Source organism: Dryobates pubescens, chromosome 20 (assembly GCF_014839835.1).
Source record: "Dryobates pubescens isolate bDryPub1 chromosome 20, bDryPub1.pri, whole genome shotgun sequence".
Lineage (NCBI taxonomy): Eukaryota > Metazoa > Chordata > Aves > Piciformes > Picidae > Dryobates > Dryobates pubescens.
The window spans coordinates 2,632,043-2,753,803 of NC_071631.1; the positions used below are offsets into that span (position 1 = coordinate 2,632,043).

Genomic DNA, 121,761 nt, shown 5'->3' on the forward strand with positions numbered 1-121,761 from the left:
GGAGCAGCTCTTGGGGACGCTGCCCTGCGTGGCTGTCACCCCCTCTGGGGAGCCAGCAGCAGCTCTGGGTGTGGGGAGGGGACACAGCTTGTGCTGACACTCTCCTGGGCTGACCTCTCCACACATTTCATGGCCACTGACTTGGAGACAAAACACAGGGCTGGGGTCTGCTGCTGAGGTATGAACAAAGATTTGGCCACCCAAGGGGCTTTGCTCTTGTGGCTTTCCACCTGACCTCGTGGGAAGTGTCCCTGCCCGGGGCAGGGGGGTTGGAACTCGGTGATCCTTGAGGTGCCTTCCAACCCTGACAGTGCTGGGATGCTAGGATCATCTCTCTGTGGCTCTCAGAGAGGCTTCCTGGAGGAGCTGCTGGGTGTTTGCAGGAGTTTTTGTGGTAGGAAACAAAGGGTGGTGGAGACCCCATCCCTGGAGGGGTTTCAAAGCCATGGAGATGTGGTGCTGAGGGCCATGGTTTAGAGGTGACCTGGCAGTGCTGGGTTAATGCTTGCACTCGACCTTCAAGGTCCTTTCCAACCCAAACCATTCCATGCCCCAGCTCCTTATCTGCCCCTTCCAGCAGTGATAAGCAGCTGTTTGCTTCCCTCAGCTGCAGCCAAAGGCAGAACTTGGTGTTCTGGAGCACCACAAATCATTCCTGCAAGGCTTCTCGTGGCCTTGCCTCGAGTCAGAGCTGCCCAGCCTCGTGGGGAGGCTGAAAACAAGAGGCAGTGGGGGGCCAGCACCCCAGACCTGAGCTGTGGCTGTCCCTGTCCTGGCTGGGGCTGATGTGCAGCAGCTGGGATGGGGGGGGTGGGGTGTAAGGGGAGATGACATCTGTGTGTCTGCCCGTCTGTCTGTGCATCCCCTGTCTCTCTGTCCATCCCCAGGGGGGGTGTGTGTGTCTGTACACATCTGTCTGTCCATCCTGTGTCAGTACATCCCCTGTGCATGTCTGTGTGTCTGTACATACTCTGGGTCTGTCTGACCATCCCCTCTGTGTGTCTGTGGCTCCAACCTCCCTCCTTCCCTTCCAGGCAGGTGCAGAGAGTGAGAAGATCTCCCTTCAGCCTCCTCCAGATACAACTTCTGCTTTCAGGGGCACTTGCTGGAATAAATGAGCTGGAAGAACTTAGCTTCTGAAGAAGTGGCCTCTAAAGGTCATCTGGTTCAACCCCCCCTGCCTCCCTCACCACCAGCCCTCATCTTCCTAAAGCAGCTCCTACTCCTCCTACCCCATCCTCCCCCCTGCCCAAACAGCTCCTGCTCCCCCCTCCTCAGCTTTCATCTTCCTAAAGCAGCTCCTGCTCCCTCCACACCATCCTCCCCCAGCCCTAACAGCTCCTACTCCTCCTACCCCATCCTCCCCACTGCCTTAACAGCTCCTGCTCCCCCCTCCTCAGCTTTCATCTTCCTAAAGCAGCTCCTGCTCCCTCCACACCATCCTCCCCCAGCCCTAACAGCTCCTACTCCTCCTACCCCATCCTCCCCACTGCCTTAACAGCTCCTGCTCCCCCCTCCTCAGCCTTCATCTTCCCAAAGCAGCTCCTGTTCCCTCTACCCCATCCTCCCCCCTGCCCAAACAGCTCCTGCTCCACCATCACCATTTTTGCACCCATCCCAGAGCCAGGGGCAAGAGCCTCAACCAGCCAAGATACCACCCAGAGGAGCTCAACCCCAGCAAGGAGCCCCAGCCAGCACCCGTGGATGGGATTGGAGTAGTCATCAATCCTGGTCCTAACAGCCGGGGGGCCACCAGGCCCCCCGGCCTTTGTTGTCACCACCACCATCACCCAGTGTGCGCCAGGGGCACTCACCAGCGATCAGAGGAGGATCCTCCAGCCCAGATGGGCTCAGCTTAGGGCTGCTGCCTTTCCTCGGGCAGATTAAAAAGGGGAGTGGGTGGGGAGGGCCAAGTGGCCACACCTGGGGTGGGAGGAGACTGCAACAGAGCGCAGGTGCTGTGGGTTAGAGGGGAAAAAGGGAGGGAGGGGTGGGGGATGTGTGTGAGGGACTTTTGAGGGTGCCAGGGAGGGATAGGACTGGGGGGGATGGAGCAAAACTAGAAATGGGGAGACTCAGATTGGATGTGAGGAAGAAGTTGTTCCCCATGAGGGTGGTGAGAGCCTGGCACAGGGTGCCCAGGGAGGTGGTGGAAGCCTCATCCCTGGAGGTTTTTGCAGCCAGGCTGGATGTGGCTGTGAGCAACCTGGTGTGAGGCTCATGGCAGGGGAGGGGAGTTGGGGTTGGGACTGGCTGATCCTTGAGGTCCCTTCCAACCCCAAGGGTTCTATGATTCTAAAACAAGTTTGCAGTTTGGGCTGGATGTTGGGAAGAAATTCTTCCCAGCAAGAGAGATTGGCCACTGGGATGTGCTGCCCAGGGAGGTGGTGGAGTCACCATCCCTGGAGGTGTTCAGGAAGAGCCTGGATGAGGCACTTGGTGCCATGGTTTAGTTGATCAGATGGTGCTGGGTGATAGCTTGGACTCGATGATCTCTCAGGTCTCTTCCAGCCTGGTTAATTCTGTGTATCCCTTTTGCGCGTGTGTCTGCCCATCCTCTGTGTCTGTCTGTCCATCTGTACAGCCCCTCTGGGTGTCTGTCCACCCCCCGCGTGTGTCGGTCTGCCGGCTCACGCTGTCGCAGGGGGTGGCAGGTGCCGCCTGTGGCCACCAGGTGGCGCCGCACCCCGCCCTATGGGTACCCTCCCCTCGCCGGGCGCTGCCGGCGGCACCGGGCGGGTGCCCGGGCAGGGGGCGGCTCCGTGCGCGATAAAGGGAGGAAAGGCGGAGAGGAAACACAGCTGGCAACGCGGCAACGGTGCCCACGGCCCTGCCCCCTGCCAGGGGTGGCTGTGGTGGCACCCCTGGATTTGGTGGGTCGGTGTGGCTGTGGTGGCACCCCTGGATTTGGTGGGTCAGTGTGGCTGTGGTGGCACATCTGGCTGTGGTGGCACCCCTGCATTTGGTGGCACTGCTGGCTGTAGGATGACCACAGTGGCTCTCTTGACCGTGGTGGCACATCTGGCTGTGCTTGCTGGCACCCCTGGATTTGGTGGCACTGCTGGCTGTAGGATGACCACAGTGGGTCTCTTGACCGTGGTGGCACATCTGGCTGTGGTGGCACTCCCAGCTGCAGTGACACCCCTGGCTGCGGTGGCAGCGGTGGTGGCACTTCTGGCTGCGGTGGCACTTCATGTGGCAGGGCTGGCTCTCGTCGTTGTGGCACAGCTGGCTGTGGGGTGCCCGCGGTGTGGCTCCCGAGCCGGGTGACAGCCCGGGGGGGTGCTGCGCCTGCTCGGGCTGGCTCCAGCAGTGTCCCTTGGCTGCGGCCACCAGAAGGCAGCGCGGCCGGAAGGTGCACAATGAGCGGGGACCTTATCTCACCCCCGCAGCCCTTCCCGGGGCCACCGCTGGGTCAGACTCCCCCCCCGCCGTGGGACAGGGCAGGCAGGGGACAGCAGAGCCACACGCACACCCCACACCCCCCCCCCGCCGAGAGCCGCCTGGCACTGAGGCTTCCAGAAGTTTATTTACAAATAATAAAAAGCAAAATAAATACAAAAAAAAAAAGGTCTTAAAAGTACAGCCCGGGGTGGGGGAGGGGGGACGGGAAAGGGGCAGGGGGTGGGCTGTGCTGCTGCGTGGTCCCCAATTGTGGCCCCACCAGGACAGGGACACCGTGGGGCTGAGCCTTTCGCTGTCCCCGAAGTCCCCAGAACGGGGGCGGCAGGGCCCAATAGCACCATAGGGACAGGCAGGAGGGGACGGTGGGGACCCCAGCCCCATTCCCAGCCCACAACACCCAGGCTTGGAACGGGGGGGGGTGGTCCTCCAGGCTTGGGGACATCGGTGACCTTCCCCTCCCCACCCCAGCTCCCAGGCACCGCTGGGTTATTTTAACCCCCTCGACTCCAGGGCAAGAGGAGATGGGGCGGGGGGGGAAGGAGCGGGAGGGTGGAGGAGCCTGGGGGGGTCCCACTGCAGGGCTCCCACTGGTAATGGGCGGTGGGATGAGGGTGGTGAAGCCACCACCACCACCAGTCATAGATGGGGGGCTGGAGGTGGGGGTGGCTGCCTTTGAAGAGCCCCCAGAAGCCAGCCAAGCCTGGAGCAGGGGGGATTAGAGGTTAAATCCCCTGGGATGCAGGACCAGCCCCCGCAGCACCCCCGGCCACACGCTCCACTGCGCCCAGCCGCCACGTCAGCACGGCAGGGGCACCCAGCCCCCCGCCACCGGCACCCAGGGCACACTCCCAGCCCCCCGCCCGCCGGCACGGAGCCGCCCAGGGGCTCTCCCCCCGCGGGTGACCCCCGAGGCAGGGACGGAGGGGCTGCGGTGCTGGGCGGGGCCACCGCGGGGACAAGGCCACGGGCGGGGCAGGGCGGCGGGCAGCCGGACGGTCACTTGTGGGGCATGTCCTCCATGCTGACCCGGCCCCAGACGCCCACCACGAAGGTCTCCACCTCGCACTCGTTGACGCCCCTGGCGATGCGGAAGTGGCCGCCCTCGCCCCACGCTGTGCCCCAGGAGTTGGCAGCGGTCTGCGGAGGGCACCGAGGGACGTGGGTCAGTGCTGAGCGCCCCTCCCAACCCCCATCCCACCTGGGCAGGGTGGGATGCGCCTACCCCTCCCGGCGAGCCCCAGCTGGTGACCCCCACCGACACTCACCCAGTACTTTTGGGTCTGGCCATCGGGTAGCTGCTCTTCTCCCCACCTGCAATCGGGGGGACAGAGGGGTGAGTTGGGGGGTGCCAGGCACCCTGCCATGCTGTGGGCATCACCTTGCCTGGCACAGTGACAGCAGGGTGCTGTGCCGACCCTCCTCATTTCCTCCTGGCTCTGGAACCTCCCCGAGGACCATCCCCCAGGAACCGACGTCCCCTCCCCAAATACAGCAGAAATATTCAGCCACAGGAGGAGGAAGGAAGCCACCAGCACGGGGCAGCCGCTCCCCTCCTCAGCCCCAGCCCCCTCCTGCAGCTCTGCACCTCCAACCTGCCTCCCCTCTCCTCTGAGGGGGCTGAGCGCTGCACGCTGGTGGCCACAGCCCTGGGGTGAGCACAAGAAAGCTGGGGAGGGACTTTGTGGAAGGGCTTGTGGGGACAGGAGGAGAGGCAATGGATTGCAGCTGGGAGAGGGCAGATTGAGACTGGAGATTAGGAAGAAATTCTTTCCAGTGAGGGTGGGGAGCCACTGGAACAGGCTGCCCAGGGAGGCTGTGGATGCTCCCTCCCTGGAGGTGTTCAAGGCCAGGCTGGGTGAGGCCTTGAGCAACCTGTGCTGGTGGGAGGTGTCCCTGCTTGTGGCAGGGGGTTGGGACTGGAGGATCTTCGAGGTCCCTTCCTTCTAGGATTTTGTGACTGGCCCCCAGGAGCACTCCCCAGCATCACTCCCTGCGCCCTCCTTCCCTCCCCACCTTCTCTCCCTGCTCAGAGGAAGAGGACACCTTTCCTCCTACAAGAGAATGATTCTCCCACCCAGGCCAGGGCTCTCTGCATGCCCCTAAGCCCCCACCCCCACCCCCTCCACACCTACCCAGTGATTTTGACCGAGTGGGTCCCATGGCTCTGGTGCTTTGGTCCCTTCCCCTCGGCCACCGGCGTGTGCCGATAGATCCCGCTCTTGTACATGAAGAAATCCTCATGCACCTCCAGGATGGCTGTGGGAAGAAGGAAAGGCTCTGGGGATGCTGGCCATGTCCCAAGGGATGGGGGTGCCCAGCAGTCCTATCCCCCAGAGTGGTGAACGCAGGCAGTGGGGGGCATGGGCATCATCCAGGAGGAGGGAAAGCAGGAGCTGGATCCTCCCCCGGGCAATGGGACAAGACTGAGAGGAGGATTAAAACAAACAAAATCATCAAGGAACCCAATGCCAACTGCTGAGAGGGAGATTAAATCTGAGGAGTTAATGAGCAACAAGTGCCTGCGGGTGTGGGCAGCGTGACGGGCACCCTGGGGCTGGCAGGAGCAGGGCACTGCCCGGGCATGCGGCTGAGCATGACGCAGGGCGAGCAGCCGAGGTGTCTGTGGGGGGCCCCCCAGCCTCAAGCAGGGCAGCTTCCCCCACCCACTCCAAGCCCCCAGCGTTGGGGGGCACAGGTGGGGTACCCACCTTGGGACCCTACCCCACCCACCTCATGCCCTCAGCACTGGGGCTTGCATATGGGGTGCCCACCTTGGCTCCTTACCTCACCCACCCTCAGTGCTGGGGTATGCAGGTGGGGTGCCCATCTTGACTCCCCGCCCCACCTACTTCACCCCCTCCCAGGGTTGGGGTACGTGGGTGAGGTGCCCACCTTGGTTCCCTACCTTGCACAGGGCCATTCTCCATCAGCTCCTTCATGATCTCCTTCTCCTGCAAGCAGAGAGCTGGTTGGCAGCAGGAGCGGCACCCCTGGCACCGCCCTGCCCTCCCCATCCCTCCGAGATGCAGGCAGAGGCTGTTCCAGCAGCCGCAGGTGGGTGGTGGTGTGGAGATGCTGGGTGGAGAAGCAGCTCCCCCGGGCGCTCCGCGGAGGGTTTTTCCCAGCCCCGTTCCCAAACTTGGCTTTCCCAGGCAAACAAAACCTCCCCGAGCCAAGCCCCTTCCTGCTCCCCGCACCGAACCGCTCCTGCCTCGCCCACGCCGGCGGCTGCGCCCCTGCCGGCCCCGTCCCGTGGGCACTCACGCTGGAGGAGAGGCGGTAGGCAGGAGTGGACTGGTAGATGTCGTTGGCATGGGTGTGGGGGTTGGGGCAGCGGGCGGTGGCCTGGCGCTTGCCCCTGCCCATGGAGCGGCTGTGCATCATGCAGGGCTGTGCCGCCGGCTGGCTCTGCTGGCTGGTGAAGGGGTAGCACTCGTCTGTCACCACCCTGAGCAGAGGGGCAAGGACGTGAGGAGGGGAAGGACCACCTGGCTCCACCTCCACTCTGACCTCCCCACTCACAACCCCTTCCCCAAACCCCTCTCTCCACCCCTGCCTTGATCCCCATTTCCATGCCCATCCCCACACGCCACTCACCATCCCCACCTTGATGCTCACGCCCTTCTCCACCTCCAAACCCCACTCTCCACCCCTAATTTGATCTCTATTCCCATCCCCATTCCCAACCCTCCTCCATCCCTACCTTCATCCCCATTCCCAAACCCCCTTCTTCTTCCCTACTTTGATCTCCATTCCCATCCCCATTCCCCAACCCCACTCTCCACCCCTACCTTGATCCCTATTCCCAAACCCTACTCTCCACCCCACCTTGATCTCCATTCCCATCCCCATTCCCAAGCCCCACTCTCCATCCTTACTTTGATCTCCATCCCTACCTTCATCCCCATTCCCAAGCCCCACTCTCCACCCCCACCTTGATCCTTGCTCCCATCCCTGATCCCCCACTCTCCATTCCCACCCCAATCCCCAAACCCTCTTCCTCCACCCCCACAGAGTTCCCCCCTGGGGGCAGGACGCACGCAGGGCACCCCTGGGCGCTCTCCCCAGCTAACCAGGACCTTGAAGCCCCTTACCCCACCCCACCACCGGGGCAGCCTCTGCCCCTTCCCCCCACCGCCACTCACCCTCTCCTGCGGAGGTACCACCAGGCCCCGTCCAGCCGCCCGCCGCTGCAGCCCCGCTGGTTGCGGGTGTCGCAGGAGAGGAGGTTTTGGGGCGACAGGGCAGGCGTCATGTGCCCCATGGAGTGGATGGAGATGCGATCCGAGGCCACAGCTGGCAGCAAGCAGAGGGTCAGGGAGTGCTGGCTGCTCCCCCAGGCCCTGCCCCACTGCTCAGCCCCGCAGCAGCAAGATGAGTCCCCCGTCCCCATCAGCCACCCCCTCCCCATCCCAGCAGCCACCCCCTCCCCATTCCATTCCATCCTATCAGCCACCCCATCCCATCCCCATCAGCCACCCCACTCCACCCCATCCCATCCCCATCAGCCACCCCACTCCACCCCATCCCATCCCCATCAGCCACCCCACTCCACCCCATCCCATCCCCATCAGCCACCCCACTCCATCCCATCCCCATCAGCCACCCCACTCCATCCCACCCCATCCCCATCAGCCACCCCACTCCATCCCACCCCATCCCCATCAGCCACCCAACTCCATCCTATTCCATCCCACCCCACCCCCATCAGCCACCCAACTCCATCCTATTCCATCCCACCCCACCCCCATCAGCCACCCAACTCCATCCTATTCCATCCCACCCCACCCCCATCAGCCACCCAACTCCATCCTATTCCATCCCACCCCACCCCCATCAGCCACCCAACTCCATCCTATTCCATCCCACCCCACCCCCATCAGCCACCCAACTCCATCCTATTCCATCCCACCCCATCCCCATCAGCCACCCCACTCCACCCCACCCCATCCCCATCAGCCACCCAACTCCATCCTATTCCATCCCACCCCACCCCCATCAGCCACCCAACTCCATCCTATTCCATCCCACCCCACCCCCATCAGCCACCCAACTCCATCCTATTCCATCCCACCCCACCCCCATCAGCCACCCAACTCCATCCTATTCCATCCCACCCCACCCCCATCAGCCACCCAACTCCATCCTATTCCATCCCACCCCATCCCCATCAGCCACCCAACTCCATCCCATTCCATCCCACCCCACCCCCATCAGCCACCCAACTCCATCCCATTCCATCCCACCCCACCCCCATCAGCCACCCCACCCCACCTCACCAGCTGTGGAGAAGGCCCAGGAACCAGCACAGTTGCCCTGGTCCAGGGGCTCGTGGATCATCCCAGGCCACTTTGCAGCTGCATCGAAGTGGCGAGGCAGGACCTCGTTGGAGTCCATGTTCATCTGTGGAGGCAGAGCCCAGGGCTGCTCACCACACAAGGACCACCTGAGCTGAGGAGCAGCCCACCCCCAGCAGCTCCCAGAGCATCCTCAGAGCCCACCAGCATCCCCCAGCCCCACTGCAGGGCCCCTTGGGATGGGGACACCCAGAGCCCTGGGGAGCATCACCAGCACGTGGGTGCCCTCTTGTCCCAGGCAAGCCACTTCCCTCCAAATCTGGGCTAATCCCCCTAAATTTGGGTTCCTCAGCCCCAGGGGCTCCTTCTGCAGCAAGAACCCCAAGTGTCCTGTGTGGGACCCCAGCAAGAGCACAGCCCTGGGGTGCTTCAGGGCCCTCATTGTGGCCTCTGGCTGCTTCTTATCCAGCCACCAGCTCACACCCAGCTCTTCCTCTCTGGGGGGGCCATGGTGCCCCCACCCTGGCGGTGCACAGCCCAACCCTTCTGGGGAGGAGGTGGCTGAGACAAGCAGCTGAGCCCAGCACAGGAAGAGCCTCTAAAATTAGACCTCTGCAGGAGTCAAGGACACAGCTCTGGGCGTGCACCAGGCGTGATGCTCTGTCCCCACCAGCACCCTTGGGACCTCCAGACGCTGCCTCCAGCACAACAGAACCTTCAACCACGGCCACTAATGCCCATGGGACCTCCAACCACTGCCCCCCATGCCCATGAGACCTTTGACTACTCTCACCAGCACTCACAGGACCTCAGCTGCTGCCACCAGCACCTACAGGACCCCCAGATGCTGCCACCAGCACCCATGGGACCTTTGACTACTCTCACCAGCACTCACAGGACCTCAACTGCTGCCATCAGCACCCATGGGACCTTTGACTACTCTCACCAGCACTCACAGGACCTCAACTGCTGCCACCAGCACCCATGGGACCTTTGACTACTCTCACCAACACTCACAGGACCTCAACTGCTGCCATCAGCACCCATGGGACCACCAACTGCTGCCACCAGCACCTACAGGACCCCCAGATGCTGCCACCAGCACCCATGGGACCTTTGATTACTCTCACCAGCACTCACAGGACCTCAACTGCTGCCACCAGCACCCATGGGACCTCCAACTGCTGCCACCTATATACATGAGACCTTTGACTACTCTCATCGGCACTCACAGGACCCCAGCTGCTGCCACCAGCACCCATGGGACCTTTGACTACTCTCACCAGCACTCACAGGACCTCAACTGCTGCCTCCAGCACCCACGGGACCCCCAGCCGCTGCGCCCAGCACCCATGGGGCCGCTGCCTCCCGCCGGCGGGGGTCTGGTCGGGGTGCAGCGCGGGGGCAGGCGGGGGGGCGGGCGCCGGCGCTGTGCTGAGTCAGCAGGTGCGGGGCCGGCGTTCCGATGGGAACGTGGCCGGCAGGAGAGGGCAAAAACAACAGCGGCAGCCCGGGGATTGCCGGGGGGAATGTGCTGAGCCGCTGTCTCCAAACACAAGGGCTGCCCCTGCACCCACCCTGCCCGGCCCCTTCCCAGGGCCTGGGGACACCGTGGGGACATAGATTCACAGAGGGCTTTGGGCTGGAAGGGACCTTAAAGCTCATCCAGCTCCAACCCCCCTGCCACGGGCAGGGACCCCTCCCACCAGCACAGCTTGCTCAAGGCCTCATCCAGCCTGGCCCTGAGCACCTCCAGGGAGGGCACATCCACAGCCTCCCTGGGCAGCCTGTGCCAGAGCCTCCCCACCCTCACTGCAAAGAATTCCTTCCTCATCTCCAGTCTCAATCTGCCCTGCTCCAGCTCTAAGCCATTGCCTCTCATCCTGTCACTCCCAGCCCTTGTCCAGAGTCCCTCCCCAGCTCTCCTGGAGCCTCTTCAGGCAGCTCTGAGGTCTCCCTGGAGCCTTCTCCTCTCCAGGCTGAGCAGCCCCAGCTCTCCCAGCCTGTCCCCACAGGGGAGCTGCTCCAGCCCTGTGATCTTGGTGGCTTCCTCTGGACCTGCTCCATCACTAGATGGGGGGCAGTGAAGGGCTGGGTGAAGCCCTGGGACAGGCAGGGGGAGCCCTCAGCCTGCCTCAGTTTCCCCAGGGCCCTCACCTGCAGCTCGTTCATGTTCATGACGGTGGGAGAGGGACGGAAGGTGCCCAGGCGGTGCCGGATGCCATCCTCCAGCGTCATGCCCCAAAACTGGCTGTAGTTGGCAGCTCTCCAGCTGCAGGGGAAGAGGGGACACAGGTTAAGGGTGCCCCCAAAAGCACCAAGGGGTGAGGCACCCCTTCCCCACCCCCTCCAGTGCCCAACCCTTACCCATAGTTGCCCCTGTTGACGGCGTCGATCAGGTCCCCGTCCATCAGGCAGGCGTGGTCCTCACATTGCCACTGCCCACCAGGGCCACAGGTGCTGCAGAGGGCACAGCACCAGAGGGGACAGTCAGCTGGGGAGGGACAGTGTCCCTGAGGTGACAAGGAGGACCCAGGTAGGCGCTGCCCCCACCCCAAGCCAAGGACCCGCTGCTGTGGTAGGCAGCCAGGGCTGATCTGCACCAGGGTCTTGGGGTGGGGGGGGGGTCACATCACAGCTTGGCACCTCGGGATGGGGTGACACCAGAGCAGGAGATGAGGACAGCCCTCTGCATGGCCCTGGGGGCTGTACCCTGTTCCTCACCACCACCCTCAGTCCCTGCAGGAGCCCTGAGGGCAGACAGAGCATGGGACAGAAAATGAACTGAAAAGCAGCCAGGCAGACATCAGAGCAGGGCTTGGAAACCAGCCCAGGGAGGGGATTTGGGGCTGGCCATGTCCCCCCAGCCCTGGGGAAAGCCACCCTGGCCAGCTTAGCTGGGATCCCTGCAGCCCCCACGGGGAGATCTGAGGGGTGGGGTGGGAGATGGGGGGGTATGCTGGGTCTGGGTGGCCCTGGGGAGCTCTGGGCTGTGCCCCCCCCCTGCAATGTGAGCAATGCTTGGCATGCTCCCTCCTGCCTGCTGCCGAGCTCCCAGCAAGCTCTTCCCTTTTAAGGAGCCCTGTGAGGCTGGAGCTGTGTCCCACCAGCCTGGCCCCCACCCCACACCTGCACCCCCAGTACTCACCCCAGTCCCATCCCCAAGCACTCCCAGTGCTGCACTGGGCACCCCACACCTGGCTCTGAACACCTTGGGGACTCCCACAGGGGCACCTTGGGGTGCAGCCAGCTGGATGCCCACCCAGAGCAGCTTCACCCTTTGCATTTGGCCCCCTGCCAGCCCCCCACTGAGGAGCCAAGCAGAGACAAGGCCTGGGGTGAAGCAGAGCTGCAGAAATTGCTGCTCTGCATGCTCCAAGTGTCGGGGGAGAAGGGCTGGAGCCGGATGGCCTTTAAGGTCCCTTCCAACCCAACCCATTCCATGCTTCCAGTGCTGTGGGGAGCAGATGCTGTCCCAGCAGCAGGGACCTGACATCCGAGTACACAACTCAGGGACCCTGACCTTCTCCTGGGGCCCAGGAACAGCCTCTAGCCCCCACATGGAGAACCATCAGGGCTTCAGGAAGGGCTCAGGCTGATTTTTCATACAGTCATGGAATGGCCTGAGCCTTGGAGAGGACCTTAAAGAGCATCTAATTCCACCCCCCCTGCCATGGGCAGGGACACCTCCCACCAGCCCAGGTTGCTCAAAGCCTCATCCAGCCTGGCCTTGAACCCTTCCAGGGGTGAGGCATCCACAACTTCCCTGGGCAACCTTTCCCAGTGTTCCACCACCCTCCTGGTAAAGAGCTTCTTCCTAACGTCCAATCTAAATCACCCCTGCTCTAGTTTCAAACCCCTGCTCCTTGCTCCATCACCACAGGTCCTGATCAAAAGCCCTCCTGGAACCCCTTTCAGATACTGGGAGGCTGCTCTAAGGTCTCCCTGGAACCTCCTCTTCACCAGGCTGAACAACCCCAGCTCCCTCACAGGAGGACAGGGCCGGGGGGGATGATGGAAGGAGGAGAAGGGGATCCTGGTCTAGTGGGAGGTGTCCCTGCCCACGGCGAGGGGGTTGGAACGAGATGATCTCCGAGGTCCCTTCCACCCCAAAGCACTCCATGAACGCCCAGGAGGTGCGGCAGGCTGGCTGCAGCTCCTGCACACACACACACACACGTGCTGGTGCTGGTGCTGGTGCTGCTGGTGCTGCTGGTGCTGCTGGTGCTGCTGGTGCTGGTGCCCTCACCCCCGCCCCAGACGCAGCCCTTTGATGTCCCTTATCTGCCGCATCGCCGCCGCCAGCCCTGCCGCGCTCCCTCCTCGGCTGCGGCCAGCTCTGTGCCCCGCGGGGGTGCCCTCTCCCCCACCTCTGGGATGCCATTAATACCGCCCCAGCCCTTCCTCCCCTGCAGGGGAATCCCTCGCTGCTCCCTCGCACGGGCGGCAGGCTGCCGATGCGCACCGCAGACGGAGTCGGCCCGGGCTGGCACCGAGCCGGCAGGGCTGCCAGCCGCAGCTGTGCCCCATCAAGCTTGGGCAAGCTGGGCTCGGACCAGTGTGGCCAAAAAGCGGCCTCTCCCCCTCCCACCTCCAGGTCCATGTGGGCAGCTCGCAGCCAGCCTGGCCCTGTGCTCACCTGGCTCCCACAGAGGCATGTGCAGAGCGCTGGGAGTGGCTCAGAGCCCCTGGGGATTGGGTTTTTTTTTTCCCTCGGAATATGCCAGAACAAAAGCTTTTGGCAGCAGCCCCCACCCAGCCACCCAGCCCGGGCCCCGTGCTCCTGCCGAGCTGCTTGTGGGCAGCCCTGGTGCTTGCAGGCACGCTGATGCCCCTCAGCCTCGGCACCACATTGGTGGTGCCCGCACGGCGCCGGGGGTGTGGAGCCACTCACCACAGGTTGCAGTTCTCCTGGTATGTGGCTCCGGTGGGGTAGGTGAGGCCAGCACGGGCACAGCCTGGGTGGGAAAAGTGGGGGGAGAGCCCCAGTGAGCTCCTGCCTATAGGAAGGGGGGGGGGGTGGGGGTGGGGGGTGTCCCACCAGCACCCCCATGGCTTCCAGGGAGGCAAACACCAAAGGAAAAAGAAATGTGGTCCTTAAACAGCCAGGCAGGTGCCTGGCTGCACCTTGGGCACCTCCAGACCTGGGGTGGGGATGTCCTAGACTGGGTTTAAACCACGGCAGGCAGCCAGCCTGTGCCCCAGGGTGCAGGGAGGGGGGGGAGCAGGGCTGGCACGGGGCCAGGAGGGTTCACCCTGGGGCTGGCCTCGCACGCAGCGTCTGGCGGGACAGGGATAAAGAGGCCAGTTGTGCCCTGGAGCTGGCTCTGCTCTGCAGGGACTTCTTAGAGAGCCTTGTGCTGCCTGCTGGGGACTGCCCATGCCCCCCTGCCGCCCCCCACCCACCCTGCCCACACCAGCTGCTGGGTGGGTTAAGTCAGGGCCAGCATCTGCTTGCCCCAGACGTGACTGGGGAAGCTGTGATGAAGACCTCTCCATGCCCTGCTCTGCCCCACAGGCAGCTGGAGCTGCCCCTCTGCTCTCCTGCCCCACACAGCCCTGCCCGTGGGGAGGCTCAGGGGATGGTTATGGGCCCACAGGCTGCTCCCAGCCCAGTTTCTGTGCACCCAGTCCCAGCCCGGCCACTTCTGTTGAGTTTCTGCAGCTCCAAGGGGTTCAGAGCAGCGAGGGCAGGGCTGGGAGGTGCTGCCTTTGACTTCCTCCACTCCCCACAGAGGCACCAGCACCGTGCTGGGCACCCCGGGGCTGGCCCCTGGCACCCACAGACCCCCTCGCCCAGCTGGGCAGCGTCTCACCTGGGGCTTTGGGGAAGGGGGCTGGGATGCCCAGGCAGTACTCCCAGAAGTCGGGGCAGCAGTCGGAGACGGTGCGGTTGCAGAAGAGGTCGCAGTAGCAGAGGGTGTCCTGGTAGGGCACGGTGCAGGCGTCGTCCCTGCCGCGGCAGCAGACGTCCCCCCGCTGGCAGTAGGAGCCGCCGGCGTCGTAGACTCCGTGCTCGTACAAGCCAGGGGCCAGCTCCCGGCGGGAGCGCACCCGGCCGGCCAGGGCCACCTGGGCCAGCAGCCAGAGCCAGAGCAGGGCCCGCAGCAGCAGCGTGGTGAAGGCCATGTCCCCGGACCTGTTGCAGACGGGGGGGCAGTGAGCAGGTGGGAGGCAGCCCAGGGGGTCCTGTGGGCACCAGAGAGCTCTGCACCCTATGCCAGTCCCACTCACACTGAGCAGCACCCAGCGTGCTGCCCGTTGAGCCCCAGGCCACCTCCTGGGCCACCTTGCTCACCTCCCCCACCCCAGCGAGCACCCATTGAACCCTGAGCTCTCTCCTAGGCCACCCCAGCCAGCACCCAGTGTGCTGCCCACAAAACCACCCCCTGGCCCACCTCATCCCCACCCTCCCCTCCCTCGGGGTGCCCAAAATCTTCAGGTTTTTAACGCCCTTTGCACACACCCCCCACACCCCCCCCCCGGCTTCCGGGGGCACCCACAGCTGCAGAGCGACACCCCCGAAGCCCCACTCCCCGCTGGGTGCCCACTCCCTAGGTGCCCAAGGAGCCCCATGCCCACCCACACCTTAACGTCCTGCTCCAAACCCGAAGCCCCAGCGGGATGGAGCTTCTCAAGGCGCCCGGGGAGGGGCTGCCCGGAGCCCTACCCCAGTCCCGGTCCAAGTCTCCACCACCGTGGAGGCGCAGTGTGATGAGCTGCCAGGTCTCAGCTTGGGGGGGTCGAGGGGAGCTCCGGAAACCCCAGCAATGGTATTTGAGGGGAGGGGGTCTGGTCCAATGAACTCACAGGGTGCGCCCCCCCCCCACTTCCCAGCCCGTCCGGTCCAATCCATTCCTGCTCCCCTGCCCCGTACCTGCCGCAGCCGCCGCTCCGCGCCGCGCCGCCGCCGAGCACCTCCCCCGGCCCCGCCGCTTCTTTTAACCGCGCCCCGGGAGGCGGGGGGGGAGCACCGCGATCCGGCCGGGCCCAGCTGCCCCTCCCGGGGCGGAGCAGAGCCCAGCCGGGCGGGGGTCGGAGCCCCGGGGCTGCCGACGAGGCTGCGGGGGAGAACTACCACCCTGACCACCCCATCCCCGGGGGTCTCCCGTGGCACCTCTTGGGGTTTCCCAGGTTCCTGCTCCCCTTGTTTGCGCCCTTGAAAACTGGGGGGGGAGTGTGGGGACCGTGTTCCAGGCGGCCCTGCCCAGCTCTCTATGCTCCATCCAAGGGCTTTCCAGGGTGTGGGGAGGAGGGGGACACACACTGCACGTCCCCCCCCTTTTCAGCCCCCCCAGCTGCAGTGGGCAGCTGGATGCAAGCAATACAGGGACACCCCAGCACAGCCCAGGGCACAGAGTCAGTGCCGTCCCCTCTGCCAGCACCTAGCCAGGTGCTCAGGACCTGCTGAGGGGGAGCTTTGGCCACCCCCCAGGTCCCAGTTCCCCTCTGCAGTACCCGCGGTGGGGCTCCCTCTGCCTGCCCAGGGTCTCCTGCCCGTGAGGAGCAGCATCTCCTGGCTGCTGCCAAAGGATTCCTCGAAGATGCCTCCTGGCAGCCAGAACGGGTGGCACGGTGGGTGGCAGGGAGAGAGGTTCCCTGGGTGGCAACAGGAGCCAGGCTGAGCCCAGAGTTAGAGGCTGGATGGCTCCTGGGGAGGATGCTGTGGCTGCTCAGGCTGTGCCTGCACCCTGGGTGCCTGAGGCGGGCAGCACCACGCCGCGCTGGGCACGACCGGGGCTGTTTGTTCCCTGGGTGGCCTGGGTGCCCAGATGGGGGTCTTCCATGGGCTGGGACCCCCCCCCGACTGCTGGTCCAGTGTTCTCGGAAGGACCTCTTCCTGCGAGCGTGGCCTTGGGCAGAGCAGGACAAGCTGGAGGCTGCCGAGAGCCTCAGGAAGGAACTGGGTCCGGCCCGGAGCCCGATTGTCTCCAGCCACACGTCCTCTATCCATGACTGGACTGCCAGGAATCCAGAGTGAGTCACAAATTCCCCGAGACCCTCAGGGGACAAAGCAAAAGCCACTGGCAAAAAGAAGACACCCCCCCAGTTTCTGCTCCCAGTCCTTGTCCTCCCACCAGGCAGCTCCCTGGCAGCGGCTAAGGGCGGCACAGGGAACCGCTGGCAGAACTGTCCCCTTCCCCCCTCCTGCTGCAGCCCCCGGGCCCTCCTCCCCACCCCCAGGCTGATAAGGAGGCAGGGGTGGCAGGAGTCCAAGTGCTTTTGAGCCTCCCCCTTCACCCCCTTCCGTCACTCTTGGCAGGACACGGCAGGCGGGCATGGCAGCCTCACAGCTCGCTGCGTCCCTCTCACCAGGGCAGGCATCGCCTCCCATGCATGTCCTTGCTCCCAAGGCCTGTCCCCACGCCGGGGAGTGCCAGCCGGGAGGCAAAGTGGCAGGGGACAAAGTCCAGCCGGGGCACCTTGGGCACACGTGGCCGCAGGAAGCGGAGCGGAGAGCCGTGGGCTGGCACCGTGCCTGCCCCCTCCTTGCTGCCACCGTCCTGGGGGAGGGAGCAGCTCCCGGGTGCCCGGGCACACAGGCAGCAGGTAGGCAGCTGCTCAGAGTCGTGGGAAGAGCCCAGCCCCAGCTGGGTTGTCCCTGGGTGTACCACGGTGCCCACAGGCTGCAGGGTGAGCAGCCTTGGTGAGGTCCGAGCCCATGGCAGGGTGGAGACCCAGCAGCTGGGGGGAGGCACCCCTCCAACCCCACCCTGGAAAGCCACTGGGGTGGCTGGAGGAGCTGGGCAAGAGGCTGGTGCAGTGCCATGCACTCACACAGGTGCTGCCACGTCCTGGCTCCCCCTCCCAAGCTCCCCCCCCGCGGCCACAGCAATGCTGAGGCTCCCCGAGGATTGCACCCCACATGCCAGGTGCCTGCGGGGCCAGTGGACCAGGGTGGTCCTGAGATCCTCTCCCCAGCAGGCTGGAGCTGCTCTGGGGGGCAGGGAAGTCTCTGCAGTGCTCCGGGACGAGCCAGGAGCAAGTTTGTTGACGAGAAGCAGGCAGGAAAGGCAGGGACTGACCCGGGGCCAGCCTTGGCTTCCTCCCCGGCCAGCACCGGGGCAGGGTGGTGCAGAAAGGGACTACCCTCAGCCCCCCAGCACTTGCAGCCCGGGGGACTACCTTGTCCCCGTGGGGTCCCCGGCCCGTAGGGAGGGGCTGAAGGCTTTGCCACCCCTGGAGGGGTTGTGTCTCCTGGGGAGGTGCCCTTGCACCTTCACCTCCCCTGGTGGGGGCCATCACAGTGCCAACCCCACGCGGGGACACACTGTGACGCTCCTGAAGAGGCAGATGGGGGACAGTGACACACACACAGCCCCCGGGGGAGTGACCCTCCCGGGACAGGGACCCTCCCCCCCAGCCCTGCTCTCCAAATGCAGCACAGGGGCCCCTCTGCGGTGCCATCAGCTCTGCAGCCCCCCCCCAGACAGACACCTGGCACCGTGGGGAGGGTGAACGAGCTGGAACCGGGACCCAGCTCCCATTCTGGGCGGGGGGAGTGGGGGGCTGCTGCAGCCCTCAGAGCTCAGGGAGGTGTCCGGGCGCACGGCTTCTGCAGCCGGCCGCGGCGTCCTGTGTCCAGGGAGCAGGGCTGGAGTGCCACCTCCCGGGAGAGCCAGGCGAGAGCCAGCAGGCAGGCAGCCTCTACTCCAAATTTTAATGAAAGAAATAAGTTAATAAGTTAATCAAGTGAGGTAACTACGGCTGGCTGCAGAGGGCTGCGGGGACCGGCCAGCCCCGCGGAGGGAGGCTTCCCGACGAGTTAGTTTGCTGCGTGCAGCTGCGGGCAAAGCTGGCACATGCACCCTCACCAACCCCCCCAACCCCACCCCCCACCCCCGGCTGGGCGCCCACAGCACCCGGGCACCGACCCGCCACAGCCATCCCCGTGGGCACCTCACCCCCGGGGCAAGGGGAGGGGGCTGCAAGCGGCTCTGGCACAGCCTGTGCTGGCCACATGCACTAAGGAGGCAAGAAAAAGGAGCAGGGGTTTGGGGGAGGGGCGGGGGGTCCCTGCTGCCAGGAACAGAGGGGCACAGAGGGTACAAAGCCCAGAGGGACTCTCCCAGAGGAGATGGGTGGGTGCCCATCCGCCCAGGTCAGACCCTGGCACTGCAGCCATGCAGCTGCCCCTGCCGAGCTCCATAGGGCTCCAGGACCCCCGGTGCCACCCCCAGCTTGGCAGACTTTGGCACTACTACCAACACTTCCAGCCTGGCTCAGCCCAGTGCTGCAGGACTGGGAACCAGCTCCAGGGCTGGGCCTGGGGCAGCAAAGGGGAGTGGGGCAGAGTGGCTGCTCCTGGGACTCTGCCAAGGCATGGGCACCATCCCTCTGTCCCCATGGGGCAGCCAGCCCCCAGGCTTGGCTCATGCTCCCTGTGCCACAGAGGGGTTGGGGGCACGGGGAGGGACAGACTGAGCACCACAGGAGCTGGCACCCAGAAGGGTTGGGGGCACGGGGAGGGACAGACTGAGCACCACAGGAGCTGGCACCCAGAAGGGTTGGGGGCACAGGGAGGGACAGACTGAGCACCACAGGAGCTGGCACCCAGAAGGGTTGGGGGCACAGGGAGGGACAGACTGAGCACCACAGGAGCTGGCACCCAGAAGGGTTGGGGGCACAGGGAGGGACAGAATGAGCACCACAGGAGCTGGCACCCAGAAGGGTTGGGGGCACAGGGAGGGACAGACTGAGCACCACAGGAGCTGGCACCCAGAAGGGTCGGGGGCACAGGGAGGGACAGACTGAGCACCACAGGAGCTGGCATCAAAGGAATTCTCTAAGCAAGAGCAGAGTGGGACATGGGAGGGGGGAGGGGGGAGGAAGGATGCTCCTTGGGGACCACTGTCCCCATCTGTGCCTGCAGCCCTCCAGCCTCCACAGCCCCAGGGACACCCATGGATGGAGGTTTGTCACCCAGCCCTGAGTCCCCAGGACGCCCAGGTGAGCCCCCACAGGCAGCAGGATCCAGCCCTGTGTGCTGGTAGGGGCTGGGGTTGAGGGGGGAGGGATGTTGCTTATTGCCTATGTCCCCACAGGTCACTCTTCCCGGGGGGGGGTTGCATATTAAGACATTATTGCATAAATAGATCTATAGATACCTCTCCTACATAGATATTGCCCTGGGAGCATGCACGGGCAGGCAGAAGGCTCTGCTGTGCTTCTGGAGCAGGGAAACAACCCAGGCAGAGGAGAGTGAAGTGTGGGACAGACACCACCACCCTCCCCCCTCCAACCTCACCTGCCTAAAGGGGTCTCCACCACTGCCCTGACCCAGAGATCAAGGCAGGTAAAACCACCCTGGGGGGAAAATCACCCAGGGAGATGGAGCCTTGCATAGCTGGTGGGGACCCCAGACTGGCTCTGGGGGACCAGGTGGGACCCCACTGGGCAGCTGGACACATCCTGAGGACTTGGGGCTCGGGGTATGAGCCAAACTCTGAGGGATGAGGCCAGCCTGGAGCATCCCTGTGTGGCTGGGAAGCACTCAAGCTCCCAGGAGCTGGGGAAGGGAGGAGGTGTCTCACCTCTTGGCAAGGGCAGGAGCATCTCAGGAGCATCCCAGCAGCATGGCCTGGCCATGGCACACCGTCCTGAGCTCCCAGCCCAGCCCCAGGGCAGGCACCCTGAGCTCCCAGCCCCAGGGCAGGCACCCTGAGCTCCCAGCCCAGCCCCAGGGCAGGCACCCTGAGCTCCCAGCCCCAGGGCAGGCACCCTGAGCTCCCAGCCCAGCCCCAGAGCTCCCTGCTGCAGCCATGCCCCAGCAAAGGAAGACTTGGTTCAAGTAAGACCCTGAAGGATGTGGCTGGGCGATGCCACCAGGGCCTGGCACCCAGGGCAGGATCCATCCTGCTCCTCCCACGCTGCTCAGTCCATGTTGGCGCTGGCCGACCTGGAGATGCTGAGGGTCTGGGCAGAGACAGAGATGTCCTCGTGGTCCACGGGGCTGTGGTAGTCAGAGGTGATGTCAGGCTCGCAGGGGGGGACCTGCACGGCGGCCAGGCTGAAGGAGTTGACGGAGCCCTTGCGCAGGCACTGGGAGTAGAGGCCGAGCAGCAGGTCCAGCTTGTGCTCGATGGACTGCACCTGTGGGGGCGGGAGGGGGCGCTGGGCTCAGCACGACCTTCCCCGAGGGCGGGGAGGGGGCCCGAGGGGCCTGGTTCCTCCATCCCGCAGGAGATGGAGGGATGGGTGAGTGGAGGGAGGGAGGGAGGGAAAGAGTGATGCAGGGAGGGAGGGATGCAGGCAGGGAGGGAGGGAGGCAGGCAGGGAGGGATGCAGGCAGGGAGGGATGCAGGCAGGGAGGGAAGGAGGGAGGCAGGCAGGCAGGGAGGGATGGTGACCTGCTGCCTGGGGAGCTCCTGACCTGCCTCTCCACTTTGACCACACGCCCCATCATGCTGAGCTCGTCCACCAGCTCTCCCTCCAGCGCCAGCTTCTCCCCCTTCTCCCTGACCTTCTTGTCAGCAGCGAGGGCTCCCCTGCCCACGATCTGGTCCACGCTGGCAGGGTGGGGAAGGACAGAGCCCATCACTCCAGAGGCCATGGGAGACCACATGGGATGGAGATGAGGCTCTGGAGGCCGCACCAGGGTGGGGATGTGGCTCTGGGGAGGTGTCCTGCCCACCCCCATGAGCCAGCACAGCTCCCAGCGGGCACAGCCCAGAGCCCCTCGCCCCCCTCAGGGCAGCTCACCGCGTCTGCAGGCTCTTGATCCTGCCCAGCATGTCCAGGTGGCCGGCAGAGTACTGCTCAATCACATCCTTGACATCATAGGGGCGCAGGGTCTCCTTGAACTTCCTCTTGGCCACCAGGAACTTGAGGATCCTGCAGGGACAGCCGAGCTGCAGGGCCCTGGGGAGGACTTGGAGGTGCCCAGAGGGTGGTGAGGAGGAGGGGGAGGCATGCAAAGCACAGAGGCCACAACCACTGTCCCCACGGCGTGGGCTGAGCCAGGGCAGGGTTCTCCCACGGGGACAGTGACCCGGAGTCCTCCCTGCCCAGCTTGGCCACCACCAAGGGCTGGACAAGCCACACGCACTCGTCCCCAAGGGCTGCGAGCTGCGGAGGAGCTGGGGCCAGCAGCAGAGCTGCCCGGGAGGGGCCAGTCCCACCTGACAGCCCGGATGAGGCTCTTCACCGCCGGCATGATGTCCTCAAAGCTCAGCTCACAGGGGGAGCTCTTCTCCTCGCCGCCGTCCTCCGGCGGGCACTCGGCTGCGGGCGGGTGGCAGAGACTGAAGCCTGTGCCCTCCAGCACGGGCTCAGAGCCGGTGCCCGGCGGTGCCCAGCACCTACCCTCCAGCGGAGCCCTCGGCCTGAGCCTGAGGGAGGCTCTGAAGCGAGTGCGGTCGTTGAAGCTCCAGCTCTTCTGCACCTTGCTGGGGCTGGGGGCCTCGGGGAGCTCCTCGGTGCTGGGGGAGCGGTGCAGGGGGGGCCCCAGGTGCTGCCTGCCACGGCTGCCCTGCCGCTGGCAGCTGCCCAGCCGCATCCGCTCCTTGATGCCCATCTTGCTGCTGCGGGGAGAGCGGGGGGGGGCAGCCTCAGGGGCAGCGTGGGGTGGGCACAGGGAACGCACACACGGTGCCCATCGTGCTGGGCATGAGGAGAGGGGTGGCCGTGCTGAGCTCACAGAGAGCCCCTGGCACGCAGTGGGCAGCAGCCCGTGTGCCAGCCGGGCCAGGAGAAGGGGGCACTGTGTGCCCCTGGCAGGAGCAGCTCTGGGGTTGCTCCTTTCAATGCCTTTATATATCCCCTTGGGAGCAGAGAAAGGAGACAGACAGACAGACAGACACGGACAGAGTGGGCAGAGCTGGGCACACAGTGGCAGGGAGAACACACAGCAGAGCTCCAGACCCTTGGTCCTGCAGGGACCCCATCCCTGCTGGCACCCAGCCAGTCCCCTTCCTGCTCCTGCAGGCTGCACCCCCTGATCCAGGCTCTGCCCCAGTGGGTGAGCAGAGCACCCCCCTCCTACCCCACACCCTGCTCTGCTGGGGGGTTACAACAGGCATCGTTTATGTAGGACCTACACAAACCCACCCCTTGTGCTGGGGGACCACAAGAACGGCCTGGGACATGCAAGGAGGCCAAGCAGAGGAAGCCAAAGGTGCAGATCAAGCCCCACAGCCCTGCACAACAGGAGATCTCCAGGGCCAGGGGTGCCAGGGCAAGGCAGGGGTACAGGCAGGGCAGCACTGGGCTCCCAGTTCCTCCCCATGCAGGTCACTGGGGAGCTGGCCCCGGGCAGGCAGGGCTGCAGCAAAGCCCTGCAGCTGGTGGCAGGGATGGGAAGAGCTGTGTCCCAGGGGAGCAGGCTGCAGGACAGAGCTGGGATGGGGTTTATCCCATGCCACTGGGGTGCCCATTTGCTGGGGCAGGACTCGGCGAGCCCAGCACAGCCTGGGCTCATCTGTGCTGCGTGGAGGGGGAAACTGAGGCAGGGCTTGGTGGGGGACAATCAGCTCAGCAGCAGGCCATGCAGAGACTTCCCCCCCAGCCCCCCCAAAGCCCTGCAGAAGGGTCACCCCCTTCAAGCCTCTACCTTCCTCTGCCTCACCCCCCAGACCCCTTTCACCCCTCAGGCAGGCAGCCAGGATGGGCAGGGCAGGCAGGACATGGTACCTCCGTCTCCATGTGCCCCACGTCCTCAAGAGCCTCCTCTTACCACTAAGGATGGGGCTGGAGGGTCAGGGCAGAGACACAGGAGAAAACAAGAGTCAGCCCACGGCCAGGAGGGTCACCATGTGCCCAGCCCCCTGGGCATGGCTCTGCCCCAATGCGAGGGCACAGGCTCCCTGCCCGCCGCGGGTGAGCATCTCCTGCTGCACCGTGGGGCCTCCATCTACCTCTGGAGGCCAGAAGCAAGAGGCAAGTGGTTTGTGTAGGTCCTACATAAACACCTAACACCAGCCCTGCTGGGGGAAGCCCAGTTCCTCAGCAGTGGGGCTGTGCCAAGGAGAGGCGTGGGGATGGCACCGTGGGGATGGCGCCGTGGGGATGGCGCCGTGGGGAGGGGATGGCACCCACGGTGCCAAGCAGCAGAACAGAGACCACCCTGCAAACATGGCCAGGGCTCTGCAGCCCCCCAGCCCCCTGCCTGTTTGCTGTGGCCTGGCCACCACCCAGGGTGAACATTACCTGAGGCGTAAGCACTTGTGGGGCTCCACGTCCTCCTCCTTCCAGCTTGGGGGGTGGGGGAGTGGGGGGCACAGAAGGTTTGGGGGGGAGGTTGGAAGGGATGGAGAGGAGGAAGGTGAGCAGGAGAAGGGAGGAGAGAGAGAAGATGAGATGTTATGAGAGGTGATGCTCGTGGAGGGGATGGGGGGAGTGTGAAGCTCAGCCCACCCCTGGGTGGGATGGCTTGGGGGTGCAGCTCCTCCCCTTGTCAGCTCCTAGCTCCTCACCAAGCCCAGACTGGAGCTGCTGCAGCCAGGAGCCCCCCAGGCCCATACTCACCTCGGGGCTGTCACAGGGAGCAGGTCCCCCTTGGCTCTGTGCCTGCAGTGGGGCAGCCACAGCCCCATGGCACATCCCAATGCTGTGCCACCCCCCTGCAGCTCCATGTCTGCCATCAGAGGGGAAACTGAGGCACAAAGCCCTAGATCAGCAGCACTGCCTCTCCCCACCTAACCCTGATGCTGAGCTGGGGCCCTGGGTGGCAGCTGTGGTCCCTGGGCTGCTCTTTGGCCAGAAGGGGAGATTCAGGTTGGACATCAGGAAGAAATTCTTCCCAGGGAGGGTGGGGAGGCACTGGCACAGGCTGCCCAGAGCAGCTGGGGATGCCTCCTCCCTGGAGGTGTTCCAGACCAGGCTGGACGGGGTCTTGAGCAACCTGGGCTGGTGGGAGGTGGCCCTGCCCATGGCAGGGGGGTTGCAACTGGATGAGCTTTAAGGTCCTTTCCAACCCAACCCATGCTGTGATTCTCTGAGGTGACCAGGGACAGGCTGCAGAGCAGTCACTGCCAGCAGCATGGCAGCTCCAAACCCTCTTGCCTCTTCTTGTTGGCACTGGGGCAGCTGCTGCTCCCTACTGCTGTGGGCACAGGAAGCCTTCCTTGGACAGGGTTTTGCTCCTCTCCTGGCTCTGCAGCAGGGCCACCCAGCCCCAAGAGGCTCACAGCACTGCCTCTGCAGAGCCACTCCCAGCCTGCACAAGGTCCTGGTGCTGTGGCCACGTGGAACAGGGCAGCAAGGTGGAGCTGAGCCTTGCAAGAGGCTTCACAACAGCCCAGGGTCTGTTGGCAGGGACCAAACAGAGCTGGGAGCCAGGAGTGATGCCAGCAGCCAGCAACAGAGCAGGATGGGTGCCCTGGCACCAGGCTGGGCAGGGAGTGGGGTCAGGGGCTGCTCCTCTAGGCCCAGTCTGACGGTGATGGGCACCAGGGTGGCATCGCAGGAGGACACAGAGGAGGAGAGAGAGCAGAGAGGAGGGAGAAGGTGAGGCTGTGGGGCTGCACCCTCCTACCTTTCCCCTGAACAAGCAGCAGGCATGAGGCTTTTCTGGCCAGGGGTGAAGGAGTGGTAAGGTGGTGGGGCTCCATCAGGCAATTTTTTCACCTCTGGATTCCTAAATCCTCCGTTGTGGGCTCGATGCCAATGCTCAAACATTGGGACCAGCTCTCTGAGGTTGGGGGTAAATGAAAACAGGGAGAAATTAAACTTTCCAAAGCAAACCAGATGAGCAAACCAAGGCTGAGCACAGCCAGGTCCTCCTCTGGGAGAACCAGAGTGAAGAAAGGAGCAAAACCAGAGCAAAGCTAAGAGCAAAACCAGAGCAGAAAAGGAGCAAACAAGCAAAACTAAGAACAAAACCAGAGCAAACCAAGGGGCAAAGCCAAGAGCAAACCAAGGGGCAAAACCAAGAGCAAAACCAGAGCAAACCAAGGGGCAAAGCCAAGAGCAAACCAAAGGGGCAAAGCCCAGAGCAAACCAGGGGGCAAAGCCAAGAGCAAACCAAAGGGGCAAAGCCAAGAGCAAACCAAGGGGCAAAACCAAGAGCAAACCAAAGGGGCAAAGCCAAGAGCAAACCAAGGGGCAAAGCCAAGAGCAAAACCAGAGCAAACCAAGGGGCAAAGCCCAGAGCAAACCAAAGGGGCAAAGCCAAGAGCAAACCAAGGGGCAAAACCAAGAGCAAAACCAGAGCAAACCAAGGGGCAAAGCCCAGAGCAAACCAAAGGGGCAAAGCCAAGAGCAAACCAAAGGGGCAAACCAGGGGCAAAACCAAGAGCAAAACCAGAGCAAACCAGGGGGCAAAGCCCAGAGCAAACCCAGAGCAAACCAAAGGGGCAAAACCAGAGCAAACCAAAGGGGCAAACCAAGAGCAAACCAAAGGGGCAAAACCAAGAGCAAACCAAAGGGGCAAAACCAAGAGCAAAACCAGAGCAAGCCAAAGAGCAAAAGAGTAAACAAGGGGCAAAGCAGGAGCAAAAGTGGAGCAAACCCAGAGTGAACAAAGAGCAAAAGTGGAGCAAAAGCAGAGCAACCAAGGAACAAATCCAGGAGTAAACCCAGGAGCAAACCCAGGAGCCAACAGCAGCTTCCTTTCAAAGGAGAGTTTCCTAGCAGCTCCAGGTGGTGCTGCCCACACCTGAGGTGATGCTGATGGAGGAGGTGCTGTGGAAAGGTCCCACAGGAGCTGACCATGGGCCAAGGGGTGGGACCTGCGCTGGGAGGGACGGAACAGGCAGGGGACAGACAGGACCAGCACCCTTGCCGTGGCATGGGGACATGGGGACCTGCCACTATCTGATCTGGGGATCTGGGCACCGCTGGAGCAGCCAGGAGGGGACTGCTCTGATCAGCAGGGAGCTTGGCACTGTGATGCCCACACTGGGAGAGCCTGGCATCGTGCTCAGCAGCAGTGCATGGGAGGCTGGAGCTGGGACCAGAGGGATGCACTGCTCAGAGCCCTGTCCTTGGTAACATACAGAGTGAAACAGAACCATGGATGTGTCACTGCAAAGGGACAAATGGCACATGGCTGGATTGGGCAGGAGGGGAGGGCTCAGGCATGGGCACAGCATGCCAGACCCTGGTGTGGTGTGATGGGAACATGCCAGGCATCAGGAAAAGCTTTGGAGATCTTCAATCCACCTATGGTGGCAACATCCTAGGGGCCATAGGAGGGAAGAACATGGCAGGAATGGGGCATGGGGCTCCCTGCTGAACAGCCCCAGGTCCATCCACTCTGCCACCACACTCAGGACCAGCTCCCATCCAGCTGCAGCTTCATTGGCCCAGCCACGAGGTCCCCACAGCCGGTGGCACCATCCTCTTCCCTGGGGCACTGCTGGAGGAAGGCTGTGGATGGGGTGAGAGGGGACAGGGTGGGATGGGTGCTGTGGCAATGGTGAAGATGAAGGAGGGTGCTGGACATTTCCACAGGTGCTGTGCTGAGGCTCCAGAGTCCCAAGGTGTCTGTACTGCTCCGTGCCACCAAACCCTCAGCAGCTCCACATGGCCCCTCAGGCCTGCCCAGGTCGTTTATCAGCTCAGGTGCCCCCCTGAGAGCCCCCCCCAGCCCTCACCCACTCCTTGCCTACCTGAAAGAGGGCAGCAGGCTGTCATAGTAACACCAGGTGGCAGTCAGGTATGCCCTGCTGGCATCTGTCGAGTAGAGACGCCAGGCAGCCTGCAGGGGAGAGCCCAGGGGCACCAGGCTCAGCTGGGCACCAGGCTCAGCCAGACCCCCACCCCCCACTGCAGCCCCTCGGGCACCACGGGCAGAAGCCAGCCCAAAGGAGCCAGATGTGAGGTCAGGCATTTGGGTCCTGCCTGCAGCAGGGAAGGACAGGAAGAAGGGATGGAGGAGAGAGAGGAGCAGCCCTGGGACGGGGCAGGAGGTGCCGGCCCTGCCCTACCTGGATCAGGTTGGCCGCTGGGGTCCGTCTCTTCTCGAAGTGCTTCTGCCGGTGCTGCTCCTGCACCTTGAGGGCAAAGCCAGAGCCCAGGATGCCCTGAGGACAACGAAGAGATGGAGTCCGCGGGTGCTGGCCATGCCACCACCGGCAGAGACAGGAACCCTCCCACCAGAGGGCTGGAGCTGGGCCCTTTCTCCCCAGTTTCCGCAGGGCGGGAGGCGCAGGGACCCTCTCCCTGCCCCTACTCCGCAGCCACCACCTCCGGAGGCGTTGGAGGACCGCTCGGCCGCGGCACCCTGGGGCGTGGTTTGGTGGCCACGGTGGTGTGGGGCTGCGGGTCGGCCGGGATGACCTCAGAGGGCTCCCCCACCCAAACCACGCCCTGTGATCCCGGGAGACTCACGGCGGGCAGCGCGAAGAAGGAGATGCCGAGCAGGGCGAAGCCAGCTGCCAGCATCCGTCCCAGCCAGGTCTGCGGCGTCTTGTCCCCGTAGCCGATGGTGGTGAGGGTGACCTGCCCGGGGCCAGAGCAGGGGGAAGCCTGGAGGGAGCTCCCCCTCCACGGCATCGTCCCACCCCTCCTTGTCCCCTCCCGGGGCCGGGGGGCCGCGGCGGCCGAGCTTACCGTGCCCCACCAGAGGGAGTCGGCGTAGGTGGCGAACTGGAGGTTGGCATCCTTCTCTGCCAGGTAGACGAGGAAGGAGGAGAAGATGAGCACCAGGAAACCGATGTACCAGGCGGTGATGAGCTCCTGGAGGGGCAGAGGCGGGGGTGAGAGTGGCTCTAGAAGGGGGATGGGGGCTGAATCGTGCCAGGACTTGGGACGCTGTAGTGGGTTGATAATCCTCCCCTCCCACCCCGGAGCAGCTCAGCTGGAAGCAGAGGAAGCTGCGTTTACAAGCAGAACTGCAATGAGTACCTACAAAATAGACAATGTTTACAATCAATACACAGCACAAGCAACACCCTGCTCAAAGGCCAGGGGAGCTGCTGATAGCTTCTCCCTTCCCTGCCTCCTCCCCTACCCCCTGCACACAAAAGGGCTAAGAGAAAGAAGCAGAGAGAGATGTCAGAACTTAGCCAAAACAATGCAGTCAGAGAATCAGAGAACTGTTAGGGTTGGAAGGGAGCTCAAGGCTCAGCCAGTTCCAACCCCCTGCCATGGGCAGGGACACCTCACACTGCAGCAGGTTGCTCACAGCCACCTCCAGCATGGCTGCAAACACCTCCAGGGATGAGGCTTCCACCACCTCCCTGGGCAACCTGTGCCACGCTCTCACCACCCTCCTGGGGAACAACTTCTTCCTAACATCCAATCTGAATCTCCCCACTTCTAGTTTTGTTCCATTCCCCCCAGTCCTATCCCTCCCTGACACCTTAAAAAGTCCCTCCCCAGCCATGGTCAAGCAGAAGCCAGTTAGCATCTCCCAGCCCAAGGAGGCGAGAAGAGAGAGCCATTGTGTCCCTAACTACAGCTGTGGTAGTATTAGGCAGCAGCCTCAAGCCCCTGCTGCAGCCTCAAGCCCCCGCTGCAGCCTCAAGCCCCCGCTGCAGCCTCAAGCCCCCGCTGCAGCCTCAAGCCCCCGCTGCAGCCTCAAGCCCCCGCTGCAGCCTCAAGCCACCAGAGAGAAAGGGTGGGGGGCAAGAGGATGGAGCTAGGATCTTCAGTGGTGCCCAGGGGCAGGACAAGGGGCAATGGGCACAAAGGGGAACCCAGTTCACCACAGTTTACCACAGCAGCCTAAAAGCACTGCAGCAGCCTCAAACTACCACAGAAACCTCAAACCTCCAGAGCAGCCTAAAAGCACCACAGCAGCCTCAAACTGCTGCAGCAACCTAAAACTATCGCTGCAGCCTCAAACCTCTGCTGCAGCCTCAAACCTCCACTGCAGCCTAAAGCTACCAGAGAGAAAAGGTAGGGGGCAAGAGGATGGGGCTGGGATCTTCTCAGTGGTGCCCAGGGGCAGGACAAGGGGCAGTGGGCACAAAGGGGGACCCAGTTCTACCACAGCAGCCTAAAACTATCACAGCAGCCTCAAACCATTGCTGCAGCCTAAAGCTACCAGAGAGAAAGGGTAGGGGGCAGGAGGATGCGGCTGGGATCTTCTCAGTGGTGCCCAGGGGCAGGACAAGGAACAGTGGGCACAGAGGGGGACCCAGTTTCACTGCTGCAGCCTGAAGCTGCTGCAGCCTCTCACCTTGCTGTGGGCATAGACGACGGAGCCCAGCAGCTTCCAGGTGCCGCCGCGCCGGTCCATGCGCACCATGCGCAGGATCTGCAGGAAGCGCATGCTGCGCAGCGCCGAGGTGGCCAGGATGTTGCCCTGCGTGCCGGCCGCGATGACGGCCACCGAGGCCACGAAGACGATGAAATCTGAGGGCACCACCACGGAAGAACCGTCAGGGCTGGAAGGGAGCTCAAGGCTCAGCCAGTCCCAGCCCCCCCAGCCACGGCCAGGGACACCTCACACCGCAGCAGGTTGCTCACAGCCACCTCCAGCCTGGCTGCAAACACCCCCAGGGGTGAGGCTTCCACCACCTCCCTGGGCAGCCTGTGCCAGGCTCTCACCACCCTCATGGGGAACAACTTCTTCCTGGCATCCAATCTGAATCTCCCCACTTCTAGTGTTGCTCCATCCCCCCCAGTCCTATCCCTCCCTGGCACCCTCAGAAGTCCTTCCCCAGCTTCAGCCCCCTTCAGGTACTGGAAGGCCACAATGAGGTCTCCTGGGAGCCTTCTCTTCCCCAGACTGAACAGCCCCAACTCCCTCAGTCTGTCCTCATAGCAGAGCAGCTCCAGCCCTCTGCTCCTCCTCATGGCCCTTCCCTGGACACCTTCCAGCACCTCCAGATCCTTCCTGTAACAGAGGCTCCAGATCTGGACACAGAGCTCCAGCTGTGGTCTCACAAGGGAGGTGCAGAGCTGCCCTCGGGGGGGCACCAGCCTCTCGCAGGCACCCACGGGCAGGAGTGATGCAGCCCCCAGATTCCACCCTCCCCCTGCCCCACACCCGAGCCCGGGCATGCGTTGGCAGGGGGGATGCCCGGGGGGGGGGGCGGTGGAGTCACCACCCCTGGAGGTGCCTGCGGGCGTGGCACTTGGGGAGGCGCTCTAGTGGCCGCGGTTGGGGCGGATGAGCTGGGAGGGCTTTTCCAACCCAAACCACTGGATGCTAGCAGCCCTCCCCCCGCCCAGACCCCAGCCCAGACCCCAGCCCAGTACCTATCACGCAGAAGGGTTTCCGGGCGAAGCGGAAGCGCCCGCGCCAGCCCCGGTAGCGGCAGCAGCAGCCCGCAGCCCACACGCGGACGATGTACTCCATGCCGAACACCACGATCATCACAAACTCCTGCCGGGGAGGGGACAAGAGGGCTGTTGAGCCTGGAGAAGAGCAGCCCCAGAGGGCATCTGAGCCACGATCAGCCAGAGAGAAAGGGGGTTGGGGCGGGATAAGAGGCTGGGGCTGGGATCTGCTGAGTGGTGCCCGGCGGCGGTGGGCACAAAGCCGAACCCAGGAGGTTCCATCCAAACAGGAGGGGAAAAAAGCTGCTTTGGGGTGAGGGTGCTGGAGGCCTGGAGCAGGCTGCCCAGAGAGGTTGTGGAGTCTCCTTCTCTGCAGACTTTCAAGACCTGTCTGGACGTGTTGCTGTGTGACCTGCCCCGGGCGACCCTGCTCTGGCAGGGGGGGTCAGAGATTCCTAGAATACCTTGGGTTGGAAGGGACTTTAAAGCTCATCCAGTTCCAACCCCTCTGCCACGGGCACACCTCCCTCTAACCCAGGTTGCTCAAGGCCTCATCCATCCTGCCTTTGAACACCTCCAGGGAAGGGGCATTCAGGATCTCCCTGGGCAACCTGTTCCACTGTCTCCCCACCCTCACTGGGAAGAATTTCTTCCTCATCTCCAGGCTCAATCTCCCCCTCTTCCAATTCAAAGCCTTTGTCCCTCCTCCTGTCACTGCAAGCCCTTATGAAGAGTCCCCTCCCCAGCTCTCCTGTAGCCCCCTTCAGGTACTGGACCCATATGGACATTGCCATCCTGTGTGGCCTGCCCTAGGTGAGCCTGCTTCAGCAGGGGGGTTGGACTGGATGATCTCCAGAAGGTCCCTTCCAGCTCCCATGATCCTATGATGAAAACAAACCAAAAGAGAGGCAGCAGGGTGGGGATGGCAGGATGGGGATGGCAGGATGGGGATGGCAGGATGGGGATGGCAGGATGGGGATGGCAGGATGGGGATGGCAGGATGGGGATGGCAGGGGGCAAATACAGAGGCAGCAGGGGGCAAATACAGAGGCAGCAGGGGGCAAATACAGAGGCAGCAGGGGGCAAATACAGAGGCAGCAGAGTGGGGTGGGGGTGTCAGGAGCAGGATGGCTTTGGCAGGGGGCAAATGCAGAGGCAGCAGAGTGGGGTGGGGGTGTCGGGAGCAGGATGGTTTGGGCAGGGGGCAAATGCAGAGGCAGCAGAGTGGTGTCAGGATGGCAGGAGCAGGATGGTTTGGGCAGGGGGCAAATGCAGAGGCAGCAGAGTGGGGTGGGGGTGTCAGGAGCAGGATGGCTTTGGCAGGGGGCAAATGCAGAGGCAGCAGAGTGGGGTGGGGGTGTCAGGAGCAGGATGGTTTGGGCAGGGGGCAAATGCAGAGGCAGCAGAGTGGGGTGGGGGTGTCAGGAGCAGGATGGCTTTGGCAGGGGGCAAATGCAGAGGCAGCAGAGTGGGGTGGGGGTGTCGGGAGCAGGATGGTGCCGGGGGTGCTCAGCTGGGCCTGGTGGTGCGGCTGGGGCTGAGACGGGCGGCAGGGGGGAGCGGAGCCTCGTCGGGAGCCATCCCAGGGGGATCGCAGGGCAGCGCGCCGGGAGCCGCTGCCATCGAGCCCGTCTGAGCATCCTGCCTCTGCTCCCCGTGCCAAGCTCAGCCCGAGCCGGGTCCTTTTCCTCCGCCGTCAGCATTGTCCTGCTGCCTCGCACACAAACAAGTCCCCGTTCTGCTTACGCGCGGGAAAGTCACAAGGACCTTCCCGATTTAGTCCCCGGCCCTCGGCAGAACTCCAGCGTCAGCCGTTTCTGACAGTTTGGGGGAAAGTTGCCTTTTTTTAGCCCCTCCCGCGCCCTGCCTTTTGTTGTTTGTGGCTTTTCCTCCCCCCACCCCGCCAGGGGTTTGTGCCTCTCCCTGCTGCGGGGAGAGGTCAGACCCCTGAGCCTGAAAGGAGCCCTGGGGGTGAGGTGGGGGTTGGCCTCCTCTCCCTCGTATCAGGTGAGAGGACGAGAGGAAATGGCCTGAAATTGTGCCAGATCAGGAAAGATTTCTTCCCTGCAAGAGTGGTCAGGGACCGGAAGAGGCTGCCCAGGGAGGTGGTGGAGTCCCCATGCCTGGAAGCGATCAAGGAACGTGTGGCCAGGGCGCCTGGGGCCACGGTTTAGTGGCTGTGGCGGTGCTGGGTTGCTGGTTGGACTGGAGGACCCTGGAGGGCTTTGCCAACCCAAACAGTGCCCTGGTTCTCTTGAGCCTCACAGCAGTGAAGCCACCCTGCAGCCCTGCTGGAGCCACTGCCACCCTCAACACCACCGACCAAGAGCGACAGTGGGGCTGGGGAAGGGGTCGGAGAGCCTTTGCCCACGACTGGGGCCAAACCTTTTGGGGTGTAAGGTGGGGAGTCCAGGGGACAGCCCCACTGCTCACTCACCAGGATGAAGAGGCACTGGTTGGCCAACTTCTGGTGCTCCTGGATGGTGGAGAAGACTGACAGCACCAGGCAGCTGAAGACGAGGAGGAATCTGGAACAAGAGCATGTGGGTGAGGCTGCCCACCCCCCACCACCGGGGGTGGCCAAGGGGGGCCCAGCCTGCACTGCTGCCACCCCACCAGCCTGACCCCCCCGGCCGTGGCTGACCCCCCAGCGACACAATTTGTCCCTAGCTGGTGGCACAGAGCAGTTTGGGACCCCCACAAGCAGCTGCCTGTGGGTGCAAAGGCAGAGCTGTGCCCAAATCCTGCCCTCCCCGAGGCTGCCCATGGTGCTGGGATGCCCAGTTCAGGCAGCACCTCCCTGAGCCAGGGCACTGAGCCCACGGCAGGGCCCCTCCACTCCCTCTGCATCCCTCTGGCACACCCAGGATGGGCCCTCTGCCAGCTTTGGGCAGGGCTCAGGGTGGCATGATGCCCCCTAAGCAATGGGCACATCACTGGTCCCCCCCTATGATGGCACCCCTGTGCCAGCCCAGGCTGGTACCACAGCACGACACCAGGCTGCCCCACGTGCACCAAGGAGGAGAACCATGCTCCAGGAGCCATGGGGCTCAGTGCCAGGCTCTGCCAACCTCTGCCCAGGCACAACAACTGCTAGCTGCAGGCAGGGAGGGAGCAGAAAGGGGCCAGGAGCTCTCCCAGCCAGCCCCAGCACCACTGCCACCATGGGGGGACCTGCTGGGGACAGCTGGCCCAGGGGAAGAGTTAAGAGGGAGCTGCTGTGGGGCTGTTTGTCCTGAGGCTGGGCTTGGGCACGGGGGGCACGGGGGGCACTGGCCCATTTAAAATAGGGAGGGGAAAGAACTTCAGCAGCTTCTGGAGCTGGAGAGAATCAAAGTCCCAAAATACCTTTTTTCCCCTGATCCAGCGGTTCTAAAAATGGAAAGCGGAGGGTTTGTGCCACCAGCCCACGTGATGGCAGGCAAAGGGCCACTGCTCTGCCACTGCCCTGCCACTGCCAGCCCTGCCAGGGCACAGGCAGCCCCGTGGCACCCGCTGGGCACCGCGGCCCCCTGGCACCACCGGGAGGCGCCACCAGGACAGCCAGGCCAAGGCCAGCAGTGGGAGTGAGGAGGCCCTGGCAACCCTGTCCCCCAAGCTGGTGGGCACCCATCTTGCCCTCCCAGCACAGTGAGCAATGCCCAAGGGTGGGCAGCTCAGGGAGATGCTGCCTGACACCCACTCAGGAGCACCAAGGGCACCTTCCCCTCTCCTCTTGTTGCTGGGGTGGAGCTTGAGAGCTGAACTGGGTCTGAACTGGGTGCCCAAGGGGTGAGACCAGACCTGTCCCACGCACCTGCCCCAGCACCAGTGGGGAGGCACTGGGAGATGATGCCCTGTGCCCTCTGTGGGACCAGCCATGCCAAGGGGACCTGGCACAGACACTGAGCACTGGGGCGGGGGGAGCCAAGGTCCCCCCAAAGCTGGGCATGACCCAGGGAGATACAAACCCAGCCATGAACCCAGTTTGTGCCACGCAGGGATGGGAGCTCTGCCACTCTGGGCATGGCATGAGGAGGCTACCGAGTGCCCCCTGCCCACAGTGGGGCACAGGATGGGTAGCACCCAACTCAAACCCCAGCCTAGAGGGGACAGGCAGCTCTGCTCTCTGAGACCAGTGAGAGGGGAAACCGGAGCTGGGATGGATGGGCAGGGAGCAGGGAAAGGGCTGGAGCAGGGTAGGGAGAAGGGAGAGCTAGAGTGGCACACACCATGTGCCAGCTGCAGCAGGGAAGGGGCTGGGGGGGTGCCACAGCCCTGCTGCAGAGGGCAAAGCTCCTCTCCCAGGCTCTCCCCATCCCCAAGGCAGAAGCTGGAGCCAGTTCCTTCTCCCTCTGCCTGAGGAACGGAGCCTCCTTCCCCTGCCACAGCAGCTCTGCCCTCAGCGCCCGCGGCAGGGCACGGCCGTCCCCTCGCCCTGCCCGCACCGGTGCCACCAGCAGGTCGCTGGGCTCCCAAGCCCCAGTGCTCCCGGTCCAAGAAGCCGAAGCAGCCCTGGCTGAGCAGCCCAGGGCCAGAGCCCTTCTGCTTTGTGCCTCCTCAGCAATAAAGATTAAAGCATCAGGATTTAGCAGGCAATTACACGGGCAGCGGAGCACAAAGCGGAGGGGAAGGCAGAAATCTTCCAGCCTGCAAAGATTTGTGCCTCTCCCCACCCCCCACCCCAGCCAGCACTCAGGGGGGGTCTCCAGTGCCTGGGCACACGCTGCTCCAACAGGGGCGCTCCATGGGTGGCCCTGCAGCCAGCCAGGGCTCCTCTTGTCACCTGTCCCCACGAGGGCTGGAGCCGCTTGGGAAAGCCGATGATGGAAATCTGCACCCCCGGGGGTGGGAATGCCTCCCACTGTGCTTCCCTCCTCCCCCCCCTTCCCCAAGCATCCCGCAGGATTTGGTGAAGGACAGAGCTATCCGAGGCCCCACGGAGCCAGCTGGGAAAGAAACTTTCTGGGAACACATCACCTGCTAGGAATTAACTCGCAAAGCCTGGGCGGGAGCTGCGTCCTGGCTGCCGGCAGCGCCTAAGCGGCTTAGGGAGAGAGTCAGATGCCTGGAGGCGGCTTGGAGAGCCAGGAACCAGCCCCTTGTGTCCCCCACACCCCGGGGCATCTGCCATGGAAAACGGGAGGGGGCAGGAGCTGGCAGGGGACCTGCCATGGGAAATGGATGGGGCAGCAGCGATGGTGGGGCAGGAGCTGGCGGGAACCTGGCTGCCTCCCTCGGGTCCCAGAGAGGGTCAGATGCCTGAAGGCAGCTTGGAGAGCCAGGAACCAGCCTCTTGCATTCTCCCAGTCCCAGTCATCCGGGGCAGAAGTGCTGCTCTCAGCATCTCTGCCCCACACTGAGGGCTTGGCCAGCTTCTCCATCAAGCACTGCGTGGTGCCAGCGGTGCCAGGCTCACAAATTCAGCTCCCTCCCCACCTGCCAAGCAGTGCCACAAGATTAAAGGGGATCTGCCACGGAAAATGGGATGGGGCAGCGATGGTGGGGCAGGAGCTGGCAGGAACCTGGCTGCCTCCCTGCTCCCTGGGGTCCCAGAGGATGGATGGAGCAGATGCTGTTGTTGCTGAGCTGGTGCATCAGCCCTCCTCAGTGAAACTTCCCATCGCCAGCCCCCTCCCCAAGGGCCTCCTGCTGCTGCCCACACACCTCCCTGCTGGCACATGTCCCTACCTGGCAGCCTGGGCACAGGGATGGGACCCCTCCAGCTGCTCTCAGCGTGGCTGGAGCAAAGCCTGCCTGCAGGAACACTCCTCCCCACAACAATAATGCAAGGCAGGCAGGGGGCCTGGATGGGAGGGGGCAAATCCTTCCCTCCCCCCCATTCATCTTCATTAGAGCAGACTCTGCCATATGCTCACCCTGGCAGCGTGGTGCCAGTGAGGAACAGGTGAGCTGGGAAAGCTGCTGAGCTCAGGGGAAGCTGGGCCAGGATGGTCCTGGCTGCTCAGGAGCAGTGCTGGGCAAGGGGCCACCAGGCAGCACTCAGTGCCAAGCTGAACATCCCTGGGCAGCACCCTGGTGTAGCCTGGGCAGAGCTGTGCCAGCATCCCACAGAACCAGGGAACTGGTGAGGTTGGCAAAGTTTCTAAGCTCACCCAGCCCAACCCTTCTCTAACTCCACCCAGGCTGGGGCTAAGCCATGGCCCTCAGCACCACAGCTCTGCCTCCTTGAAACCCCTCCAGGGATGGGCATTCAACCACCCCCCTGGGCAGCCTGGGCCAGGCTTTGAGAACCCTTCCAGGGGAGAATTTTCTTCTGATGTCCAACCTAACCCTCCCCTGGTGCAGCCTGAGGCCTTTTCCTCTTGCCCTATCACTTGTTCCTTGAGAGAAGTTACTTAAGAGTTGTAGAGAGGCAGAAGGTCTCCCCTCAGCCTCCTCTTCTCCAGGCTAAACACCCCCAGCTCCCTCAGCCCCTCCTCAGAAGCCATCACAACCCCAGCACTGCTGCCAAGCCACTGCCACTAACCCCTGTCCCTCAGCACCACATCCCAGAGCCGATGGGACAGTGATGGGAATGCATCCAGGCATATTTGGAAGCTCTCCAGGGAAGGAGACTCCACAACCTCTGTGGGCAGCCTGCTCCAGGGCTCCAGCACCCTCACACCAAAGAAGGTTCTCCTCCTGTTCAGGTGGAACCTCCTGGGTTCCAGTTTGTGCCCATTGTCCCTGGGCACCACTGACTCAAGAGCCTGGCCCCAGCCTCCTGCCCCCCACCCTTCAGCTATTTGTGACCACTAATAAGATCCCCTCCCAGCCCTCTTCTCCAGGCTAACCTGGAAGAGAGGAGATTGAGACTGGAGATCAGGATGGAATTCTGTCCAGGGAGGGTGGGGAGACCCTGGCACAGGCTGCCCAGGGAGGTTGTGGATGCTCCCTCCCTGAAGCTGCTCAGGGCCAGGCTGGATGAGACCTTGAGCAACCTGGGCTGGTGGGAGGTGTCCCTGCCCATGGCAGGAGGTTGGAAGTGGATGATCTTTAAGGTCCCTTCCAACCCACCCCATTCTGTGGCTCTGCACAGCCCCAGGCCTCCCAGCCTCACAGAGATGCTCCGAGTGCCTTCATCACCCTCGGAGCCTCCAGCCCGGGAGGTTCAGCTCCCCCAGCACCGCCTGCAGCTGCATAAACACCGTGTCCTGCAAATCCCCCATCCCTCAGCCCTTCAGCAGAGGTGGAGCAGGAGGCCTGTCTGCTGCAGGGGCTATAAATAACCGGGCTGTAGTGGCCCTGTTTGTGGCCGTAACCATGGCAGGGTCCGGCCCGCGCCGCGGAGAAGCAGAGCAGCAGCCAGGGCTCCTCCACGGGCACTGCTGCCAGGGCTGGAGCCAGCCCCCAGCCAGCCCCAGCGCGGCACCAGCAACACAAAGCCCAGCACATGCTCAGAACCCAGTCCTGAAGTGGTTCTCAGCACTGGGAGAGTGAAGGTGCTGCTCCCAGAGCCCTCCTTGCCCTAGAGCTGGGGGTGTCAGTGGGGTGAGGCCGGGAGGGGGCTTTCCAGTGCCCTGGCACAGGCTGGGAGCAAGGCTGGGATGAGGAGTTTGTGGGATGCACATCTCCTCCTGCAGCCCTGTGGCATGGAGCTGGCAGCACCCACGGCAGGGACCCAGCAGCGCCCATGGCAGGGACCCGGAAGGGACCCAGCAGTGCCCATGGCAGGGAACTGGCAGCACCCACGGCAGGGATCCAGCAGCACCCATGGCATGGAGCTGGCAGCACCCACGGCAGGGACCCAGCAGTGCCCATGGCATGGAGCTGGCAGCACCCACGGCAGGGACCCAGAAGTGCCCATGGCAGGGAACTGGCAGCGCCCACGGCAGGGACCCAGCGGCGCCCATGGCATGGAGCTGGCAGCGCCCACGGCAGGGACCCAGAAGTGCCCATGGCAGGGAACTGGCAGCACCCACAGCAGGGATCCGGCAGCACCATGGCACGGAGCTGGCAGCACCCACGGCAGGGACCCAGCAGCACCCATGGCATGGAGCTGGCAGCACCCACAGCAGGGACCCAGCGGCGCCCATGGCATGGAGCTGGCAGCGCCCATGGCAGGGATCCAGCAGCGCCCATGGCAGGGACCCGGCAGCGCCCATGGCACGGAGCTGGCAGCACCCACGGCAGGGACCCAGCGGCGCCCATGGCATGGAGCCGGCAGCGCCCCCGGCACCGAGCCGGCAGCAGCTGCTGGCTGCTGCGGGACCTCAGCTGCAGCTGTGTCCCCAGCACCTTTGTGCTTTAAGGAACAGGAGCCAAAGCCTGCAGAGAGCATCACCCAGCACTCATCACCGGCCTGGCACCGGCCCCCTGTGCCCCCCAGCACCCTGGCCCCACAGGGAGCACGGTCACAAGGTTCCTGTGGCCGCTGCCAAGACACTCACACGGAGCTGCCCAGATAGTTTCGCTCTTGAATCATCTGGCAAGGAGCTGCCTTAAGGAGGAGGGGGGGAGCAAAGCAGGCTGCTTGCAGATGCTCCTCCTCTGCCTGGTGGGTCCTGAACCCCAGCAGAGGGATCTGGGCTCTAGGGACTCCACAGGGGACTTTTGGGGCACAGGGACGTGAGTGGTCCCAAGAAGTCAAGGCAGGCTGAGACCCCCAAATGCCTTGCAGAGAGGGCAGCAGCACTCACAGGTCGAGAGGGCAGGTCTGGGTGCTCACTGAGCCCCATTTTGACCCTCACACCCCCAGGCACTGCTGCTTGGAGGGACCAAAGCTGCTCCAGGGTGACCAAGCACGAATGACCTCTGCTCCCCGTGGCACTGAGGCTTTCCCCCACCCTCACTGCCAGGAGCAGCCAGCCTCAGGCATCCCAACTGGCACCTCCTGCTCTGGGCTGGAGGGCCCTGGTGGGAGCTGCAGGAGAGGGGCAAAGAAAAAGGAAAAGGGAGGGGGGGAAAAAGGAAGAAAAAGAATAAAATCAATGGCGAGTTTCAGGTTGCACCAAAGCTGCTTCGGTTTATGCCCTGGTGGCACCACACTGGGCTGGGGAAACTGCTGTGCCTGCTTCTCCTCCTCCCCCTGGCACTGCCCCCACGCCAGCTCCCGTTTCAAGCCTGGGGAAGGTGAATGGGGCCAGCCCCAGCAGCAAATCCCCTGCTCAAAGGACACAGCTCCAGCAGCAGCAGCAGAGCCTCCCCAGCCCTGTCCCTTCAGGCCAGAGCAGCCAGACAGGGAATCACCTCCCCCCAGCCCCCCATTCCCTGCAGGGCATGCCAGTGGCAGCAGGTAAATCCCAGGGTCTTAAGGCAAGAGGTTTTTACCCAGTGGGTGGAGAGCCAGCAGCTGGCTTTGGGGGAAGCTGCTCCCTGCAGCCCCCCTGGCTCTCCAGCCCATCCCCCAGGCAGGCTGTGGAGGGCAGAGGGGATGGAGACAGGCAGTGAGAGGGGGCAGCCTGGCAGAGCCCTGGCACTGCACTGCTGGAGAGGGGCAGTGAGATGGGACAGCCTGGCAGGGCCCTGGCACTGCACTGCTGGAGAGGGGCAGTGAGAGGGGGCAGCCTGGCAGGGCCCTGGCACTGCACTGCTGGAGAGGGGCAGTGAGAGGGGGCAGCCTGGCAGAGCCCTGGCACTCTGCACCAAGGCTGGGATGCCAGAGGCATTGGCAGATCCCTCCTGCCCATCACAGCCCTCTCCTGTAACAGGATCCAGGAGCAGAGAAACTCCAGGACAGTCCAAGCTGTCAGCAGCCTGGTCCTGGGCCAGGAGCTGGCCAGTGCACGGAGAGGACCCAGCTGCTGCCCTGCACCCATGGCACCCTCACCACCCTGCTGCCCAGAGCCAGAGGGGATTCCCCCTGGCTCCAAGGCACCCAGCCAGCCCTGAGCCAGGGAGAACCCATGCCTGGCATCACTCACCCAGTGCCAGGCCTGCCCCAGGGCTCTGCCAGGACCTGCCACCCCTCTGCCCATCCTACCACACAGAGATTGAACACAGCAAGGGCAAAGGTGCCATGGCACAGCCAGCCTGTGCCCAAGGGATGGGCACCCTCTGAGCTCCTCGCCCCAGTGACACCTTCCCAAGGCAAATAAACCCATCTCAGCTCCACAGCACGCAGGGGAGATGCTGCCAAAGAGTGGGCAGGGGAAGGGAGGTGCCCAGCTGGCCCAGCATGGAGCGCAGTGGCTCAGGCAGGGGGCTGCAGGTTGTTACTGGTGCTGCTGGCTCAGTCTTCCCTAATTTGCTGCAGGTCAAACTGTTCTTCATTAAAGCATTCCTCTAGGAAATGGGAAAGTGCTGAGCTGAGCTTCTGGTGCACCCAGCAGTTTCATAACCATCCACACCAGCTCCCAGACCCCAGCTGCCATCCTTGGGGGCAGCAGCACCGAGCCCCTGCCCACCCCCTGGGGCTGGGAGATGGAGAGGAACAGCTTCAGCTGGGAGCTAAGGTGGTGGAGTCTTCTTCTCTGGAGGCTTATCAGAACCTCCCTGGGCAGCCTGGAGGGCAGGCTGGATTGGATGGTCTGCAGAGGTCCCTTCCAACCCCTAGCATTCTGTGATTCAGGTGCAGGAGATCCCTTGGGGGGCAGCCCCCAGGCTGGGCTGGCAGCAGTGCCTATGCCAAGGGCAGAAGCCCAAGGAAGCTGTGCCCAGGAGCAGAGTTCAGCAGCAGCCACACAGCCCAGGAGGCAGGAGCTGGGCAGAACATCCTTCCCTTTGCTCACAGGGAGATGGGGAAGGGAAGTTGTCATTTGCCTCCTGGCTGCAAAGCCTTTGGGCTAAGGCGTTGGTCATGCTCCCAGATTTGCTCTGTAAGCTCCAGGGCTGGAAACTCTCATTTCAAGAGGACAAGGCACAGCTCTGCAAGCCCAGCACATGGGCACCATGAGCACAGATGGGCTGGCCAGCCAACACCACACCCCTCAGCCCTGGCTTTCCACCTGCATGGGCTCCTGCCTCCACACCATCCCCTCCCCACCACTACCAAGGCACAGAAGCTGGCAGGGGGCTGCCAAGTGGCAGCAGAGCCCAACAGCAGCTCCAAGCCCATCTGCAGGCAGCTGCCCAGCACAGCTCCAGGGCAGCCACCAAAGCACCCTGTGAGGAGCAGCAGCACCAGCCCAGCCCAGCCCGGAGTGGGTGCTGGGGACCAGAAGATATTTGGGATCGGTTTGGTGGCAGAGAGAGGCCGAAGCTGTCCAATCACTGCTATCAGCTCAGTCCTGCTCCCTGCTCCCCAGCACTGCACTGCTCAGGGGAGGGCAACTCTCTGCTTCTCAGCTGCTATTTCCATTTTTGCAGCTTCTCAGCCCTGTCTTGGAGCCAGGCTGCTGGGGGGGTGGGAAGTGTGACTCAGAGGATGGGTCCTGTGACCAACACTGGTCCAGCTTTGAGTCAACTTGGGCCATGGGCTTCATCTGCCCCATACCTCAGTTCCTCCCTTCCCCCCCAAAAAAAACAGGAGTAAGACCTTCCTCCTCTGTTGTGTGAAACAGTTCTCAGCTCTTGAGGCACACAAATGATTCCCCAGAGCATCAATCCCCAGCACTGCTGCAGGAGAGAGAAAGAGCAAACCAAAACCACCTTCCAGCATCCCTGGAGGGGTTTCAGAGCTGTGGAGCAGCGGTGCTGAGGGCCATGCTTTAGTGGTGGCCTGGCAGGGCTGGGTTCAGGGTTGGACTGGATGATCTGAAAGGCCTTTCCCAACCCAAACGATTCTGTGCTCCTAGGAAGAAGCCAGAAGGAAGCAACATCCACAGGGAAGAGCTGTCCACTCCTGGCACCCTCTGTGGCATCTTCCCACAGGCTTGGAGAGGGGTCCCTGGCAGGCCTGGCTTGCCCTGCAGCACACCTCAGCCCTGAAACTAAGTCAGCACAGGAACAGAAACCCTCCCCAGCCCACCAAATGCTGAAGATGTTCTGCTCCTGCTGCTGCCACCCCATCAGCTCCATCCTCACCGGGTGAGCCAACCAGAGCCCCATTCCTCCTTGGCAGAGCTGTGCCACCAGCCCTGCTCCTCTTGTCCAGGCGAGGCAAAGCCACCAGGAGGTGGTGAAAACTAGAAGCTGGGCACAGTTGGGGTGGCAGAGGAGGGACCCAGAGCTTGGGGAGCTCTGTGAGGGGAGCTGCTTGGGTCTGATGGGGTTATTTCCAGGGCAAAACCTGCACAGGTTGGGAGGAAGAACTGGTGGAGGACATCTGGGCACACACAGGAGCTGGCAGGGACACCCAGGAGGGGGACTCTGAGGGGCTGCAAAGTGCCAGCAGAGCCCAACAGCAGCTCCAACCCCCTCACCACCCATCTGCAGGCAGGTGCCCAGCGCAGCTCAGGGGCTGCATCTTGCCTGTGAGGCGAGCAGGAGGATGCCTCCACCAGCAAGCCCAATCCCTCTCTGCTAGCAGGAGGTTTTGGCTGCTGCTGTCATGAATTCCCTGCAGGAAAAGCTCTTTGGAGGGTGGGATTTGCAGGGCAGTTGGCGCTGCCCGGGCCGCACACTGCGGAGGAGTTGCAGCCGTTACAAATGGGCCCCAGGCTCCTCTCCTTGGCTCCCCGGGGAGCTCAGGTGCCCTCTTCTCCGGTGACAAATTCATCCTGCCAGCTCGTTGTGCTAACTTAGGCAAGAGCCTCTTCCCTGCCTCTTAACGAGCTGCGGCTCACACCCTGCTAACGACCCAGCGCCGGGGAGCCGAGGGAGAGGCATTCTGGGGGGGCTCCTGCGCTCAGAGAGGGGCTGCGCCCAGGCGCGGTGCTCACGCCTGGCACACACCGAGCACACAGCTGGTAGAGAGGGAAACCACCACCTCCTTCACCGCGGCTGTGGCTGGGCGGGCAGCAGCGGTGTCCCAGAAGTGCAGCCGGAGCAGAGTGAGGGTCTTGGGATGGGACATGAAGCTTCTGCCCCTCCCCACATCCCAGCTCAGCAGCCGGAGCAGAGTGAGGGTCCTGGGATGGGACATGGAGCCTCTGCCCCTCCCCACATCTCAGCTCAGCAGCTGGAGCAGAGTGAGGGTCCTGGGATGGGACATGGAGCCTCTGCCCCTCCCCACATCCCAGCTCTGCAGCCCCGTTGCAGCATCTCCAAGGGGATGAATTTGTTACTCAGCCCTGAGCTGAACAACTACGTCTTGGAGAAGCTCCTGCTCTGTGAAAGCCACCGGCTGCCCAGGGCTCCCCGTGAGGAAGAGCTGGAGCAGCCCCACACCGCCAGGGCATCGGTGTGGAGGCAGGGCAGGGAGCAGAGCTGCTCCTGGGAGCATCTCGGGCTCCAGAGGGATGTTTTGGTGCAGCTGTGACCCGGGAATGGGCACAGCTCTCGGGGTGCAGCTTGCAGGGACAACAACTCCCCCTCCCCAGCTGGGCACAGCCGCGGGGATACCAGGCTGGCACTTCCGCTCTCTGCCGGCACTACTACAGGTACGCAGCGGGGCAGAGTCGCAGGTCCCATCCAGACCTGTCCTGTCACCCCTCCAGGGGACTCCCTGCCCTTGAGGGTCCCCATGACAGCAAAAGGGACAGCGACGGAGCAGGACGGTGACCTCCCCCCCGGCTCTGTGCGGGCGCCACCGGGAATGGCCTCACTGCACCGGGACAACCCCGGACACCAAGCCCCATCCCTCGGGGACACGGTCACCACCTCGCACCGGAGCCAGCGGCACGAATCCGCTGCTGGGCACAGCCCCCGGGGCTCCCCCGGGGTCCCCACTCGCCACTCCCGGACACGCCGGTGCCGGAGCTCCCCCAGCGCGCTGCTCTCATCGCGACCAGGACCGTTACCGGCGGCAGGAACGGGCACCGGCGGCGCGTCCCCCTTAGCAAACACTCGCGGAGAAACTTCTCCGGTGAAGCCTGGGGGTCGAGCTCGGACCAGCGGCTGCCCCGCAGCTCCCCGGGTGGGCACCGATAGCGTCCGGTCCCCCGCCGCCCTACCGGCAACCACTTTCTCCGGTCCTCCCGGGCTCAAGCCCTGAGTAACGGGATGCTACACACCGGCAGCCCCCCCCCCCCCCCCGCCGCCCGCCCGCCGCCCCCGGTACTCACATGAAGGCGTGGTAGACGAAGGCCCAGCCGCGGGGCCGCTCCAGCACGTTGTACAGACAGTTCTGCAGCCGCCGGCGGCAGCACCGCGGGGCCCCGGCGGGGCGGGGGGTGGCCCCGGGGCGCGGTCCCGCCAGCAGCCCCCGGTGGCGGCGGGACGGAGGCGGCGAAGGAGGAGCGGGGGGAGAAGGAGGAGGAGAGGGAGTCCCCCGGGACGGCGGAGGGGGGTTCCTTGCCGTGCCCTCGGTTCTCACCGCCGTCAGAGCCGCCGCTGCTCCCCGCCGCTCCCCGCCGCCCGCCGCCGCCGCCCCGGCCATGGCGGACCGGCCCCGTTCAGGGCACCGCCGCCCGCTTCATGGCCCCCGCCGCCCCGTCCCAGGGGCTGGCACCGCCGGGGTTGGCGCTGCCGGGACCACCGCCGCTCCCGCCCCGCTCGCCTGCTCCTGCTCCGCAGCAGCCTCCGGGCAGCCCGGGACCCGCCGAATCGCCGCCACCTGCCTTTAGCCGCCCGCCGCCGCCGGGCCCGCCCCCCCCGCTCCCCCCCCCCCCGCCCCGGGGCTGGCCCGCCCCGCCGTACCTGGCCCCCGCCCCCGGGGCTCCGGTGCAATGGGGAAGGAAGGAATAGGCAAAGGGAAAGAGAGCATCTGGGTCCTCCCCGGCCCGGCTGCGGGGACCCTTCCCCACGGGGGTCTGGGGGATCCCCTGGGGCCTGCAGCACCGGGCAGAGAGAACCCTGCCCGCGGGGAGCGTCCCGCCGGAGAGCATCCCGAACCACGGGGTGTGGAGCATCCCGAACCAGGGGTGTGCAGCATCCCGAACCACGGGGTGTGCAGCATCCCGAACCACGGGGTGTGCAGCATCCCGAACCACGGGGTGTGGAGCATCCCGAACCACGGGGTGTGGAGCGTCCCGAACCACGGGGTGTGCAGCATCCCGAACCACGGGGTGTGGAGCGTCCCGAACCACGGGGTGTGCAGCATCCCGAACCACGGGGTGTGCAGCGTCCCGAACCACGGGGTGTGGAGCATCCCGAACCAGGGGGTGTGCAGCATCCCGAACCACGGGGTGTGCAGCATCCCGAACCAGGGGTGTGCAGCATCCCGAACCACGGGGTGTGCAGCGTCCCGAAGCACGGGGTGTGGAGCATCCCGAACCACGGGGTGTGCAGCATCCCGAACCACGGGGTGTGCAGCATCCCGAACCACGGGGTGTGGAGCATCCCGAACCAGGGGTGTGCAGCGTCCCGAACCACGGGGTGTGCAGCATCCCGAACCACGGTTGTGCAGCATCCCGAACCACGGGGTGTGCAGCGTCCCGAACCACGGTTGTGCAGCATCCCGAACCACGGGGTGTGCAGCATCCTGAACCACGGGGTGTGCAGCATCCTGCCGGTGAGCATCCCAGACCGTGGGGAGTGGAGCATCCCAAGCCGTGGGGTGCAGGGCAAACCAAGCCACGGGGAGTGGAGCATCCCACCAGTGAGCATCCCAAGCCATGGGATGTGCAGCATCCCATCAGCAAGCATCCCCAAACCACAGATAGCTCTCGAGGGAGCATCTCTGGAGTGAGTGTCCCTGGCCACCAGGCATGGAGCATCCCAGATACCAGCTTCCCAAGCCAGCCAGCATCAAACCCATCAGGCTGGTTGGCAGTGAGCCCCCACACCCCCCATGCAAGGGCATCCCTCCCGCCTCACCTTTGCTCTGGGTTCAGGAGTTGCTGGAAGTTTAGAGGGACACCAAATACCTCCAGGCTGCTCAGGAAGGGAAGGTGACATGCTCGTTCTCCCGCTTCCAGGCCAGGAGCCTGTTTTCCCCAGGGTCCCTGCAGCAGGCACAGGCCACCCATGCCCAAACCTCCTCACCCTCTGCATGCTCCACTTTGAGCCAGGCTCTGAGTGTGTTTCCCAGTCCACACCCACAGCCATTTGCTCTCCCCCCTCATCCCCCTCAGCTCCACGCAGCCTCTCGCTGCCAGGCTGGGAAACTGAGGCAGGCTGCTGGGATTGCCCTTTCCAAGCAAGCTGGGGGGCAGAGATGCTCCATCCTGGCTGTCACCCAGCAGAGTCTGGGTCCCCCCCTCCCCCACGAGGGTGGCCAGGGCCTGTGCTCCTGGAGAGGACAACACCTTGGAGGCTTTGGGCAGTGAATTATTTAAGGCAGTGGTTGGAGGTCCCGGCACCAGCCTGGGCCCTGCTGAGCACTGAGCACTGAGCACCCTGCTGAGCACTGTGGTGTTGGGTTGGTCTTGGGGCACACTCACAATAGACAATTGTATTGACTTGGGCACAGGGGGAATGGTCCTGGTGAAACCCACCCCAGGAGCCAGCCTGCAACCTCCCCCCAGCTAAGGACACCTCCTCTGCCACCACCACCCAACCCCTGTGGCAGCAGAATGGGGATGAGAGAGGGTTGAAATCCTGTGAATCCAACCCAAATTCTCCCCTGTGTGGTCTCCTGTGTGCTCCCCTCCAGTCCCAGCCCCTGCAGCTCCTCTGGGTGTGTTCCCCGAGGGGGTGCAGCCCCTGGAGCACCCCCAGCAGAGGCTCCCTGCAGCTGAGCCGCCATGGCCACGACCTTCATCTGCTGCTGTTTGGTTCAGCTTCTTCTCCTGGTCGGTTGCAAGGTTTAGGTTTCACCTGGTGATTGATTGAAGCCTCCAGGCTGCAGAGGGGGCAGAGTTAAGGTGACCTGGAAAGGACTTTGGCTTGAGTGGGTGCTGCCCTGAGCAGAGGAGGAGCTGGGGGAGCCCTTTAGTTCCTGGGGATGAACCATGGGCAATATCCAGGCTGCTGTCCTGGGACTGCCAGGGAAGCCTCAGTGGAGCTGGCTTTGTAGGTGAGGAAGAGCTGCAGAGGCTCTTCAGCACAGACATCACTGCTCACACTTACTTGCTGTGAGCAGTGAGCTGCTAATGAATTAGGGGAGAAGATGTCCTGCTGCCCCCTCCCCCCCTCTCCATCACTGGCACTTTCTGGCCTCCTGTGGTTTTGCTGTCACAGGTTGGACCCTGAGCAGCCCCCAGCAGAGGATGAAACTTCACCAGGCTGTGGGCACAGCTGTGCCCCTGGTGGCTCCTGGCTGGGCTGAGCACCCAGGGTTGGTTTAAGTGGGGCACAGGACTGGTGCTGGGGGTGCCCACACGTGGGGAAGGGCCAGGTCCCATCTGCACCTTCTCACCTGCCCAGGCCCTGAGCAGCTCCATCACTCCTGGAGCTGGGAGGCTTTGGGATGGAGCCAGGGAGGGTGAATCAACATGGTACCAACTCATCCAGCAGAACCAGCAAAGTTTTGGGATGGAGCCAGGGAGGGTGAATCAACACCGTGCTGACCCCATCCATCACAAGCAGGGAGGCTTTGGGAAGCTGTCCTGGGTTCTGCTGGGTTCACCCAGCTCCTGCCTGGCCACAGGGGTCCCACAGAGCCCCTGGCATCCTCCAGCCACCATGAAACCTTCGAGAGGATCTCCTGATGGCGAGGGTGGGGGGGGAAGCCTGCGTGCTTGGAGCCTGCTGCCCTCTTGGGATTGCAGCTCAAGTTCCTGGCACGGCCAGGAGGCCAGGATTTGCATCTACAGGATTTCCAGTAAGTTTTGCAGGGCTGGTATGCAGCTGCAGGGCTGCTGCTGGCGGGGAGAGGATGGAGGGAGCAGGGACACCTCACCCAGGCACAGAGAACAGAGCAAAGGCCCAGCCTGGCTCCCTGGGGCCGGGGTGACACTGAGGGTCCTGGACAGAGCTGGGGGTGGCACCGTGGAAGGGAGGATGCAACCAGTCCCCTCTGGGCAAGGGAACCTGATTTGGTGCTTGGTGGCCTCAGGGAACTCAGACATTGCCCTGGGAGCTGGGTGAGCACTGAGGACAGCCAGCTGTGGTGGCAGGAGTGGCAGCAGTGAGGAGAGCTGCAGAGCACCTTCTGCTGCTGAAGGTTTGGCCACAGCCCAGGGCAATCAGCTCCTGATGTCAGTGCTCACACACTGACAAACAAGCAGCTGGGAGGCTCTGGCCGTGCTTGGAAGGGCTCCTGCCCCACGCGTGGGATGGGAACACTGCAGGCTGGGGGTCTGCTCTGCCCTAAAGTCAGGGTAACACACCCCCCCCACCCCCCATCCTGGGTGCCAGTGGTGCTGTGGGGCTGTGTCAGTGCTTGCCTGCCCTGACCCCGAGCTTGGAGCTGGGCCAGCATGGCTGGGAACTGGGACATGGCCCAGAGCAGCCCCCTGGGAGGAACAGGGAGGCTTCCGCCCCGCTCCGGGCAAGGCCAGGAGCAGGAGGGGTCAGGGACCTGGGTCCTTTTCCCAGCTCCAAAGGCAAGGAAGGAAGGACAGAGAAGGACTTCAAAGCTGCTTCACACCCCTGGGCTCTCCAGTGCTGTCTACAGGGCAGCTCACCACCCAGTCCCTCCAGTGGTGCTGGATCCCTGCAAAGATGGAGGAGGGTCCCAGGGGGTGGCAGCAGCGAAGCAGCAGCAGCACCCCCGGGGAAACAGCTTGCAGGGTGCTGGAGCAGAGAGGTGATGGAGTCTCCATCTCTGGAGACATTCAAACCCCACCTGGAGGTGTTCCTGTGTGACCGTCCCTAGGTGACCCTGCCCTGGCAGGGGGGTTCCACTGGATGCTCCCCAGAGGTCCCTTCCAACCCCTGCCTCTGTGCCTGGGAGAGGGCAGCTCCACCTCAGGGCCTTTCCCTGCGTGGCCAACGGCTCTTGCACATGGTGACCCTCAGGGCTGCTGGGCCCCACGGTGGCAAAGTGACCTTCACCACGGGGAGTTCCAGCTTGGCAGAGGGTGGCTGGATGCAGAAGCCCCGGGGAAGGGCAGCCAGCAGCAGCAACCCCCTCCCCCCAGCCCCTCCTCCCCCCAGCAAACCAAGTCCCAGTTCCTGAGCATCAGCGGCCGGCGCTCTCTGCGTGAGGGTTGTGCTGAGCTCATCACCCCCGAGGAGAAACAGAAACCCAGACTGCTGCTGGGGAGGGAAGCGCAGCTCCCTCATCTGCTTCCATCCCCTGGGTCGCGGGGGTGTGAGAGCTCTGCCACCTTCAGGCACCATCGCCTGCTGTGCAGCCTGGTGGCAGCAGGGAGCTGCCCGCGGAGGGTCCAGCCTCCCTCCCCAGGGCTGCCCCGGGGTCCCCGTGCCGCTTGCTTTTGTCACCAAGCTCCCTTGGAAGAGCAGAGGAAGCTGTGACCTCCCACAGCAGATGTGGGCTCTGTCAGTGTGTGAGGTGTGCAGAGCCTGCGACAGAGCAGTGGTGTCAGCTCTCCTCTGAACGCCACTCAGGGCAGCTCTGAGCCTTCCCCTGGGGGCACAGAGTCTTCTCTCTGTGATTAGCTGGAGCCACAGAATCCTTCTGGCTGCCAGAGACCTTTCAGATCATCCAATCCAACCCTCAACCCAGCACTGCCAGGGCACCGCTGAACCCTGGCCCTCAGCACCACTTCTACACAGCTTGGAACCCCCTCCAGGGATGGGGACTCCACCGCTGCCCTGGGCAGCCTGGGCCAGGGCTTGGCAACCCTTGAAGGGGTAGAAATTGTTCCTCATGTCCAACCTAAACCTCCCCTGGGGCAACTTGAGGCTGTTTCCTCTCATCCTATCACTTGTTCCTCTGGAAAAGAGCCCAACCCCACCTGGCTTCAGCCTCCTTTCAGGGAGCTGCAGAGAGCCAGAAGGTCTCCCCTCAGCCTCCTTTAGACTGAGCACCCCCAGCTCCCTCAGCTGCTCCTCCCCAGCCCTGCTCTCCAGACCCTTCCCCAGCTTTCCTGCCCTTCTCTGGACCTGCTCCAGCCCTCCAATGTCCTTCTTGGAGTGAGGAGCCCAAACCTGAACCCAGTAGTGGAGGTGTGGCCTCACCAGAAGCCAGCAGGACCCCAGCAGAGGTGTTGGAAGCAGCAATACAAACGTGAGCAGTGCTGAGCTGGATCAGCTCCATGGGCTGAGCAGCTTCCATTAGGTCCCCACACTCCTGGATGAGATCAGACTTTGGGTGACCATCAAGCTGATACTGAGCATGTCAAAGGCAGCATCTCCTCCAGCTGGAGGCAGAGGCTTCCACTGGAACCTTCTCTCCATTCATGAGCAGCATCTCAGCATCTCCCTCCCACCCCCCACCCCCTCCTTGCTGTCCTTTAACCAATTTACCCCCATTCAAATGTAACCAACAGAAGGGCTTTGGGTAAGAAGCTTTCCTGAGGAAGAGCCTCTGCCAGGGGCTGATAACAGGAGGCAGCTGCCTGTGTCCATCCAGGAGCCACATGGCTCTCCCCATCCTCACAAGCTGATTCCCCAGCCCTGCTCCCAGCTGCAAGGCAGAAGGATGCTCTGCCAGCAGAGCTGCTGGGGGTGCAATCCAGCTCTGTGCTGCAGAGGGCAGGTGCTCAGCATCACCTCAGCTTCCCAACCTGACCATCAGCTGCTTGCTGGGGCTCGGGGCAACAGCGTGGCTGGGTTGAGCATCACTGTCCTGTTGGCACTGGCTGTGGTGCTGAGGGACAGGGGTTAGTGGCAGTGCCTTAGCAGCAGTGCTGGGGTTGTGATGGCTCCTGAGGAGAGGCTGAGGGACCTGGGGGTGTTTGGCCTGGAGAAGAGGAGGCTGAGGGGAGGCATTGTGGCTCTCTACGGCTCCCTGAGAGGAGGCTGGAGCCAGGTGGGGCTTGGCCTCTTCTCCCGAGGAACAAGTAGCAGGATGAGAGGAAATGGCCTCAGGTTGCACCAGGGGTTAGGTTGGACATCAGAAGAAACTTCTCCCCTGGAAGGGTTCTCAAAGCCTGGCCCAGGCTGCCCAGGGGGGTGGCTGAATCCCCATCCCTGGGGGCGTTTAAAAGCCGCAGAGCTGTGGTGCTGAGGGCCATGGCTTAGCCCCAGGCGTGACAGAGTTAGGGAATGCTTGGACCGAGTGATCTCAAAGCTCTTTGCCAACCAAAGGCATTCTGTGACTCTGTGAAGGCAGCTCCGTGCCCTCCCGCCCGGCCCCCCCCCCGGCCCGGCCCCCCCCCCTGCCCGGCTCGCCCCCTGCCCGGCTCCCCGTGGCCGCTCTCCACTGCCCCCTCGTGGCCGGCCCCGCACCCGCAGCTGCTGTTCTCCTCCCGGCTTCGCTTCCCCTGCGCCGGCGACAGAGCCACAGGATCGGTTTGGCTGGAAGAGACCTTTCAGCCGATCAAATCCAACCATCAGCTCCCCCCCGCTGCCAGGTCAGCACCAAGCCACGTCCCTCAGCACCACATCGCCACGGCTCTGAAAGCCCTGCAGGGATGGGGACTCCGCCGCTGCCCCGGGCAGCCTGGGCCAGGCTTTGAGAACCCTCTCGGTCAACAGAATTGTTCCTCATGGCCAACATAAACCTCCCCTGGTGCAACTTCAGGCCACCTCCTCTTGTCCTAGCATCTGGGAGAGGAGACCACCCCCCACCCGGCTCCTTTCAAGGTGAGGATGTTCCTCTGGGGGGCTGTGCCCACCACCCCCTCACCTCTACCTGCTCAAGGCTGTGGTAGCCAAGGGCTGCTGCCCAGGCAGGTGCCTGGCTGCACCACACTGCTGCTGCAGTTGCTGCTGGCTCCTGAGCACTGCAGGGCTGGGAACATTTTAACCCAAAAGAAGGAAACTGACATTTCAGAAGCTCAGGTGATGCAGCAAACTCCCCTGCCTGCCTGGAACAGCCTGGCCCAGATTTAAGGAGGCTGCTCAGGCCAAGTGCTGAAGTGGAGTTTTCCTTCCCCAGCAGCAGCTTCCCCCCCCCCCCCCCCCAACTCCCTGCAGTTGTTGTGTGGGCACCCGTGCCAGGGTGAGCTCTGTGCCCTCCCCTGCCAGAAGAGGCACCCACACAGGCTCAGCAGCCTGGGCACCCTGTTCTGTGCCACCCAGCCTCACCTCATGGCAAAAGGGAGGCAAACTCAGCAGCTGTGCCAGGGGAGAGCAAGTGGCAGCGCCGGCCTCGTCCTGGCACCGTCCCCTGGCTCTGCCCAGCACAAAGCAAAGCCACAGAACCTCCTCTGGACAAAGTGCCAACTCTGTCCAGTAGCTTCATGCTGGCCACAGGAAGGTTCTCAGTCACAAAGCTGCACCCCACTGTCGGCTCAGCTCCAGCTTTGCAGCCCCACAGGGCTGCTCTTCGGCCCCAGCCTGGGCTGATACCAAGATCTGCCCTGCCCTGGGTGCAAGGCCTTGCACTTGGCCTTGTTGAGCCTCATGAGATTCAGAGTCCCACTTCTCCAGCTTGCCCAGACCCCTCAGAGGCCTGGAAGCCCTCCCACAGGAGCAAAGGCCCAGAGCTGGGTGTGCTGAGCCTTGAGAAGGCTCAGGGAAGACCTCCTCACCATGGGCCAGTCCTGGTGGCTACCAGGAGGATGGAGACTCCCTTCTGACAAGGAGTCCCATGGAGAAGCCAAGGGGTGATGGGGACAGGGTACTGCTGGGCAGGTTCCCATTGGACTCCAGAAGAACATTTTCCCTTGGGAAGTGCCAGAGAAGGGAATCCTCTCCCAAGGCAAGCAGTGGAGTCCCCTACACCGGGCACTTCCAAGACTCAGCCTGCCAGGGCGCTGGGGCCCAGCTCGTTTCAGCTCCACCATCACCTCAAAAGCTTGCACCAGCTGATCCTTGGGGTCCCCTGCACCCTGGCATTCTGCCATTCCATGCCACCCCAGCCCTGTGCCATCCCCTGGCACCCAAGAACCTCAGCCCCAGCCCTTTGTCCAGGGCCACCCTTCAGCTGTGCTGCTGCTGTCAGGTGGAAGGCTCTGCAGGGCCTGAGGGCACTTTGCTTGGCAGGGCTCACAAAGCAGAGGCAATCATCTTACCAAAGGAGATTTATTGGGTGCTAGGAAGCTTATCTTACATGCAGACTGAAGCTAATACAACAGTTAACAGCAGGGCTGGGCTCTGTCCAGACTTCCATTTAGTGTCTCTGGAATACATCAACTTAAAAAGACCCCAGAAGAATCTTTGTTGAGTTTTTTTTCTGCCCCTTTAAAAACCCCAAATGAAACACACTCAGCACATGAGGAATGGTTGTGTCCATTGGGACTGCTCCTCCTCTGCTCCCTGGCTAGGCAGTGCTCAGGAGTCACCCCAGAATGAAAGAGGAGAGGAGAAGCTCTCTCACACACACTCACACATCCACACTCCTCCCATACACCTCCACTACAGCAGGGGAGGGAGGGAGGGAGGGACTGAATCTACCTCTAGTCAAGAGAAAAGGGGAAAAACCAAACCCCAACCAGCCAACCCACCCCCAAATTAGACCAAGAAGAACAGCAGGAATGAAGCTCTTACCACAAACCAGATGCAGTACCCTTTAATAACAACCACCACCACAGCTCCACCAGGTGAAAGCCTTCCCCACCTCCACTTGAGATGCTGCAAATCCCTTTTTGGGTTTGTTTGGGTTCTTCCTGGTGAGCTCTCTCTGTGTTTTCTGAGGTTGAACTGTGGCCTCCTGAAAAGCCCCAAGGGTTTTCTTTCCCCCCCTTCCCTTCCCTTCCCCCACTCTTGCCTTCCTGTCAGCGGCTGCTGGAGATCCCCCCACAGCCGCCAGGGGGAGGTGGGCAGCGCACCAGAGGCTGCAGCCTACTGTAGGCTTGCTAGGGAGGGCAGATGGGACAGAAGCAGATGTAGGCATCAGAGCAGGTTGGTGTGGTACAGGTCAGGCTGGTTTGGCTCCAGGCAGGGGGGAGCTCCACTGCAGTGTCCTGCCCTCAGTCCCCTGTCACCTGCGTGGCTTGGCCGTCGGAGCTCTGGCTGGTGGACTGGATGAACATGGGCTGGGTGATGTCCTGGCCTGCAGGCATGGTCACTTGCTGGATCTGGTACAGTTGCTGGTGGAGGCAGGAGCAGGGGAAAGAAATGGCTGTCAGAGCTCAGCACCCCCAGCACCAGCTCCCTCTAAGCACAAAGTGAGCAGCTCAGAACCCCAGCACGAAAGACCTCTGGAGATCATCCAGTCCAACCCCCCCCTGCCAGAGCAGGGCCACAGAATCCAGCACAGGTCACACAGGAGCACATCCACATCACACAATCACAGAACTTCAGGGGCTGGGAGGGACCTCAAAAGATCCTCCAGTCCAAGGCCCCTGCCAGAGCAGGATCACCTACACCACATCACACAGGAGTGCATCCAGGCTGATCTTGAGCATCTCCAGAGGAGGAGACTCCACAGCCTCCCTGGGCAGCCTGCTCCAGGGCTCTGTGAGCCTCACAGTGAAGAAGTTCCTCCTCATGTTGAGGTGGAACCTCCTGTGCTGGAGTTTCCATCCATTGTCCCTTGTCCTATCCCAGGGTGCAACTGAGCAGAGCCTGTCCCCTCCCTCCTGACCCCCAGCCCTCAGATAAACATTGATCAAATCCCCTCTCAGTCCAGATCATCCAACCCAACCCCCTGCTCCAGCTGGGCACCCCCAGCAGCTTGCCCAGGAGCACAATGGCCAGGGGGGTTTGGAAGCTCTCCAGACAAGGAGACTCCACAACCTCTCTGGGCAGCCTGCTCCAGGCCTCCCTCACACCAGAGAAGTTTCTGCTCCTGTTCAGATGGAACCTCCTGGGTTCCAGCTTGGGCCCACTGCCCCTTGTCCTGTCCCTGGGCACCAGTGACAAGAGCCTGGCCCCGGCCTCTAGAGAAGCTCTGTGGATCCCAAGGGCTGGAGCACCAAGGAACTCTCCGAGTGCTTACCTGTCCATCTGTGAACTGGCTGAACTGCTGCTGTCCCTGCTGGACTTCTGTCTGCGTTATCTACAAGGACAAGAGAAGGATGATCAGTGAGAGCACTTCAGAGAGGGTCAGAGCCCCACTAACAATAGTCTGCTGCTGCCTTTTGAGAGCTTTGAAGACTCTTTCAGACCTCCTCAGCCCACCGAGGCGGCAGGACACAGCTCGCGGCCCTGCTGCTGCTGCCCACGAGGCAAGAGCGAGGGACCTGGAGTCAGCCACTCCAGACCCAACACAAGCCATGTCCTCCCTTGAACTTCCCTGAGGGCCTCCAGGATCAGAGCAGAGCAGCAGCCTCCCTATCCTCTGGAGGCAGAGAAGAATCCTTTAGCGACCAGTCTCAACAAGAGCGGGAGGCAGCCTGCTGCCACTCTCGAAGCTTCACCTCGCCAATGGCTTTTCCTGAGAGCTTGCAGGGCTGCTCCTCCCTCACCCAGCCAGAAGGAGCAGAAGTAAAGAGAAGGTGGATGAACTGAAGGTTGGGGTGGGTTTTCTTTACCTGCAAATCAGCTCAGAAGCAGCATGAGCTTTACCACAGCCAGCCAGACACAGGGCCATAGAGAAGCATGCACCCTTCACGCACAGCTAGAGGAGGCTCCTGCTATGCTCCTGGGCTTTTTTATCATGCTGATGGAAAGCAAACAGGAAGAAAACAAAAAAACCAAAAGGGAAATGCAGGAAGCCTAGCCCAAGAGGTGGTCCATCCAAGTGGAACTGGCAGGGGGAGGAGCTGGGGAGCAGCACCTGCGGGTGGGTGGCAGCCCTGCCGGTGGAGTCCGTACCTGCTGCGCATTGGTTGCAAGCGTCTGGATCTGCCCCTGGACTACCTGGGTGCCTGACACGGGTTGGGCTAAGCGGATATACTGCAGCTGGCCAGCATTCAACTGAACCTGGAGACAAGCAGGGGGGAGGGGGGGCAGGGAAAGAAAATGAAACAGGTAACTGGCACCCTGAAATCACACACCCCTCGCCCTCTCCGCTCCGCGCTCACGGAGGGCGCCCGGGCGGCGCCGGCCGATCGGCCGCCACGGAGCCTAGCCCAGCGCCGGGGAACGAGCTCCTGCAGGCTTCCCTTCCCCAGGGAACAGCAGCTCTGCCATTCTGTTGCATGCTTATTTTGGCTGGAAGGAAAGGCCTCTAAGATCAGGGAGTCCAACCAGCCACCTGGCACCGCCGCGGCCGTCCAACCACATCCCACAGGGCCGCGGGGCGCTGGAACGCCTTCCAGGGATGGGGACTCCACCACCTCATGACCACACATCCTCCTCCAGAGCTTGGGGGGGTTGGGGTGGGAAGGCCAGTTAGTAGCTAAAGCATATTAGGTGCTAAATTTCAGGGAGCTTTGAGAACATTTCCCCCCTCCTCTGGTTGGTTGTGAGACTGAAGCTCCTGCTCTGATGGTTCCTTTCCCATAAGCAAAGTGGTTAGGAGCTTGCTGCACACAGAATGGGTTGGAAGGGACCTTAAAGGTCCAACAAGCCCTGCCATGGGCAGGGACACCTTCCACTAGTACAGGTTGCTCAAGGCCTCATCCAGCCTGGCCTTGAACAGCTTCAGGGAGGGGGCAGCCACAGCCTCCCTGGGCAGCCTGTGCCAGGGCCTCACCACCCTCACGCTAAAGAATTTGTTCCTCCTCTCCAGTCTCGGTCTCCCCTCTTCAAGCTTCATTCCCTCTCTTCCTATCACCATGACACTGCCAAAATGAAAGAATGGAAGGGAACCTGTCACAGAACCCAAGCCAGCAGAGAGGCCAAACTCCCAGAGGACACACCTGGAAGCTTTTAATCCAACCTCTCTGCCAGTCAAGGCCGATTTCAGCCGGCAAAGGCAGATGCTGTGCCAATAGTCTGTGTCCAGATTGAGTTCCCACAACCTTCACCTTGCCTGGGGGGCTGCAGGGTTGGCAAGGCCATGCCATCATCCCAGCCTGGGCTAAAACCAGCTACTGGCCACCTCAGAAGCAACACAAAGCCCCCAGGAGGATGGAGGCCACTGGTGGGAGCTTTCATTCTGTGCTACTGCACTTCAGAAGGTTGCAGCCTGGCAGCTTGAAGGTTCTTTTGGACACAGAACTGGCTTTGAGTTGTTGTCTTTCACTTAGGAAGTGTTAAGGGGTGGGGGGGGGGAAGCCCAAACCAACCCAACAAACCAAAAGGGCAGAGAAAAAAACCACTTCACAAACTGCTCAGTGAGAAAGGGCCAAGGGCCTAAAACCATGGGCTGGGTGTTTGCACAAGGGCCACTGACCTCAGCAGCTGGGGCTGAACACTCCAAGGCCATTTCAAGAGCAAATCAATTCCACACCAGCAGCAACACTGCAATAAAGAGTTTGCTCCTGCACCAAGATTCAGAGATGGGGTTGGGTTGGAAGGGACCTTAAAGGTCATCCAGTTCCAACCCCCCACTGCTTTTCTGACCTTCCACTAGCCCAAGGTTGCTCAAAGCCCCATCCAGCCTGGCCTTGAACAGCTCCAGGGAGGGAATCTGCTGGCAGATCCTTTCTGTTCCCCCACACTGCAGGGGCTTCCTGCTTTGATTTTCACTACACTCTGCGTGGTTTTCACCCATTCAAAGTGTTCACTGCAGGGTGAGAGGGAGCTCCAAGGACCCTGCCCTGTGAGCTCCAGCAAAGGCACAGGTGAAATGTGACAAGCAATTAAGGTGGGCAGAAAGAGTGACCACCCTTGGATGGGTGTGGACACCAACTTCCAGTTTTGCCTCAGTGCTAAAAACATGAACCCCACTTTCCCACAGACCCTGGAGTGGGAGATTGTAGCAGAGAGGTGCCCAGAGCTGTCAGGAGCACGTGGGGAGAAGCAGCAGAGGACATCAGTAAGAGTCCCTCCAGGCTCCTGCCATCACCACAGGCACTCCCAGGGTTATGGCAGGGTTTTCAAGCTGTCACATCTGTGTTGTGCAAAGATCCTTTGCTGAACCTGACCAGAAACCAGTGTGAAAGAGGAATCTCAGCAGGCAGCACTGCTGCTAGCAAGGGAGGAAGGAAACTCAAGGGAGGAAGAAGAAAAGCACAGCAGAACAGAGAGCAGAAGGGGCCAGCAGCACTACAGAGATCAAGGACTGGAACTCTGTGAAACCAGAAAGTGCTTTCCAGGTGAGGACACTGCAGAACAGATCTCTTGCATGGCCTCCATGTTCTCCTTCAAACCACTTGCTGGAGAGGTGAGCAAGGAGAAAGAGGTCTCCTTCAGCACGAGCTGTGGTTCACCACACCATGCCTAGGGAGGAGGCTGTGTGCAGTGGACCTGCCAGGTGCAGAAGGGTGACCTGGGCCTGGCTCAGCACAAGACTGCTCCCAGGCTGCTCTGCTTTGCACTCTTAGAACTGTTAGCCACAAGAGCTCACACTCTGGCAGTTTCTGTCTTGCATCAGAAGCTTCTGAGGACCACTCAAAGCTGCCTCTTCTGAGATGCTCCCAGGCAAGAGGAAGGTAGCAGCATCTGCCTGGCCAGAATCAGGCACCAGTTGAGAAGCCTCCAGCCTCCCACTCCTGAACCTGGAGGTCATCTGCAAGAGGATCCACTCCTGGGGAGAACAGAACCTTCTGCAGAAGCTGCTTGAGAAAGAGGTCTTTGCTCCTAGCAGATGTCCAAGCTGCCTTCTTGTAGGGCCTTGCAGCATCCACTGGAGAAAACAAGCCTGGGAGTGCTCTCTTCTTGCTGATACTCATTCTTGCTGCCATGGTACCCCAGGCACTGAGGCTAGAGGTGAAGAACTCCCAAAAGATCAAGGATTTGGGAAAGATTCATAAGGGAAGGGGGGAAAAAAAGAGAGAATGGAAGTAGTAGTAGAGAAGATAAAAAGGCTGCTGGCAGCAAACCACCATCTTTGACTAAAGATTCACTTCCTTTCTGACTAACACCTTACCCCAAGCAGCAGAAAAATCAGCTGAGGACTTCAAAGGGATGAAGAGCTTGGAAGTGAGCCTGGCAACACCCCACAACCTAACCCCTTTGTCAGGATGCTGTGTCCAAGCAGGAACCTCTGCCAGATGTACAGAAGGAAGCTGAACAAAGCTTGAAAGGCAAAAGGCTTGGGGGTGGAAATCAGTTTTGTCCCAGCTGTGGGCCCAAGCCTGAGGCAAAGTGAGAACCTTGTCCTAGAGCCACTTGCTCAGCCCTTTGGGGTGCTGCTGAAGCACACCCAAGGGGACAGGTTCTACTTGCTCAGCCCTTTGGGGTGCTGCTTGAGCACACCCAAGTGGACAGGTTCTACTTTTCCTTCTTGAAGAGGTGTGAAATTTTCCAGGTGGGAAGCAAAAGCCTCAGCTTTGCTGTGCTGAAGTGCAGAGAGAGAAGGGCCAAAGAGTGACTTTTGAGGCCCCACAGGACAGATGCCAGCATGTCACTGCTGACACTGGGTCCTCAAAATCCCACCCTTGAGGCCACTGCTGCCAGCTCTCTGCTGATGTGCAAGTGGGGAGATGCTTTCTGGCTCCACCAAGCCATGCCTCTTCTGGCTCCACCAAGCCATGCCTCTTCTGGCTCCACCAAGCCATGCCTCTTCTGGCTCCACCAAGCCATGCCTCTTCTGGCTCCACCAAGCCATGCCTCCAGCCAGCTCCAAGTGTTTGGTGCAAATCACTTCTTCCAACTCAAACCCACCCCCCAGCTGGAGCCTTCCCCACTCAGTCTGCCAGCTCCTGACCTCAGATTGCAGAGGCAGAACCAAGTGAAGGCCCCCTCCAAAGAAAGAAAAATGAACTCTGCTTTTATTGAAGCCCTGCTGTAAGGAATGGTTTAATGTGCTGCTTCCTAACCAGAAGTATTTCAACTCAGGGCTAAGTGTTGGGGCTGGGCACAGTGAGGCTACATGAGATGGCTTGGGACTGATGTCCTCCTTGGTGTCACAGCTGGCTCACTTCCCCCTCTTTTTGAGGTGCCAGGAAGCTCAGCACTCAACCCAAGCTTCCTCCTGCAGCCTAACAGCTCCATGCCAGGAGCTCAGTGAGCAGCTGCTCACAAGGGGCTGCTCCACAGCTCCCCTGGTGAAGGCTTACCGGTATCTGCTGGATCTCCCCAGTGTTGGTGATGATTTGCTGCATGACCTGCATGGTCTGCCCCGTGCTGCTCTGGGCCTGCTGGCTCTGTCCTTGGGGCTGGGCCTGCACGATCTGCACCTGCTGGCCTTCTCCAACCTGCATGGTCACAGGCGTGCTCTGCAGTCAGGGAGGGGAGAGAGGACCAGGCAAGGGCTGAGCACAGGGGAAGCAGCAGAGACCCACAGAATGGTAGAGGCTGGAAGGGACCTCCAGAGACCCTCGAGTCCAACCCCCCTGCCAAAAGCAGGGGACACAAAGATGGCAACAGGCAAGCTGCTTCCTGGGCCCACTGCTACTTGTTAGTGCTTCAAGCATCACCAAGGGAAGCCAGGACCTAGCTGAGCCTTGCTGCTGAGGTATCTGAACATCTGGGCAGGACCACAAAACACATTTCAGAGAGTCACAGAATGTTAGGGGTTGGAAAGGACCTGTGGAGATCACCCAACCCAGCCTGCCAGGGCAGGATCACCCAGGGCAGGGCACACAGCAAGACATCCAGGTGGGCTTGGAAAGCCTCCAGAGCAGGAGACTCCACAACCTCTCTGGGCAGCCTGCTCCAGGGCCCCAGCACCCTCACAGGAAAGAAGTTTCTCCTCATATTGAGGGGCAACCTCCTGTGTTCCAGCCTGCAGCTGTTGTGCCTTGTCCTATCACTGGGCACCACTGAAAAGAGCCTGGATCCTTCTGCTTGACACCCATCCCACAGGGACCTCAGAAGGCCTCTCTCGGCCTTCTCTTCCCCAGGTTTCTGCATCTTCCTTCACAACAGAGATGTTCCAGTGCCCCAAGCATCCTCACAGGTCTGTGTTGGACTCTCTCCACAAGCTCCCTGCCTCTCCTGAACTGGGGAGCCCAAACCTGTTGAAGGTTTGGCTGGCTCGGCAAAGCCCCCACCCCGAGATGCAGCTTGTGGCTCACCTGTCCCTGCTGAGGCTGGGCAATGATGATCTGTCCTGGCTGGATGGTTGTTGTAGAGGTGGTGGTCTGCTGGCCTTGCTGCTGCCCCTGCACCTGCACTGCAGCAGGCTGCTGAGCCAGGGTGAAATAATACTGCACAGGCTCGGCCGGGGTGACGGCCTGACGCACCTCTTCCTGTGGCACAGGGAAACGGGGAGGGAAGGCATCAATAGCCAAACAGCAGCTCAACAGATCAACACCCAAACCACCCCCCCCAGCTGAAACATCACCCCCCAGAAGCAGGCTCCATGGGAAAGGATCTCAGCCTGTTATAGATGAGGCAGGGAAGCTCAACCAGGAAGGGCTTCCCTCATTCCCTCGGCTGCGTGGGAACCAAACCCATTGCCAGCACCCTGTGTGCAACCAGGCAGCCACCAATTCCCTTCTGAGAGGCAGAAGAGCCAGGTTAGCACAGCTGAAAACCCAGGCACCAAGTAAAGCTCCATCACTTCCTCTTAGTTTAACTCAGAAGGGGCTGCAAAAGCCCCCCAGCGAGCCCCACCTCCCAGCACACCGCCTCCCCCTCTGTGCCCAACGCCAAGCCCAGCCTAGCTCTGATGTTAAGCCCCTGGGAACACAAATCATGGACCTGATGGATAAGAGCCAGGCCTCTGTTGATGTATTTACACCCAGATCCCCCAGACTGAGAGGCAATTCTCTCCTGGACCGTGGCTGAACTGCCTGATCCTGCTGGGAGCTGCAATCATCTCCCCCAGCACGAAGGAACCAGAAGGCTCTGCTCCAGCTGAGGGCCAGAAGCAGAGGGCTGGGAAGGTGCTTTGCTTTACTGCAGCTTTGGTGGTTTGAAAGTCCCTTTCTGATGAATGAGCCTCTAGGCAGAGCAGCATTTTGCAGAGCTGAGTGGCAAGTGGTCAGACCACTCCAGAATCAAGCCCCTGCTCCTCAGAGTCGGGATCCTGCACCTCGTGGAAGCAGCAGCAGCAGCAGCAGCTTGCCAGACGTTCACTCCATGGCAGAAGGCGTAAACAATCCTCTCCCAGCCACCTTCAGTTCACAGCTGAGAGTGTAGGATGTTTACACGTGCTACAGCATGGCACATCCCCACCTCCCCTGGCTGCTGGGCTGCCCTGCACCAGGCCTGCTCCTGGATTACCTTCACAAGAGCCAACTGGAGAGGAAAAGAAAAAGCTGATGTTAAACAAGGTTAATGCAGGGGGAGTCCTGGGGGCACTGAGGGGCTGCTCGCTCCAGGAAGGAGCATTGAGGGGCTGGAGAGGGTCCAGAGAAGGGGAAGGAAGCTGGGAAGGAGCAGCTGAGGGAGCTGGGGGTGTGCAGCAAAGGAGGCTGAGGGGAGACCTTCTGGCTCTCTACAACTCCCTGGAAGGAGGCTGGAGCCAGGTGGGGCTTGGGCTCTGCTCCCAAGAACAAGTGACAGGATGAGAGGACATGGCCTCAAGTTGCAGCAGGGGAGGGTTAGGTTGGACATTAGAAGAAACTTCTCCCCTGGAAGGGTTCTGAGAGCCTGGCCCAGGCTGCCCAGGGGGGTGGCTGAATCCCCATCCCTGGAGGGGTTTCAAGGAGGCAGAGCTGTGGTGCTGAGGGCCATGGCTTAGCCCCAGCCTTGGCAGAGCCAGGGAATGGTTGGACTCTGTGACCACAGAGGTGGTCTGCAACTGAAAGGATCCTGTGACCTTCATGCTCTGCTGCATCCAGGATGAGAGCAGCTGAGGGAAGCTGGGCTGCTTCAGTGTGGAGAGAAGCAAGCTCCAGGCAGACTCTCTACAACTCCCTGAGAGGAGGCTGGAGCCAGGGGGGGGTTGGGCTCTGCTCCCAAAGAACAAGAGGCAGGATGAGAGGGAACAGCCTCAAGTTGCCCTAGGGGAGGTTTAGATTGGACATGAGGAACAATTTCTTCCCCCAAAAGGGTTGCCAAGCCCTGGCACAGGCTGCTCAGGGCAGTGGTTAAATCATCATCATCATCCTCATCTCTGGAGGGGTTTCAAAGCTGTGGAGATGTGGAGCTGAGGGCTGTGGTTTAGCAGCAGGCTTGGCTGGCTTCATGGTTGGGCTGGGAGGTCTTTTCCAGCCTCAAGAATTCTGTGGGGCTGTGCTGTAAGGTGGGCAGCAGGCTTGAGTAGGAGAGCTCATCTGCACAGATGTGAAGCTCTCAGAGGGACAGCAACTCAAGAGCAGACTCTGCTGGGAGGCTTCTCAACAGCCCCCAGAGACAAAGCTGCTCCCAGCTGGCTGTGATCAAGAAGCAGCTTCCAAAGCTGGCAAAGATCAGCAGCATCCCCCAGTGCCCCAAACCACCCCAGCCACCTGGGCTGCTCACTGCATCAGATCCTCTGGGAGAGGGAGGAGGAACAGACTGCAGCTCTGGCTTCAAGTGGGCCTGTCTCCAGTTCCCCCCAAGGCAGGGTAGAGCTGGGGCTGCTTCTGTAAAGCCCTTTCCTCAGCTCCCCAATCCCTTCAGAACTCCAATCCTCAACTCCTAGCTGCACCCTGACCCAAGGAAGGGACTGGCTGTGTCTGCAGGGAGCTGTGAAGGGAAAGAACCAACTGCTTTTGCATCCAAACCTGCTAGAACCAAGTTCACCTCCCAGCCTTGGCTGTGGTTTCCCTCCAGGCCACAGCTTTAGTTACCAGAGCAACACCACAGTTGTGGCTTTGCTCCCAGCTCCTCCATGTAACCAACACCAACTTCTCCAACACCCTTCTGAGGTGGCAGAGAGGAAGCACAGGTTGGAAGAGGGCAGGCTGCAGCAGCCACTTCTAGCCCAACCCATTCTCTGACCCAGCAGCATTGGGAAGGGACCTTAAAGGTTATCTAGTTCCAAGCTCTCTGGGCTCCAGCACCCTCACACCAAAGAAGTTTCTCCTCCTGTGCAGAGGAAACCTCCTGGCTTCCAGCCTGTGCCTTTTGGCCCTTGTCCTGTCCCTGGGCACCACTGAAAGGAGGTTCCCCATCCTCTTGCCCCTCACCTTTTACCTCTTGCTGAGCATCTCCTCTGGGGCTGCTCTTCTCCAGGCTCAACACCCCCAGGGCTCTCAGCCTTTCCTCCTCACAGAGCTGCTCCAAGCCCCTCAGCACCTTTGGAGCCTCTGCTGGACTCTCTCCAAAAGCCATCTCTTGAACTGGGGAGCCCAGAGCTGGAGCCAGCACCCCAGCTGTGGCCTCTGTAGGGACCACTGCTGTCTACACTCACAGCAGGAATCTTTTTGCTTCTTCCCCAGGTCTTAGATTGGAATAACACCCCCCCCCCAAAAAACACAGCACAGAAAACCTGCCAGAAGGATGTTTTCCACTTGCCAGCCTCTCCAGCAGCACTCACTGGATGTGGTGCTCTGCTCCCTCCCTGAAGGTGCTCAAGGCCAGGCTGGATGAGGCAACCTGGGCTACTGGCAGGTGTCCTTGCCCATGGCAGGAGGTTAAACCTGGATGATCTTGCAGGTCCCTTCCAACCCAACCCACTCCATGGAGCTCTGGACTCCTGAAGTGAACTTTTAGCAGCAAACCACCAAGTGTTTAGCTGAAGGAGGTGAACCCAGGAGCTGGCTTTGCTTCTTTGTGCATTTCAAGCAGCAAGACTGAGCCTCAGCTCTCCTTTAGTGCCTCTTCAGCCCTGTCTCAAGCAGGGAGGGAAACCAGAGGCTTGTGTCTAACAAAGCAACTCAGTTTGCAAGCCCCAGTGCTGGGATGAGCGCAGCAGGCTGCTGCTGTAAACATCCGACTGAAAGCTCCTGCTGACACCTTACAGCTTCCAGTCAAGGATGTTTACAGGAGCAATAACTGCCCCAAGGGGATGCAGGAGCTGGCACCTGCAGGGGAGAGAAGCTCATTTCTGCCCTGACAGGGCAAAGGATGCAGACTCAGCATGGCTAACATTGCTCCTTTTTGGCATCAGGGCTGGTTAACAGCTGTGTCACCTCACTGAATCCCCAAGCCAGGCTCCACTCAGGGGCTCTGTCAGCCCTCCACTCAGGGGCTCTGTCAGCCCTCCACTCAGGGGCTCTGTCAGCCCTCCACTCAAGCTCCATCCCCACCATAACACCCCCCCCCCCAGGAAAGATGAAAGAGAGAGAGGCACCAACCTGCTGCCCGGGGATCCGATCCCACAGCCCTCACCTTCTGCAGAGCTTCAGCAGCTCTCCCCTCCAGCAGAGGCTGAAGTCCCACCAGAGGAAGGACAGCCAAGGGCAAGCAAGCACTGGGCTCTCACCTGTCTCTTTGTAGGCTTCAGCTCATCCCTTGGGACAATGTCAATGAGGAAGTCAAACTGGTCAAACTTGGTGATGGCCACGGCGATGTCGTTCCTCTGCCACGACACAAAGAGAGAAACCACTCTGCAGCTCCAGGAGGGGCTTTGGCCATTGGCTAAATCAAGGCAGACTTTCAATTTATCCATCTCATTGGCCAGGCTGCAAAAGATCCAGGCTCAATCTCCCCTCCTCAAGCTTCAGCCCGTTCCCCCCTCCTCCTGGCACTCCCAGCCCTTGTCCCAAGTCCCTCCCCAGCTCTCCTGGAGCACCTTCAGCTACTGGAAGGCTGCTCTGAGGTCTCCCTGGAGCCTTCTCCAGGCTGAACAGCCCCAACTCTCCCAGCCTGTCCCCACAGGGGAGGTTCTGCAGCCCTTTTGATCATCTTCATGGCCTCCTCTGGACCCTCTCCAGCAGCTCCACGTCCCTCTGATGCCCGTGGGCACCAGAACTGGATGCAGTGCTGCAGGTGAGGGTCTCACAGGAGCAGAGCAGAGGGGAAGAATCCCCTCCCTGCTGACCACACTGCTTTGGATGCAGCCCAGAACACTGCTGCAGCTCTCCTGAGCCCTTCCAGCAGGTCACCACGAGCCAGCAGCTGCAGCTTTTGGCTTGGGGGTTGGTTTTTAGGTGGTTGTTGGGGGGGGGGGGGGGTGTTGTTTTTCCAAGCTAATGAAGAGGAAAAGCATTTCAGTGGCATGCAGGCTGCCTGGGACTGACAAGCAGGCACTCAAGTGCTTGTCTGCTAAACATGCCTCATGTTATGGAAACAAAGAGCTGGAAACAAGTCCAGGAAGCAGCTGAAGGCTGGGAGGAGAAGCCTCTGTTACCTGCAGAGTCCTCCTCTTGTTGTCTTCTGTGTGTATCCAGGCTCTCAGAGTCAGTTCTGTTATGAATATCTGAGCTGCCTTGGCAAAGAGCACAGGAGCTTCTGCACTGATCATCTGCAATTAAAGGGACAAGTATTTTGACCATGAATGGCCCAGCAGCACACAGGGGAAGAGCTTTAGCATGGCAGCCAGAGGCAGAATGGTTGCATTGTTTAAAGAGGGAAGTTAGGGGAATTTCCACAACAGACCACCTGACCTTCAACACCCCCAGGGAAGAGGCAGCCACAGCCTCCCTGGGCAACCTGTCCCAGAGCCTCACCACCCTCCTGCTGAAGAATTTCTACCTAGGATCCAGTCTAACCAGTCTAACCTCCTGCTCCAGGCTGCTGTGGAGCAGAGGGAAGCAAAGCCAGGGGGCAGCCAGGCTGCTGTGGAGCAGAGGGAGGCAAACCCAGGAGGCAGCGAGGCTGCTGTGGAGCAGAGGGAGGCAAACCCAGGGGGCAGCCAGGCTGCTGTGGAGCAGAGGGAAGCAAACCCAGGAGGCAGCCAGGCTGCTGTGGAGCAGAGGGAAGCAAAGCCAGGAGGCAGCCAGGCTGCTGTGGAGCAGAGGGAGGCAAAGCCAGGGGGCAGCCAGGCTGCTGTGGGGCAGAGGGAAGCAAACCCAGGAGGCAGCCAGGCTGCTGTGGAGCAGAGGGAAGCAAAGCCAGGGGGCAGCCAGGCTGCTGTGGAGCAGAGGGAAGCAAAGCCAGGAGGCAGCCAGGCTGCTGTGGAGCAGAGGGAGGCAAAGCCAGGGGGCAGCCAGGCTGCTGTGGAGCAGAGGGAAGCAAAGCCAGGGGGCAGCCAGGCTGCTGTGGGGCAGAGGGAAGCAAACCCAGGAGGCAGCCAGGCTGCTGTGGGGCAGAGGGAAGCAAAGCCAGGGGGCAGCCAGGCTGCTGTGGAGCAGAGGGAAGCAAAGCCAGGGGGCAGCCAGGCTGCTGTGGAGCAGAAGGCATCAAAACCACAAAAGACTTCAAGGCCCAAATGATTTTGCTCTCCCAGCTGAGTGTCTTTGCCCCAGGCCAATCCTCCATCCCAGGCAACTGTTTAAATGTGGTTAGAGTTAATCACAAGCAATAAGCAGCAATGAATTGCAAGCAAGTCAGAGCCAGCATGCCCACCCCAGTGATCCTAAAGCCTCAAGCAGAAAAGCCAGAAGTCTACCTTCACATCTTCATCCAGCTTCATGATCTTCTTGATACGAGCCAGAGGGAGCTCCTGGACTCTGAAGTCTTTCTGCAGAGAGATTCACATCTGAGAGACTCTTTGCTGCCACACAAGGAGGGTGAGCAATGGTCCAACAGGCCTGGATTGGCTGCAGCTGAGCTCCAGTGGATCAGACAACTCAGCCTGGGCTCAGGCAGCCCAGCAGGCAGCTGTGTCCTGGCCTGCATCAAAAGCAGGGGGAGCAGCAGCACAGGGAGGGGATTCTGCCCCTCTGCTCTGCTGAGGCCACACCTGCAGCACTGCCTCCAGTTCTGGTGCCCCCAGCATGGACATGGAGCTGCCTGAGTGGGTCCTGAGGGGGCCACGAAGATGAAGAGAGGGCTGGAGAGCCTCCCCCATGGAGAGCTGGGGCTGTTCAGCCTGGAGAGGAGAAGGCTCCAGGGAGACCTCAGAGCAGCCTCCCAGTAGCTGAAGGGCTCCAGGAGAGCTGGGGAGGGAACTCTGGACAAGGACTTGGAGGGACAGGACAAGGAGCCATGGCTTTGAGCTGGAAGAGGGGAGACTGAGACTGGAGATGAGGAAGGAATCATTCAGAAAGAGGCTGGGGAGACCCTGGCAGAGGCTGCCCAGGGAGGCTGGGGATGTCCCCTCCCTTTTCTGCAGGGCTGCTCTCAATCTCATCACCTCCCAGGGCTGAGCTGGTAGCAAGGATTGGCTGAGCTAGGTGCAGGACCCTGCTGAGCCTCCTGAGCTGCTCCTCAGCCCACCTTCTCCAGCCCTTCTCCTTTCCACCTCCCCTTTGCCCTGCCCCCAGCTGAATGGTTTTTGCAGTGGCTGACTTGCTTGCCACGCAAGAAAGCAGATTCCTAGGCCAGTTAAAAATTAAGCTGCCCATACTTGATAAGCTGCACAATAAACCTCCTTTCATGTGGAGATGAAGGCAAAACCACAGCTCTTGGAGCAGAAGAATGCAGGGCTGTGAAAGAGGCAAGCCATTCATTCTGGTTAGGCATACAAACTCCTGCATCTGTGGCTTTGATCAACTCTCTGCACACAGGCTGGGGAGGGAACAGGGAAAGAAAGAGGCAAGGAAGGAGGGGGAAAAAGAGAAGCCCAAAGCAAGCAGCTCATCTTCAGAATGGTGGCTTTGGGCTTTGCTCTTGGAGGAGTTCCTTTTGTTCTCAGTGCCATTAAAAGCACAGGAGAGTGGCTGCAGGAGCTCTGCAGCAGCACAGGCAGCCAGCAATTGCTCTTTTGGTCTGTGCCCCCCTGGGCTCAGGCAATTCTCTCTGGGGATGGAGAAAGGCAATGGAGCTGCTGCTGCTTAGGGCCAAGCCCTCCTCTCAGCCTCTGCAGGATGATGGTGGTGATTATTACTACCACTATTACTACTATTATTCTTTTCAGCTGCCCTCCAGTACCTGCAGGGATCCTACAGGAGGGGCTGCAGCCTGCCCTAGGCCTTCACAATCCTGTTTGGGAAGACCTTTTTCCTGACATCCAGCCTGCCCCAGGTAAGAACTTGCTCCTCATGTCCATCCTGAACCTCCCCTGGGGCAACTGGAGGCTGCCTCCTCTTGTCCTCCCACTTGTTCCTTGGGGGAAGAGCTCAACCCCCACCTGGCTCCAGCCTCCTTTCAGGGAGCTGTGGAGAGCAAAGAGGTCTTCCCTCAAGCCTCCTTTTCTCCAGGCTGAGCACCCCCAGCACCCTCAGCTGCTCCTCCCCAGCCCTGTTCTCCAGACCCTTCCCCAGCTTGGTTGCCTTTCTCTGCTCCCTCTCCAGCCTCTCAATGTCCCTGAACTGAGGAACCCCTTCCAGAGAAGGGCAATGAGGCTGGGGAGGGGGCTGGAGCACAGCCCTGGGAGGAGAGGCTGAGGGAGCTGGGGTTGCTCAGCCTGCAGAAGAGGAGGCTCAGGGGAGACCTCCTTGCTCTCTCCAACTGCCTGCAGGGAGGCTGTAGCCAGGTGGGGGTTGGTCTCTTCTCCCAGGCAAGCAGCACCAGAACAAGAGGACACAGTCTCAAGCTGTGCCAGGGGAGGTTCAGGCTGGAGGTGAGGAGAAAGTTCTTCCCAGCAAGAGGAATTGGCCACTGGGCTGTGCTGCCCAGGGAGCTCCCCCAGCTTCTCTGCCCTTCTCTGCTCCCACTCCAGCCCCTCAATGTCCTTCTTGGAGTGAGGGCCCCAAAACTGAGCCCAGGATTCCAGATGTGGCCTCCCCAGTGCTGGGTACAGGGTGAGTCCTCTCCAATCCCTCAAGCTCCTAACACAGCACCCAGCACCCACACTTGTGCCTGCAGCTAGTTTTACATCACCTCCCTTTCCCCTGCTCCAAATGGAACCATCATTCCCCCAGACATCATTTAACTTGTTAACAGAACCTTTGGATCAACTCTGGCTTCTTGTTTAGCCCAAGAGCAGCTGCAGGCATGACTGTGACATCTCCTTGTGCTATGAGTCAGCTGCATTTGACTTCTCCCTCAGCAGCTGTAGCCAAGGCAGCTCTTAAGGCCACCTTGCAGCCTGTACATAGCCAACCTGCCTGGGACAGCAGCAGCCACACTCCTAGAATGGTTTGGGTTGGAAGGGAACTTAAACATCCTCCAGCTCCAACCCCCTGCCATGGACACCTCCCACCAGCCCAGGCTGCTCAAGGCCTCATCCAGCCTGCCCTTGAACACCTCCAGAGACAGGGCATCCACAGCCTCCCTGGGCAGCCTGTGCCAGTGGCTCCCCACCCTCACTCTAAAGATTTCTTCCTCATCTCCACTCTCGTCCAGCTCAAAGCCATTGCTCCTTGTCCTAGCCCTCCAAGTCCTTGTCAAAAGTTCCCTCCCCAGCTCTCCTGCAGCCCCTTCAGGTGCTGGAAGGCTGCTCTGAGGTCTCCCTGGAGCCTCCTCTCCTCCAGGCTGAACAGCCCCAGCTCTCTCCACCACAGAATCACCAAGGTTGGAAGAGACCTCAAAGATCATCAAGTCCAACCTGGCACCACAGACCTCATGACCAGACCATGGCTCCAAGTGCCACATCCAATCCCCTCTGGAACACCTCCAGGGCTGGGGCCCAGAACTGGACACAAGACTCAAGCTGTGGCCTAAGCAGTGCTGAGCACAGGGCACAAGGACTTCCCTGCTCCTGCTGGCCACACTCTTCCTGATGCAGGCCAGGATGCCCTTGGCCTTCTTGCCCCCCTGGGCACACTGCTGGCTCCTGTTCAGGCAGCTGCCAGTCAGCACCCCCAGGTCCCTCTCTGTTTGGCAGCTGTCCCCTTGGTGGAGGAGCTTCAGCATGGAGGTGCTGCAGCAGCTTGAGCACCTTCAGGCTGAGGTTTGCCTTGCTGCCCAGCCCTGCCAGGCACCTGCCCCTCCAGCTGCCCTGCCCTGCCAGGCACCTGCCCCTCCAGCTGCCCCCAGGCAGCCCCCAGGCCTTGCTGCCCCCCCTGCCAGGCACCTGCCCCTCCAGCTGCCCCAAGGCAGCCCCCAGGCCTTGCTGCCCCCCCTGCCAGGCACCTGCCCCTCCAGCTGCCCCGAGGCAGCCCCCAGGCCTTGCTGCCCCCCCTGCCAGGCACCTGCCCCTCCAGCTGCCCCCAGGCAGCCCCCAGGCCGCTCACCACGGTCAGGTTGCGGATCTCCTCCATGACTCGGGGCCAGAAGGACTGCAGGCTCTGCTGGGCATCACTGCTGCCAGCTGTGCCAAAGCCTCCCTCTGTGGACATCCTGGCAGCTGCAAGACACAACAACAACAAAGCAGAGCTCAGGGTCAGAGAGTCAAGAGCTCCCAGAGATGCCCTCCAAGGCCCAGGCACACAGGTAGGGGCCAGCCCTGCTTCAGCCCTCTGGAAAGCTGTCAGATGAAGATCTGGCAGCCCAGGGCTCCCAGGAGCTGTGTGGAGAAGCCACAGCCTCTGGACCTGGGCTTCTCCTTTCAGATGGTCTGTCTTTTTCCACAGTGAAAGGGAACACTGATAAAAGGCATCAGAACTGCAAGCAGAATCATCTTCTTTCTGCCCCCCTGAGAGCTCTGCCTCTGTTTTCAGTGGTGCCCAGGGACAGGGCAAGGAGCACAAACTGGAAGCCAGGAGGTTCCACCTGAACAGCAGGAGAAAGTTCTCTGGTGTGAGGCTGCTGGAGGCCTGGAGCAGGCTGCCCAGGGAGAGGCTGTGGAGTCTCCTTCTCTAGAGAGAGATTGCAAACCCAGCTGGAACACTGTGCTCCTGGGCAAGCTGCTGGGGGTGCCCCAGCTCCAGCAGGGCAGGTTGGCCTGGATCATCTCTAGAGGTCCTTTCCATCCTCCTGTGACTCTGATTCTCCACAGGGAAGGCTCTCCAGACACACACAGATGTTTGTGCACTGCCATGGCATGAACAAAGCCAGCAGAGCAGCTTTCACTCCCCCCCAGAGAGGCACAACCCCCCCTCTGCTTTTTGGCTCACCAGGCCAAGGGTTGCCTCAGTCCTTCCTCAAGCCAAGGAGAAACACCATCCCCACCACCCCAAGACACCAACTGGAGGCAGCAGCCACTTGCCCCTCACTCCCAGAGCTGCTACTCCAAAGCCCTGCTGATCCATGGAAACCTCATTAGGGGATCCAAGAGAGGGATGGCAGACAGAGAGCTGGTTACCTCCTGCAGCCTACACTTCCCAAGGCAGACTCTGAGGAGTTCTATTTGTCTCTCATCAACCTGGGACCCAGGAGGCGTGGGAAGAGCTGAAGAGGAGTCTGACAGGGGATGACAGAGAGGAAGGAGGTCAGAGATTGGCTTTTCAGCCTCAAAGCTGAACTTTGGAGACAGGAAGAACTCTGAGTAAGGAACTGAGTGAAAGAAGAAGGGAGGAACAAGTGACCCTTCAACAGCTCTGCATTAGAATGCTGCCTGCCTGCCCAAGAAGAGATTTCAAGTATTTATGAGAAGATAGAGAGATAAACATTCTGATGAGGGTTAAGTTACACAACCACAGCAAGGTTTGGGCTGGAAGGGACCTCAGAAGTCATCCACTGCAACCTCCCTGCTGGGGCCAAGGACACCTCTCAGCTAGACTCAGCTGCTCAAGGCCTCATGCAGCCTGGCTTCAAGCACCCCCAGGGAGGAGGCAGCCACAGCCTCCCTGAGCAGCCTGTGCCACAGTCTCACTACCCACCTTCTTCCTCAGCTCCAGTCTCACCCTGCTCTGCCTCAGCTTCAAACCATTCCTCCTTGTCCTGTCTCCACACACCCTCAGGAAAAGTCTCTCTGCAGCCTTCCTGCAGGATCCCTTCAGGTCCTGGATGAGCAGAGGGCTGGAGCACCTCTCCTATGAGGACAGACTGAGGGACTTGGGGCTGTTCAGTCTGGAGAAGAGAAGGCTTCAAGGTGACCTAATTGTGGCCTACAAGAAGGCTGGGGAGGGACTTCTCAGGATCTCAGGTAGTGACAGGACTAGGGGGAATGGAATGAAGCTGGAGGTGGGGAGATTCAGGCTGGAGGTGAGGAGGAAGTTCTTCCCCATGAGAGTGGTGAAGCTCTGGAATGGGTTGTCCAGGGAGGTGGTTGAGGCCCCATCCCTGGAGGTGTTTAAGCCCAGGCTGGATGAGGCTCTGGCCAGCCTGATCTGGTGTGAGGTGTCCCTGCCCCTGGCAGGGGGGTGGAACTAGATGATCCTTGTGGTCCCTTCCAACCCTGACTGATGCTATGATACTGGCAGGCAGCTCTAAGGTCCCCCCTGGAGCCTTCTCCTCTCCAGGCTGCCCAGCCCCAGCTCCCTCAGCCTGTGCTCAGAGCAGAGCTGCTCCAGCCCTTGGCTCATCCCTGGGGCTCTCCTCTGGGCTCACTCCAAGAGCTCTGTGCCCTTCTCACGACAGGGACCCCAGAGCCTGCTCCAGAGGATTATTCTCCATGAAGGCAAGCACTATGATTATGATTGTTTGTTTTGTTCCCCTTAGCTGGATACAAAAAGCAAGCAACTGGAGGCCAAACCAAAAGGGCTGAGTCTTCCCCCTGAACTGCCTGGGGGCCATGGCAGTGCCGATGAGCAAACATCTCACAAGCACCACATCAACACTTGGCAATTAAGAAGCTTTTCTGCTCCCCGGAGCAGAACACCTTGGCCAAACATTAAACTCCCTAAGCCCTGTGGCAGCTGACAAAAGGCTGGAAGAGCTTCACTTCAGAGGAGCACAAAGGCAGCACGGAGACGCCTCTGATGCCTGTGGCTCGCTGTGCCGCTGCTCCGTGGTTGGTTTTCAACAGAATAGACCAGACCATGTTGGAAGAGACCTTCAAGATCATCGTGTCCAACCCATCAACCAATCCAACCCACCTAATCAACTAACCCATGGCACCAAGCACCCCATCCAGTCTCTTCCTGAACACCTCCAGGGATGGTGACTCCACCACCTCCCCAGGCAGCCCATCCCAATGGGCAATCACTCTCTGTGTAGAACTTCCTTACCCCCAGCCTAAACCTCCCCTGGCACAGCTTGAGACTGTGTCCTCTTGTTCTGGTGCTGGCTGCCTGGGAGAAGAGACCAACCCCCACCCGGCTACAACCTCCCTTCAGGGAGCTGTAGACAGCAAGAAGGTCACCCCTGAGTCTCCTTCTCTCCAGGCTAAGCAACCCCAGCTCCCTCAGCCTCTCCTCACAGGGCTGTGTTCCAAGCCCCTCATCAACTTTGTTGGCCTTCTCTGGACACCTTCCAGCAAGTCAACCTCCTTCCTAACCGGAGGGGCCCAGAACTGGACACAGTACTCGAGGTGAGGCCTAACCAGTGCAGTGTACAGGGGCAGAATGACCTCCCTGCTCCTGCTGGCCACACTGTTCCTGATGCAGGCCAGGATGCCATTGGCCCTCTTGGCCCCCTGGGGACACTGCAGGCTCATGTTCAGCACCCCCAGGTCCCTCTCTGGCTGGCTGCTCTCCAGCCACTCTGACCCCAGCCTGTAGCACTGCATGGGGTTGCTGTGGCCAATGTGCAGAACCTGGCACTTGGATGTGTTCAATCTCCTGCCCTTGGCCTCTGCCCATCTGCCCAGGTCCTTCTGTAGAGCCTCTCTACCCTCCAGCAGATCAACTCCTGCCCCCAGCTTGGTGTCATCAGCTGATGGACTCGATGCCCTCCTCCAGATCATCAATGAAGATGTTAAAGAGCACGGGGCCCAGCACTGATCCCTGGGGCACACCACAGGTGCCTGGCTGCCAGCTGGCTGCGGCACCATTCACCACCGACGGCTGCGGGCTGGGGCTCCTGCTCCGGCGCCGTGGGATGAAGCTGGCTCCCCCTGGCTGCCTCCGCTCTGCACGCCGGAGCGGCAGCCTGCTGTTGAAAACACGACCTGCAGGGCGACCACCAGGACAGCCGAGATCTCGGAGCTGGAACGCCGCGGGGCCGGGAGCAGCCCGGCGGGGCCGGGAGCAGGGGCCGGGAGCAGCGGCCGCAGCAGCCCGGCGGGGCCGCAGCCGCCGCCCGGCGGGGCCAGGCCATCGCCACAGCCCCAGCGAGCCGAGGCCAGCCTCCCCGCTCAGCAAAGCTCACACCGCAGCCGGGGATGGGAAAAGGAGACCTGCTCTGCCTGCCCTCACCGCAGCAGCACAGGGTGATGGGCACTGGAAGGGACCCCTGGGTCCCTGCTCCAGCAGGGCACCCCCACAGCTTGCCCAGCAGCACAATGCCCAGGGCGGGTTGGAAGCTCTCCTCACAAGGAGACTCCACAACCTCTCTGGGCAGCCTGCTCCAGGCCTCCAGCAGCCTCACACCAAAGAAGTTTCTCCTCCTGGGTTCCAGTCTGTGCCCCTTGTCCTGTCCCTGGGCACCACTGAGAAGAGTCTGCCCCCAGCCTCTTACCCCTCACCCTTTAGCTCTCTAAAGTCTGGTTCTAAACCATGTCCCTCAGCACCACATCTCTGCCTCTTTGAAACACCTCCATGGACAGGGAGTCAACCACCTCCCTGGGCCAGGGTCTGACACCACTTTCAATGAGTAGATTTCATCTGATGTCCAACCTAAACCTCTCCTGGTGCACCCTGAGGCTCTTTCCTCTTGTTCTGCTGCTTGTTACTGCAGAGAAGCTACCTGACAGTTGCAGAGAGCCAGAAGGTCTCTCCTGAGCCTCCTGCTCTCCAGACTAAACCACCCCCAGCTCCCCCAGCTGCTCCTCAGCAGATCTCCTGCCTCTCTTCACTGTACACATCCTCTGCTTCCAGACCTTGAGCAACCTGGGCTGGTGGGAGGCCAACCTGGGCTGGTGGGAGGCCAACCTGCCCATGACAGGGGAGTTGGAACTGGATGGTCTTGAAAGCCCCTTCCAAGCCAACCCCTTCCATGACTCTGCAGTCAGAGGTCACTTCAGCCAAGCCTCTTGTCATGAAAGAAGATCAACTCCATAGCCATCCCAGCTCCAAGCTCCACATTCACTACAGGGAAGCCATGCAGCAGAAGCCTGGCTGGGAACACAGGAGTGGAGGAGGAACAGCCAGGAACGATTCTGTCTTGCTTGGGGGAGGGGGTGAGGAGGGCTGGGGGTGGCAGTAGTGGCACAAAAATAGATCTGAATTGTGCTGGAGATCAATGGGTTCTTCTTCTGCCTTAAAATTCAGGCCCTGCCCACTCAATTATGTAAATTGTGCCAGCAGTGAGGCAGTGCTGGAAGGTGAGTCAGGGTGGCAGCCAGGGTGGCACTCGCCCTGGCACTGCCAGCACACAGAGAGGGTCTTCAAACCACCCTCGGGGGCTCTCTCTTGCACCCATTCCCTGCACCTCCTGCTCTCCCCCGAGGACAGGCTGGGGCAGCTGAAGTCAGTGTGAAAGGAGGCACCACCATGTCCTTGGGAGAGGTCCTGCCCACAGAGAGCCCTGGGGAGCCTGCATCCAAAGCAGCATGGCCAGCAGGCTGAGAGAGGGGATCCTGCCCCTCTCACCTGCTCTGCTCTGGGGAGGCCTCACCTGCAGCACTGCAGCCAGCCCTGGAGCCCTCAGCACAGGACCTGATGGAGGGGGTCCAGAGGAGGCCTGGAGCCCCTCTGCTATGGGCAACAGGCTGAAGGAACTGGGGGTGATCAGCCTGGAGAAGAGAAGGCTCTGGGGAGACCTCAGAGCAGCCTTCCAGTACCTGAAGGAGGCTACAGGAAGGCTGCAGAAGAACTGTTTGCAAAGGCCTGCAGGGACAGGCCCAGGGGCAATGGCTTGAAATGACAGCAGAGCAGATTGAGATTGGATGTGAGGATCAAGTTCTGCACCAGGAGGCTGCTGGAACACTGCAACAGGTTGCCCAGGGAGGTGGTTTGAGGCTTCATCCCTGGAGTTCCTCAAGGTCAGGCTCAACAAGGCTCTGAGCAAGCTGCTCTGGTGGAGGATGTCCCTGCTGCCTGCAGGGGCTTGGACTGGCTGAGCTGTGGAGCTCCCTTCCAACCCAACCCATTCTGTGCACCTCTGAAGCTCCACAGCCTGGGCCAGGGTGGGGGCTGGCAGCACACCCAACCAGGCTGAAGGGTGGTGTTAGAAACCTAGCAGAAGCACAGCACCAGAAGCCATGCCACACAACTGAAGTGACCTCCCCACAGCACCAGCTCAGAAATGAGGCTACAAACATTGGAACACCAGGGGGAAAATAGCACAGCACTTAGAAAACCAGGGTGGGGAAAGCAAACCAAATCATCTCAGTTCCTGCTTGTCCTGGTTACTGCCCTTTCCTTTCCTCTCTGAAAGCAAGAGGCTCACCCTTGATACCTGGGGTGGCAACAGCTGAACAGCAGCAATGAGGGACTCTTTGCAGTGCAATTTTGGCAGGCAAGCAGAGAGGCAGAGAAAGAGGCAGAAAACCTCCCAGACAAATACCAAGTGGTTGAGCTGGATCCTGCTGCCTCTCCAGCTCCTGCACTGAACACCCAGCAGAAGTGGAAAAGCTCTTCTGAGGAAAGTGTGCTCAAGTGACTCAAGTCTGCTTCACACAGGGAAACAGTTGGCAGGCACCAAAAGAATGAGGACAGGCTGGGGGGGGGGGGTCTGAGCCCAGGGAAGGGAAGGCTCCAGGGGGACCTCAGAGCTGCCTCCCCCAGTGCCTGAAGGGATCCTGCAGGAAGGCTGCAGAGAGACTTTTGCTGAGGGTGTCTGGAGACAGGACAAGGGGGAATGGTTTGGAGCTGAGGCAGAAGTTCTTCATATGAGGGTGGTGAGACTCTGGCACAGGCTGCCCAGGGAGGCTGTGGCTGCCTCCTCCCTGGGAGTGTTCAAAGCCAGGCTGGATGAGGCCTTGAGCAGCTGAGTCTAGCTGAGAGGTGTCTGTGTCTGGCATCTTTTCACACCCAGAGAATGGGTTGGGTTGGAAGGGAATTTAAAGTTGATGCAGTTCCAGCCCCTTGCCATGGGCAGGGACAGCTCCCACCAGCCCAGGCTGCTCAAGGCCTCATTCAACCTGCCCCTGAACACCCCCCCAGGGAGGGCACATCCATAGCCTCCCTGGGCAGCCTGTGCCAGTGTCTCACCAGCCTCACTCTAAAGCACTTCTTCCTCATCTCCACTCCCAATGTGCCCTCCTCAAGCTTCAATCCATTCCTCCCTCTGCCTGCTGTCCCCCATGAGCTCACAAAGCCAAGAGGGACTTTGTTCAATGCCCTTGGGCTGCGTTTTAGCCCTGATCATGCAGCACAGACACTTCCTGCTCTGGAGGACAAGCAGGAGCAAACTGCCTGCCAGGTCTGTGGGGATTAAGCAGAATTTCAGCCCAGAGCTGGATATTTTTTTCTCCCTCATCTCAGTTGCTGGTTTTGAATCCTTCCTGAATAATCCTTCATGAAATGAAGGGGTTCTTGATAGCAAGCCCTGGGAATGCCTTCACAGCTGCTCAGCCTCCTGACAGCCACACAATTTAACTGGCTGAAAAAACTACACTGGCTGCTAACCTCCCAGTTAGCTGAGCAGCTGGAGCAGACGCTCAGCAGATGATCCTGCAGCACATTTAGGACACAGTCAAGGCTGCACTCAAATCAAACCATCAGTGCTGGGAGCTTCTCTGCTGCTGCTCAGGCACCATGGTGCTGGAAGAGAAGGCAGAAAGAATCACACAACTATGGTTGGAAAAGGCCTCCCAGGTCCTTGAGTCCAACCATTCCCTGACTCTGCCATGGCTGCTGCTAAGCCATGGCCCTCAGCACCACAGCTCTGGCTCCTGAAACCCCTCCAGGGATGGGGATTCAGCTACCCCCCTGGGCAGCCTGGGCCAGGCTTTGAGAACCCTTTCAGGGAAGAAGTTTCTTCTGATGTCCAACCTAACCCTCCCCTGGTCCAACCTGAGGCCATGTCCTCTCATCCTGTCACTTGCTCCTTGGGAGCAGAGCCCAGCCCCCACCTGGCTCCAGCCTCCTTTCAGGGAGCTGCAGAGAGCAATGAGGTCTCCCTCAGCCTCCTCTTCTCCAGGCTGCACACTCCCAGCTCCCTCAGCTGCTCCTCCCCAGCCCTGCTCTCCAGACCCCTCCCCAGCTTCTTTGCCCTTCTCAGGCCCTCAGTGTCCTTCTGAGAGTGAGGGGAGTGACTCCAAGCAGAGCCAGGCCAGCAGCAGGTACAAGCTGGGGAGCCATGAGCCATCACTGTGAGGTACTCACCAGAACCTGGGATGGTTTTAAAGCAGAGCAAAAAGCCACAGCAGGCCACAACTTCTCCCAGCTTCTGGGCCCTTTGTTATCCTGGGTAGGAAACCCAGATCACTGTCCTGCTTCCAGGGGCTGCAGGGTCCTTCCTCTACAGGGATTCTCTTAGTATTCCACATTCCTATTCCTCCACTCACTTTCCAATGGCACCTGGCAAAGAGTTTAGAATCCCTCTTTGCCCAGGAATAACCAAGAAGCCTTTGCCTCCTGAGGTCAGCAGATCTGACTGGAAGGCAGCACAACTGCTTCAGGATGGGCTCCCCAGACCCTTCCCTTCCTTCATTTGCATTACAAACATGCAAATTCCTCTCCCTTCTGGGTCACCTTCACTGAATGGGGGGAAAAAAACCACCCAAGGCAAGTGAAAGGGACCCAATTCTGATGTCCCAGGAAGTGACCAAACAGCAAAGCAAGTCAGAAGCAGGGAAGGGGAGAAACCTCTCCCCTCAATGTGTTTTCAGCATGAAGAGAATCCTGCATTTGGGAGGAGAAATCCAAGGAACCAAAACCCCAACCAGCTTCCTGTAGCTCCTGGGAAGCTGTGGCAGCCATCCTGAGGTTTGATGCTGCTGTCAGTGCCCCCTGCAACAGCTGCCACAGCTCCTGGCCTCATCAAGGAGAAACACTCAGGAAAAGGTTTGAATTGAAGAGTTTTCCAAGGCTGCAGCTGCACAAATTTCACAGAATCAATGGGGCTGGAAAAGACCTCAGAGATCAGCAAGTCCAAACTATTACCCAACACCTCCTGACAACTAAACCCTGGCTCCAAGTGCCACATCCAAGCCTTTTTTCAACACCTCCAGAGATGGTGACTCCACCACCTGCCTGGGCAGCACATTCCCATGGCCAATTACTCTTTCTGGGAAGAACTTTCTCCTCACCTCCAGCCTAAACCTCCCCTGGTGCAGCTTGAGACTGTGTCCTCTTGTTCTGGTGCTGGTTGCTAGAGAAAAGAGACCAACCCCAGGTTTCTCTGGACACCTTCCAGCACCTCAATGTCCTTTTTAAACTGAGGGGCCCAGAACTGGACACAGGACTCAAGGTGTAGCCTAACCAGTGCTGAGCACAGGGCAGAATGACTTCCCTGCTCCTGCTGGCCACACTGTTCCTGATCCAGGCCAGGATGCCATTGGGCCCCTGGGCACCCTGCTGGCTCATGTTCAGCCAGCTGTCAACCAGTACCCCCAGGTCCCTTTCTGCCTGGCTTTTCATTCACTTGCAGCCACCCAGGCAGGTGACCAAGCCCTGGAATGAAGGGAGCCAAGGCTGCTCCAGTGCAGATGTCACACTGCATTATGTAAACACAAACCCTAGGCCGATTAGAAACCAACAAACCAAGCCCAAACAGCCTGCCTGGAAAGGTGACCTCCTGTGGGCATCCTCCAGCCTAACAGCCAGGCACACACACCCCCCCCCAACCTCCTCCTCCTCCTCCCTGCCATGACCAAGGTGCTCAATCCAGGGTCAGCATCTTCATAGATTCATAGGATGGGTTGGAAGGGACCTTAAAGATCATCCAGTGCCAACCCCCTGCCACAGGCAGGGACACCTCCCACCAGCACAGCTTGCTCCAGGCCTCATCCAGCCTGGCCCTGAACACCTCCAGGGAGGGGGCATCCACAGCCCGTGCCAGAGTCTCCCCACCCTCACTGGAAAGAATTTCCTCCTCATCCCCAGTCTCAGTCTGCCCTCTTCCAGCTTCAATCCATTCCCTCTCACTGCCTACCAATCCAAGCCCTGGTCAAAAGCCTCTCCTGGAGCCCCTTCAGGTACTGGGAGGCTGCTCTAAGGTCACCCTGGAGCCTTCTCTTCTCCAGGGTGAACAGCCCCAACTCTCCCAGCCTGCCCCCATGGGGGAGGCTCTCCAGCCCTCTATTCATCTTTGTGGCCTCCTCTGGACCCACAGCCTCCCTGGGCAGCCTGTGCCAGTGTCTCACCACCCTCACTCTAAAGGATTTCTTCCTCATCTCCTGTCCCAATCTCCCCTCTTCCAGCTCCAATCTTCTTCTCCAAGCTGAACAGCCCCAACTCTCTCAGCCTGTCCACACAGGGGAGGTGCTCCAGCCCTCTGATGGCCTCCTCTGGACCCACTAAACTTCTCCTTTACACCATCACTACTCCCTGATGAAATCAGTGCTATAAAACAAGCCTGGGGAAGATCCTCAAACAAGACTACCCAGCCTGCTTTCTGAGCAGGTAGAACAACCAGGAAAGGCCAAGGGACCTCAGGAGCAGAAGGGACACACAACCAGCTTTGCTCAGCAGCATAAAATGGCATCCAAGGACCTTCTTCTCCCTCACAGTGCTGAGAGAAGCCAGAAGCTGGTGTCATTTGTTAATAAATCCCTTTCCAGTGCCACCAAAAGCTTTAGGTTTGTTTTTTCCTGCTGCTCCTGACCTAGAAAAGATCAAGCAGCACCTCTTCTTCTTCCCCAGCTCCAACCTCCTGCAAGCTGAAGCAATGAAAGATGCTAAACCCTGGGGATAACAAAGTCTCCAGCAGGAGTGATTTCACCTCACAGCAGCTGCAGGCTCCCCTCACATCCTGCTGCCCCTTTAAACAACACTCAGCACCTGAGTATTTCCTAATTTCAAGGTAAAAAGAACTTCCAGCTCACAGCCAACAGCCTGCTAGAGAAGTTGCTGGCCTCCTACTAACACACTGGAGCAGCCACCCTTCTTAATAGATGACTTCAGGTGATGCTTCTCCTTCTGTCCCCTTCTTGGATTGAAACCAGTCCAACATGCCAGCCACCACAGAGCTGATCAAGCTTCAGCCTAAACCAAGGTGATGCTATCCCCCCCCCATCTTCATTTCCACCCAAACACCTCCAGGAACAGCTAGGGGTTGTGACAGTTCAAGGATGATGCAGGTTGAATTTCAGCCCCACCAAGCCTGTGTCAGTGCAGATCAGGCTCACTCTTCCAACCTCCCTCCCAAAAGAAGGCTGCAGGATGTAATTATCTGCAAAGTACCTTTAAGGTAAACAATGTGCAATCAAAGTGGGGGGGGGGAAAAAAGGCTAAGAGCAGGGCTGAGAACCCTCCAGCTATGTCACCCAGTTCACCCCAAGAGGGCAGGGCCGGCAGGAGCGACATTTAGCATCTCTCAGCGGGAGCAGAGGAGGAGGAAGAATGTCTGCAATGTGCTTCGAGTCCTCGCTGAAAACTTCATTCCAATCTGCAAGCTATTCTGCATGTCCTCGGTGCCCTCAGCCACCAGCAGCAGCTTCGTTTTTCCACTTCAGTTCGTTCTTTTTTTTTCCCCCCCCAGTCCAAAGTGCCGTAAACAAACTTTGTCCTTCATTGTGGCAACTCGGAGCGCTGGTATTTCAAGGTCACTCGTGCCGGCGAAGGCAGGCCTAGCTCCAGCAACTTCAGCCGCAGCTCCACTCTGAACAGGGAGAGCCGGGCAAGAGCCCAGCCCTGCCACAGCTCGGGGGCTCGCCGGGATGCCCGGGAAAAACCCTTTACACCGGACAGCTTCGAAGCTAAGGCACGCTCTCGGCCGGTTCCCCCGCCCGTCGCCGCTGAGCTGCGGGGCTGCCGTGACCTTCAGTGCGTACTTCCAAATCCAAAGGAACACAAAGGGCCGCTGGTACTTGTCGGGAGTTTGGCCGGCGGTTTGGGGGTGATGGGAGGTCCCTTGAGCCTCAGGAGCCGCCTTACTGATGGCTGCCCGCGGGCCAGCTCCCGCTCGGCCGGGCAGCCCCTGCCAAGGGCAGCCGGGGCAGGCTCCCCCCCGCCCGCCCCGCAGCTCGGCGGCAGCCCCGGCGATGGGGGGGGCGCTGCCATTTTGTGCGTGTGTCCTCTTCCCCCGGTTACCGGCCGCAGTCCGGCGCAGCCCCGCCGCAGGGTGCGGCCCCGTGATGCCCGCAGCCGTCCCGGGCAGCTCGGGGGCTCGGCTCCGGGCCCAAACAGCCGCCGCGACCCGGGCGCCTCCTGCCGTCCCTTGGAGCCCCCCGGGCTGCCCTCCCACCGCCTCTTCTTCTTCCCGCCGCCCAAAGCCGAGATAGCCGAAGCCCGGGCGGCCAGCGCCCGCTGCCGAGGCCTGCTCCCCCATCACCGGACCGGGCCGCAGCCGTCCCACGCCCCGGTCAGCGCAGCTCCGGCCGCCGCGATCAACTTACCGGGCCGCGACCACCGCAAGCCCTGCCCGACGATCGGGGGGCAGCTGCGGCGGGGGGGCGGCGACCCGCAGACCTCTCCGCCATCCCTTTGTCTTTGAGCTGACCGCTGCCTGTCGGGACTCCGCGTCCCCGCCGGCCCGGGCCGCCGGCCCCTTTAACAGCCGCCACTCAACCTACCCTGCTGCGCCCGCCCGGCCCGCCCCGCCGCTCCGATTGGCTACGCACCGCCCCTGGGGGGCGCGGCCCCGCTCGCCTATTGGCTACCGAAGGCAGCCCAACCTCGCCGTCCACTTCCTGTTTTAAAGTTACCTTGAGAGGCGGCGCAGGGGTCAGAGCGGCGCCCGCCCTCCTCAGCGCCCCGCCCGCTCCTATTGGCTGCTCGGCTCGACGGAGGGGTCGTGGGACGGCTGCCGATTGGCCCGCGCAGCTGTCACTCCGGCAACATGCAGAGGACGCCCCGCCTTCCCCACACCGCCTCCTCTGCGTCACGGGGGTGGGGGTGGGGGTCGCCGAGCGGGGCCGGGACGAGAACGGGCCGGAGAGAGGCGCGGAGAACGCCTGGTGACGCTTCCCACCGCCGAGCCAAGAGCTGAGCCGCATCACACACAAGCACAGCGAATCTGTGTGTGCGTAGACTCAAAATAGTCCAGGAACTGGCGAAAAACATTCCCCCGAAATCTGAGTTTCAGACAGAAAAATCTCCCACAGAGCCACATGCCTGGCGCAGACCCTCTCACTAGGCCTGGACGCCTCCAATAACCTCCCCAGAGGTTGCTGGTGACTTGTTAAAAGAGAATTAGTAATAGCAGTAGTTTGCAATGCTTCGTGCCATTCCACGGAGGATGGCCGCGGTATGAGCGCTATTAGAGGTATGCGAGGTGCTCTTGGGTGGTATGCAAGCAGTCCCGGGGAGGAGAGCAACGCCTCTTGCTGCTGTTTCGAGTGGCAGCCCTGCCCCAGCACCTCCCAACAATCCCAAATGCACCCCTGGATGCTTTCTCACACTCTGCTCTCACCCCCTTGTCACCCATGGAGCTTGGAGCCCCTCTCCTGCGCGGCCCAGGAGGGCCACGGCAACAGCTTCGGCTCTCCCAGCATCCCATAATTCCTCACGACAGGGAAAAAAACCAACAAAAAAGCAAAGGAATTTGGGGCAGCCCTGCAGGAAAAGGCCTTATTTCAATCCTAGCAGCTGTTCTTGCTCCAAAAATCACACAGGGTATCTGAGCTACCCCTCAGGAAGTACCCAGATCCCACTCAACTGCAAAGCTACTGGGACGAGAGGAGGAAATGCTGCTACCAGGGTCGCTGTCACCTCTTGCTGCACTTCTAAGAGAGTCCCTGCAGGGTCACTCACCTATGGCATGAGAACCTACACTCAGGAACGTGGCTTATCTTTATAAAGGACGAAATAATGAGAGGGAACAGCTTGGTGGTGCAGGAGGAATGACTGCTGCAAGGTCACTCAGCCACCCCGCAGCGATCCGAGAGCTGGCAGGATTAGACCTGGTTCTCTGCCCTCGCTCAGAGCAGCCTGCAGCTCTGGAAATTCAAAGGTTCCACTCCAAGCACTGCTTTCTGCTTTCACCAAGACCCAGTCATCCCAAAACACATCCAAACCCTCCACTCAGGGTGGTCACAGTGGCCTGCAGGCTGCAAGTCCCCAGGGCTTCAAAGGAGCCCCTGTAACAGTGGTACAAACCTCAAGGTGGTTATGACAAAGCCTGTGATGCCAGGTGAGAGATTATAGATTCAGAGATTTGTTAGGGTTAGAAGGGACCTCAAGGATCATCTAGTTCCAATCTCCCTGCCATGGGCTGGGACACCTCACACTACAGCAGGCTGCTCACAGCCACATCCAGTCTGGCTGCACAAACCTCCAGGGTGAGGCTTCCACCACTTCCCTGTGCAACCTGTGCCAGGCTCTCACCACCCTCATGGGAAACAACTTCTTACTCACATCCAATCTGAATCTACCCACTTCTAGTTTTGCTCCATTCCCCCCAGTCCCCAGGTTGTCACCACAACAACCAGTGTCTAAGGGATGGTAAACTTGGCCCAGGTTAAGTTTAGGCTGGTACCAGAGAACAGCTCAAGTGAAGACAAGTGCAGGTGGAGGAGTTATCTAATCCAAAAAAGCAACCTAATTTAAGAAGGGCAAGGGTAAGCCTAAGAAAAGACACAAGATGTTGCCAAGGGAAACAGCAGCAGATGATGGTTGATGACCCAGGAGGTCTATTTTCTGGATGTAGGACTAGGAAGTTAACCACATGCTTGTAGGCCATCTGCTCTGGGAGGCCACTTGAGACTTTCCCTTTAATTGTCTGTACTCAGCTATTGAGAGACAAGAAGTATTTATTCCTAAGTATATGGAGAATACTTTCCTCAACACAAACATCTCCAAAGGCAATAGGAAGAGTTATAATCCTGAAGTACCTACCCAGCACTCCTGGATTTTTTTCTCTGAGCAACCTGACGTCTGCCTGAACTCTGGAGCAAGCCCTTGGACACAGCTCAGCCAACATAAAGTGCCAGCCACCCTGCTTGTCCTCTGCCCCCCACTCAGCCCTGGCTCCCTGCACACGCACACAGCTCATGATGTGGCCAAAGAATGAACTGACCTGAGTGTAATCCAACCCAGCCAAGAATTTGCTTTCATCCACGCCATGCTTATACTGCTTTTAATTATAGTTATTCCTTCCATTATCTCAACTCAAGCAAAAAACAGAACCTAGGGAGACCCTATTTACTGGCACACGTTCTCGCAGCTCTCAGTGCCCTGGGGTTGTGAGCACAGATTAAGCAACCCCTCAGATATTTCGCAGAGGCTCACAAATAATCTCCGACTGCTCCGCGGCCAGGCTTGGCCCCAAGCCCTCTTCCCACCCAGCGCTGAGGCAGACCCAGGAGAAGGGCCTTAAGGCCTGTAGAACAAAAAGACCCAAAGGTGGGTAAAATACGGTAGCACCAGCATCTGAACACCAACTCTCCCACTGCAAAACCTCTGTCAGAGGCCTCGCGGATCGAGCCTGCCGCCACCAGCGCTCGCTGGCTGCCCGGGAAGGTACCTCCCGCCCCGGGAAGGCCTCGGCCATCGAGCAGCACCTGCTCCAGGCGCTCCGGTAACACAAGGACCGCAGGGAACTAGCTCCCTTCCGGCGAGGCCCAGCCGCCTTCCCCGCGCCCCGGAGCAAGCCTCGGTCGCGCCCTTCCCCCACCCCCGGGGCCGCGCGGGGAAACGGTTCGGCTTCCTGTCCTCTCCCCGGTCCGCACCTCGCTGTCCAATCAGACTGCAGCTTCCCTCGCCCGCCTCCCCCAGCGAGGGCCAATCAGGGGGAGCGGCGCAGCTGCGCCAATCGGAGCGCAGCCGTTAGGGAATGGGGGGGGGAGGGGGAACCCCTCGGGCCGCCCCCGCCCTGCGCCCCCTCAGTGGCCGCTGCCTCCCCCCCGCCGCGCTGCCGCCCGTTCGCTTCGCGCTCACCGGGGCGGCCGGCGCCGCGATCTCCGCTTCCTTCGCCTCCTCCTTCGTCCGGTGCCCGCGCTGCCTCCGGCCCGATCGGTGGGAAGCGGGAAGGAGGGGGAGGGGGACGGCCGGAGCAAGAGCGAGCGGCTCAGCGGCCGAGAAACAAGATGGCGGCGGCTCCGTGAGGCGGCGGCGCGGCGGCCCCGCCCCTTTCCCCTGGGCCGCGGCACTGCGCAGGCGCCTGACCCGCGGCCGAGCTCGCGAGATTTGCCTGGGCAGAGGCGGGGAGGATCCGCGGGGAGGAAGGATCCGCGGCGGGGGGGTCGGGGTCCGGGTCCGGGCAGGTCCGAGCTGGGGCCTGGGCCACGGCGGCACCGCCCCCGGTGCCAGGAATGCGTCGAGAGGTTTGCCAAGCCCCTGAGTGCGGCAGGGCCTGGCGCGGGCGGCCCCCGGCCTAGCCTTGTGCGGGCCTGAGCCCCATCAGGGCTGAGGCCTGAGTCCAGCGTGAGGCAGTTCCCCGGGCAGGGAGCTCGCAGCCTGGCTCCCAGGTCCTCATCTGAAGCGTTGGAGGAAGCTGTGGCTGTGCCTCATTTTCTCCGGGTGCCTGGCAGCACGGGAATCATACCCCAGGCTCCAGTCTGGACTCTAGTGCTGGTGCTTTAATAGTGATATAGAATAGAATAGAATAGAATAGAATAGAATAGAATAGAATAGAATTAACCAGGTTGGAAAAGACCTTTGAGATCATCCACCCAACACCATCTAATCAACTAAACCATGGCACCAAGTGCCTCACCCAGGCTCTTCCTAAACACCTGCAGTGATGGTGACTCCACCACCTCCCTGGGCAGCACATTCCCATGGCCAGTGCTGACAGGTAGGGCTCTGCATTCCCCAGCCAGCCCAACTATGGTGGAGGAATCTCTCCTCTTTGAGTTGTTCCACTGTTGGCTACCCTGTTGGCTCATCCCTGGAGGTTTCCAGCCCTGCCTGTCAAGGCCCTGAGAGCTGTCCAAATTAAACTTGAGTGAGCTGTCCAACACTCCTCACACAGGCCTCTGATCTATCATCGCTGGGGAACTTTCTGCTACTATCCTATACGAGCTGGAGCCAATTCAAGCAAAAGTCTGTGCTCCACTTCAGCCAGCTCTCTCATTTCCCAGGGACTGGTATTCTGGCTTGGGGACATGTAACACTGAAGTGTGACTCATGCTGCTTCAAGTATTTTTTTCCCATGGAAAAGTTCATCCTGAAAAGTGGCTCCCATCTTGGCCTCCTTCTTGTCTGTCTGGTGCCCAAGTTCATCCAGCATACAACTAGAAGGAGGATTTGCCTCTGGTGCTCTAATTGTTGGTTGAGATTGGGAAAGGAGAATCAGATCCTGTGTGGCTGCTGTACTTGTAGAATCATAGAATTGTTAGGGTTGGAAGGGACCTCAAGGATCAACCAGTTCCAAACCCCCTCCATGGGCAGGGGCACCTGACACCACAGCAGGGTGCTCACAGCCACATCCAGCCTGGCTGCAAACACCTCCAGGGATGAGGCTTCTACCAATCTGTGCCATTCTCTCACCACCCTCCTGGGGAACAACTTCTTCCTAACATCCAATCTGAATCTACCCACTTCTAGTTTTGCTCCATCCCCCCCAGTCCTATCCCTCCCTGACACCCTCAAAAGTCCCTCCCCAGCTTTCTTGGAGCCCCCTGCAGATCCTGGAAGGCCACAATTAGGTCTCCTGGGAGCCTTCTCTTCTCCAGCCTGAGCAACCCCAGCTCCCTCAGTCTGTCCTCACAGCAGAGCAGCTCCAGCCCTCTGCTCATCCTCATGGCCCTTCTCTGGACACCTTCCAGCACCTCCAGATCCTTCCTGGCACAGAGGCTCCAGAACTGGACCCAGAGCTCCAGCTGTGGTCTCAGCAGAGCAGAGCAGAAGGGACGAATCACCTCCCTGCTGGCTCTGCTTCTCTTGCTGCAGCCCAGGCTCTGCTTGGCTCTCTGGGCTGCAAGTGCTCCCTGCTGGCTCCTGTTGAGCTTCTCACCCCCAGCACCCTCAGGTCCTTTCATTCAGGGCTGCCCTCAAGCCAGTCCCTGCCCAGTCACTTCCCCTTCCCACAGAGTTCCCAGAGCTGGTGATGCTGGTACCAGCAGCTCACTGCTTGGGGTTTGCACCCTGTTCAAGGGAAGAGAGAAGCTCCCTGCTCCCTGCACACAGCCAGGGAGCTCAGCTCTGTGGGTTCTGCCGAGTGCCACTTGCCCAGGCGTAGGAGGCTGGATGCATTTCTGCACACGCCGTGGTTTGGGAGCTCAGAAACTCTCGGCTGGGGCTGAAGTGGGAGAGAGCTCCCTGCAAATTCCTGTGGTTGTAGTCAAACTCTTGCAACTTTTGTCATCTCAGGGCCGCTTGCAAGGCAGCCAAGAGCAATAACACTCGTGCTGGGGTTGCTTTGGGGTTGGTTTAATTCGCAGAGTTTCCAAGCTAGCCTCATTCTGTTGTAATTTGCTGGGGGGGGTGGTGGTGGTGGTGGGGTGGTGATGATGCAGGGAGTGGGCCTCCCCCTCTTCCAAACTCCTCATTTAGAACCCAATCACCCAGCACTGCTGCTGACTTGGCTGCTGGGCACAGCTGGCAGACACTCCCCAGCTGTTTATCCCACCAAGGGCCATGCCCCACTCGAGGGATTTCTCACCACAACCCTGCTCCTCCTCCTCCTCCTGCTGAATCCTTTTGTGTGCTGCTTGTGCTCTCTTTCCTCCCCACCTGCTCTCTTCAGCACCAGTGGCTGCAGTGTCTGAAGCTTGGGGTTGCTTAGCCTGGAGAAGTGGACGCTCAGGGGAGACCTTCTTGCTCTCTACAACTCCCTGCAGGGACGTTGTAGCCAGGTGGGGTTGGTCTCTTCTCCCAGGCAAGCAGCACCAGAACAAGAGGACACAGTCTCAAGCTGTGCCAGGGGAGGTTTGGGCTGGATGTTAGGAAGAAATCCTTCCCAGCAAGAGAGATTTGCCATTGGGATGTGCTGTCCTGGGAGGTGGTGGAGTCACCATCACTGCAGGTGTTTAGGAAGAGCCTGGATGAGGCACTTGGTGCCATGGTTGAGTTGATCAGATGGTACTGGGTGATAGGTTGGACTGGATGATCTTAAAGGTCTTTTCCAACCTGGTCTATTCTATTCTATTCTATTCTATTCTATTCTATTCTATTCTATTCTATTCTATTCTATTCTATTCTATTCCATTCCATTCCATTCCATTCCATTCCATTCCATTCCATCCTATTCCATTCTGTCCTATTCCTATCCTACCCTACCCTATCCTATCCTATCCTATCCTATCCTATCCTATCCTATCCTATCCTATCCTATCCTATCCTATCCTATCCTATCCTATCCTACTCAAGCTGTCTGGCTGCCCTCAGAAGGACCAGAGCCATCTGCAGGCAGACAGCTCTCTGTGTCAGCCAGCCCCAAACCTGGGGGAGCCAAGAAAACGAAGAAAGCCCCCCCCTAAAAAAAGGGCAAATCTCCCCCCTCTGCTTTGCACAGATCTGTGGTGTGCTGAGCCTGCACTTCCACCTGCTCAGCCCATTCCCTCCTGTGCCAGGCTCTGCTGTGCTGACTGCACCCCAGGGACAGGTTGTGGAAGGGCTGGAGTTGTTTGGGCTTAGGGAAATCATCTCCATGGAGCACAGGTGACACTTGTGGCACCTGCCCTTAGCTCAGCCACCTCCTCTCCCCTGGGGCTCCCTCCTGTCCTCCCTTACAGCCACCCTCCCAGCTCATCCCAGAGCAGTTGCTGCTTTGGGGCTGTTAGCCCTGAGAAGATAAAAGTGCAGGAAATAAAACCTTGGCTGTAAGGACATGGACTCGATTTGGGGACCTCCCATGGACACAACCACCTTGCCTGGTAGCTTTGGGGAGAAGCAGCTTTCTCTTCTTTGAAAGAACCCCCCCCCAAAAGGTTGTTCAGTGGAGGGGAGGTGGTGGTTTGGGTGTTGCCAGAGGGTCCCTTGGGAGCCCAAAAGCCCTGGAGGACACTCCCGTGTCAGCCCTGCTGCCCTGACTCACCAGCAGCTCTTCTCCTTGGGTAATGTGGGGGTTGAACCCCAACCCCAAGAAGGTCAGGAGCCCTCAGCCCACCATCATGCTCTCCCCAGGTCTCCCAGCCCTCCACCTCCAGTGCAGGGGCCACAGAAAGCATTTTGGAACCCCCAGAATGGTAAAGTCTGGAAACCCTACGAGCTGCAGCTGAGCCGCTGGGAGTGTACACAGCCAGCCCAGCTCTGCTCCCAGCTCTGCTCCCAGGGAGCACCTCCATGGTGCTGGCAGCGGGGAGAGGATGCTCAGAGCTGGCATCCAGTTCGGCTTGCTCGGTCCCCCTGCGGCACAACGGGTTTCCCAGCGCCTGCAGCGTCCCGAGGAGGAGCGGCTGGTGTGCCGGCACCTCCGGCCCGGCCGGTGCCCAGCACGGGGCCCCCGCGCTGGCGTTGCCAGCAGGACCCCGGTGAGCGCAGGTGACCCTGCAGAGCCAGCTTCGACAGCATCCCGGCGCAGCTCCTTCTGCAGGAAGTGGGGCACGGCGCCGGAGGCAGAGAGCGACCTGCAGAGCTGCCGCAGCAAACCTTGCCAGCCCCGAGGCCAAGGGCTCCGGTGGTGCCAAGGGGCCGTACCCCTCTTGCCCACCCGGGGCCCGCCCCTCAGCCTGGTTTCCCCGGTCCCAGCAGAATCCAGCTGCTCCCCACAACTCTTCATGATGTAAAGTGCTCTCCATCCCCCAACGCCCGGCCCTAGAGCTCCCACAGCAGCCTCTAAGCTCCCAGAGCTCTCAGAACAGCCCCAGAGCAGCCACGAAGACCCCAAAGCAGTGCCAAAGCTTCCAGGGAAGCCCCAGAGCCCCACCCTGAGCAGCCTCAAGGCTCCCAGGACAACCTCTGAGCCCCTAGGGCAGCCCCAGAGACTCTAGGACAACCCCAGAGCAGCCCCCAAACCCCTAGAAGAGCCCCAAAGCTCCCATAACTCCCCCAGAGCAGCCCTAAAGACCCTAGGACAGCCCCAAAGCTCCTAGGACAGCCCCAAACCTCCCATAACAGACTTGGAGCAGCTCCAGAGATCTCAGGACAGCCTCAAAGCTCCTAGGACAGGGCCAGAGCAGCCCCAAAGCTCCCCAGGACAGCCCCAAAGCTCCTGTAACACCCCTAGAGCAGCCCCAAGAGACACTTAAGACATCCCCAAAGCCCTCAAGACACCCCCGAAGCTCCCCTAACACCCCCAGAGCAGCCCTAAAGACCCTCGGACAGCCCCAAGGCTCTCGGCACAGCCCCAGACCCTCCCAGGGCAGCCCCACCGGCAGCCCCGGCCCCCCCTGCAGGGACAAGCAGAGCCTGGGGGGCTCGCTGGCAGGGCTTTGCCAACCATGAAGCCACCTTCACCCCGGTGCCCACGTACTGCTGCTGGCCCCCGGGGGCACCGTGAAGCCGAGCCCCAGGAATCCTCTTACCGGGAGCTTTCTCCCGGGATAATCGCATTAGAGCAGCCCCCGCTGGCCGGCACGGCCCCCGGCACGGCCCCGGCAGGGCGAGGGGAAGGTGGCAAACCACAGAGCTGAGCTCCTTAACCAATTAAGAGACATTTGAGATGGGACAGCCCTGATGGGATTCCCAACACCACGCCAAAAGCTTGGGGCTTTTGTCCTCCTGGCTCCAGGGAAGCGTTTCCCAAGGGATCACCTGCAGGGACTGCTGATGCTGGACTGGTCTGAGGAGCACAGGAGGGAGTCCCTCTAGCGTGAGGGATCTGTTGGTGCTGCACACCCCAAGGTCTGGAGTTGCACAGGAATGAGCCACCGAGTCCCTCTAGGGTGAGGGATCTGTTGGTGCTGGACACCCCCAGGTCTGGAGTGCACAGGAATGAGCCACCGAGTCCCTTTAGGGTGAGGGATCTGTTGGTGCTGGACACCCCCAGGTCTGGAGTGCACAGGAATGAGCCACCAAGTCCATCTAGGGTGAGAGATCTGTTGGTGCTGGACACCCCAAGGTCTGGAGCACACAGGAATGAGCCACCCTCCCTTTAGGGTGAGGGATCTGTTGTGCTGGACTTCCTCAAGGTCTGAAGCACACAGGGAGCTCTGAAGCGAACAAGAGCGAGCCACCAAGTCCTTTTTGGTGAGGGATCTGTTGGTGTTGTACACCCCAAGGTGTGGAGCACGCAGGGAGGACTGAAGTGAACAAGAATGAGCCACCAAGACCCTCTTGAGTGAGGGATCTGTGGTGCTGGACACCCCAAGGTCTGGAGCACACAGGAATGAGCCACCAAGTCCCTTTTGGTGAGGGATCTGTGGTGCTGGACACTCCCAAGGTCTGGAGCACACAGGGAGGTCTGAAGTGCACAGGAATGAGCCACCAAGACCCTGTTGGGTGAGGAATCCTGGAGCAACCCTGCTGAGGGAAACAGCAAACTAGAGCTGGCCAGGAGGTTTCCTGCCAGCTGAACCCCAAGTTGTGCTAATTGTGGTTTTATCATTGCCACGAAACTTGATGGCTTAGCATCAGCATCACACTCATAGGATGGCCCTGAGCTGGAAGGGACCTTAAAGATCATCCAGTTCCAGACCCCCATGCCGTGGGCAGGGACACCTCCCCCTGGACCAGGTTGCTCAAAATGTGGCAGTTGGAACACAACAAATGTTAGGAGATGATATTCCTGGTTGAGGCTTTTGAGTCACTGTCTCTGCCCCCAGAAGAAGGCTCCTGGGAGACCTGAGAGCAGCCTTTCAGTACCTGAAGGTGGGCTACAGGAGAGCTGAGGAGGGGCTTTAGACAAGGGCTGGGAGTGCCAGGACGAGGGACAATGGTTTTGAGCTGGGAGAGGGGAGATTGAGGCTGGAGATGAGGAAGAAATTCCTTCCAGTGAGGGTGGGGAGACATTGGAACAGGCTGCCCAGAGAGGCTGTGGCTGACCTCTCCTTGGAGGTGTTCAAGGCCAGGCTGGATGAGGCCTTGAGCAGCCTGGGCTGGTGGGAGGTGTCCCTGCCCGTGGCAGGGGGGTTGGAACTGGATGATCTTTAAGGCCCTTTCCAACCCAACCCATTCCATGATGCTCTGAAAAGAGGATGTCCCTGGGACTGACTCTTTCCCCCCAGAGCTGCAGCTGTGCTCTGGTGGCACAAACCTTCCCTCCTGAGATATTTTCAGCCACTTTATTATTTATTTTTTTCCTTCTTCCCTTTTCTTTCTAAATATTCCTCATGAAGGCCCCCTCCAGACAACCTCTCTCCCTCCCTCAGTTTGTTTATATGCTTTGAATTCTGTTAGGAAACCATCTCCCTCCTTCAGCAGCGTTTTATCCAAGTTTCCATATTTAGTTCTTTCAGCTATTCCTGCTCCTTGCCCAGCTTCTCCATGCACAACAGGACCCACCACATCCCAGCTCTCCTCACCTCTTCCCCTCCCCTCCAGCAGCCCTTGCAGGAGGAGCTGGTGTGGCCCCGGGGCAGCCTGATCCAGCAGCTGGAGTTGTCCCCGGGGGGGAGGTTGGACAAGATGACCTCTGAGGGTCCCAACCCGATGCACTCTGTGAAGCTGTAAAGTTTCCCTTCCCATCCTCCCGGCTCTTTTGGATGCTTGTTGAGCACCCTACCCACCCCCCAGTCACCCCCCTTCAAACCCTGACCTCCCTACGAGGAGCCCAGCGGAGGCTTTGCCCACGAGGGTCTCCGCCGCGCAGGGTGCTGGGGGAGAAAGCCTGGAGCCCAGGAGCGGTGAGGACGGGGGAGCTCCCCCCCTGGGAACTCCACGGCTGGCACGGCTTGAGGAAGGGACAGAGTTAAAGCTGGTGAAGGAGGGCTCCCTGCTGGCACGTGGCTCCATGTCAGCCGCGGTGTGCAAAGCTCTGGAGGAATTTACCATGAGGGAGAAGAGAGAGGCGGCTTAGAGAGAAATTAGTGTTTGTGTTCGGGGAGCCAAGGTGAGTCCAAGGGCAGCGCGGGAACCGGGGCTCTGTCCTGCTCGACTTTCTTCCTCAGGAGCAACCGAGGGTCAAGAAGTGCCCCCTCGGTCCCTACCCACCCCAGGAGGGCCAAGCTCCCGCTCCAGCAGCAGCCCCAGGGGATCGGAGCCGGGAGGTTTATGTGTTCCCCAAGGAGCAGGGACAGCGCCCACCCGAGCTGAGCCAGGACAGGCTGGAAGCGCTTCGGGTCCGGCTGGAGGCTCCCATGGGGGGGCTGGTGGATGGCTGTGGGCTCTGGCTGGTGATTCGTGGGCTCCAGGTGGAAATTCTTGGGGTCCAGGCGGCAGCAGGAAGCTCTGGGCAGTAGCTCTCGGGGTCCAGCTGGTGGGAGAAGGGTCAGGCCGGCAGCTCTTGTGCAGCTGATGGGTGTAGGGTCTGCTTGGTGGTTCTTGGGGTCTGCTTGCTGACTCTTAGGGTCCAGTTTGCGTTTGCAGGGTGCAGCTGGTAGCTCTTGGTACCTGCTTGATGGTTGCCAGGTCCAGCTGGCGGCTTTGGGGTGCGGCTGATGTGTGTAGGGTGCAGCTGGTGGCGTTTGGGCTTTGTCTGATGGGCGTAGGGTCAAGCTGGAGCCTGTTGGGGTCCGGCTGATGGATGCAGGATCCAGCTGGTGGCATGCGAGGTCTTGCCTGGCAGGTGCAGGGCGCAGCAGGGAGGAGGGCACCCGGCTGCCCCCGGTTAGCCGCTCGCTATGGGGGGGTGAATTACCGGCCCCTCTCCGCAGCAGCCCGGGGCCGGGCCCGGGGCTCCCCCGCCCGCCGCTCCCAGCAGCCCGCCGGGGCCGAGGGGAGGAGCGGGCACGGGCGGCGGCAGCGGCGGCGGCAGCGGCGGCGGTGAGTGCCCGCGGCGGCGGAGCGGGGTGGGGCGCTCCCGGGAGCCCAGCGCGGCCACGGCTTCGGTCCCCGCGGCCAGCGGCGCCGCACCTGCCCCGGAGCATCCCCCGGCGGCGGTGGGAGCGGAGAGGCGTTGGGGGGTGCCGGGGGCTTGGGGGGATGCCCGTCACGGATCGGTACCGGGCAGGAGCGGGATGGGCGCTCCGGTAGCAGCGGAGTGGGGGAGAAAAGGGGAGGGTACCGGGGGTCCTGCCTCACGGTGGGACAGCCCCGGGGCTCCCTCTGCACCCCACGGCTGCCAGCGAAGCGCGCCCGGCACCCTTAAACCACATCCCCGGCGTTGGGACGAGAAGCCCCTCAAGAAACCCATCCCTGCACCGAGAGCCGGGGCGGCTGCCACCGGGCTTCCCCCCGAGCCCATCTCCGGGGGCTCCCCGGTTGGGTGCTACCGGGGCCGGTTTGCCGGAGCCCTGCGCGGCTCTCCGGGCAGCGTTTCCCAGCCGGCGGCTCGGGAACGGGAGCTCTTTCCCCTGCCATCCATCACGCCCGCTGAAAGCCCGTTGACGTCAACCCCGTCCCGTACGCGCTGGTCCCCCGCTGCTGGGGGCACTGGGGTAGGGACTGCTGCAAGAGTGTGCTTGTGGGGGAGTCCTGCGTGGGGAGAACTCGACTTGTGGTGCTCAGCTCTTCCCAGCATCTCCAGCCTGTGCTTCATCCGTGGATTGGGCTCTGCTCACCCCAGGAAGCCTCCCCTGGGGGCGCTGAGCAGGTGCCGTGGCTGATTCCGTAGGGAAAGCTGTGAAAGGTCTGGAGGGACCTGGTTCTGTAGGGAGAGCTGTGAAAGGAAGAGTGAAGACCGTGGCCTGGGGTGGGGAAGGCTCCTGCACTGCTCCCCGTGTGCTGTAACTGGGGGCACAGTAAAGTGGGGAGAAGCCCGGGGGCAGGGTGGGCATCGCTTGTACCCCCCAGTGAGGAAGCACCCAAATGGGCATGGGCCTGGCAGTCACTGTGCCTGCACCTCAGAAGGGTCTCTAGAGCCAGGGCCACTGCGTGGGTGCCCACACTGAGCTGCAGGGTTGTCCCTGTGGGAAGTGGTGGCTCTGCCAGGCTCTCTGCTGGCCAGTGCCAGGCTCTGTGCCCGCTCCTGAGGGTCTTTAGAAGCTGAACAGAACCATGAGCCCTGGGCTGAACTGCATCACTTGCTGGTGCCCTCGGGGACCACCCTCTCGGGGCTGCTGCTGCTTGTTTCATTAGCCAGCCAAGAGCTGTGGGACCCTCGGGCCAGAGGCACGGGGATGGGATTCACTCCCAGCACAGACTCAGCATCCCAGGACCATCCCTCTGCTGTGGGACGAGGGGCTGCCAGCCCCAACCAGCCCTGGCACAGCTGGCTGTGTCACACAGCCCCTTCCCCAAGGTGTGGTGGGGCTGCTCCTGCACCCCTCACCTCCAGCCCCAGCTTAGACAGGTGCCCATTTCCTTCCCCACCACCACCTCCTGCCAGCCAGCCCTTCCCTCTGCCTGGCTGGTTTCAAGGCCAGGCTGGATGAGGCCTTGCCTAACCTGGGCTAGTGGGAGGCTGGGGTTGGAATTAGCTGATCTCCAAGGTCCCTTCCAACCCAAACCATTCTCTGGTTTCTCCTGTGCTTGTCCATCTCTCCTGAAGGGCACAGCAGCTCCTCCAACACCTTTGCCTGAGGGCAAATTCCTGCTGCCTCCCACATCCCAGCCCCATGCTCCTGGGCTCTCACTTCACCCCCATTCCCTCCCCACTCTCACAGCACTGCTCACAATAACCTTTCTGGGTGGTGAGACACTGGCACAGGTTGCCCAGGGAGGTGGGGAAGGTTTTTAAGTGGGGCTCTGAGCAGCCTGCTGTGGTGTGAGGTGTCCCTGCCCATGGCAGGGGGGTTGGGACTGGCTGAGCCTTGAGCTCCCTTCCAGCCCTGACAATTCCATGATTCAATGATCTTGCTCTGCCCCTTCTGCCCCAAGCCAGGGGACAAACCCTCACCAGCCTCCCACACACAGCCCAGGTCCATCCTCCCAGCAGCTTCTGCTGCTCCTCAAGCTCAACCAGGTCGACCCCTGTGGGTCAGGCTGGTGTGGCACAGCCCTGTGGGGAGCATCACATCCATGCAAGATGCACTTTCAGGTTGGGGAAGCAAAAAAAAGAGCCTAATTCTCCTGCTTTTTAAAACCCAAGCCGTGGGCACCAGCTCCTTCTTGCATCCATTTCAACCCACTTGAGATGTTTTGTCACAGCATCTCAAAGAGGCTCCTCTGGGAAGGGCTTTTAAGTGGCACAGCACAGGATTGACAGCCCTGCTGACACCTCACCTCGTGCTCACAGCCTGGTGGGTTCAGGGCCTCCTCACCTGCTCTGGGGTGTTGTGCTGGGTCACAGCAGAGACTCTCCGAGCTCCTCAGCCTTCCTTCAAAGGGGCTTCAGCTGGAGGTCTCTCAGCCTGCAAATAGAGTCACTGAATGGTGAGAGCTGGAGGGGATCTCTAGAGATGATGGAGTCCAACCCTCTGCCAAAGCAGGGTCACCTGGGACAGGTCACACAGGAACACAGCCAGGTGGCTCTTGAAAGCCTCTGGAGGAGGCTCCACAGGCTCTCTGGGCAGCCATGCTCCAGGGCATCTCTGAGCTGTTGGGTGGTGGAGCAGCGTGAGAGCACTGGGCTTTCCTTCACACATCATCCCTGGCCCTGGCCAGGGCAGCCATGCTCTGGTGAGAAGAGCTTTGCTGAGAGCAGCTACTTGGGTGCCTGGGGTCCTGCTGCTCTGCCAGGGTTGTGGGTGCTGGTGCCAGCCCAGGGAAGCTTAGCTGGGAGCAGGCACTCCAGTGCCCAGGGCCCTGCTGCTGTGCTGGGGCTGTGTGGGTGCTGGTGCCAGCCCAGGGAAGCTTAGCTGGGAGCAGGCACTCCAGTGCCCAGGGCCCTGCTGCTGTGCTGGGGCTGTGTGGGTGCTGGTGCCAGCCCAGGGAAGCTTAGCTGGGAGCAGGCACTCCAGTGCCCAGGGCCCTGCTGCTGTGCTGGGGCTGTGTGGGTGCTGGTGCCAGCCCGGGGAAGCTTAGCTGGGAGCAGGCACTCCAGTGCCCAGGGCCCTGCTGCTGTGCTGGGGTTGCAGGTGCTGCTGCCCCAGCTGGTGTAGCCTGGTTGGGTGCAGCCCCTGGTGGAGTGCTGGGGGTTGCTGCAGGCAGTGCCAGGCTCCTGCTGTTTCTTGGCATCTCTCCGGCTCCCAGAAGCCTTCCTACGGCAAGCAAGTTTTCTGCTGATGCCTTCAGAAGCTTGGCTCTAATAGTGCAGTCTTAGCACTTCAAAAGCAACTTTTTCTGCAGCCAGGCTGCCCTTACCCCAGCTCCTGCTGGGCTCTGGAGCAAACTGGGAGCTGTGGGCTGGATGTGGTCGGGCAGGGCAGAGCAAGCCCAGCCGGACAAGGTCCGGGCTGCTGGCACCGAGTCTCGGAGCCACTTTCACCATCTTGCTGCTGGATGCAGAGCTGAGGGGATGGTGGGGGCTGTGGGTGCCTGGTGGGGGCTGTGGGTGCCTTTGGTCACCCATGCTGGAGCTGTGGGGCTGGTGGCTTGGTCCTGGGCAGCACAACAGGGGGCTGTAGTGTTGGGCATCTCTGATGTGGGCAGGCTTGAGTGACCGTGGGCAGCACCTGGATGTGGCCCCAAGAGGACTTCAGAGCTCTTGGTCCAGGTGAGATGGAGCCCCTGAGACACAGGAAGATGCTTCCACAAGGGCTTATAGTGATGGGACAAGGGGTGATGGCTTGAAGATGGAAGAGGTTAGATGCAGAGTGGAGAGTAGGAAGAAATTCTTGAGTGTGAGGGTGGGGAGGCACTGGCACAGGCTGCCCAGGGAGCTTGTGGCTGCTCCCTCCCTGGAGGTGTTCAGGGCCAGGCTGGATGAGGCCTTGAGCAAGCTGGGCTGGTGGGAGGTGTCCCTGCCCATGGCAGGGGGCCTGACACTGGATGATCTCTCAAGTCCCTTCCAACCCAACCTGTTGTGTGAGTCTCTTGCTATTTGCTCTTGCAGAAAGAGGATGGGAAGGGGAGGGGGGGGGCTGGGGCTGGGGGGCTGTTGTGTTCTGGCCGCTGATGGAAGGAAATCAGCTGCTCTCTGCAAGAAGTGGAGCGCTGGTTGGAGCAGCAGAAAGCCAGAGCTGATAGCAGCCCTTCCCCTGGAGGAAGCAGCTCCATGAAATATTGATGGGATCCACACAGAGCAGCGTGAGCTGCATTGCAGAGCTGGGAGCCATGCAGCCGGGAAGGCAGCAGCTGCTGCTGACGGGAAAGGCAGCACCAGCCTGCCCCTGGGGATCCACACCAGCCCCAGCCCCAGGCTCAGCTGCCTGGTGCCAACCCTCAGCACCGAGCAAGGGGCTGGGGAGAGACTTTGGACAAGGGCTTGCAGGGATAGGATGAGGGGAAATGGATTGATGCTTGAAGAGGGGGGATTGAGACTGGAGATTAGGAAGAGAGGAAGAAGGGTGGAAGGGACCTGAAAGATCATCCAGTTCCAATCCCCTGCCACGGGCAGGGACACCTCCCACCAGCACAGCTTGCTCAGGGCCTCATCCAGCCTGGCCTTGAGCACCTTCAGGGAGGAGGCAGCCACAGCCTCCCTGGGCAGCCTGTGCCAGTGTCTCCCCAACCCTCACTGGCAAGAATTTCTTCCTCATCTCCAGTCTCCCTCTCCCCTCTTCCAGCTCAGAGCCATTCCTCCTGATCCTGTCACTGCAAGCCCTTGTCCACAGTCCCTCCCCAGCTCTCCTGTAGCCCCCTTCAGCTACTGGAAGTGGTTATCCCCATGCTGGCCACCGTGCCAAGAGTCCTCATGCAGGGGGCAGCTAACCCAGCAGGCTGGGCTGGCAGGAGCTGGCTGACCCTCAGCTGCAGCCTCTCTGGGTGGCTTTTGCTCCTCTGATTCTTTTAGGTTGCCAAGGAAACGCCAGGATCCAGCACAGATCTGATTTAACCGGGCGGCAGACGTCACGCAGGGACATGGGGGAAAGGGACGGCGTGGTCAGGGCACTGCCCCCGGCCTCCAGCTCTCTCCAGGGGGGCTGAGCACAAAAATCAGCCCACCAGGCAGGGGCAGAGGTGGCTGCCCCCAGCTCCCATACCTGGCCCCCCACACCCAGTAGGAGATGGCTGTGGGAAGATGCTGTGTTTGAGCTTGTGCCTCCTGGAGGCAGTTCCCTGTCCTGGTGCTCCTGGATGGATCCCTGGATGTGCTTCTGGATGGATCCCCTCTGCCAGGAGCATCACTTCTGCTGGAGCTCTGGCAGCAGGCTGGCTGGAGCTGGGCACTTGCATGTGAAGGAGGATGGCAAAGGAGTGGCTGTGGCTAAGGTGTGCTTAGGGCTGCAGGAGACATGCTCCAGAAGGGGACCCTTGGTTCTTCTGGCACTGCTGTGCTGGAGACCACATGCAGGGCTGGGGCTCTGCTTCTCTCTTGCTCTGGGGTCCCACTGGTGCTCCCAGTCCCTCCCCACACACAGGAGCACCCAGAGCAGAAGGGCTGTTCAGATCTGGCCAGTGCCCAGACTTGGGGAGTGCCATCCCACTGCCCATCCCAGAAGAGATGTGCTGCCTTCCTTGGGCTGCTGGAAGAGCTGATCTCCATGAAGCCTTCCCTCAGCCCTTGGGGATGTCCCCAGGCCACAGCACTGGCCACTGTCACCACCATCCCATCCCAGGTGCGTGCAGGGAGCTGAGCTCTTCACCCACCCCCCGACCCCCAGCACTTTCCATGCTGGTGGAAAGCCCCCAGTGGCCAGGGAGAAACTGGGCTGCATGGGCACAGCCCCATGTGCCAAGGCACTGCCCACCCCAGCAGCTCCTGCTGCTGCTCTGCCACCCCACCTGGAGAGCAGCTCCAACACCACGTGAAGCAGGCTGAGCTCTGGTGCTTTGCCCTCCTCCTTGCACTCAAGCTCAGGCACCTGGAGGCTCAGGCACCTGGAGGCTCACCCAGCTGGAGCAGCCCAGCAGTAGCTTGCCACAGGGTTTGCCCCCAGGGTTTGCCCCCAGGGTTTGCCCCCCAGGGTTTGCCCAGCCCTGGCTTGGCTCCATCCCAACTTCTCCTCTCTAAGCTCTGCTTCTCCTACAAGCAGAGCACACTGGGGCCTGTCCTTTACCTTCCAGGTTTGCTTCCCATGGAGATGGAGCAGGAAGGGTTAATGCTGCACCTGCAGCACGTTTCAGCCTGGAGAGAAGCTCCTAACCTGCCTGAGCAACGAGATGCTTCAGCTCCAGCAGCTGGAGCTACCAACCAAGTTCTCAGCTCATGTGCAGTGAATTCTGCCTCTTGCTGGGCAATCAGATTGCTGTGAGGGACTGCCTGTCAAACCTGGAGCAATTAGCTCAAATCAAGTCCATTTTGGGGAAATAAAGCCCTTCCTTCCTCCCTCCCAGCTCCTGAGCTCTGCTGCTGCAGCAGCTTGCCCTGCTCAGGACTGCCTGGGTCCCAGAGTGGCAGCACCACCAAGCTTCTCTGTCCCCCCCAAAGTGCTGGTTTTAGGTCTTAACCTGCTCCAGATGTCAGCAGCATCTCAATGCTTTTTGTTTCCCCCCCGACCAGGCTGGGGGCAGCCCCAGTGTAGAGGCTACCACCCTGCTGCTGGGGCTTTCCAACCCAATCTCTCCCTGGGGACACCAGCCTTGAGGGCTTTGATGGAGCAGATGGCTCCCCAAACCCCTCTTGCTTCTTTCCCCTCAGCAGGGCAGCACCCCAGCCAGCCCCCCCCCGCTGATTGATCACCTTCCTCCTCCCCCCCATCAGTATTTTGCCCCTCATTTCTCTCTTTGGGGGTTATTTAGGGCCAGGGCTCCCTTGCAGCCCTGGCTTGCTCCTTTCCACGTGCAGCCCCTGCCCCCCAGAGTGTCACTGGGATGCAGCCATGGATGGGCTGAGCAGCCCCATCCCCTCCCCGGGGTCACCCATGACCTCCCCCCACCTCCCATCCTCTGTGCCACCTTGCTCCCCACTTTTCCCAGCTCCAGCATCCCCCAGCAGGTCCATGACACCCGCCTGGAGAGACCCAGCAGGGTTATGGGGCGGCACAGCCTGGCACGGGCATGGCCCCCAGCCCCACCGAGGGGCATCCCACCCTGCTGGCCCACTCTGTCCCTGCTCGGGGCTGGGAGGAACTGGGTCAGCGATGTAACCATGGAGATGCTGAAGGAGATGCTGAAGCAGCTCCACCACAGCCCCGCTCTCCAGAACCCTGTCAAGACTGAGCCGCCCTGGCACCCTCCGTCGCCCGCAGCCGGGGATGGGGCTGGGGGGCTGAGCCTCCTCGGCGGGCAGAGAGCGAGGTGGGCACTGCCCCGTGCTCCTCCACCAGCACCGGCCGGTAAGATGCCTCCAGCTCCTTTTTATCCCTTTAGGGAGGGCAGGGCTTGGCCCCAGCAGCCTCAGCAGGGCACGGAGAGGCAGGAGGGAGCCCGGGCTGGTGCGGGGCTGCGCAGAGGGCATCGCGGCGGGCGCTGGCTGCCGGGCGGCCGGGGGAGATGCTCCAGCCATGACATCTCCGCCGCCTGCTTCCCGCGGCTTCCCTCCATCCCATCCCACTCCGGGCTGAGGGGGAAACTGGGGCTGGCTCGCTGGAGAACTTCTGGGAGCTCATGGTGGTGGTTGTCGTTTCCCGGCGGTAAGCGCTGCCGGGGAGGGCTGGGGGGTGGGGGCTGGGGGGTGTCGTCCCCCGAGCCCAGGCGGCTCGGGGATGCGTTTGCATGGTGGGGAAGGAGGAGGTCTGCGTGGAATCCAGTGGCTGGCTCGGAGGATCCTGGTGTCGTGCGGGGTACAGAATAAATCAAACACGGAGAGGGAGGTGGTGAAGGGAAAGCTGCTGCCGTCCCCTGAATCCCTCATGGAGAGAGGGAGCTGGGGGAGGGGGGCGAGGGGGGGCAGAGGGAACACCAGGGCTGGCTGAGGATGCAGTCGTGGTGCTAAGGCTGGCTTGGTGGCACCATGTCCAGCCAAGCTCATCTCAGCAGGCACCCCCCCGGTGTCCCCATCCAGCATCCCCCCCCCCCCCGACCCGGTGTCCCCATCCAGCACCCCCTCTCTGCAGAGGCCAGAAGCAGGCTGTGGCAAGAGCTAGGGGATAAAATGATGGCCATGGTGAGGAAAGATCCTTCCTCGGGGTGAGGAGCATGCTCTCTGCTGCCTTTGTAGGGGATTATCTGTCTGTGTGTTGCACTGGAGCTGATCCCATTAGTGCTGTGCTCTCCTGATCTAATTTGCTCCCACCAGAGCCTGGTGGTGGCTGAAATGCAGGGAAAACAGCAGCAGGAGCCTTTTGTCTTCTGCTGGCTGCAGAAATCGTGGGGCTGGGCAGTGCCACAGCTCTTGCCACCTGCCATGCCATGGGGACAGGTCTGGGCTGGGCTCTCCTGCAGAGGGATTTGTGTCCATGGCTGGAAAGCAGGTTTGCAGGTGGGGAAACTGAGGCACAGGGAAGGGAAATGACTGAAGGTGCAGCTGGGGAAGCAGCTGGGATGCTTTCCTTGTGGTAAAGGCTTCCCAAGAGGAGCCCCAGGGAGGTTGGAACCTGGAGGGTGGCTGGGGGGGGTGGTGGGTGGCTTCAGGAAAGGCTCATCCCAGAGGTCTCAAAGCTCCTAGAGGTAGCTGCTGTCTGCAGCTCCCTGGAAGGAGGTTGGAGTGGGCTGGGTGTTGGGCTCCTCTCCCAGGCAGGGTCACAGAGTCCTTTCAGTTGGAAAAGCCCTCTGGGATCACCCAAGAAACTAGTGAGGGGGTGAGAGGAGATGGCCTCAACTTGCACCAGGGGAGGCTTAGGTTGGGCTTGAGGAACAATTTCTTTGCTGCAGGAGTGGTCAGGCACTGGAAGAGGCTGCCCAGGGAGGTGGTGGAGTGATCATCCCTGGAGGTGTTCCAGGAACCTGTGGCCATGGCTCTTGGGCATGTGGTGTGGTGGCCATGGTGGTGGTGGGTTGGTGGTTGGACTGGGTGATCGTAGAAGGCTTTGCTAACCTCGGTGATTCTATGATCTGATCAAGGTCCCAAGGGACCCAGAGCAGCCCTCCTCAGGCAGCCCCTGGGACAGGACCATCCCTGCTGGCTGCTCTTGTCCATCTTGCTTCCCCCTGGCCCATGGCCACGCTGAGGTGGCTCCAGCTGCAGAGCTGGTGCTCAGCCCGTGCCGATGGCTCTGCCTGAGGGGCTTCTGCTGGCAGAAAACCCTGCTTGCACCTGTGGACAGGAGGGGCAGGATGTGCTGTGGTCATGGTGCAGCCCAAACCTTGGCAAAGGCAAGCAGCTGTGCTGGGGTCCTGCTCAGCAAGGGGTGGAGGAAGGTGGAAGCTGGGCTGTAGGGGAAGGTCGATGCCATGTGGTCCCCTGAGGGAGCCTGGGCAGAGCCAGGGAGGACACCACCAGCCAGAGGGAGCTGTGGGCTGGCTGCTGCTCTCAGGGAGCTCACTAATGATGTTAATGATCTCGGTGGTATTAAGGACATTAGTGACTGCTCACCCACTTGCCCCTGCTTGCATCTCTCCTGTCATTGATAAATCCCCGAGGTCAGAGCTGCTGGAGCTGAGCCCAAAGCTCCCATCAGGTCTCAGCCCAGCTGTGCCCCTGTGAAGCTCCTTCCCCTGAGGGCAGTGGGCAGCAGGAGCTCCCTCCTCACCCCCCTGCCCCATTGCCAGCCATAACTCATCCTTCCCTGTGTGCTCATCACTCTCCCTCTCTCCTGGAAGAGAAATGTTTTTCCAGGCATGGCTCCATCCATTACCATAAAGTGGCTTCACTTGGCCCAGAGTTCATCATTCACCTTTCCTGGGCAGATGGATGCTGCCAGCCCACTGCCCTTTAAATATTCATGCAGAAGGCCTGGCAGCCACCTCCCAGGCTCCACTGCCAGTGACCACCCCCGTCCCCAGCACCCCCCCCGGCCGTCTCTGGGGTCCCTCCAGGCACCATTTGCTGCTGAGGTGTCACAGCAGCCCCCCAGCAGCAGCCCAGTCTGGCTGGCTGGGCTGGGGGGGGTCACATCCAGCCCCTGTGGCTGCAGCCATCTCAGGGTGCAGCAGGAGCATGCCTAGAGCAGCAGGTAGGGATGCTGCAGCCAGGCCTTGGGGAAGGAGCTGCGTGGGAGGAACTTTGCTGCTTGCAATTGTGGACACCTTCGGCAGGGATGGATGAGGCTGGCCCCAAGCTTTGGGCTCCTCTCCTGCTCCCAGGCTGGCTGGGCTGGTGACACCCCAAGCCCTCTGCCCACCACTGGCTCTCTGCTGGCCGTCAGGGACTGTCCAGCTGCTGTGGGGCAGGGCTGGTGGATCCACTCTGTGACCTGGCTGCACAGGGAGGCTGTGGATGTCCCCTCCCTGGAGGTGCTCAGGGCCAGGCTGGATGAGGCTCTGGGCAACCTGGGCTGGTGGGAGGTGTCTCTCTTGACCCTCACCCCTCTGCCATGGGCAGGGGCATCTCACCCTAGAGCAGGCTGCTCACAGCCACCTCCAGCCTGGCTGCAAACACCTCCAGGGATGAGGCTTCCACCACCTCCCTGGGCAGCCTGTGCCAGGCTCTCACCACCCTCATGGGGAACAACTTCCTCCTAACATCCAATCTCAATCTCCCCACTTCTAGTGTTGTTTTGCTCCTGTTCCCCCCCAGTCCTTTCACTCCCTGACACCCTCAGAAGTCCCTCCCCAGCTTTCTTCCAATGGCATTATTTAGACCTTGTCATTGTTTGCCTTTCCCCCTCCCATCCTATAGCAATTTATTTCCATTCTACTGCTTTCTGTTCAAGACCTGTGGAAAAATTTCCCTAGGCACAGCCTGAAGCTAACCACAAGCACCCTGGCACTCAGCCTGGGCACCCTTAACCCCTCCCTTGGCTTCTTCCTCTAGCACAAGTACTGCCCCTAGCCCTGGAGCCTCTGTTACAGGAAGGATCTGAGGTGCTGGAAGGGCCACGAGGATGAGCAGAGGGCTGGAGCTGCTCTGCTCTGAGGACAGACTGAGGCAGTTTGGGCTGTTCAGTGTGGAGAAGGCTCTGAGGAGACCTAATTGTGGCCTTCTAGGATCTGCAGGGGGCTCCAAGAAAGCTGGGGAGGGACTTTTGAGGGTGTCAGGGAGGGATAGGAGTGGGGGGGATGGAACAAAACTAGAAGTGGGTAGATTCAGATTGGATGTGAGGAAGAAGTTGTTCCCCAGGAGGGTGGTGAGAGCCTGGCACAGGTTGCCCAGGGAGGTGGTGGAAGCCTCATCCCTGGAGGTGTTTGCAGCCAGGCTGGAGGTGGCTGTGAGCAACCTGCTGTGGTGTGAGGTGTCCCTGCCCGTGGGAGGGGGGTTGGGACTGGCTGAGCCTTGAGGTCCCTTCTGATTCAATGACTGTGACTCTTCAATGATTCAATGACTCCATGATTCAGTGAGTCAATGACTCTTGGACTCTTCAGTGATTCAGTGTGTCTGTGACTCCACGACTCAATGATTCCATGGCTTTTCAATGACTCCATGACTCCTCCATGAGTCATGAGGTCTGTGGTGACAGGTTGAACTTGATGATCTTTGAGGTCTCTTCCAACCTTGGTGACTCCATGACTCCTCCATGACTCCATGATTCAGTGACTCCATGACTCCTCCATAATTCAGTGACTCCCTGACTCTTCAATGACTCCATGATTCAGCAACTCTATGACTCTTGAATGACTCCCTGACTCCATGACTGTTCAATGCCTCCATGCCTCAATGACTCTATGACTCCTCAATGACTCCCTGGTTCCATGACTGTTCAATGACTCCATGACTCCTCCATGACTCCATGATTCAGTGACTCCCTGACTGTTCAATGCCTTCATACCTCAATGACTCTATGACTCCTCAATGACTCCCTGACTCCCTGGCTCCATGACTGCTCAATGACTCCATGACTCCTCCATGACTCCATGATTCAGTGACTCCCTGACTGTTCAATGCCTTCATACCTCAATGACTCTATGACTCCTCAATGACTCCCTGGTTCCATGACTGTTCAATGACTCCATGACTCCATGATTCAGTGACTCCCTGACTGTTCAATGCCTTCATACCTCAATGACTCTATGACTCCTCAATGACTCCATGACTCCTCCATGACTCCATGATTCAGTGACTCCCTGACTGTTCAATGCCTTCATACCTCAATGACTCTATGACTCCTCAATGACTCCCTGGTTCCATGACTGCTCAATGACTCCATGACTCCTCCATGACTCCATGATTCAGTGACTCCCTGACTGTTCAGTGCCTCCATGCCTCAATGACTCTATGACTCCTCAATGACTCCCTGGTTCCTTGACTGTTCAATGACTCCATGACTCCTCCATGATTCAGTGACTCCCTGACCGTTCACTGCCTCCCCCCCGGCGGGGGCGCCGGGGCTCCCCTGCCCGCGCTGACGGCTTCGGCGCTTGTGTGCCCGTGCAGGCGGCGGAGCCGGGCCCCGCGGCGCTGCGGAGCATGTTCGGCGGGGCCGGGGGCTCGGGCTCGGGCGGCAGGAGCGTCCTGCGCAGCTCCAGCATCAGCGGCGAGATGTACGGCGTGGAGCAGAGCGCCCGCGGCGGCCCCGACGCCCTGCCCCTCGGCGCCAGCAAGAAGCGCCGCTCCAGCCTGGGGGCCAAGATGGTAGCCATCGTGGGCTTGTCCCAGTGGAGCAAGAGCACCTTGCAGCTCAACCAGACCGGTGAGCAACCCGTCCCCACCCGCCCCCTGCCCGGCGCCTCCCCTCGGCCCTCTCGGGGGTTGGAATAGCCAGAGGAGGATCTGCGGGGAGGAGAACGGCAGAATGGGCTTGGGTTGGAAGGGGCTTTAAAGGTCGGCCGGTTCGGAGCCCCCTGCTGTGGGCAGGGACCCCTCCCCACCAGCACAGGCTGCTTCAGGTCTCATCCAGCCTGGCCTTGAGCCTGGCCTCCCTTCCAGGGAGGGGGCAGCCACAGCCTCCCTGGGCAACCTGTGCCAGTGTCTCCCCACCCTCGCTGACTGACTCCAGTCTCAGTCTCCCCTCAAAGCCATTGTCCTTGTCCTGGCACAGCAAGCTCTTGTCAGGAGTCCCTCTGCAGCTCTCCTGCAGCCCCTTCAGGTACTGGAAGGGGGTAGGATGAGGGGCAATGGCTTTGAGCTGGAAGAGGGCAGACTGAGACTGGAGAGGAGGAAGAAATTCTTGCCAGTGAGGGGGGGCAGACACTGGCACAGGTTGCCCAGGGAGGCTGTGGCTGCCCCCTCCCTGGAGGGGAGGCCAGGCTCAAGGCCAGGCTGGATGAGACCTGAAGCAGCCTGTGCTGGTGGGAGGTGACCCTGCCCACGGCAGGGGGATTTAGGTTGAGCATCAGGGGGGAGTTCTGCACAACACTGGAACAGGCTGTCCAGAGACATGGTTGAGGCCTCATCCCTGAAGATACTCAAGCTCAGGCTTGCTGTGGCCCTGGGCAGCCTGCTCTAGTTGGAAACATCCCTGCTGACTGCAGGGGGGTTGGGCAAGATGCCCTTTGAGAGTCCCTTCCAACCCGATGCCATCTGTCCCCTCCCAGCCCCTACCCACCCCAAGTGGTGTCCTAGCTGCCCCTGGTGGGTGGAGACACCTACAAATGGTCCCCAAAGCCACCCCCTGGCACAGTGGCACTTCTCCAGGTGCTGAAACCTCTTTCAGACCTCGGGGGCAGTAGTGGGGGGGGTTGAAACACTGCTGGAGCTCTGCTCGTGGTGGGGGTCTGGGCTCAATGTGTCCTCTGCAGAGGGAGGGCCAGTCCCAGCTGCAGGCAGGGAGGGAGCTGGGGGGAAGGTTTTGTTAACTGCTCTGGCTCTGGGAAATATTTAACTGCTTAAAAATAGCTTCTGAAAGGGCAGGGGAAGCAAAAAGCTCATTTCAGAGCCACCTTGCTCTCTGCTCAGTGCTTTTTGGGCTCTGGTTGGCGTTTCCTGGCTGGGGAGAGGCTCTATAAAGAGGGGAGGTCATCTGGAGCCCTCCACCCCTGCCTTGGGGTCTTGTTATCCCCACTGGGGGGTGGCAGGACCAGGGCCCTCCTCCCTGCGGTGCCCAGCGGAGCGGTGCCCGCTCTGGGGGGGCTGCCAGGGAAATGATTCCGTGGGGACAGCCCCAAATTAGCAGGACAAACCTGAGTCCCCCAGGAGCAGCCAGGGCACGCTGCCCACACACACACACAGAGGCTCCTGCAGCAGTGCCAGGGCCGACAGTGATGCCAGGGCTGCCAGCAGTGCCAGGGCTGCCGGTGGCGCCAGGGGTAGGTGCTTGTGCCACACTCCTCCCTCTGCCATCTGCCACCACCTGGGACACGTGGCAGTGGGCACAATATCACTGCATGGAGCAAGGAGACAAACAGGCAGGGCTGGGGCTGTGCCCACCTGTGGCACTGCAGGTGCCCTTCCCCTGTGCCATGGGGACGTGGCACATGTCGGTGGGGCCCTGGGCATCTGGGGGGCTGGGGTGGTGCCAGCACACGTGAGCTGAGCCTGGTGGCACCTGGGGTGATGGCTGAGGTGCCAGTGGGGCGCTCTGCCGCGCCAAGGGGAGATGGCATCGGTGCGGGGTGAGGGCTGCGGGGAAAGGGAAGGGAGGGTAAGGGCAGCCCCCGGCTCCCCGGCACGGTGCGTGTGGCACTGGGACACGTGCCCACGTGGGGTCCCGCGGGATTGCGGGGGGCATAAACCAGGCTGGTACCGGAGGAAGGCAGGGAGCAGCATCGCGAGAGGCTCCGGCCGTGCAGGGCACCCCGGATCTTCCAGCCGGTTCGGCGCCTGCCCCACAGGAGGGCCTGGGGGCAGTGAGAGCTTCCCAGGCTCACCCCCGGCTTTGGCTGTTAGAGGGTGGCCCCAAAAAGCTGCGCAGCAACATCCGGCGGAGCACGGAGACCGGCATCGCCGTGGAGATGCGCACCAGGGTGACCCGGCAGGGCAGCCGCGAGTCCACCGACGGCAGCACCAACAGCAACAGCTCCGACGGCACGTAAGGGACCCCGGCTCCTCCCGGGGAGGCTGCGCACCACGGCCCGGCTGCCCCCCTCTTCCCCTGCTCCTTCCTTCTTCTCCTCCCCTCTTCCCCTGCTCCTTCCTTCTTCTCCTCCCCTCTTCCCCTGCTCCTTCCTTCTTCTCCTCCTCTCTTCCCCTGCTCCTTCCTTCTTCTCCTCCCCTCTTCCCCTGCTCCTTCCTTCTTCTCCTCCCCTCTTCCCCTGCTCCTTCCTTCTTCTCCTCCCCTCTTCCCCTGCTCCTTCCTTCTTCTCCTCCCCTCTTCCCCTGCTCCTTCCTTCTTCTCCTCCCCTCTTGCCCCTTCCCTCCTCCATCCCCAGGGGTTTTATGTGGGACCGTCAAGATCTGGTCCCTGTGCTGCAGGACTGGGGGTAGAGGACAGGGGAGGGGATCTGGGATGGGATCCCCTGTGGAGCTGGTGGCACCCTCCCAGTGCTCCTGAGGGATCCCAGTGGGTCCAGAGCAGCCTGGTGCTGCTCCACAGAAGCCCTTTGCTCTCCCCCTGCCCAGGTTCATCTTCCCCACCACCCGGCTGGGGCCTGAGAGCCAGTTCAGTGACTTCCTCGACGGGCTGGGGCCAGGCCAGTTGGTTGGGAGGCAGACCCTGGCCACCCCTCCCATGGGTGAGTGCTGGCTGAGGCGGGAGGGGTCCTGCCTGTGGGTGGGTAGGGGGTGCCAAATCCAGCCCCACAGAGCAAGGGCTGCATCTGGCTTGGTGTGGGGCTAGGCAGGGCGAGAGGATGCTCCAGGGAGAGGGGAAGGGCTGGAGTGGGGGGAAAGAGGTTGTGACTGGTGCTGGAGAGCAGGCCTGATGCCAGCAGCAGCATTGGTGCTGGCTTGGTGCCCAGGTGGGTGCATGTGGCACCAGAGGGAGGGGGCCAGCTGAGTGTGTCTCATCCCTCCACCCAGGTGATGTCCACGTGGGCATGGCTGAGCGGAACGGGCAGCTGGAGGTGGAGGTGATCCAGGCCAGGGGACTTATCCCAAAGATGGGCTCCAAGTGCATCCCTGGTAGGTGGTTGGGAAGAGGAGGGAGTTGGGGATGGAGGAGGAGCGATGGGGCAAGCCTGGGTGCTGTGCTGGGACCAGCCCAGAGCCTGTTCCCAGCGGGGGTCTCTGCTGCTTTCCAACGCAGCCACCTACGTCAAAGTCTACCTGCTGGAGAACGGCGTCTGCCTGGCCAAGAAGAAGACCAAGGTGGCGAAGAAAACCTGTGACCCATCCTACCAGCAGCCCCTGCTCTTCGAGGAGAGTCCCCAGGGCAAAGTCCTGCAGGTGCCACACTCCCCAGCCACACACCTGGGGGGCAGGGAGGGATGAGAGGACCAAGGAGCAGGGCTGCATGGCTCTGCTCTCTAGTAGCAGGTGATAGGGGAGGACACAGCCTGAAATGCCACCAGGGGAGGGTGGGCTTGAGGAACAATTTCTTTGCTGCAAGGGTGGTCAAGGATTGGAAGAGGCTGCCCAGGGAGGTGGTGGAGTCCCCATCCCTGGAGGTGTTCAAGAAACTTGGGGCCAGGGTTTAGTGGCCATGGTGGTGTTGGGTTGAAGGTTGGAGTGGATGATCTTGGAGGCCTCTTCCAACCCAGGCAATCCCAGGGCTCTGTGGTGGGGTTGGGCTGAAGGTTGGAGTGGATGATCTTGGAGGCCTCTTCCAACCCAGGCAATCCCAGGGCTCTGTGGTGGGGTTGGGCTGAAGGTTGGAGTGGATGATCTTGGAGGCCTCTTCCAACCCAGGCAATCCCAGGGCTCTGTGGTGGGGTTGGGTTGAAGGTTGGAGTGGATGATCTTGGAGGCCTCTTCCAACCCAGGCAATCCCAGGGCTTTGTGTTGGGGTTGGGTTAAAGGTTGGAGTGGATGATCTTGGAGGCCTCTTCCAACCCAGGCAATCCCAGGGCTCTGTGGTGGGGTTGGGCTGAAGGTTGGACTCCATGACCTTTGAAGGACTTTTCTAACCAAAGCAGTTCTGTGGCTCTAAGGACAGGACACAAACCAGTGTCCTGCCTGCCCCCAGCAGAGCAGCTCCTCTCCAGCCAGGCCCCCCTGGGTTTGCCTGGGCAGGGAGCAGGACGCAGCTCCCCCAACGCCTTCTCTGCCCCGCAGGTGATCGTCTGGGGAGACTACGGCCGCATGGACCACAAGTGCTTCATGGGCATGGCCCAGATCGTCCTGGAGGAGCTGGACCTCTCCAGCCCCGTGGCTGGTTGGTACAAACTCTTCCCCACCTCCTCGCTGGCCGACTCCAGCATCGGACCTCTGACGCGCCGCCTCTCCCAGTCGTCCCTGGAGAGCTCCACCAGCCCTTCCTGCCCGTAGGCAGTGTGCTGGGAGAGGCCTGGAGAGGGGCAAGGAGAGCTCTTGACCTGCCAGAACTGCTCATGGATCGCTGTAAATATCCCATTTTTGGTTGGGTTGGTTTTTTTCCCCTCCCCACCCACCCTTTTCTCTTTGCTCTCCGAGCTCCTTCCCGAAGCAGAGCTGCTGCCCTCCCTGCCGAGCCAGGGCCAGGGGCTTGGAGGCAGGGGGGAAGGAGAAGCGAGACAACACAACCCCCACCCCCCAGCAGAGCGAGGCAGAGCAAGGGCTGCGACTGCCAGCCCCTCCCAGGACTGTTACCACACCTCCCCCCACCGGCCCAGCGGCGAGGAGCCACCACCTTCCTCTCCTGAGCTGGGGGAGCAGCTTGCTCGGATTGATCCAACGCTGCTGCAGGCAACGCCTTGAAGAGGCTTCTCCTCCTTCCAGTTGGCTTCCTCGCCTCTCCTCAGCACCTGGGGCAGCAGCATCTCGTTCTGATCACTCCAGGCACCTCTGGAAGCAGCACCTTGAAGAGGCTTCTCCTCCTTCCAGTTGGCTTCCTCGCCTCTCCTGAGCACCTGGGGCAGCAGCATCTCGCTCTGCTCGCTCCAGGCACCTCTGGAAGCAACACCTTGAAGAGGTTTCTTCTCCTTCCAGTTGGTTTCCTTGCTTCTCCTCAGCACCTGGGGCAGCAGCATCTCGCTCTGATCACTCCAGGCACCTCTGGAAGCAACACCTTGAAGAGGTTTCTTCTCCTTCCAGTTGGCTTCCTCACCTCTCCTGAGCACCTGGGGCAGCAGCATCTCGCTCTGATCACTCCAGGCACCTCTGGAAGCAACACCTTGAAGAGGTTTCTCCTCCTTCCAGTTGGCTTCCTCGCCTCTCCTGAGCACCTGGGGCAGCAGCATCTCACTCTGCTCGCTCCACACACTGCTGGAAGCAGCACCTTGAGGAAGTTTCTTCTCCTTCCAGTTGGTTTCCTTGCTTCTCCTCAGCACCTGGGGCAGCAGCATCTCGCTCTGATCACTCCAGGCACCTCTGGAAGCAGCACCTTGAAGAGGCTTCTCCTCCTTCCAGTTGGCTTCCTCGCCTCTCCTCAGCACCTGGGGCAGCAGCATCTCGCTCTGCTCGCTCCAGGCACCTCTGGAAGCAGCACCTTGAAGAGGTTTCTTCTCCTTCCAGTTGGTTTCCTTGCCCCTGAGGGCAAGGGGAAGCTATTCCAGGAGAAACCTCAGAAGAGGAACAACCCAACCCAACCCAACCCAACCCAACCCAACCCAACCCAACCCAACCCAACCCAACCCAGCCCAACCCAACCCAGCACCACTTTCTGTTTGGTCCCCAAGGAATGTAGCATCTTCTCTTATGTAGCTTTGCCACGTGCTGACAACACTCACTCTGCAATATCCAAGAGACTCCAGGCTTGGCCTGGAACATCTGCCAGGCACTTCCCATGTGTTCCTTTCCTGACACAGCTCCTGCATCTCTTCTGGTGGCCCTTTTTTGGTTGGTTGTTAAGTTTGTTGGGAGGTCTCTTTGTGGGGAGTTTTATTTTGCTGTTTTGTTTTGCCTTTCCTTTGGTGATTTTTTTTCTTTTAATTTATTATTTTGGGGTCTTTTTTTTTTTTCTTTTTAACCTTTTTTGTGATGATTTTTTCATTGGGGGGTGGGGGGGGTGGGGGTGGGGCTGGTTTGGGTAGCTTGTAGCCTCGTGACCCACGGACATTGCCAAAGCAAGAGAGGACAGGAGAAGGTGCACTCCACCTCCCCTGCTCTTTCCTCACCCTCCTGCTTCACCACCCAGCCCCTGGCCTCTGGAAGGCCAAAATGAGGACCCAAAAGAGAAACTCTGTGGCTGCCTCACGTGGGAAAGTGGAGGCAGGAGAAGGTGACCTGGTGGAGCAGGGGCACTGCGATGCTGGGTGATTGTCTGTCTCCCATGAGGGCCAGCTGGAGGGCTGGGAGGCTCTCCTCAGGGCTGGGATGGTCTCCTCGGGTCTCAGAGTCTCTCCTTGGGTATGGGAAGGTCTCCTCAGGTCTGGGATGATCTCCTCAGGTCCTGAAGGATCTTCTCAGGTCTGGGATGACTTCCTTGGGTCTGGAGAGGTCTCATGTCTGGGATGATCTCCTCAGGTCCCAGAGTCTCTCCTGGGGTCTGGGGAGGTCTCCTCATGTCTGGGACGATCTCCTCGGGTTCTGAAGGCTCTTCTCAGGTCTGGGATGACCTCCTCAGGTCCCAGAGTCCCTCCTTGGGTCTGGGGAGGTCTCATGTCTGGGATGATCTTCTCAGATCCTGGAGGCTCTTCTTAGGTTTGGGATAATGTTCTCAGGTCCTAGAGTCTCTACTTGGGTCTGGGAGGCTCTCCTCACATCCAGGATGATCTCCTCAGGTCTGGGATGATCTCAGGTCCAAGAGGCTGTCCTTGGGTCTGGGAAGCTCTCCTTAGGTTCTGGAGGCTCTTCTTGGTACTGGGATGCTCTCCTTGGGACTAGGAGATTTCCTTGGGTCCTGGGAGCTCTCTTTGGGGTTGAGAGGTTCTCCTTGGGTCCTGGGGGCTCTTGGTACTGAGATGCTTTCCTTGGGTCCAAGAGATTTCCTTGGGACTAGGAGATTTCCTTGGGTCCTGGGAGCTCTCCTTAGGACTGAGAGGTCCTCCTTGGACCCTGGAGGCTCTTTTTAGGTCCTGGAAGCTTTTCTTGGGTCCCAGAGGCTGTCTTTGATACTTGAATTTCAAGTAGGGGCAGAGGGTTTGCCAGAGCACCTTTCTCTTAACTCTCCCCTCGTTGGTATGCTACAGGGGGAACATCTCAACAGCATCTCCTGCTGAGCTGGAATTCTTTGGGGGGAGGGAGGGGGAGGCTGGGATTTGAGAGGTTAGGAACAAAGAACTCAAGGCTTGGAATTTCTTACCAGGACTGAGTGGGGTTGGGGGCTTTTTTTTGGGGGGGGTTGGGTTTGGTTTGGTTTAGTTTAGTTCAGTTTGTTTGTCTGTTTCATTTGTTTGTCCTTAAAGCAGTGTTTTGGTTCCCCCTCACCCCCAGCCCAAGGAGGGACCAATTCTTGTAGCAAACCTGAGAATTCCAGAAGCTTCTAATTCTTTTTTTTTGGGGGGGGGTGGGGGTGGGGAAGGGGTTATTTTGTTGGGGTTTTTTGTTGTTGTTGTTGTTGTTGTTTTGGGGTTTTTTTGAAGGTGCCTAAATGAAAAAAAAAAGAAACAAACAAAAAACAAACAAACAAACAAATAATTGCTGAAATTTTACTCAGGGGAGACACCACTAGAAACTCTCTGGTTTCTTCTTCTTCTTCATCATCATCAACCACCAAAACCACCACAGCAAACTCCACCCCACACACACTGACTGAACTGTCCTGAAGGAGCAGCTTCCCAAAGGAGAGATCACAAAGGAAGGAATCCAAACCCCAGTGACCCAACACAGCAAAAACAAAACCCAGCCCCACCACCACCACCAGAAGCAAACCAAACTCAAAGGAAGAGGAGCAGAGGAGCGGTCCTGGAGCCTGGAAGAGAGGACAAAAGGTTCCCGGGGAGCTGGGCTCTGACCTTCAGTCTCGGACACAAATCAACCCACAGCACAGCTGGGATTCTGTTTTCTCTTTCCTGCTTCCTTGGTCTGTTTGTTTTCTTTCCCAAGGGGTTTGTTGGCAGAGGCAGAGGACTTCACCATGCACAACAGAGCACAACAAAACCGGCTCCGGGTTCTGCCCCCGGGGGAGGCTGAACCGGCTCCAAGCTGCTGCCGCGACGGCACGAAGCCCACACCTGAAGGGCCCAAGGCTTCAGGTCTGTGGTGAAGCTGTTGGCCACAGTGAAGGGAACACAACCAAACCTGAAGGACAAGACTGGTTGTGACCCAGCTGGCCCCCACCCTGAAAGCTGAAGCTGGGGCTCAGGACCTCTCCACTGCCCCGGGGCTGCTTTGCCCAGCACCACCTGGATGTCGGCGACATCAGCTGGAGGAGTTCCAGCTGCCACTGGGGACTGCTTGGGGTCTTCACCAGATCAAAAGCACTGCAGACAGTGAGGGTGGTGAAAACACTGGAACAGGTTGCCCACAAGGTGTGGCTGAGGCCCCATCCCTAGAGGCATTCGAGGGCAAACTTGCCGGGGCCCTGCGCAGCCTGCTCCGGTTGGAGCTGTCCCTGCTGGCTGCAGGGGGTGGGGTGCACAAGATGCCCTTTGAAGGTCCCTTCCAACCTGCTGCAATCTGTGAATCTCTGACCTCTTGAGAAGAAGGTAGGCTGGAGGTTGCAGCCTGGGGATGGAGAAGGGTCTGCTTCAAGACTCTTAACACCTGCCCCACGAAGGATTCAGTCCTCATCTGCTGGAGGAATAGGCACTGGGTTGAGCAACACCGATCTGAGCCTGTGCTGGGTGGACACAGACAGGACAAGAGTGGTTTGAGGAAGCCCAAGTGGTGCCCCAGCTGCTGAAAGAGGAACAAACAATGCTCTGAACACCACGTCCCTGCCAGGGCATGGAGCAGCTGTACGAGGCCAGCGCTGCCTGGAGGAGGCTGAGCTGCCCCCAGCCTGCTGGGGTTTGAGTGTGAGGGGAGGGAAGGCACCCAAAGAGGAGAAGCTTGCTGCTCCTTCGAGCTAACCCGAGTTGCTTCTGCTTTCCCAACTCTGCTCCAGTGTCAGAATGACAGATCAGGCTGTGGTGGGCCAAGAACCGTGTCCCCGTGGGGGAGGAGCGGCAGCGTGGGCAGGGCAGGGAGCTCTGCAGGTATTCTGGGCTCACTGGTGTGGGCACAGCCTCCCACCCCCTGCTCCTTCCAGCACGGAGCTGGCTGGCTGCAGGCTCCTCCAGCAAGCTGCAGAGCTTCACTCCTCCCCCTCTCTGCATAGCACTGTTCTGGAGACAGAGAACAGAAGTGGGTGAGGAGCAGCAGGACAGCCAAGCCACACACCCACAGCAGCAGAGCCCTCAGCTCCTGCTAAAGGCTCCCTGGCTCTGCACCACTTCTGCACCTGCCCTGCTTGGTACCTGAGAAAGGCAAAGCCCTGCCCTGGCTGTGCCAGGGGGCAGGGAAAAGCCAAGGCCTCGTGGGGATGACAGCAGGGCAGCCTGCACCTTGGTGCTCTCTCAGAGCTGCTCTGGAAGGGATTCCTGCTGCTGGTTGGGAGCTTGGCAAAGGTGGAGCCACTTCCAGCGGTGGTCACTCCCTGGACTGACTGAAACCCATCCTAAGACCTTAACTGCTTCACTTCCAGCACAACACTTCCTGCCCAGAGAGCTGGCACTCGCTTCTCTGGGGAAGCAGCTGGCTCAGGACCCACCTCACTCTCCTGGGGAAGAGCTGAAGGAGGAGAAGAAGCTGAAGTGTGTCACATTGTCCTTGCAGCAGCAGCTCCTCCTCATCTCTCAGCACCTGAGACCAGGGGGCAGCTGTTGTCCTTCCCTGAACAAGAAGAACAAACCAGCCAAGCCCCCCAGCTGCTTTCCACACGCCACAGCCACCAGAGGCTTCTGCACTCCAGGGCTTTTTTGCCTTTCCTGGGGGAATGTTTCCTTGCAAAGGGCATTGGATTTCCTGCCCTGTGTGATCTGCAAGAGCACAGACTGGGAATCCCGCTCTGGATGCTTCCCTCCCTTTCCTCCAGCTTCCAGCAGGAGAAGGAATTCAAACTATTTGGCTTTCCAGATCTTTCCTTTTCCCCCCAGAAAGAACAACCAACATCAGACTGAATCAGCTTTGCAGCCCATTTCATCCCCAGTGCTCCCAGCACCCACCTGTGCCACAGGAAGACCTTCCAGTGGAGCCTGGTGGCCAACTCAAGGTGCCCTGCTCGAGGAGCGAGGATGGAGTTTGCCCAGATAGCCTTGAAATGAGACTTACAGGTCCACTAAATGCTAAGGAAAGGTCCTGGCCCTGCAGCAAAGCACAGAAGACACCACAGGATCTCCTGCCCAGGTCTGAGTTATCCCTGGGGTATCCACAAACCTGGAAGGGGTTTGATTTGCCACAGCTGGGTCGGGTTCCTTGGGGGCCAGGAGGTGCCCCAGGGCTTCTGGGCTCACTCAGAACTTAGCTCCTGCTTCACAGCAGGTTGAGAGCAGGAGGAGAGAGGAGGCTCAGGCACAGTTTGCCTGCAGTCAAGTGAGACACAGAACCAACCACCTGGCCAGCCATCAACCTAGAAAGTGGCTTTGGCAAATGCCACAGAGCAGCTGAGATGGGGGGAAGGCTCCTGCCCCCCACAGCCACCTTCTCCAGCCCTGGAACCCTCTTCTCCAGAAGCAGTTACAGACACAGCTCAAAGCCAAGCCCAGGAAGCCCCACAGCAGTGGGGTCAGGATTCCCCTTCCTGATAGGGAATCACTTCCCTGTCTCCCCCACCTGGCTCCAGCAGTGGTGAGGCTTGGAACAGCCCAGCCTGTGCTTGTGCAAGGGAGGAGGCAACATGTGGAGGTCCCTTGGCTTGTGCCAGGGGGGCTTGCAGATACTCAGCAGCAGCCAGCACAAGGCAAAGGTCTTCAGTGACAGAAGACCAGTGACAGAGCAGCACCAGTGCTGGCTTTGCAGGCATCAAGAACCCACCTTCTATTTCCTTCCAGTTGACTCAGAAGCTTCTTCCCAGACCTGCTGTGAACAGCTTGGACAATGCCCATCTGTGAGCTCCCTGCAGGCTGGGCATTTGGTTAACTGCTTTGGAAGACAAAAACCCTCACTGCATCTGAAAGGTCAAGGAGCAGTGTCCAGGCAGCTGCCTCCTCCAGGGCTGACCTCAAAGTCTCAAGGTGCTTTGCATCACAGATGGAAAGGGAAAGAAAAAACAAGAGAGGGGAAGAGCTCTCTCTCTCTCTCTGCTTTCCTTTGGGCTTTTCATGCCTCCAGCCAGAGCTGGAAGCTTCCCTCCTGCAGCAGCAAGGTTTGCATCCCGTGATGTGCCCAAGGCATCACAGCCCACGCTCCAACCTTCCCCCAGCAAAAGCTCTTTCGACTGGAAGTCTTCCTTCTAACTCCACAGAAACCACCCCAACCCTTGGCTGGTCCTTGGAGGTCCAAGAGTTGTCTTTATGAGCTCAGAAGGTGGTGGAGAGGCTGCAGGGAAGACTTCCCGGGGCAAGGGAAGCCTCTGCCCCAGGCCCGCGGTGGGCTGAAGGTGTGCTGAAGCTCCCCAGCAGAGCGAGCAGCTGGGACAGTGCTGCTCAGCTGAGCTGCTCCACCTTTGCAGGAAGAGGTAGGGGTCTCAAAAGCAGACTTGGGACAAAGAAAACCCAACAAATAATGTACAGTACAAGGGCCTAAGTGTTTGTCTTGCTGTCCAAATAACCGCCACACTGTTCGCCCCCCGTCACCTGCCTGGGGTGCAGGCACCGCACAGCAGCAGCCAGGAAGCCCCCCAGGAACAGGGGGGGGATTGCTTGGCTGGGCAGCTGCCAGCCCCTAAACTGGGGGGATTGCTTGGCTGGGCAGCTGCCAGCCCCTAAACTTGGGATGTTGCTTGGTGGAGCAGCTGCCAGCCCCAAGACTTGGGGGGCACTGCTTGGTTGAGCAGCTGCCAACCCTTGGAATGGAAAGAATTGGCTGGTGGAGCAGCTGCCAACCCCCAAAATTGGGGGGCACTGCTTGGAGGAGCAGCTGCCAACCCCCAAAATTGGGGGGCACAGCTTGGTGGAGCAGCTGCTAACCCCCAAAATTGGGGGGCACTGCTTGGTGGAGCAGCTGCCAGCCCCAAGACTTGGGGGGCACTGCTTGGTGGAGCAGCTGCCAACCCCCAAGACCTGGGGGGCACTGCTTGGAGGAGCAGCTGCCAACCCCCAAGACCTGGGGGGCACTGCTTGGAGGAGCAGCTGCCAACCCCCAAGACCTGGGGGGCACTGCTTGGAGGAGCAGCTGCCAACCCCCAAGACCTGGGGGGCACTGCTTGGAGGAGCAGCTGCCCCCAAGCCCTGCTGTGGCCAGGGTGCCTGTCTGCAGCTCCAGCAATTGGTATACCTCATTCTTTTGCTTTATTTCCCCCCTCCCCTCCTCTTCCCCTCCTCTCCCCCCTCCTTTTCCTCTTCTCCAGCAGCAGAGCTCAGTGCCCCCTCTCCCATTCAGCTTTTTCTTGGTTTGGGAGGTTTGGGGTTTGGTTTTGCCCCTGGTGTGTGTGCAATGGAAACCAACCAAACCAACAGCACCTGGCTGGGGGCTGCATTTCCCACCTGCCCCCCATGCTGCCAAGCCCCCAGCCTCTGCTTCATTTAGCACTTGCACTACTGTTGAGCACTCAGCTACAAAGGGCAAGGGAAGCCAGGCCAGGCTGCTGCTCTGGAGGGAGAAGGGGTGAGGTACACCCTCCCAATCCCCCATCCTGGTTAGGTAAAGGCTACTCCAAATGGGTACCCCCCACCCCCACCCCCACCCCACGTGGGTGGTTTGCAGCCCTGCTCCCCTCACTGCCCTCCCCCCCAGCAAGGAGGGGAGCAGCTGGGAGCTGACAACCCAAGGACAGTGCTGCTGCTGCTGCTCTGGGAGGGGGAATGGGCACTAAAGCCTGGGGAGGAGAGGGGAGCCCAGGCAGCAAGCAGGAAGGGGCCCTCCAAGCTGGAGGGCAGGCACTGAGCACCTTCCCCCCTCCTTCCTCGCAGGGTTAGTGGCTGGGGGGAGCTGTCAGAGCCCAGGAATTGCTACAAATACACAGAAACCCAACAAAAAAGAGGAACTTGGTCCTCAA

The 121,761-nt window shown here is 60.7% G+C and overlaps 3 protein-coding genes across 6 annotated transcripts; all 3 read right to left on the bottom strand.

Moving 5' to 3' along the window:
- Positions 1 to 4,362: 4,362 nt before the first annotated feature.
- On the bottom strand, positions 4,363 to 15,086 carry TINAGL1 (tubulointerstitial nephritis antigen like 1). Its single transcript, XM_054170616.1, has 11 exons — positions 14,519 to 15,086; positions 13,597 to 13,660; positions 11,070 to 11,162; positions 10,860 to 10,974; positions 8,685 to 8,808; positions 7,551 to 7,701; positions 6,670 to 6,853; positions 6,311 to 6,356; positions 5,538 to 5,661; positions 4,671 to 4,716; positions 4,363 to 4,542 (listed from the first exon to the last, which is right to left on the bottom strand). Exons 1-11 carry the CDS (start codon positions 14,829 to 14,831, stop codon positions 4,402 to 4,404), a joined length of 1,401 nt encoding a protein of 466 aa, XP_054026591.1. The 5' UTR covers positions 14,832 to 15,086; the 3' UTR covers positions 4,363 to 4,401.
- Positions 15,087 to 20,374: 5,288 nt separating this feature from the next.
- Positions 20,375 to 45,219, bottom strand: KCNQ4 (potassium voltage-gated channel subfamily Q member 4). 4 transcript variants are annotated; one of them, XM_054170593.1, is made up of 15 exons: positions 44,783 to 45,219; positions 33,253 to 33,343; positions 30,795 to 30,921; positions 29,770 to 29,945; positions 28,197 to 28,322; positions 27,975 to 28,085; positions 27,572 to 27,667; positions 27,254 to 27,342; positions 25,177 to 25,332; positions 23,850 to 23,894; positions 22,008 to 22,225; positions 21,824 to 21,926; positions 21,405 to 21,536; positions 21,076 to 21,211; positions 20,375 to 20,795 (listed from the first exon to the last, which is right to left on the bottom strand). In XM_054170593.1, exons 1-15 carry the CDS (start codon positions 45,094 to 45,096, stop codon positions 20,577 to 20,579), a joined length of 2,139 nt encoding a protein of 712 aa, XP_054026568.1. In that variant the 5' UTR covers positions 45,097 to 45,219; the 3' UTR covers positions 20,375 to 20,576. The 4 variants fall into 4 exon arrangements, with proteins under 4 accessions (XP_054026568.1, XP_054026566.1, XP_054026565.1 ...); XM_054170591.1 differs by lacking the exons at positions 23,850 to 23,894; positions 25,177 to 25,332 and adding an exon at positions 23,334 to 23,390; XM_054170590.1 differs by lacking the exon at positions 23,850 to 23,894.
- Positions 45,220 to 54,245: 9,026 nt separating this feature from the next.
- On the bottom strand, positions 54,246 to 87,160 carry NFYC (nuclear transcription factor Y subunit gamma). The gene is given in 10 exon segments (XM_054171041.1): positions 54,246 to 54,586; positions 55,438 to 55,532; positions 56,213 to 56,363; positions 60,491 to 60,649; positions 61,451 to 61,624; positions 65,674 to 65,769; positions 66,541 to 66,654; positions 67,741 to 67,812; positions 71,351 to 71,463; positions 86,966 to 87,160. Coding segments are annotated over 9 exon segments (1,086 nt in total). The 5' UTR covers positions 71,456 to 71,463; positions 86,966 to 87,160; the 3' UTR covers positions 54,246 to 54,466.
- Between the last annotated feature and the right edge of the window lie 34,601 nt (positions 87,161 to 121,761).

Coding starts and splice junctions, on each gene's coding strand:
- TINAGL1 (XM_054170616.1), bottom strand. CDS start 14,831: ATGGCCTTCACCACGCTGCTGCTGCGGGCCCTGCTCTGGCTCTGGCTG. Junction 10,975..11,069: donor GTCAACAGGGGCAACTATGG/GTAAGGGTTGGG, acceptor CTTCCCCTGCAG/CTGGAGAGCTGCCAACTACA. Junction 6,854..7,550: donor TGGTACCTCCGCAGGAGAGG/GTGAGTGGCGGT, acceptor CCCTCTGCTCAG/GGTGGTGACAGACGAGTGCT.
- KCNQ4 (XM_054170593.1), bottom strand. CDS start 45,096: ATGGCCGGGGCGGCGGCGGCGGGCGGCGGGGAGCGGCGGGGAGCAGCG. Junction 33,344..44,782: donor TTCGTCTACCACGCCTTCAT/GTGAGTACCGGG, acceptor CTCTTGTTCCAG/ATTCCTCCTCGTCTTCAGCT. Junction 27,668..27,974: donor CCTTCTTCGCGCTGCCCGCC/GTGAGTCTCCCG, acceptor CGTTGTCCTCAG/GGCATCCTGGGCTCTGGCTT.